Genomic DNA, 144,179 nt, shown 5'->3' on the forward strand with positions numbered 1-144,179 from the left:
CCTGGTGGTTTTCTAATCCGGTGAATTCTTTCAAGCTTTATTTTATTGGTTGCTGTTTTGCCTAACATCTGGCCGAATATTTTATAGTTTTTTTCCTGTAGGTCTTCTACTTGTTCATCCGGCAGTCCCCTAATCTTCAAGTTGTTTCTTCTGTTGCGATTTTCCTGGTCTTCCAGGCTGTATTTCAAATACCTTTGTTCTTTTTGTATCTCTTTCATCTGGACTTTTAGTTCTTTTACTTCTGCTGCTTGGAAGTCTATTTGTTCTTCTGTTTCTTCTACTCTCCTCAAAATATGGTTCATACCTTCATGTATTGATTCCATTTCTCCTTTAAGAGATGATTCCATTTTGTGTATGACTCATTCCATTCTGGCAAACATTTTTGCTATTTCTCCTTTAGTAGGGAGTTGATCTTCTACCGATCCATTCTCTTCTAAATCCTCTTCTTCTTCGTCCGACGTTATAAGGGGCCTTACTCTCTCCATGACTTCTGATTGTCTTCTGAGCCCAGTTTTATCATATATTTTTTAATTGTACTCGGGCTAGCGCTTATTTTTGGTGGATTAGCAGTAGCGCCTCTTAGCGGTCTTCCCCCTCATCCTGTATTAGGCTTCCCTCTTTTTTGTTATTCTGTCATTCTGGCGGGTGTTGTAATTCTTGTTTGTTTAAAATATTTATTATCGATTAAATCCCTACGCAATAGTTGTCAAGCTCATCTGTTATTAGCGCCCGGTTTTGTATATAATATATATCTATCCAATCTATTTTATTTATTTGGCATTAATATTAATGTACTTTGTTTAAGAGGTGTTCCTTGGGAGGGGCATAGGATATCTGTTCTAGAATTAATTCCCTTCGCTAAGTTTGTTTTGCACTCCAATTTTGTGCAGAGGGCTCAGCAACCCCTAAAATGTTTTATCACCAGTGAGTAATACTTCGTAGGCTTATAATGCTGTCGTAAGGCATTTCTGTAATGTATGTCAACCTTCATTTCTAACGTATCTATGGTAGTCCATTGTGTGCACAGCACCTGGCAGCCCAGCAAAGCTTCAACTCTGAAAGAAGTCCCCTGTGCACACAGGGGTGATCTAAGAAAGTCCACAATTACATTATTCACTGTGTCAGAATCACTGCTCCCCAAAATAACTCAGGCCCTGCTCGCCGCACTCCACATGCCACTCTTTTTCCACTCTTTTGTGTTTATCCAACATTACAGTAAGGGCCACTTGTTACCTCTCTTCCAGTCAGCGGGGATTATTACTTATATATTTATGTATGTTATATATACAGTTTGTTCAATTTCATTAAAGCAAAGGGCATTCAACTCCAGAGATTAAAGCAGGAATTCGAACACGGTTTAAGCAAGATTTCCATAAGAGATTCAAACAGGAATTCAAGCAGGGTTTAAGCAAGATTTAAGCTTGGTCTAAACAGGCGTGCTTTTGAAAGCATCTTAAAACATTAGCCCTCATTGTTTGTATTAATCTGTATTAATTGCACCCACTGCTGTTCCCTGTACTACTGGTCCCCCGCTACTCACAAGCGTGGGATGCAGTACACAGGATTTACTCACGATTATACCACACGCTCCAGCTGTCTTGGGGTCCCGCAGCAATGGCAGCGTGTAGTTAGTTTTGGATTCCAGAGTCCAGCAGGCGAGGAGAGGAGATCGGTGTCTGCAGGTAAGTGTCGGACAGAGCGGACAGAGCGTCAGTGACAGCAGGTGGGTGGCGGGTGAGGCATCAGGCTACCGCAGACGGTGATTGAGCGGGATGTGTGGAACGAACGGGGGTCCCGTCTATGATCGCCCCCCTGCAGCTACGTCTCTTCTAGCCGTTCCGCTCCGCTCCGTTGTGCTGTACGGCTTGAATGCCGAATACGTGTGCTGACCCGGCTGGATCCTCCTCGGGTCCTCTCCCAATCAGTCTCCAGCGCCAGCCCGGAAGGGGGGTGGGGGGTGGTCGCGAGAAGGTGCAACGAGGGAGCTAGGGAGGATTCATGGATGTCTCCGCTGGAATTCTCAGCTACAGACTTGTCCTAACCGTGCAGGTGTTGATGCATGGGAAAGTCGACTCCTCACTCCTCCATAGTTCCGGGGATTTCGCAGGCACTCGGACTAGCTGCTGCTCCCGCCCTCAGCCCTCATCAGCAACTCCCACCCTCAGCAACTCAAAAGCAGAGTTAAGGGAGTCATTTATGATATTGATAATAATGGGGAATAGAGAATTAAAAAATTATTTAAATAAATAGAGACCAATTCAACCACTTAAGCCCCGGACCATTTTGCAGCTTAAGGACCAGGCCCCTTTTTGCGATTCGGCACTGGGTCACTTTAACTGACAATTGCAGGGTCGTGCGACGTGGTTCCCAAACAAAATTGGCGTCCTTTTTTTCCAACAAATATAACTTTCTTTTGGTGGTATTTGATCACCTCTGCGGTTTTTATTTTTTGCGCTATTAACAAAAATAGAGTGACAATTTTGAAAAAAATTCAATATTTTTTACTTTTTGCTATAATAAATATATCCAAAAAATATATAAAAAAAAATGTTTCCTCAGTTTAGGCCGATGCGTATTCTTCTACATATTTTTGGTAAAAAAAATCACAATAAGCATTTATTGATCGGTTTGAGCAAAAGTTATAGGGGCAGATTCAGATAGATCAGCGGATCTTTAGATCCGCGTAATCTATCTTATTTACGATCCGCCAGCGCAAGTTTTTGAGGCAAGTGCTGTATTCAGAAAGCACTTGCCTCGAAAGTTGCGCCGGCGGATCGTAAATCCCCCGGCGGAATTCAAATTTCGCGGCTAGGGGGAGTTTACTATTTAAATCAGGCACGTCCCCGCGCCGATCGTACTGCGCATGCGCCGCCGGCTAAATTTCCCAGCGTGCATTGCTCCAAATGACGTCGCTAGGACGTCATTGGTTTCGACGGGAACGTAAATTACGTCCATCCGTATTCGCGACCGACTTACGCAAACGACGTAAATAATTCAAAACGACGGCCATACTTAGCATAGGATACGCCACATATAGCAGGGGTAACTATCCGCCGGAAAAAGCCAAGCGCAAACAACGTAAAAAAAAAAGCGACGGGCGGGCGTTCGTTTCTGAATCGGCGGATCTCCTCATTTGCATATTTGTCGCGTATACAAACGGAAGCGTTACCTAGAGGCCAGCGGGAGATTGCAGCCTAAGATCCGACGGTGTAAGTCTCTTACACCTGTCGGATCTTAGGGAGATCTATGCGGAACCTGATTCTATGAATCAGGCGCATAGATCCGACCGTCGGATCTCAGAGATACGGCGGCGTATCAGGAGATACGCCGTCGTATCTCTATCTGAATCTGCCCCACAGTGTCTACAAAATAGGGGATAGTTTTATGGCATTTTTATTATTATTATTTTTTTTTACTAGTAATTTCGACGATCAGCGATTTTTATCGTGACTGCAACATTAGGGTGGACACATCTGACACTTTTGATACATTTTTGGGATCATTGTCATTTTTACAGCGATCAATGCTATAAAAATGCACTGGTTACTGTGAAAATGAGGGGGTTAAGTGTGACCTAATGTGTGTTTCTTACTGTAGGGGAGCGTGGCTATGACAGCGAACAGACGATCAGTGACAGGCTCACTAGAAAGCACGGGAGAGGTTTGTTTACACTTACCTTTCCCCAATCTTCAGCTCTGTGACCCGATCGGGTCCGCAGGTCCCGAGGGTGCCATCACAGAGCTCAGGCCTACGGCGCGCGCATGACCCATGGCTGGGTTTTTAAAGGGCAACGTACCTGTATGTGCTTTGACCAGACGTGCCGCTCTGCCAACGTATATCGGCGTGAGGCGGTCCTTAAGCGGTTAATTAGAGATGCAGAGTCAAGTAGAGAGAGAGAAACCAGTAAAACTGGGTGGGTTAGAAAGCGATGTGGAAGAAACATGTGGTGAGGTAAGTAGTTGATGCCTTATTTTGTAAAATTTTGGAGGAGAAAAAATCTAAGAATTTGTTACAGAGCTGTGTTGAGGCTGGTAATGTCAATGGACAGCAAGGTTTTAATAATCTATCAATTAAATAAGTCGATCAATAGGACATAGCCAAGCATCAGTATGTACTGTATATGAGCAAAAATGGCCACCACTATTCAGGCCCCATACACACGATAGAATTTATCCGCAGATACGGTTCAGCGGACCGTATCCGCGGATAAATCCTCTCTAAGATTTCAGAGGATTTCAATGCGATGGCGTGTACACACCATCGCATTGAAATCCGCGCTGAAATCCTCTGCCGATGACGTGTCGCGCCGTCGCCGCTATTATGACGCGGCGACGGGCGCGACGCTGTCATATAAGGAATTCCACGCATGCGTCTATTCATTACGGCGCGTGCGGGGAATCCCTTTGGACGGATGGATCCGGTAAGTCTGTACAGACGAGCGGATCCATCCGTTGGAATGGATTCCAGCAGATAGATATTCTGTGCATGTCGACAAATATTTATCTGCTGGAAATCCATTCCAGGGGAGATTTATCTGCGGATAGATATCCGACGGAGTGTACACACCATAGGATCTATCCGCAGAAACCCATTTGATGGGATTTATCTGCGGATAGATTCTATGGTGTGTATGGGGCCTTAGTTAAATAATTGCAAACATATATGAACAAGGTTTTTGAGTATACACTGAGAGGGTTATTAAAAATTACACATTTTTCATGTATGCATATAAGGCACTAAGAATACTTTAGTTCTTCTACACGTAGCATCAAATACTTTGTTTTCTATACAGGAGTTTTTTATTCACATTATACACACAGCATAATTTACATGAAGTTAAAAAACAAGATAACAAGATGGTGGACACAGAAGGTATAGTAGGTCCCCACAGGACATGTGGTCCTCTACATGTTTTGCGGAGCTTATGCTGCTCTATCACGAAGATATCTAAAATAGAATAACACATTTTACATATGGGTCATAGATACAGATACAGACAGCAAAGATGGGTGTGCTGCTGCTTACCCACAGGCCCGTACACAGTGTCAAAGCCAAAGGCCCCATACACACCATAGAATCTATCCGCAGATAAATCCCATCAAATGGGTTTCTGCGGATAGATCCTATGGTGTGTACACTCCGTCGGATATCTATCCGCAGATAAATCTCCCCTGGAATGGATTTCCAGCAGATAAATATTTGTCGACATGCACAGAATATCTATCCGCTGGAATCCATTCCAACGGATGGATCCGCTCGTCTGTACAGACTTACCGGATCCATCCGTCCAAAGGGATTCCCCGCACGCGCCGTAATGAATAGACGCATGCGTGGAATTCCTTATATGACAGCGTCGCGCCCGTCGCCGCGTCATAATAGCGGCGACGGCGCGACACGTCATCGGCAGAGGATTTCAGCGCGGATTTCAATGCGATGGTGTGTACACGCCATCGCATTGAAATCCTCTGAAATCTTAGAGAGGATTTATCCGCGGATACGGTCCGCTGAACCTGCGGCGTAAAGATAAAGATGCCCCCTAGGTGGCGTACTCAATGTTAAGTATGGCCGTCGATCCCGCGTCGAAATTTCAAAATTTAACTTCGTTTGCGTAAGTCGTCCGTGAATGGCGCTGGACGCCATTTACGTTACAGTCAAAACAAATGACGTCCGTGAGACGTCATTTAGCGCAATGCACGTCGGGTAATTTAGCCGACGGAGCATGCGCATTACGATCGGCGCGGGAGCACGCCTAATTTAAATGATCCACGCCCCCTGCCAGGATCATTTAAATTAGGATGGCTTGCGCGGGTGGACTTTACGCGACGCCGCCGCAAGTTTACAGGTTAGTGGTTTGTGAATCAGGCACTTGCCACTTAAACTTGCGGCGGAGTAACGTAAAGTACATACGTTCCGCCGCCTTAGATGTATAAGAATATGGCCCTATATGATGAATACCCATGTATAAATATATATTAATATATAGGGCTAAGAAAAAATAATGGGGATTTGGAGGGGGGAAGTATGGGGAAGAAAAGGGGGGAGAAAAGGGGGGGGATAGAAAAACAAGGTAGGAAATGGGAAAGGGGGGAAGGGAAAAGGGAAAAGGGGGAGGGAAAGCGGAAAATAGTTGGGGTAGGAAAAGGAAAAGGGAGGAGGAAGGGACAAGAAAGGGAGGGAAAAGAGAAAATGGCCACTTATTATTACATCCAACTGAGCTGCTATAGCCGGTACAAACATTGCAAAGATTATAGCAGCCTTTCAATAATCCAGGCTAGATGATGGCTAAGAACAGCACAAAGTGCTTAAGGCCACCCGATGAATATCCATGAATGATATGGTAAAATGTAAACAAGGGAGAAACAGACGTTGCATGTGACATCACCGGGTCTGACCCCCCGCACAGCGCCTCTGCGAGTAATCATGCATTCATGTGTGCACAAGCCACGACCAAAGGGCAGGAACATCCAAGTCGTGGTCAGAGCAAGTGGTGGGCGGTCCCCAACTAGATAGCAGGACCTCACCTCCACCAGAGAAGCCACAAATCGGCCGAATGAAAACAAAGGGCCCTGCTGACACCGAGATCATTAAAATCAGCAATTTAATAACAATACAAACAATAGTTATATTTAATAATCCAATATAAGCTTGTAGGCAGATGCAGGCTACTTTCTCTACAGTAGGTGGCATTCGTCCAGAGTGGAATTGCATTTTCAGGGGGAGTCAAGAGGAACATGGTTTCTCTATGGTTTCCCAGGTCAATGGGAAAGCTATCCGATTAGATGCTACTGCCCCATGTGACTCTGGAAGCTATCTTGGGTAAGGCAGAGCCTATTTAAGGCTAGTTAAACATAAAGTATGATGATTTGTATAATTTTTTATATGGATGATTTTCTGTATTTCTTATGTCCCTTTTATAGATTTGTATACAGTATCGCACAAAAGTGAGTATACTCCTCACATTTTTGTAAATATTTTATTATATCTTTTCATGTGACAACACTGAAGAAATGACACTTTGCTACAATGTAAAGTAGTGACTGTACAGCTTATAGTGTAAATTTGCTGTCCCCTCAAAATAACTCAAGACACAACCATTATTGTCTAAACCACTGGCAACAAAAGTGAGTACACCCCTAAGTGAAAATGTCCAAATTGGGCCCAAAGTGTCAATATTTTGTGTGACCACCATTATTTTCCACCACTGCCTTAACCCTCTTGGACATGGAGTTCACCAAAGCTTCACAGGTTGCCACTGGAGTAGTTTTCCACTCCTCCATGACAACATCACGTAGCTGGTGGATGTTAAAGACCTTGCGCTCCTCCATCTTCCGTTTGGGGATGCCCCACAGATGCTCAATAGGGTCTGGACACATGCTTGGCCAGTCCATCACCTTCACCCTTAGATTCTTTAGCAAGGCAGTGCTTGTCTTGGAAGTGTGTTTGGGGTTGTTATCATGTTGGAATACTGCCCTGCGGCCCAGTCTCCGAAGGGAGGGGATCATGCTCTGCTTCAGAATGTCACAGTACATGTTGGTATTCATTGTTCCCTCAATGAACTGTTGCTTCCCAGTGCCAGCAGCACTTATGCAGCCCCAGACCATGACACTCCCATCACCATGCTTTGACTGTAGGCAAGAAGCACTTGTCTTTGTACTCCTCACTTGGTTGTCGCCACACATGCTTGACAACATCTGAACCAAATAAGTTTATCTTGGTCTCATCAGACTACAGAACAAGGTTCCAGTAATCCATGTGCTTAGTCTGCTTGTCTTCAGCAAACTGTTTTCAGGCTTTCTTGTGCATTATATTTAGAAAGGGGCTTCCATCTGGGACCACAGCCACGCAGACCAATTTGATGCAGTGTGCGGCGTATGGTCTGAGCACTGACAGGCTGACCCCCACCCCTTCAACCTCTGCAGCTATGCTGGCAGCACTCATACGTCTATTTCTCAAAGACAACCTCTGGATATGACGCTGAGCAAGTGCACTTAACTTCTTTGGTCGACCATGGCGAGGCATGTTCTGAGTGGAACCTGTCCTGTTAAACCATTGTATGGTCTTGTCCACCGTGCTTCTGCTCAGTTTCAGGGTCTTTTTTTCAGATCCTCAGAGAGTTCTTTGTCATGAGGTGTCATGTTGAACTTCCAGTGACCAGTATGAGAGAGTGAGAGCGATAACACCAAATTTAACACACCTGCTCCCCATTCACACTTGAGACCTTGTAACACTAACAAGTCACCGGGGTGGGAAAATGGCTAAATGGGCCCAATTTGTACATTTTCACTTAGGGGTGTACTCACTTTTGTTGCCAGTGGTTTAGATATTAATGGCTGTGTGTCGATTTATTTTGAGGGGACAGCAAATTTACACTGTTATACAAGCTGTACACTCACTACTTTACATTGTGACAAAGTGTCATTTCTTTAGTGTTGTCATATGAAAAGGTATAATAAAATATTTACAAAAATGTGAGGGGTGTACTCACTTTTGTGAGATACTGTATGTATAAAAAAAATGTATTCACAAAATATTTTATACTTTTAAAGGGATAGTGCAATCTATTTTTTGTTTAAAGTGCTTTTAGTCGTTTGTTATTCTGGCACGTTTGTGCTGTTTTTCCCTTATAATGTTTTTTTATTTATTCGTATTGCAGAGGTTGTTGCTTTTTTTATGTACAAATATTATACCAGTGTTTATAGGTTTCATTATAACATTGTTCACCAATCTTTCCACCATTGTTTTTAGTCGGCTAGTAGAAGTAGTTACTCCTTGGCTATCTTCCCACATTTTTTGCTATCAAAGAAAAAATAGATTCTAAAAGCAAAAAGAAAAATAACCATGATTTAAAAATGGCTGTGTGTGGGAGGAGCTGAAGAGACACAGCTGTTGGGAGTTCAGGATTCTTGTATTTTACAGCACACCAGTCACTGAAGCTACATGAACTGCATAAAGCTCAGCCGCTTGCCTGTCTGATGACCAGAAGGAATTTCACAAAAACAGAACAAAAAGGTAATTTTTAATCATTCCTATTTAGCCCCAACTTATGAATCTGTAGATAATGAATGCATTTTTTTTTCTGTGGTTTAGGAAGAGCTTTCCTTGGCTAAATTACTATGAAGTTCAGCTAATTTTATAAATGAATGTACACATACTGAAAGTGCCTATACGTCAGTGAGTTACGTAGAGAAAATAAATACCGGTAGCTATCTCGAGATAGAAAACGCACACAATGCAATTATAGAAAATTTTGAGAAATAAATTAATGGGATTGATTAGACAATGTGAAGCGAGATGTAACTTTGAATGTATATTTATGTTATGTACATTGCTCAGACGGTTTCCTTGTAAAAATATCTGTTTGTTTTTTTGAGGACCCATCTATGGTATGTTGTGTTAATGCATGTGTGTTGATGAGCAATGCTTTAGGGCAGCCCATTCATTAAGAATTGTAGCATGGAGAAAGGACAAGACTCCTGTTTCAGTTAGTTATGGCTGTGACCCGGTTGCAGATGTTTCTTCACTTCCTGTCTGGTATAACAGTTGTCACCGGGATGGACAGTAAGGGAATTTTTCCGTAATAAAGCCCCTGAAAGCGGAAAAAAATTTCCCCACTTAATCTAAAAGAAATAAAAAAATGTCTTGACGTACCATTTAAATAAAACTATTATGCCGCGTACACACGACTGTTTTTCATGACGAGAAAAATGCCATTTTTTTAAGTAGTCGTTAAAAACGGTTGTGTGTAGGCTCCAGAGCATTTTTCTCGACGACAAAAATGGGCATTAAAAATTTAGAACCTGCTTTATCTTTTCTCGTCCTTTTTCACGTTCGTCGTTTTTCTCGTTGTGAAAAACGGTCGTGTGTAGGCTTTAACGACGGGGGGAAAACACGCATGCTCAGAAGCAAGTTATGAGAAGGAGTTTTGCATAATCAGCCCAAAGGGTGGCGCCATTCGAATGGAAATTCCACTTTATAGTGCCGTCGTACGTGTTGTACGTCACCGTGCTTTGCTGGAGCATTTTATATCATGATCGTGTGTATGAAAGGCAGGCTTGAGAGGAATCACGTTGAAAAAAAAGGTTGTTTTTTTCCATGACATGAAAAACGGTCGTGTGTAAGCGGCATTACGCATAAATAACAGTTTTTCATAATAATAATCATAACGCTGTTAAAACTACCACTACTACTACTAATACAATTATTATTAGTATTATTAATAATAAAATATATAATTATTATTATAATTACTACTATAGCAGTAGTATAGTACAGTAGCTAGTTTTTCTAAACAATGCTGTTGCAAATGTTTATCAGTATAAGCACATATTCCTTGGCTCCTTCCTCCTATTGGAGGTGGGTTTACTAATTTCACCATTTGCACTCTCATGTGAATTTAGCATTCACATTAGAGCATGGATCATAAGTAAAACACCATCTAAATTCTATAGCAAGCTAATCTAAAGGCGGATGCAAAAATCCACTATTTAATCTAGTAATGGATCCATGAAAGTCCATCTGAACATTTAGGCCCCATTCACACCTGTAATATAATGCATTGCCCAATGAGCATTAACCACTTAAGGACCCCTTCACGCCGATATACGTCGGCAGAATGGCACATCCACGTACATGTACGTGGCCCTTTAAGCCCAGCCGTGGGGTCGCGCGCGCCACCGGCACGCACCCGCGACCCGGTCCGAAGCTCCGTGACCACTGCCGCGGACCCGATCGCCGCTGGAGTCCCGCAATCGGTCCCCGGAGCTGAAGAACGGGGAGAGCTGTATGTAAACACAGCTTCCCCATTCTTCACTGTGGCGCTGTCATCGATCGTGTGTTCCATAATATAGGGACACACAATCGATGACATCACACCTACAGCCACACCCCCCTACAGTTAGAAACACAGATGAGGTCATACATAACCCCTTCAGCGCCCCCTGTGGTTAACTCCCAAACTGCAACTGTCATTTTCACAGTAAACAATGCATTTTAAATGCATTTTTTGCTGTGAAAATGACAATGGTCCCAAAAATGTGTCAAAATTGTCCGAAGTGTCCGCCATAATGTCGCAGTCATGAAAAAAATCGATGATCGCGCCATTAGTAGTAAAAAAAAAAAAATTAATAAAAATGCAATAAAACTATCCCCTTTTTTGTAAACGCTATAAATTTTGCGCAAACCAACCGATAAACGATTATTGCGTTTTTTTTACCAAAAATAGGTAGAAGAATCTGTATCATCCTAAACTGAGGAAAACTGAGGAATTGTCGCTCTATTTTTGTTTATAGCGCAAAAAATAAAAACCGCAGAGGTGATCAAATACCACCAAAACAAAGGTCTATTTGTGGGGAAAAAAGGACGCCAATTTTGTTTGGGAGCCACGTCACACGACCACGCAATTGTCAGTTAAAGCAACGCAGTGCCAAATCGCAAAAACTGGCCGGGTCCTTTAGCTGCATTTTCGTCCGGGTCTTAAAGCGGGAGTTCACCCATTTGTAAAAAAAAAAAATTTCTCCCCTTAGCTTCCTGCTCGTTCGGTCTAGGGGAATCGGCTATTTGTATTAAAATATGAGCAGTACTTACCCATTTTCGAGCTGCATCTTCTTCCGTCGCTTCCGGGTATGGGTCTTCGGGAGCGGGCGTTCCTTCTTGATTGACAGCCTTCCGAGAGGCTTCCGACGGTCGCATCCATCGCGTCACTCGTAGCCGAAAGAAGCCGAACGTCGGTGCGGCTCTATACTGCGCCTGCGCACCGACGTTCGGCTTCTTTCGGAAAATCGTGACGCGATGGATGCGACCGTCGGAAGCCTCTCGGAAGCCTGTCAATCAAGAAGGAACGCCCATTCCCGAAGCCCATACCCGGAAGCGACGGAGAGGATGCATCTCGTAAACGGGTAAGTACTGCACATATTTTAAAATAAATAGCCGATTCCCCTAGTAAAAACGAGCAGGAATCTAAGGGGGAAAAGTGCCCTCTAAGGGTGAACCCCTGCTTTAAGTGGTTAATACACAACAACACCTGTGTTGTTGCATTGTCGTGCTTTGGGAAAAGCAGTACAGGGGATTTTTTTTGATGCGTAGACTTCAATGACAGTGTTTCAAAAAATAAATGTAACGCATTTTCACGTATTTTTGCACATGACAACAAGTACCCATACACTAACAACCACTACTTTATCTATTTTCATTGGCCAAGCAAAGAATGCATATAAATGTGCATCAAAAATGTGCTAAAAAAATTATAAACACATGAAAATATAGACACAAAGGTGCGCACCCAGCCTTATATATATAAGGGCCCTTTCACACGTACGAACCGTATGTCCGCATTTTCATCCGTCCGTTGCGGATGAAAACGGGACATACATGGGTCTCTATGTGATTACGGGTGTCAGCGGATGACCATCCGCTGACACTCGTAATTTGTCCGCCTCCGCAAAGATCCGCATTTTCGGACAGAAGAAAACCCTATTTTTCTTCCGTCTGCCGGATCGGATCAGATGAACACGGACATACGGTCCGTGTTCATCTGATTCCCCATAGGGGAGAGCGGATGAAAGACAGGGTGGTCCCTGCACAGTGTGCGGGGACCGCCCTGTCAGCTGCCAGCTCAGCAGGGATTTTACGGAGGATCCCCGCTGAGCTGTACGGACACACGGAGGCGGATCATTACTGATCCACCCCGTGTGAAAGGGCCCTAAGTGTGCGTTAGGGCATAAGAGACACTTTTAACACTTTTCAAAATATTATTTGTTAATGAAAAGGTAAAAATTATGCAAACAAAATATTTACAGAAAAGGGGTATTATAAAGGAAACAAAGAGACCACAATGCAACAGCAAGACAAAAGGGGTAAGAATGAGAATACTTGCAAGTCTTGCAAGTCCAATCAATGAGCAAGGAGATATATTGGCTCTCAGATGACTTGACAGGTGTTCCTTGGTGGGATGTTAAATGAGAGCTGTCAACTATGGTTCAGTCCCTTTTCTGGAGCTCAAAGAGGTGTTGACATAAATTACTTGACCAATCAGGAGGCTAAGGGGTGGCCATGGGATGTCTCTGTGTTTATGATCATGCCACAGATCCAGTTTTTTATAAGTATTAATAGCTCTGAATACCTACATGTTACAGTCTGCTAACTTGCATATTATTGTCCAGCTTTGAATTACCTTTGGATAGAATATAGATATGACTGGCTTTGGATGCCCAGTTCACCTAGGAGAGGAACTGGGCCATTCTGCTCCTGGTACTCCTAAGGTAGCGGTGTTTGGGCTCAAAACGCTACTCATTAACTGAGGGAGGTAAATATGTCCTTAATCTAGCCGAATTATTATTATTTCAGAAGTTATGAAATACAATGTGATTATGGATTTTACCAAGAGGAAGAGACAGAAATGTATATTGCTAGAGATTTTAATGTATTGTACGATGTGGGGGGAGATCGTGTTTGCAAATTGTATGGTTTTCTTAGGGTCTCTAGACTAAAGTGTGGATTTGGCGGGGGTTGCATCTGTCCTCTCAAGGATCTAATAAGAGGGTTCTGCCATTGGCTAACAGTTTGTGTACTGTATGAACTGAGACCCCACTCCTGTGTCACCGGATTTGATTGACAGCAGTGAGAGCAAATTGCTCCTGCTTCTATCAATCTGTCCATTGAGGAGAGAGACAGCAGCGGGAGCCGCTGCGCTCGTGCACATCGCTGGATCAGATGGGTTCAGGTTAGGGAAATAGGGGTATTGGGGCAGCTGCAGCACAGAAAGTTTTTCACCTTAATGCATAGAATGCATTAAGGGGAACAACCTTAAGGCTTTAGAACCACTTTAAGTCTGAAGGACAATAAACTGACCCATTGTTTAGAAAGTTTAGAGACCCCTGACATAGAGGGATGTACATTTGTAGACCTCAAGGATATATAGTAATAAAGTAATAAGAGTGCAATAAAGGGAGAAAGAACATGAAGATATCAGCTCACAAGATTTCAGTCAGCATCAGCAGTTTTTTTTTTATATAACTTATCAAACAGGTATACCGTGACAAAACAATTAACGAAGACTCGAATGGACAATATAAAAGAAGTTCATTATCAGGGTTAACACATATCAAATTTTCCACAATTTTTTCTAAACATTAGAATGTCGACACACTGATCTGACCATTAGCTAAAGAAACAGGAGGGGGCCTGAAATCTGTTGTACATTGCGCATTCCTTCCCACTGACCAGGTATATGTCTGACCTTTAGACTGTGATATGGAGTCTGAACAACTAAGTGGTTTCTTGATATAGCTGAGCAGCTCACGAACCAGACTGTGCTACACATTATACTATAACAAGACCTATTAGCGGGAATGAATAAAGGGAAATTTGAAAAATTAAAAAAAAAATGTAGACAAGTAGCAGCTTGTTAATGATATAAATTACCATTTTTCTGCCAAGTCTGTTAGTGTGTGGATTAATGCTACAATGTAGTGTGGAATTCCTTGAGGCATTTCAAACATGGAGCACTTTATCCTTATAGCCCACCCATGACCCATTCACTTGGAGCAATATATTAACATCCACCAAATTCCAAAGGTGGAATTCAAAGATAAAACAATTTTAAAATCAACATAGTGCTTTCTAAAAGAACATCAATTTATTACCAGACAGTTAAAATACACTCACATGGTATTGTGCACAACAGGTAAGGCTGATTCCTGAAACACTGACAGTAAGATAGAACATATTTCAGCGGTTAAGGGGACTGGCAAAATAATTTCTCTATGTTGATATTTACTAAAAGCTGCAGCTTCCATCTATATTGCTTCCAGTGGTGGTTTTGAGGAATATTGTATGCCTTATACTTGTAGTATAAGGCCTCGTACACACGACCGAGGAACTCGACAGGCAAAACATATCGTTTTGCTCGTCGAGTTCCTTGTTAAGCTGTCGAGGAACTCGACGTGCCAATTTTCTCCATTCCCGTCGAGGAAAAAGAGAACATGCTCTCTTTTTGGCTCGTCGAGTTCCTCGACAGTTTCCTCGTCGAAAAATGTACACACGACCGGTTTCCTCCGCAAAAAAAAAAACAGCAAGTTTCTTGCTGGTTTTTGCCGAGAAACTCGGTCGTGTGGCCTAAGTGCCAGTTCACACTACCGCAACTTGGGATCAGTCTTGTGTCACGCAACATGAGAAATTCAATTGAAGTGAATGAGAGCCGTCTTAATGTACACTTCAGAACAGGTTCCTGTACTACTTCAAGGCGACTTCTAGGCAACTTGTACCCATAGATTTCAATGGAAGTTGCCTCCAAGTCAAATCTCAATCTTAACGGAAGCAACTTTACAGGAAGAGAAAATGGTTTACTCACGCAAACCCCTCCCTCCCACAGAGCTGATTATTCTGTGATTGGCCACAGCCTGTCCTGGAGGCAACTTTAAGTCGCGTTGTAAGTTGCTCCAAGTCGCACTGAAGTCGCGCTGAAGTTGCCTTGCAAAGTCGCGCTGTAAGTCGGGTTGCCCCTGTGTGAACCGGCACTAAAAGATGAGGTTGCGCTGCCCAAATTGTTCCCCGATATGTCAGGCTTACAAACTGTGCTTGCCCTTAAAATTACGATGACCTTTGGTACTCAAAACTTTCCATAGGCAACACTTTAAAAGCCCCTACATGTCATCACTTTAGAGTTAACCATGAATAATGGCCCTAGAACTATTGCTCTCACTCCTGTATGTGGGGCGATATGTAACATGTGTCACAAAAGGGACGTTTTCATATGTAGGCGTAGATGTGTTTACACATGTTTAGGCGTAACATAATTTTTTTAGGTTCACACCACATGTGATGGAACGGCATTGGACAGCTATTCCAGGGCAGTCCCATCGTATGGACAAGGCAAAATGCCTTGTCACCTATGTGCCTGGTTAACATTGCATATTGCAGTGAAGTGTGGGGATGGTGCACTAAAAAAAAAAGTGCTACATGCACCGCACAGCTGACAATTAAACTTTGTGAGATGTCTGTGTGAAAAGTAAAAGTCAAGTAAAAAAAGAAAGGAAGCAAAGCCATGCGCTGAGCTCAGTGCATCATCACTGTGCCGATCTTGGCCCCACTGCACCGCACACCAGCTGCTGCGTTGCAATGCAGTGGCTGATGTGAACAAGCCCTGAAAATTTATTTACACAAATAGAGCACAAAAAGTCCCCATGTGATATAATTTTTTGTGTGACAGGTTCTCTTTATTGGGACATCAGGGGTCTTTTAGATTGCGCTCCACTAGATTCTTCCCTGGCCGCAGCAACCAAGAAAAGCTACTCCTGAAAGGAGAAGCGATATTATACATTTTGCTTTCAGGTTCTTTGCAGCTAGGGGAGATTAGCAAGTAGATATTCGCTGGTCTCCCTTCCATTCAGCAACACCTGGAACAGCAGGGGAGTGCATGGAAGATGAGTTTAAGGGGTTAAGGGGGTGGACTTTAAATCCAAACTCTAAGCAACAAAAAATCCTTGCAGTGGACATGCGCTCGCACTGCACTGGGTTGATAGCTCATGTTGTCCAGGGGAGAGGAGAGACTGTTTTACTTACCCTATCCTTCACTCTCTCTACAGATGGCACTTCCCCCTCTCTCTGGCAGTGGATTGTCATTGTAATTATTACAAAATATATATATTTTTTAAATCTCTCCCTATGCAGAACTGTCAGCTCTCTAAAACATGTGAAACACTCACTGACAGTATGCCTGCTGTGAGCCTACCCTTTTGTAATGATGGTGCTAGGTTATCCATTCCTTCAAGTTATTAGCTCTTGAGACTTAGCAGACCAGGTAAAAGGCTATGCACTATATTATAGTGTAGTGTACTCCCGTAGGAGCCACTGGAAATCTGCCACTTCCCCAGTGGAATGCCCCGAGGCCAGGCACACGATCTCAGCCACACTTTTCCTCAATAACCAGTCTAGTGGTTTTGTTTTTATTTTTGGAGAACTTGGATACGGTTGAGTGAATTGAGTGGGATACTCCACAAACAAAAACATTTTGAGGACAGTGAACTTCTTTCCTTTAAAACTGAAGTCCTTGCATATAACAAACAGTGGACTTGGCTTGTAATGGAAGCAGTTAAAAACACACTAGCTTCTTCAGAGTGCTAGGAGTGCTAGAGCAGAGGCATTTTACAAGGAATTAGATAAACTAAGCTCTTAAGAACACCGGCTGATGTTCCCTTTAGACAAATACACAGCTGACTCTGCAGCACAAGAGGGGTGGCAGCAGCCCAAAAGTCTATAAGATCTCTCATAGCAGTCTGCACTCACAGAATGTCCAGGGAAAGTTGTTTGCCTCCATCCAACTTTAGTGATACCAGACAGCCCCTCAGTCAGCTCACTGTAGCTTCAGCATCCAAGCAAGCACACAGCAGTGTAGCCCCCCAGGCTGGACTTATCCACTGTAAGAAGAGACCAAGAAGCCCAGTCTCAGAGTATTTATGTAGTTTGAGACTGGGCTTCTTGGTCTCTTCTTACAGTGGATAAGTCCAGCCTGGAGGGCTACACTGCTGTGTGCTTGCTTGGATGCTGAAGCTACAGTGAGCTGACTGAGGGGCTGAGTATTTATGTAGTTTCCCAGCAGTCTTCAGGGCCCTGCTCCCTGGGATTGACCAAGACTGCAAAACTATACATGCTACCATCTACATAACTTCACACCTATGTTCTAGAGAATTCTTCCACTCTCTGGATAGCAGAGGGAGTAAACAGACTAGCAGCAACTGAGCTGACCTATTTAATCATCTGCACTGGTTACAGTGAGCTCAACTAAATGTACCTAACAAAACACAGCCAGCTCCACTGAACACAGTGAGCTAGCACTAAATCTAACTAATCTTAGAACCTATCTAGGAGGGTACTACAATAGGTTGTTCCTTATTTCTGGATGCGAACCTGCAAAGTTTCCTGCCAAAAGCTGGTGATTTGCTAACTCTGTAAATACTAGGGATTTGCTGCAAACCCAAAACTCATCCCTAATCAAGAAGAGAAAGCTTAGGCATGAAACAATTACCAAGTAGATCATGTAATACATTTCTGTGAAGTCTGTTAGTTTTTCTCTCACTACCTTATCAGTAACAAAGTTTGCTAAAATCCCTGAAGTACAATGTAAAGAGTCTGAAAAGGGGAAGTTTTCAGCCAAAATGGAGTGGTTCAGTAACATTTTTCAAATGCTAAGCTGGAATGCACTAGAAATGTATACTCAGTTACCATGGTTCGTGATCAGTGACAGTTTACTAAATTCATAACGTGCGCAAACTTTAAGGCGTGGCTCCAGATAAATCTTTTTTTGCTTTGTTTTGCATAGCAAGGGAAAGGTAGAGATGGATTAAGGAAGAATGGGACCCTAGGCAAGTTGGAGGCTTTGCCTCTCCCTCCCTGATCCTTTTGATTGACATTGCCAACATTGCAATAGGTACAGAGAACCCCCTTCCCCCTCCATCTGCATTTCCAGTGCTGGCATGGCCCCATCAGACGCCAACTGGCATGGTCCCTTTAGCAAGTTCATCTACTGTGAGATAATAGGCAGATGCACAACTTTGACCGACTATGATCTCTTGGTGTACTGCAGGAATATAATGGTTATAGCCGGGCCCCCGGGATATCAGCTGGGCCCTAGACTCCTTTCTATATTGTCTTGTGGAAGATCTGGTTCTGGGAATGGTTAGAACTTATCTTAGATGTTTACTGCTGTGTCTTCCTGTCCCAGTGACTTATTTTCCTCTGGTTTCTTGTCCTAGAGTCACAATTAAAAAACGTGAGGAGGAGTGTTCCCAATTGGATCGGAATAAAAACCCAACAAAGTGTGTGTTGGTAAATTTCAGTATGTACAAACATACTTCACAAGGTTGTGTGGAAAAATTTGTGAACTTCACCAAACCACGCATCTTGCCATTTTGCACTGGACTGCCACTTTAAAAACGTTATTAGATACCACTATAAATATTTTTACGGTGGATCCTAAGACCTATTAATCTGAATAATGCTGCTCTCAAAATAGTAACCTGCATTGAGTCTTGGCAGGTGGCACAAAAGAAAATCTTGGCAGGTGTGTATATACTTCAATTGCTGGAATCATTATAGGGCTGTGGGATGTTTGGCTGTTCCAGCAGTGAGGGTCAAAAAAGGTTAGCCCCAGTACTTAGAGAGCAAAAACCTAACAAGGAGCTTTAGTGGCCACATACGTGGCAGGGGGTTCCCACAAACAGGTCACCCAACAGGTTCCAGTAGGGATCCAACTTTAAAGGGACTTATGGGACAAGAATCTAATCAAATAATATGGTAATTCTGGTATTTGCCAGAAGTGCTGTTTTGTCTGATAATAGCTCCTTGGGGCTGTAGCTCTAAAAATATTGAACATTTGAGACAGGAATTCTGGCATACACAAAGGTTAAGGACTTTATAGTCATCTACACACATTTGAGCTTGTATCTGCAACTTCTGAAACCCCAGTTTCACATTTTTATCACTTTATAATTTTGTATTCCTATGTGTTATGATCTGTGACTGTTTTTTTTTTTTTTTTTTTGTTGCTAAAAAATGCATTAAAAAGTATTTTTTTGCTACAAAATAAATAGCTTTCTGCACTGCAATTCCTTGTGTTGGCAGAGCTGAGTAACAACCACACCCCTCAGCACTAGTGTCCTCACAAATAAATGGGGTCTTGTCAGACCAGGGCTGTAAGGGCCCTTTCACACGGGCAGACCGTATGTCCGCTTTTTCATCCATCTGTGTACGGAGTAAAAAGGGACATACATTGGTCCCTGAGAGATCGCGGGAGTCAGCAGATGAACACCTGCTCTCACTCGATCTCGCCCGGTTCCGTATTCCTCCGATTCTGCAGATGGAGGAAAACCCTATTTTTCCTTCCATCTGCGGATCGGATCGGGTGAACACGGACAGACGGTCCGTGTTCATCCAATCCCCCCATAGGGGAGAGCGGAGAAAAGACACGCCCTGTCATCTGCCGGCTCAGCGGGGATCAACGGAGTGATCCCCGCTGAGCAAGCGGAGGTTCACGGGCAGTGGCGTCTCCAGCTTTCATATTTAGGGGGGGCACAGGGACAAAAGTAGGTGGGCCAACTATAAAATGCAAATATATATATATATATATATATATATATATATATATATATATACTGTATATCTCCTGGGGCCCTTTACTACGATCCCACAACGGGCCCTTTTACATGTTCTGCAGTGAGCTCCCATCCTACTATACTGGGGCCCCCCAGGGTGGCAGAAAACAAGAGATATATGTCACCAGCACACCAAGAAAATATAAGGGTCCAAAGCAGTGGGAGAACTTTCAGGGTTGCAAAGGTTGTCTTGCCACCGGGGCCTGGTGTTCTGCCCCTGTGAGGTTCCCCAGCTGTCCTGTCCCTGCTATTTACAGCGCTGGTCTGGCATCTGTCTCCTTGGCAGCGGCGGCAGTATATTAGGACCTAGTGCTGCTGACATTATGGGTGCATGCAGGGGAAGGCTGGCACTATTGGTTATAGAGAGCTGAGCCCCCAGCTGGTCACCTAGCAGCAGTAATGCTGTATAACCTTCTCTGTTGACATGCTGATCGGGATGTGATCCAGGTAATGCTCCCAGTCAGATCTAATAAACACAGTATTTATTAGCATTAAGAGTACAACCACATATATATATATATTCAAACGTATGTTCCGCAGCCATGTGGGCTCTATGCCTGTAAAGTGTGGGCTTTGATCAAAAAAATCTCTGATATTTAACACTAGGATTTGACTGGGAGCATCACCTGGATTGCATCCCGATCAGCATGTCAGAGAAGGCTCCACTGCTGCTAATCAACCTGCAGGGTTGATTAGCAGCAGTTGGGCTCAGTTGTGTTTGAAATCCCACATGCCCAATCCAGCCAGGAAGCCAACACTCCACAGCGCTAATCACAGGCAGTGAGACATTTCCTGATCTGTGCAGCAGCGGACCGTGAAATGTCTCACTGCCTGTGATTAGCGCTGTGCAGTGTAGGCTTCCTGGCAGGCTCTGGCATGTGGAATTTTGAAAATGCCCACCCCATCTCTAACAACAAATTGTGCTGGCCCTCCTGTACATCAGCCCCATAAAGTAACCAGTTCTGGGTTCCAATGTGCTGCCGCCGCTGCCATGGAGACAGAGACCAGCGCTGTGAATAGCCGGGACAGGACAGCAACTCTGGTTATTCCAGCACTGGTCCACACTGGGAGGATTTCCCCCGTCCACCTATAATGTGTAGATGGGGGAATTGGATCATTTCTTTTTTTTTTTTTCATTCAACCTAATAGTTGAATGAAAAAAAGTGATCAATGTATGGGCTGCCTAAGAGCTAAAACCAGCCATAGACAGTTTAAATCTCAGCTGGTTCAGCAGGAACTGGCTGAGATTTGAACCATTAATGAGCAGATTCTCTTATGATTATCACTAGTGGTTGCTGTATAGCCACTAGTGATGATCACTGTTTGTCGGGAGAATACAATTGCTGGGCAGGAGGGATATTCCCCTGTCAGCACTGTCTGTGTTGATGGGGGAATCATGCAAGTTTCTTTCCTGCAATCTGTGGATGTAGGAAAGAAATTTGCACTGTATATTACCTGCCTAACTGAAAGTGTAACAGAATGGCCCGTGACACCCAGAGACTTTTGAAGGATGGGGGGTACTCCTGTGCCAGCGTCACTAATGACTCTTGGGTCTAGGGTCATCTTGTGCCCCTTTTGGGCATAGGGTGACTGAGAAATGATAATGATAAATTACATGGGATGGGACATTACTGATAATTCATGTTTTGCAGGATATCTTGAAATATTACAAGTTGTTAAAGTCTGACTCCGACAGGTCAATAGAGTGTTTTCATTCAATGTGGGGACACATGCTTTTTAGGTGTTAATTGAGTCTGCTCCTAGACATTCCTTTGTGTGATGCTAATACTGTTTTGTGTCCATTGTGCTAATTAGGTCTGCTCCTAAGACCTGTTCATTGTGTATGCTAATGACACTGTTAAGATGTGGAATGTGACTTGTCAAGCTGTAGTAATTAACCCCTCTAATTGTGGAGCCAGACCGTCTGGGTAATGAGTAGTAATTAACTCATCGGAATGTCATTATCTAAAAGAATGTGTATGAAGCCCCCCATTGTGTGATGTTTGGGTGGAGTGTGTCTTTGTCCCTGTGATTAACTGTAAAATGCTTGTACCATTAAAGGATTCATTCATTCATTTTGGAACCAGTACCAGAGCTTGTTTTTTCTCGGGTTATTCTGGGAAATGAAATGGGTCGTGTCTGATGTCTGTCAGACTGTCGGATAAGCTGTCGTGGGGCTATGAAATGGAATATCATAAACGCTGGTGACCGTTACAGAAAGTAAATTGTGAATGTCTTGAAAGAACAGGAGAGGGGGGGAGACAGATGGGGGAGAGAAGGGATGGAGATAATGCAGTTCAGTGATTACAGTGTACTGCAGTCTGCAGTGCACACACTTACCCACGGTCCAGGCTATAATCTCAGGCATCATTCACACACATGCTGCTGATTTTCATATTTCCTGAACACACATCCCCTCTCTTCAGATACAGCACACCGAGATAGTGTGGGCGGAACTGAAAGGAGGAGGAGCTGTATTCCTCCCTGCTGGTATGTGAGGAGAGTGGGGGGGAGGTGGCTGGACTCGCTGGGCTGTAAAAGAGTGTCATAGACTGACACACGGCTCAGCTTGCAGTCACCACTCTCGGAATTTACAGGCTGGTTCTCCTGTCCTAAGGATGGGAGAAATCAGTCTGTTTTTTCAGTAACTGAGATGAAGGCTTGGCCCCCCCTCCCCCACAGTGCCCATGGAGTCCTTTCTGCAACTCGCTCTTCTTCGTGCCAATGAGGATGCAGGGGAAGGAGCAGATCGGGTGGCTGTGGTTGTGTGAACGCTCGCATTATGCAGTGTCAGCGAGCAGAGGGAGGGGGGAGGAATGCCCCGCAGAGCTGACTGGGGACGCTCTCCCTCTCAGGAGAGACTGTTACTCCAGCGGCGGCCCAAAAAAAAAATCAAAAAAAATTATTATTTTTTTGGTGGGGCACAGCATAATGTTGGGGGGGGGGTCAGGGCCCCCTCTGCCCCCCCCCCTCTAGAGTCACCTCTGTTCACGGAGCGAATTATTACTGATCTGCCCAGTGTGAAAGGGCCCTTACATTGCAGAGTGCACTGGGTCTAATTCTAGTGCATAACTGAACTTCACGTTCAGACACTTTGTCCTGTCACTTTGCCACCAACCTAACAAATGCAGGTAAAAGAATAGAAAAATCGAATATTTTTAAAATTTACTTGCAGCATTTTTCTTTTGCAAAAAAAAATTTGTATTCCTTTTTAATGAGCCTTTGAACTTGTTTGCAAATTTAACTTTTTCAGGAAGGGTCAATTCTCCCAGCACAATCACCTCCCTCCCTAACTTGAGTGACACCTGCATCTGCTCACATCACATCCAATATGGTGGCAGTCTCAAAGCTTTTGGATGTCTACACAAAGGAGGCTTTCACAAGTAAATAACATGCCTAAAATACATTACATGCACAAATAATCTATTAGGAAGATTGTTATTGAAATGAGTGGTCTGGCAACACAATAGGAGAGATTTACTAAAACTGGTGCGCACAGAATCTAGTGCAGCTGTGCATAGTAACCAATCAGCTTCAAGGTTTTATTTTTTAAAGTTTAACCACTTCAGCCCCAGAAGAATTTACCCCCTTCCTGACCAGAGCACTTTTTGCGATTCGGCATTGCGTCGCTTTAACTGACAATTGCGCGGTTGTGCGACGTTGTACTCAAACAAAATTGACATCCTGTTTTTCCCACAAATAGAGCTTTCTTTTAGTGGTATTTGATCACCTCTGCAGTTTGAATTTTTTGCACTATAAGCAAAAAGAAGCAACATTTTTGAAGAAAAAGCAATATTCTTGACTTTTTGCTATAATAAATATTCCCCAAAAATATATAGAAAAACAATTTGTTTCCACAGCTTAGGCCGACATGTATTCTTCTGCATATTTTGGTAAAAAAAAATCTCAATAAGCGTATATTTATTGGTTTTCACAAAAGTTATAGCGTCTACAAAATAGGGGATAGAATTATAGCATTTTTTTATTTTTTTTTTATATTAGTAATGGATGCGATCTGCAATTTTTTTTTTTTTATCTCAACTTCGACATTTTGGCGGACACATCAGACACTTTTGACGCTATTTTGTGACTATTGACTATTGTCATTTATACAGCGATCATTGCTATGAAAATACATGGATTAACCCCTAGGGGGCTAGGAAGGGGTTAAGTGTGTCCTAGGGAGTTATTCTAACTGTGGGGGGGTGGGCAACCAGTGACACGACAGTGATCACTGCTCCCGAACACAGGAAGAACAGGGAAATGCCATATTTACACAGGCATCCCTCTGTTCTGCAGCTCCGTGACACGATTGCGGGCACCCGGAGGACATGGAGCCTGCGATCGCGCGCCCGCAATCACAAGATTTAAAGGGGACATACAGGTACGTCCATATGCGTAGCCGTGCAATTCTGAGGATGTAAATAGTTGTGCAGCGGTCGGCAACTGGTTGATTGAACCAGCTGAAGTTAGAAGCTGATTGGTTACTATGCATAGCTGCACCAGATTCTGTGTGCATAATTTTTAGTAAATTCTCCCAAGTCTCTTTGGGCCCTTTCACACGGGCGGATCAGTAATGATCTGCTCCGTGTGTCCGCAAAAGCTCAGCGGGGATCCTCTGTAAAATCCCAGCTGAGCTGGCAGCTGACAGGGCGGTCCCCGCACACTGTGCAGGGACCGCTCTGTCTTTCCTCTGCTCTTCCCTATGGGGGATCGGATGAACACGGACCGTATGTCTGTGTTCATCCGATCCGGCAGACAGAAGAAAAATAGGATTTTCTTCTGTCCGCAAATACGGATCTTTGCGGAGGTGGACGATTACAGGTGTCAGCGGATGGTCATCCGCTGACACCCGTAATCACATAGGGACCAATGTATGTCCCGTTTTCATCCGCAACGGACGGATGAAAATGCGGACATATGGTCCGCACGTGTGAAAGGGCCCTTTAAGATGCCCCTAGGGAATAAACCCTGCTGACTTGTTCTTTTCCATAGACCCAGTCTGTATGGACAGTATGGCCACCTGCTGACGTAGCACCATCCACAGGCAGCTCAACTCCTTAAAAAGACACAGATGTTTAACCACTTAACGCCCGCCGCACGACTATTTACGTCCACAAAATGGCACGTACAGGCAGATGGGCGTATATATACGTCCCTGCCTTCTAGCGGGTCGGGGGTCCGATCGGGACCCCCTCTGCTGCGTGCGGCGGGTGGCTTACCTCCGGGAGCGATCCGACTCGAGGGGACGGCTGTTCGTTTCTGTCCGACCCCTCGTGATCGCTCCCAGCCAATCCTGTGAGCCGCTGCCGGGTCACTTCCTCTTCCTGTAAAATGTAAACATAGGCAGAGGAAGTGATGCAGCTCTCATCTCGGCGGTATTTTCAAACCGCCGAGATGAGAGAAGAGTCACAGTAAGTCGCACCTAACACTACACTGACAGCAGTACACATAGGCACATTTAACCCCTTCCGATCACCCCCCTGTCACACTGTCACTAATAGCAGTGATCATATATGTACTGATCACTGCATTTAGTGTCAGTGTGACATTTAGTGTGACAGCCAGTTAGTGTTAGGTCCAGGGTAGCCCCCGTACCCCCCCTAATAAAGTTTTAACCCCTTGATCACCGCCCTAGATAACCCTTTCACTCCCTATTGCCAGTGTCACTAAGCGATCATTTTTCTGATCGCTGTATTAGTGTCACTGTTGCCGCTAGGAAGCTATTTTTTTTTATTGCAATTTTTTTTTACTAAAGACATGTGGCTGAATACATTTTGGCCTAAATGTTTGACTAAAATTTAGTTTATTCAATTTTTCTTATAACAAAATAAAAAAATATAGATTTTTTTTTTAAAAAATGTCGCTCTATTTTTGTTTATAGCGCAAAAAATTTAAATCGCAGAGGCAATCAAATACCATCAAAAGAAAGCTCTATTTGTGGGAAGAAAAGGACGCAAATTTTGTTTGGGAGCCACGTCGCACGACCGCGCAATTGTCTGTTAAAGCGTCGCAGTGCCGAATTGTAAAAACGCCTCTGGGCATTTAGCAGCATATTGGTCCGGGGCTTAAGTGGTTAATCGCACATAACTGTACTTCAGATAAGTGCAGTACGGGTGATTTTTCCACTCTTGAAGCATATGAAGACAATGACTATCCTAAGCCCGGTCTCTGTAAAAAACTAACACTGACTGAGGGACCATGGAGGAAACAGGGAGGGTCTAGCTGGGACTGAACTAACTAGCACTAAACAGGAGATGACAAAGCAAGATACCAAAAAACAAGTAAACAAATTGCAATGGCCCTTGCCACTAGATGTCAGCATACTACAGAACAATAGTATCCTGATATAATTCAATACAACAGAGAAAATCGATATAGGTGGGACAGAACACAAATGATAACAAAAGATTTAAAAAAAATGTTAAATTGTGTTTAGTAGATTTAATTTTATTTTTAGAGCAGCAGATTTGTGTCCTTCTAGTGGCAGGAAGACTACTGTAATACATTTGTTAAATGTATGTGTGCTTCTTCTTTAAACTGACGTGAGTCTGAGTCTTTCAGAAGAAGAAACTATTTTTATACATAAAATTCCAGCACAAAATTCCTAATACCAAAATCTCTAACTTGTAAACAAGGTTGGGTGTGACATTTCCGGTATCCATGAGAGAGGTGCTAATCTGTGCAAACTCCTTTCCTACTAAGATATGTAAAAAATGTGAATTCTGAGTCTTCTGGTGTATGGGTTTTCAGTGATAGCCAATCAGATATTTACCTTTATTTTATTCTGAGCCAAAGAAATGGTAATTGGAAACTACCTGATTGCTATGACCAAAACAATTTTTTTTTTTTTTTTTTAGCAATGACACCTCTGTTTGAAAGAGTGCATTAGTGTTTGAATACCTAGTGTTCGATGCAGGTGTTTTGATGCTAAAGAAATAGAAAATAATGGCCAACTTCAAGCTCTGGATCTTAAGGCTGCATTCACACCTAGGCGTATTGTCGCCTGTAGCGCGACGCTATTACAGCCTGCAATACGCTGGAGGGGTGATTTTACATTGTCGGCTATGGAGATGGTTCACATCTCCACGCCGAACGCCGAAACGCCTGAAGCTCAAAACAAGTCCCGGACCTTTTTTTCAGGCGGCTTTCGGCGTTCGGCCATAGCCGACAATGTTGATCACCCTTACTGTGTATATTACCGCGGCATATTTTACAGCGTTTTGTCACGGCAAATTGCAGGACAAAATGCCGCAATTTGTCGCGGCAAATCGTGGTAAAATACGCCACGTTCAGGTATGAATGCAGCCTAAAGGCTTAGTCCACCTTTTTGGCCATGATTTATGTTACACCCATATTTAGTGTAACATGAAACATGCTTGCATTACCCAAGCCCCATCCTCCAACCACCCTCCCACATATCTAAACCATGGGGTGCTTCTTCCTGTAATGCTCTGGTGATCTTTAAATTTGGCACTGCTGTGTGTGACTCCACCTGCTCAGCCACATCATCGATTTACAGCAATCTGTGAATGGAAAGACTACAAATGCCATCAGACACTGTGGCAGAGGTGACCAGATTTTCAAAATAAAATCCAGGGACACCCTAATGACTATGCCCACTTGGGTTGGGGAAAGGGGAGGTGCTAAAATTGTGCTGTCGGTGAGAGGGGCTTAAGAGGGTATGGTTAAATAAACCTGAGCCTACTCTACATTGGGTCAAGAGTGCGGTGGTCAGAAGTGGGTAACAGAGTTCAGGAGTAATTAACACACAGAGCATAGGGGTCAAGAGTAAGTAAAACACTGAAATAAAGAGCAGGAATGAGTAATGCACATTACTCAATACATGAGTACCTCCCAAACAAAAATGTTCCTTTCCTTCCAATACAACCCCCTCCCTCCACCCTCCATGACAAGACCACCTCTAGCACAAATCCTCCCTCCCGCTCTAAATGGTACTCACCAGACCTTGGTAATGCATTTTATGGTGAGTTCCCTGGGTCCATATGCCAAGACCACTAATGTTTTTCTTTCTTCTGCATGTCACTTACGCTGCGATTGTTGGAATACATGGCCAACAGATGGGTAATCATCACAATACATTAGGTATATTTGTAGTGTGGAGGCTATATCAAGCACCACATCCCTGGAATAATATTCCCAAAGCAAAAACATTTGGTGGAATCTTAACAGTGCCATAAAGGCAGCAGATAGACCATTAATATTTTAAAACATCATTATTTATTAGTACATGATTAAAATCAAACAGATCAAAATCCAACATGTCTATTACATGATCAGTGGTGTCTTTACATAAACAGTAATTTTGTGGTACATATTACCAACATGTTTGCTGCCTTGGGCTTCTTTGGGGGATTTGAAGACCACTATTGATATGAAAGCTATACCGAAAGACAAATATTTCACACAACAATACAGTAAATTATACATTACACCAGGATACAATGTAATGTACAATTTACTGTATTATTGATTGAAATTTGTGTCTTTCGGTATAGTTTTCATATCAAATCCCCAGAGGAAGCCCTAGAGGCGAAACATGTTGCGAATATGTACCACGAAATTACTGTATATGTAAATACACCACTGATCATGTAACAGACATGGGGTGGATTTTAATCTGTTTTACTTTAATCATATATTAATAAATAATTAAGTTTTAAATTATTGATGGTCTATCTACAACCTTTATGGCACCGCTAAAATCTCAACAAATGTTTTCGGATTTGTGAATATCACAATACATTAGCAACAAATATACAATTATGTCAGATTGGGGGTTGTGGTGGCACTCATCTTGGACTGTTCAGGTATGAGGAACGACTTCACTGAAGGGGTCAATAAAATGTAACGTAGAGTTCAGAGATCAGTAGTACATAATGCATAGTGCAGGACCAGATATAAGTAATGCAGAGGTCAAGTAGTAGTAAGTACCGTAAAGTTCAGAGGTCAGTAGTTAGTAATGCAGACTTCAGAGGTTATATAGCCATTATAGAGGGGGCCTCCTTCCGCTGTCGTCGCCTTTACCAGGTTTATTTAACAGTGTTATTCCTTGCACCAAAGTTATATTACATATCATAAAACATGTGGTCCATCATTACTATCTTATATCCTCCTCCATACAAGCCTTCATACTAGCCTAGCAAGCAAGGGCGGACTGACAACTCATGGGGCCCCTGGGCAATATAAGATTATGGGGCCCCCGGGCAATAGGAGATTATGGGGCCACACATAATACACAAAGGCATACACTATACACACACAAACACACAATATACACACACAGTATACATACACACAGAATACACATACACACACTGAAAATTACTGGAGAGGCGGGGCAGCTATAATCTTAGGATTTTTTTTAAAAACACAGATTGTTACATACTGTCCCTGGTTTTACTGAGGCTGGCAACCCTGATGGGGCCCCCTAGTGACATGGGGCCCTCGGGCAGTGCCCGAGTGCTCGAATGGTCAGTCCGCCCCTCATAGCAAGTTACCACTGCTGATCATCCCCGGGTGTTAAATGTGAGTAGGAATATTGCAGTTCTTTGGTTTTTAAGAAAAGTGAAAAGATTTTACGCTATGGCCGATTTAATTTGTCTTCCATATGCCTTACCTGTGACTGCACTCCAACACCGATGAGAAAAAAGGTGGATGCTCCAGGCTTTAAATCAAGTGCTATAGGACTTACATGTAGTGGGTGGTCATATTTAGTTGGTGAGTTCTCTGTTGTGTTGGTGGTGGATCACTACAGCACTTTGTTGAAGAGCACAGTTTAATCAGCATGTGTTGTCGTAGTGGCTTACACTGAGAATCATTCAAGAGACTTTTCATTGGCACATGAACACTTTATTGGTGTTTATAGATACATATGCACACATTTGTGGAATGTTTATTTAATTTATTTTTATTCACTTTAAATGTAACAGATTAGCACTGTATAGTAGATAACATATACAAGTATGCATTAAGGCCCAACTCCAGCTAACAACTTAGGTTGCTAAAGTGGACCTAAACCCTATTACTACAGAATTATAAGCAGAAAAGCTCTTTATTGCAAAATAGACATGCAAAGTCTCTTCTGCAATAAAATAAAGCTACTTGCGTGGGTGTGACATCCTCTTACACCAATCAAGATGGCTGAAGACACTGGGGAGAAGTTGCCAGAGCCGGCGAGGGACCTTGCTGGCACCAGACAATTGGAGGAAAGGTCAGTGTCTCTGAGTTTAGTTCTAGGTTAAATAGTTACATAGTATGTGAGATTGAAAAAAATATCCATGCAGTTCAACCTATGATAAGTGTGTGCGCGAGTGTGCGTTTATGTCAATAGTAAGTTGTATATCCCTGTATGTTGTGGTAGTTAAGGTGCCCATCTAATATTTTTTTTTAATTATCAATGCTCCCAGCTGATACTACTGCTTGTGGAAGAAAATCCCACATCTTTACCGCTCTGACAGTAAAGAACCCTCTATGCCAGGGGTCTCAACCTGGTGGCCCTCCAGCTGTTGTGAAACTACAAGTCCCATGAGGCATTGCAAGGCTGACAGTTACAAGTATGACTCTCACAGGCAGAGGCATGATGGGACTTGTAGTTTCGCAACAGCTGGAGGGCCGCCAGTTTGAGACCCCTGCTCTATGCAGTTTAAGGGTAAACCGCTTCTCTTCTAATTTTAGTGAATGGCTACGTGTATTTAAATTCCCTTTCACTGAAAAAAAAATTCCCATTGCTAGGGTCACCAGTACGTTATTTATACATCAAAATCATATACCGAAGTTCAATACCTGTAGCCTTTCCCCATAGCTGAGGTCCTCCATTCCCTTTATTAGCTTTGTTGCCCTTCTCTGGACTCTTTCCAGTTCCAGAACATCCCTCCTGAGGACTGGTGCCCAGAACTGGACACAATACTCAAGATGCAGCCGGACCAGAGTGTTGTAGAGTGGGAGAGTTATCGTTTTATCTTTGGAGTGAATCCTCTTTTTAATGAATGCCGATATTCTGTTGGCTTTGCTTGCAGCAGCCTGGCATTACATGCCATTGCTGAGCCTGTCATCAACTAGGACCTCAGGTCCTTTTCCATCCTTAATTCCCCCAGAGGTCCTCCCCCTAGCCGGTAAATGGATTCATATTTTTGCCACCAAAATGCATTACCCTACATTTTTCAACATTAAACCTAATTTTGTGTGTAGTTGCCCACCCCATTAATTTGTTTAAGTCTTCTTGCAAGGTTTCCACATCCTATATAGAAGTTATTGCCCTGCTTAGCTTTGTATCGTCTGCAAATATTGAGATTGAGCTTTTTATTCCATCCTCCAGATCGTTTATGAATAAACTAAACAGGATTGGTCCACGGTTTCAGGTAGCCAGTTTTCAATCCAGGTACTCACCCAATGGTCCAAGCTGACAAACATTAGTTTGTACAGCAAAAGTTTGTGGGGAAATGTATCAAATGCCTTTGCAAAATCCAGATACACCACACCTACAGGCCTTCCTTTATCTAGATGGCAGCTCACTTCTTCATAGAAGGTTAATATATTGGTCTGGCATGAACAATTCTTCATGAATCCATGTTAATTACTGCTAATGATACCATTTTCATTACTAAGATCTTGGATATAATCCCTTAACATCCCTTTCAATAGCTTGCAGACTATTGATGTTAGGCTAACTGGCCTGTAGTTCCTAGGGATATATCTGTGCCCTTTTTTAAATATTGGTGCCACGTTGGCTTTTCTCCAATCAGCTGGTACCATTCCAATCAGTAAACTATCCACAAAAATTAGGAACAATGGTCTGGCTATCACCTGGCTGAGTTCCTTAAGTACCCTTGGGTGTAAGCCATCTGGTCCCGGTGACTTATTTATGTTAAGTTTTTCAAGTCTATTTCTAATTCTGTCCTCTGTCAGCCATGAGGGTGCGTTCTGTGACGTGCTATGGAAATGAACATTACAGTCTTGGTTACTGTATCCCCCCATTTGCTTTGCAAAGACTGAGGAGAAGAATATATTCAAAACCTTGGTCATCTTTCCTTCTTTTGTAACCAAATTCCCTTCATTGTCCTTTATGGGGCCAATATGTTTTGGCCTCTCTTTCTTACTATTTATATATCTAAAAAAATTCTTGGGATTTTCTTTACTCTTCTCCGCTATGTGCCTTTCGTGTTCTATCCTAGCCGCCCTGATTGCACTCTTACATTTCTTATTGCCTTCTTTGTACAGTTGGAATGCCGACAATTATGAGTAGTAATTGTCGGCATTCCAACTGTACAAAGAAGGCAATCATTTTTTGCATTTTTTGAAGGCCTTATCTTTTCCTTTTGTATGCATTTTTACGTTGGAGTTGAGCCACCCAGCTCTTTTAAATATATTTACTTTTGGATTGCACTGGCCAATACCTTTATTTAAAATGCTCTTAAAGCACTCCCATTTTTCCTCCATGTTCTTTGTTGCTAGGGATTTTATCCCATTTATTATCGTCTATCACAGAGCGCAGTTTAGGGAAGTTGGCTCTTTTGAAATTCAGTGTCTTTGTATTACCCTTGTGCTTCCTATTTCTGTGATTTAAACTGAAACTAATTAACCTGTGGTCGCTGTTTCCTAAGTTGCCCGGTATTTCTATATCCGTGATGAGGTCTGTATTGTTAGTATTCAGTGAGTCTAGTAATGTGTTTCCCTTGTTCGTGCATTCACCAACTGACCCATGAAAGTGTCCTGCACGACATTTAGGAAATGGTGAGCCTTAGACGAATGCGCGGTTCCTTCTGGCCTATATCTGAATAATTAAAATCCCCCATTATAATAGCATTTATCATCCTTGCTGCCATTTCAAACTGCGATAGAAGGTCCACCTCCCCCTCCTCCCTCTGGTTAGAGGGCCTATAGCATATGTCCAGTATTACTTTCCCCTTACTTTCCTCCCTCTGAAGCTCTACCCATAAGGATTCTACCTCCTCCCTAGCTCCATTAATGATATCATCCCTCATATTCATTTGCAGATCATTCTTAATATACAGGCATACCCCTGCGATATAGGGAATACCCCTGAATGGTTGCTGGCCAATCATGAAAGCTGTCAAACCAAGTCTCTGAAATTCCCACAAAATCTAAATCCTCCTCATACATCAGCAGCTCCAGTTCTTTCATCTTGTTAGCCAAACTTCTAGCATTAGTGCGCAAGCCTCGCAGTTTTGTCTGGTCGCATACTATTTCCTTGTTAGTTGTTATGAGGCTGCGATTTGTCAACTTACCTTGGGTTTAGGTATTCTAGCCACCCTACCACTAATGCTCCCAATATTACCCACTGAGCCTTGGTCCACACTGGCTATCTCTACTTCTGGACTCTTCCCCATCACCTAGTTTAAAAGCCCCTCTAACTTTTTGGCTAACTTCTCTCCCAGCCGAGCTGCACTATCTGATCTGATCCCTGCATAAGAGACGTTAACCGACTGAGAAGTCAGCCCAGTTCTCCAGGAACCCAAACCCCTCCTTTCTACACCAGCTCCTCAGCCACTTGTTAATTTCTCTAATCTCCTGTTGCCTCTCTGATGTGGCTCGAGGTACCAGTAGTATTTCTGAGAATACTCCCTTGGAGGTCTTAATCCTCAACTTTATTTTTTTGGACTTTTCATCTTCCTCTAACTTTGTCATTGGTGTCAATATGCACCATGACAGTTGGGTCCTCCCCAGTCCCACTCAATAATCTGTCCACCAGATCCGCAATGTGCTGAAGCAAAGCGCCTGGTAAACAGCATACAGTTTGGCGCTTATGGTCTTTGTGACAGAGAACGCTCTCTGCCCTTCTAATAATTGAATCCCCTAACACCAGAACCTGTCTTTCCTTACCTTTAGCCTTGCTCCCGCCCTCACCGGAAGAGTTCTGCTTTAACAGTTTTTTATTTCCTTTGGAAGCAAATGCATTAAAGCTGACTATAATAGGTTTGTTACAACCCTTGTAACTGCCCTTTTTAGGAACAGCTTGGTCTGCTACAGGAAGTGGAAAAATTGTGGATTCCGACAGGATCAACAGGTAATAAAATTATTTTACAAGGAAAACGAAAACGTGATTTAATGCTGTCTACAAGCTGTATATGTTATTTTTTTTTTATTCTGCCTGTAGTTTGACTTTAACCTTACCTCTTAAACTGAACCTAATCTAACACTTAAAGGAAATTTATGGTCACGACATATACTCTTATTTTATAAAAACAGCATTGTAATAACAAAACAAACAATAATTATTTTGACAATCCAATATAAGCTTACTGGAAAAAAATCTCCTTTCATGCTGTGAGTTCTGCCTGTCTGCTATCTGTCTCTTTCCAAAACTTCCTGGATTCCCTGTATGCTTTGCAGCTTCTCCTCTGTTGTTTTTTTCTAAGGACTATATATCCCATGGTACCTTATTGCCTTCAATCAGTGATTCCTATACCGAAACTTCTGGATGATTCACGAGAAGTGCTAATTATTCATTCCTAATATTGACAACTCACTCAGCTTAGAAAGAGGACAGGGCTCTGTACTGGCTGTACTGTCCTCCACAGGAACATCCATAATTTAGGCTTCAAAAGCCAGCATATAGAGGTGCATTTTGATGACAATGGGAACACTAGTCTGAACAAGATCAAGTGCAATATGCACTTGCTCCCCTGTGCATTCAAATAACATTAAAACATTTTAATAATAGTTCCTTTTTAATGCTGGCCTGTTTTTGTAGTTCACGTCTAAAGATTTAGCACAATAGTCCTATACATAATTTTTTTTTATTGACCATAGCAGAACACAAAATCCCTATAGAACAGAACAGCCAGTCAATGTGAATAAATCACAGCTCATTAGTGGGGGTACTGCTATATTTGGATAATCCTGCACGTAAAAACTACATACACTGCCAAATCACTCTACTGATAGTAACCCTGCTCATCTGCTGCCAATAAATCACTGTAAGTAATAGACTGTTCTAGAACAGGAATGAGGCACACACAGAGTACAGGGATGCTCAGACCTCAGTCATGTTTGTTTTTAAGTAAAGTTAATTGATTGAAATAATATCTCAGACATGCTGGACAGTCTCCATTTGGAGAGGGGTCACTGAAAATTCTCTGTTTTAAAAAGCTCCTGCCAGAGATGACGAATAGTGATGTTTTCAATTCTAATTAAAGGGCCTTTACACATTAAATGAAAAACTGACTTTTCAGCATAAGACCTTGTCCATGGTGGCGGATCAGGCAATCTGGTCCCACATGCCTACTCGAGTAAAGAAAGCAAGAGCTTTACAATTCATAACTATGTGGATGAACAATTTACTGACAGTGCTAAAGGGATATTCGAGCTAAGTAGCTCCCTTTGAAACAATTGAAATCATATTTAAAGTGTTACTACACCCACAACAGTAAAATCAATCTGTATATGCAGTAAAACTTGGAGGCACTCTGCACATGCTCAGTTTGGTGTGTATTGCTAAACATTTTATTTTTTTCGGGAGGGTGCATGTGATCACAGGGCCAATTAACACTGTCCAGACAGAAAGTCAGGGGTCATACAGTCTCAAAGGACAGAATGAAACCTGCTCCTAGAAGCTTTAACCAGTGCTGGGCCGGACACTGATAGAAGTCACAAGACTGCTATATAATGCTGATGAGAAAACGTATTAGTGGTTTATATGTACTCAGAAAATTGCATTTCCATTTTCTGTGTACTGTGGGAGACCAGATATCGTGAATGCAGGGTCCTGGGTTTAGTAACACTTTAATCACTTAAGACCCGGACCATTTTGCTGGTCAAAGACACTGCGTCGCTTTAACTGACAATTGCGTGGTCGTGTGACATGGCTCCCAAAGAAAATTTACGTCCTTTTTTTCCCACAAATAGAGCTTTCTTTTGGTTGTATTTGATCACCTCGGTTTTTATTTTTTGCGCTATAAACAAAAATAGAGCAACAATTTGGAAAAAAAATTCAATATTTTTTACTTTTTGCTATAATAAATATCCCTGAAAAATATATAAAAAAAAATTTCCGTCAGTTTAGGCCGATACGTATTCTTTTACATATTTATGGTAAAAAAAAATCGCAATAAGCATTTATTGATCAGTTTGCGCAGAAGTTATATCGTCTACAAAATAAGGGATACATTTATGACATTTTTATTAATATTTTTTTTTACTAGTAATGACGGCAATCAGAAGTTTTTATCATGACTGCAACATTATGGCGGACACATTGGACACTTTTGACACATTTTTGGGACCATTGTCATTTTTACAGCAACCGGTGCTATAAAAATACACTGATTACTGTGAAAATTACACTTGCAGTGAAGAAGTTAATCACTAAGTGGCACTGTAGGGGTTAAGTGTGCCCTAGTGAGTGCTTCTAACTCTATGGAGGATGGACTGTGTGTGACAGGACAGTGATCACCGCTTCCGATTACAAGAAGCTGTGTTCACTGTCCTGTCGCTAGGAAGACTGGGGAAATGCTTGTTTACATAAGCATTTCCCCCTTCTTCCTCACCGTGACACAGTCGCGGGTATGCCCGCGGACACCGCAGTCGGATGTCACGGAGCTTGTGCCGGGGGGTCATCTGACCACTGGCAGTGGCATCCAGGGCACTATGTATTACAGTAGGGTGACCAGACATCCCCGGTTTCAGTCCCCGGATTGAGGACACTGTCCCGGACCAAGTCTGTCCCCGGTTTTGTCCCCGGATTGGATTTTAACAGGGGCTGGGGCAATTTCAAAGACAGTGAAGAATAAAAAATAATAATTCTGAATTACAGCCCCCCCCCCCCCACTCCGCCACTCCTACTAGCTTAGGGGGTGTGATTTATTTTTTTCAATTTTCTGTGCCCTTTTCTGATGATGTGCTGGTCGGAGTAGAGGGAATATTTCTTCAGTTTCGGGCGCATGACCGTTCAGCTCCCCTTGCATGTTCTTCTGCCTTGGCTCAAGTCCTGGCCAGCCGCCTGCCTGTTTATCTCCTTGCCTTCCCTGGTGGAGTGATCTTCCTCCGCTCCCCACCCTGTAGTATCCGGGACCCAGAGAGTAAGACTTGACAGGTTGTGAGGTGGGCGGCAGCGACGTCGCTGATTGCCACCATTACTAGTAAAAAAAAAAGGTCCCCGGATTTCATTTTAAAAATCTGGTCACCTTACATTACAGACCACCCGCAGACCTGAGACCACCATGCAGCACTGTGCAACATTACAGGCCTTCTTTGTACAATGGCATAACAGAATCCAGAGCACTGTGCATTGCAGGCCATCCCTCAGACCTGAGGCCACCATCCAGCACTATGCAGCATTACAGGCCTCCTCAGAGTGGCTAAATCTGTATCTGTGAGTTTGTTCAAACCTTAATACCATAAATAACACAATATTCGTTTTTTTTAACTCCAGGAGAATATAATGAATATAATTACCTGAGGGTGGGGAGCACCTGAGTGTGGACACTGGAACACATTGTTTTCACAGTCACCATTATAAGGACTGTATACAATCTATGGTGGACTGACTTTCATTTAATCAGGACGTCACTGTTTTAATGCACTGCAGCACTTTATGATTCACGTTTGTGGCATCACATATATTTTCTAAGTATTCTTTTGTGAGCATTTTATATTTTATCTATTTACTATATTTATTTTACAGGTTTATTTATTTACTGTGAGCAAACTTGCTCACCCACGTCTTTATGGATCTTGCTTTGTGCACTGGTTCAAATCATTTGGTGGAGGGGGGATTATGGTGTGGGGTTGTTTTTTTTAGGCGTTGGGCTTGGCCCCTTAGTTCCAGTGAAGTGAACATTTAAGGTGTCAGCATACCAAGACATTTTTGATAATTTCATGCTCCCAATTTTGTGGGAACAATTTGAGGATGGCCCCATTCTCTTCCAACAAGACTGAGCACCAGTGCACAAAGCAAGGTCCAGAAAGACATAATTGAGCGAGTTTGGGGGTTGAGAAACTTGACTGGCCTCAACCCGATAGAACACCTTTGGGATGAATCAGAGACTGCAAGCCAGGCCTTCTCTTCCTACATGAGCGTCTGACCTCACACACTCCTAAGCCTTGTGGACAGCCTTCCCAGAAGAGTTGAAGCTGTTATTGTTGCAAGGGGGGGGGGGGGGTCACTCAATATTGAAGGCAGGTGTCCAAATACCTTTGGTAATATAGTGGATATTGTTTTTCGGTGCTGTTAACTCTTGGTATGTGTTTTTAGAGCACTATATATCCATTATATGGCTTTGGCTTCTCTGTAATATGTGGGTGGAACTGGTAATCCTTACCGCTAAAGACCACAAGACATATAAGAAGCCAGCAATATGTTCAATTTGCCAACAATCATGCAAAAAGATATAATTTTGATTGTAATCTTTCACAAGCAGGGCCCTCTTAACCCTCCTGTATTATATAGTATTGTAACTGACTTGTTTCCCTAATTTTTAAAAAGTGCTGTGCAAACTGTTAGCACTAAGTAAATTCTGTATTATAATTATAATATTATCATTTTTGGCGGTACCGTCTTCACATTGCTAGTTATCTCATCTGTACTCCAACTTGCTTCTACACCCAGTTATATGCATAAAGCTCTGGGCAGCCTGGGAAGTGGCTGAAGCACGCAATGACTCATTGCATTGGATCCTTACCAAGAACCCAAGTCTGTAGGTGGTCTAAAGGCTTTCGGTTCTTTGAATATTCTGACAAATAATACGTTTTATCAACTGTTGGAAAGCTTTATTACTGTAAGCTCTGGGGCCAGTTCATTATGATAATCTCCTGGTGACCTCTCTAATAGAAAAGAAAAAGAAAATTGTAAGGAGAGAAGTGGATTATATATTTCAAAATGAGCAGGACATGGTGCGTCACACGGCTTGCCCAACAAACAACTGTACTGACCTCTATTTCAGACATGTTACGTCAAATCTACAAAGGGGGTGTCAAAGTGCTTATGGAACTGATCCAGATATGTCTCACACACTTCTATGTAATTGTGTATAACGGATTTATCACTATAAAATAATAAACACAATAGCATTTTACTGGAAGATGCACCGCTGCTCATATTTTTTTATTACTGCAGATTTTGGCAACACGGAATAAACTGCAGTTCTACAGATCCAGGGTGTGGGGGCTACATAATATTAAGAGCTACATGAGGGATGCCATGGTTGCCGTTTAATAAAAATGTTGGTTATCCTGCAGGTTTAAGTCATAATTAACTAGTCTGCACCCCATTTTAGCACATTGTGGCAGACTTACCTGCACAGAGAGTCCTTCAGTGCACCGCTGTCACGGCTCCCCAGCGCTTCCATCTTCACCCGGTCTTCCTTCTGGGTTTGCAGACTCCAGCTGTATGAATGACCGGGGGCCGCGATGATGTCACTCCCATGCATGCGCGTGGGAACCCGGTCCAGGAACAGAGCTCTGAAGGTATGCCGCCCCTTTAGAGCGCATGCGCAAGTGACGTCACCAGCTTCATCACGTGTGATTATCTCTTAAACAGTGTAGGTTTAGGAGATGCTCACTGTACCTACAGGCAAGCCTTATCATATGCTTACCTGTAGGTACAACTTAAAAAGTGGACTTCACTACCACTTTAAGTGAGGTAGGCAACAGCACTGAATAATAAAAACTTCAAACTCAAAAAAAAATCAGGAAAATAATGAGATATCTCTCCAGAAGGGAATTTTTAGAACTTCTGACAATGTTTCTGTTGCTGTCTGTGCCTTCCTGTCACAATGACAGATGCTCCTTCTTCTATTTCAGGTATCACAGGTAGTGACAGAAAATGGGATCACAGTCATAAAAAAAAAAAAAGCAAAGGTTATACCTTTGCACCCCATCCAAAAGAAAATTGCTGTGCTTGGGTTTTAAAACCATCTGCTAGAAATCTAAAACAAAATATCTTATAGTTTATTCATGACAGAAAGTGCAATTATAACAATATTGATAACAGCAATTTTCTGGTCCAGAAAAATTATAGACCCGAGCGGGTGGACGGAGCCGCTATTTGTTTGCACTCGTCATCTGCAGCACCGCGTCCAGTCTCACCCCTAGGCTGTCCTTTCTATTAACTCGTACTGAAGGAAAGTGAGAGATAGATCGGTGCTTGAAGAGGGGGGAGGGCCGCACACAGTGCTATGCACGTGGCCCTTCCCCTCTCCAAGCACCGCTCTGTGTGTGGCCCGCCCCCCCTCTCCAAGCACTGCTCTATCTCCCACTTTTCTTTGTTTTTTTTTAGATTTTTCCATTTTTTTTTATTTGAAATGTTTTATAGCAGAGTGTAAAAAATATTGTTTTTTTTTGTCTGTTTTTTTTTGTTTGTAGCGCAAAAAATAAAAAATGCAGTGATCAAATACCACCAAAAGAAAGCTCTATTTGTGGTAAGAAAACTGAAATAAGCTTTGGATGTAGCGTTGCATGACCGCGCAATTGTCAGTTAAAGTAACGCAGTGCCGTACCGCAAAAAATGGCCTGGTCATGAAGGGGGATAAATCTTTCTGAGGTCCATTGGTTAAATTTAGTACCATACCTTGTGCTGATTAAAAAACATATTAATAACACAGGATAAACTAAATGGTTGGAAAAAATACTGCGCAGGTCTAAATGTGCGTGAACAATGAATCACAATGTGGAAATAAATGAATAGAAAATGCTGCTGCAGCTAATATGTCAGATATAAACATAAATAGCAAGTAGAAAAAGGGGAAAGCTGCGCTGCATATATAATAATGTGAACTTAAATTAACATAGATAAACAATATGCTGTATATAGTGCACAAAGAACACCAGTGCAAAATCAATGTCTTATACACAAGTGAAATATTAAAAAGTTCATATGGATAGATAAATCACAAAGTTCAAAAAGGGATGTGACAGAGATAACAAAAGACTGTCCGAATGGGTGTTGAGAGGTCCAGAAGAGATCTTGTGAATCAGTATGACTGATGAGAGTAGCCTCCACCACTTATGTTCTAACTGCTTACCGAAATGATTGGACCTCTGACGAGATCAACAACGCATATAATCAAACAAGCCAGCCCAAGAAATCCAGGAATCCTGTCACTCTGTCTGTGTCTCCATATCCTTAATAGTCAGATCGTCATTCCTCCATATGCATGACCCAGAAGGAAAACACTGACATAGCGTAATAACGTCTAAAAAGTTTAATGTTTAAAAATAGATACACTCACATGAATGCAGATAAAAAGTGAGTGTAATTCTCTGCTGTAGCCGGCCGGCTCTGCTATCCGCTCGTCCTTCCGGATAGACAGCGTGGTACAACTCGTGGTGACGTCAGCACGCCTCTCCTCCCCACGCCGTTTCGTCACAACAATGACTTCATCCAGAGTGCCCCTGGAAGAAGTCATTGTTGAGAATTACACACACTTTTTATCTGCATTCATGTGACTATCTATTTTTAAACATTAAACTTTTTAGACGTTATTACGCTATGTCAGTGTTTTCCTTCTGGGCCATGCATATGGAGGAATGACGATCTGACTATTAAGGATATGGAGACACAGACAGAGTGACAGGATTCCTGGATTTCTTGGGCTGGCTTGTTTGATTATATGCGTTGTTGATCTCGTCAGAGGTCCAATCATTTCGGTAAGCAGTTAGAACATAAGTGGTGGAGGCTACTCTCATCAGTCTATGACAGAGATAACAAAAGACTGTCCAGTCTTTTGTTATCTCTGTCACATCCCTTTTTGAACTTTGGGATTTATCTATCCATATGAACTTTTTAATATTTCACTTGTGTATAAGATATTGATTTTGCACTGGTGTTCTTTGTGCACTATATACAGCATATTGTTTATCTATGTTAATTTAAGTTCACATTATTATATATGCAGCGCAGCTTTCCCCTTTTTCTAATAACACAGGATAGTTTCAGATGTTGGGTTTAACTTTGGATTTGGAAAATGGGTTAACATTAGCATCAGGGTTCCCTGGCACTAACATTCACTATTAGGCAGTCAGGTTTCTCAACAACACAGTAATGAGCTAATAAGCATAGAAGGCGGGAGGGTGCAGGGGCTCATCTCTTGATCCAGAGAATGAATGGGGGTTCAGGGCATCCAGGCACTAAACTGAATAGTATAAACATGGACTTATTTTACAGATTTGTTTAAAATGGTGTGCTTTGCCACAAAATAACAGAAGGCATTGAAATTCTGGGCCCACAGAAATATTTTACAGTCAACTATAGAAAAGCTATAGAAATTTTCCAGTGGAAATATCCTCACATATTCTATTCCAGTGACAACTGTGCAATTTAAAATGTTCCTTTCACTTTCTACTACACTCAAAGTCAACATGAATCTCTCCAGATAGCAAGAAATTCTTACCAGAGACTCTAACCCTTCTCCATTCTTTGCAGAACTACAGTGCCTTGAAAAAGTATTCATACCTCTTGAAATTTTCCACACTTTGTCATGTTACAACCAAAAACATAAATGTATTTTATTTGGATTTTATGTGATGGACAAACACAAAGTGGCACATCATTGTGAAGTGGAAGGAAAAGGATAAATAGTTTTCAAAATGTTTTTTCAAATAAATATGTGAAAAGTGTGGCGTGCATTTGTATTCATTCTGTGAACAGATTCTCCCTCCTTAGCTGTGGATCTTTGCAGCTCCTCCAGAGTTACCATGGATGGGCCTCTTGGCTGCTTCTCTGATTAATGCTCTCCTTGCCCAGCCTGTCAGCTTAGGTGGACGGCCATGTCTTGTTAGGTTTGCAGTTGTGCCATACTCTTTCCATTTTCGATGATGATGGATTGAACAGTGCTCCGTGAGATATTCAAAGGCTGGGTTATTTTTTTTATAACCCAACCCTGCTTTAAACGTCTCCACAACTTTATCCCTGACCTGTCTGGTGTGTTCCTTGGTCTTCATGATGCTATTTGTTCACTAATGTTTTCTAACAAACCTCTAAAGACTTCACAGAACAGCTGTATTTATACTGAGATTAAATCACCACAGGTGGATTCAATTTAATAATTAGGTGACTTCTGAAGGCAATTGGTTCCACTAGATTTTACTTAGGGGTATCAGAGTAAAGGGGGCCGAATACAAATGCACGCCACACTTTTCACATATTTATTTGTAAAAAAAAATTGAAAACAATTTATAATTTTCCTTCCACTTCACAATTATGTGCCACGTTGTGTTGGTCTATCACAGGGATCTCTGTTGTAAAACTCTGACAAAAACAGACATGCCTAGGCATGATGGGAATTGTAGTTTCTGAACAACTGGAGGGCCATAGTTTGGAGACCCCTGGTCTATCACATAAAATCCCAATAAAATACATTTACGTTTTTGGTTGTAACATGACAAAATGTGGAAAATTTTAAGGGGTATGAATACTTTCACTGTAGTAAAACAGTTTTGGTTGGCGATTCACTTTAAATTTACTGACCTGTATTCCAGTTATAAAAGTTATTCAGGAAGGTGAAGTTTTCTTTTACATTTTCCTATGCATAGATGATTAACTTGACTTTCTGCTGAGCAAGGAATGGAACAAATGGAAAACATCACAAGTATCTCCTAAAGTAATGGTGATGGTGATGTCATACCGGACATTGGCCCATTCTCGGCATTGTAGGTTAATATTTTCAAGTTTTAAATACCTCAGTACTGAGTCCTGTTCAGAGGTGACTGTCCTCATTTTATCTGCCTGGGAACAGCTAGGACCAGTCAAGTGGAGACTGGTAGCCTCTGTACTTGAAATACATCATTAGGTTCTTCAGCATTCACTGCCCAATTTGTCATAAGCTAACAGCTTGTCTGACAGTTCACATGATAGCCAATGATTTATTCAGGGGTGGGCTAGTCTCATCCCAGCTCAGACCTTGTTAAAAAACCTCTGCCAAGGGGCTGCAGAGAGTAGAGAGAAGATCACAGAACAGGAAACTGCCAAACAAGTAAGTGAAACTACAGAGGGGAATGAAACTACCTCCGTCTAAGGTTCTTTGAACAATATTTACCTGTCCTAAGAAATAATTCCTACGAAATTGTTACTATTTACTATACCTTATAACATTTTAATGCAAACATTTTTTTTAGCCAGCTCGGTAAAAAAAAAATTTTTTTAATACTAAGCAGTTTATTTGTAAATAGAGTTCTCTTTTAAATTGTGGGATCGGTTAAAAAAAATATTCTTGGGGCTTTTATCATTTCTCAAAAAGGAGTTCTTTAGTAAAAATGTGCACTAAATATACGGTATTTAATTGCATCAAAAAAAGTTATTTTTTTCTCTCACTATTCTTTTACACACTTGTTTGTATTTGGTGTTTTTAGTCATTTTAATACAAATCGCTGTCTAGCAACTGTATATACACCTTGCAGTACAATGAGCTATTTGACTTTCAATCCCTCACATTCTGCTCTCATGTCTTCTTTACAACAAAGTGCACACTTACATATGTGTATGTAACCTAAAAATATAACCTAAAGTATATAAAAAACAAAAAATCTTTCTTTTTAGTTTTGGATAGAGTGGTGAGGGTTGGAACAGAACCACTGTCAGGCTTTTATAGCTGCTAGAGAGATTTATTATCTCTGTTTGTCTAGGTGACCACGTAGACAGGACTAAAAGTGATAGGGGATCCAAAATTATGAGCTGTCACCTGAGCAGGAATAGAGGGGAAATCTTCCATATTTGTACTGGTGACAACTGGGGATTTCCCTCACTGGAGAGCTCCTAACAATTTTTTTTTTTGAGACTAGAGGACAGGAATTAAAGGGAAATATCCACACTGGGAAATATGGTTTAAGAATAGCTCTTAACCATTTTATACACTATCCAAAATTTAAAAAAGGCTTTGGCTTTAAATATACATTAAAGGGGTTGTAAAGGTTACTTTTTTATTTTCTAAATAGTTTCCTTTAAGCTAGTGCATTTTTGGTTCACTTACCATTTCCTTAAATTTTCCTTCTAAATGTTTTTTTTTTCTTAGTTTTCTTTGTCTGAATTTCTCACTTCCTGTTCCTCCTCAGTAAGCTGTTCAGTAAGCTGTTCCGGCTGACTAACCACCGCTCGGATGATGGTGGCAAGTTTACTGAGGAGAAACAGGAAGTGAGAAATTCAGACAAAGAAAAAAAACATTTAGAAGGGAAATCGAAGGAAAAGGTAAGTAAACCAACAATGCACTAGCTTAACCACTTAATCACCGCCTGCAGTCGAAATACGGCTGCAAAGCGGTTGCTTAACTCTGGGAGGAGGTCCATGGACGTCCTCCCAGAATCGCGCTCCCGCCAGCCATCCTTTCCTGCTCAGCCATCCCTGCCCCATACTGTGCAATACACAATACCAATACTGTGCAATACTCTGCAATACCCCACACTACTCTGCAATACCCCACACTACTCTGCAATACCCCACAATACTCTGCAATACCCCACAATACCCTGCAACGTCGCCTATGGGGATTTTTAAGTAGCGAAGTTTGGCACCTTTCCACGAGCGTGTGCAATTTTGAAGGGTGACATGTTGGGTATCTATTTACTCGGCGTAACTTTATCTTTCACATTTATGCAAAAGAATGAAGAAAAAATACTACATTTGCTAAATTTTATAAAAGAAACAACGAAAAATGCATTTTTTTACAGAATTTTCAGTCTTTTTTCTCTTATAGCGCAAAAAATAAAAAACCCAACGGTGATTAAATACCACCAAAAGAAAGCTCTATTTGTCTGAAAAAATCCCTAAACACCACAAAGTCTTGGGTAGACCACTTCTTACCACCCGACTTTGACTCCTCTCTTCTTGAGCCTTGACGCCAGTGTTGCCAACCACCAGTATTTTTACTGGCAGCTAGTAAAAAATGGGCATTTTTCTCCTGCCAGTAAATGCCAGTGAAAGAAAAAGGTTGCCAGTAAAAAATATGGCTGTGACACTTGGACAAAACCATCCCAGTGCCTGCTACAGTGTGTTCGGACTGTGCCGGCAGTGTGTCATGTGAAGTCATGGTGCAAGGGAACAGAGCAGCCGGAGCCTCATGTGCAGGTCTGCGGAACAGGAGGAAGGCAAGCCGGGAGTGAACTGACAGGACCACCTGGCATGAAGAGAGAGGGTCACTGACTCAGGAGGGGACATGTCATGTTGGTGAGCTGCCATCATCATCTGTGCTACTGCACACTGCGGTCAGTGTCACTGTGAGAGTCAATATCATGTGTGTTTGCCGCCCATTCTAATTTCTTGCCCTCTCGATTCCCGTCCCTGAGCTTTTTAATTACTATATTGAAAATAAAACAAGAAATAGGTTTTTGCCTTAATGTGTACCTTAAATCACTTTGCTAATTGCGTATTGTACTTGTTTGTAGCCTAAATACGTAAATTTGCACTTAAAACTGTAATTTTTTAACTTTTGGATATGCCAGTAAAAACTTGACTGTGCCAGTAAATTTTGGGTTTTGTATCAGTAAATTTCAATCTGGTAGGTTGGCAACACTGCTTAACGCATAGTGCTGTGTCGTTGCTGTTTTGGACTGTGGTTCGGCTTTGAGTGTCTGACCTCCTTCTAATGCCCCGTACACACCATCACTTTATGTGATGAAAAAAAATGACGTTTTTAAAAACGTCACTTTAATTGACCGTGTGTGGGGGAAAACGTCGTTTTATGTTATCTAAAAAACGACCAAAAAAAATTGAAGCATGCTTCAATTTTATGTGTCGTTTTTCAAAACGTCAACTTTTACTTCACAGAAATTGACCGTGTGTAGCAAAAACGTCGTTTAAAACGACGTTTTTTCACCCGCGCATGCCTAGAAGCTACTTATGAAGTAAGCTTCAATGGAAAAACGTGGTGAACGTAACCTCGCTTTGCTAGAACATTGTGAGAAAAACGATGGTGTGTAGGCAACTTCGTCTTTGAAAATTGAAGTTTCAAAAACATAATTTTTTACTTCACAGAAAATGTCGTTTTTTTTCATCACATAAAGTGATGGTGTGTACGGGGCATAACTCTTACCCTTATTCTTTATTTCCTCGCCTTCTCCCTCTCCTCTTCCCTCCCTGTCTTTCTCTTCTTAACTACAACCTTTTCAAGTATGATGATAGGGGCTGCTATCCTATCCTATGTCTATTATACATACCATATATTAATGGCTAACTGTTGGATGCTATACTTCCAACTATATGATTGTATGTATGTATGTATGTAAAATATGTAAAGGTGGGCTCAGACCCCCATCTTCTCTTTATTCAAAACAAACTGTTTTTACAACAAAGAGAGCATTGTTCTGTCAGCTTTTCAATTGCTGTTTCGTTATATATATGGTCTTTGTGTGCTTTCATGACCGTAAGCGCTTTCATTGCTTTCGTTACTGTGTACGTATTGTATTATTTTCAATAAAAATATTGAACAAGAAATATGGGAAATGTGAATGTACTGGGAACACAAGTAGATCTAGCAAACTTGTTAGAAGGGTCTCGGCTGTAAAACTATGCCAGATGACCCAAAGGCTTGTTATGCTCAGTAAACACCAAATGATCTGCTAACTGATCATCAGCCGCTTAATAAATATGAATTTATATTTCTTATATTTTTATAATATAATGGGGTGACTTCCAAAAGATAAGTAAAATGAACTGTACAAAGCAATCATCAGGTTTTGCATAAAATTATTAAAAGCTGGGTCTCTTTAAGTCAATGTGTGTTGGATACATTACAATCTTCCTTTCTCTCCTTTTCAGGCTTTGAAGACTAAGTAGCTGTGAGAAATTTACAGAACTGACAAGGTGACAAAAATAATTATTAGTTAGTGGAAGCACTTGATTACATGTGACAACACGTGTACTGAATGCTGATCACATGAAAACAGAAGACGGTCAGTTGGAACTGGTATGGAGCAATCTGGTTGCCTGAAAACGGTGTCAATCTCCTTTACTCTCCTCTACTTACTGTACTCATTAAAGGGGACAAGCTCGGAAAAACTCTTCCACAACAGAGACCATTCCGATGTAGATCTACAAAACCACCCACAAGCTGATGCCATTCTGAGCCCGGAGGCAGCACAGGTATGACCAACTGAGTTAGTATGACTATTTACAGCAGCGGTTTATATAGACTGCAGAGGGCACCTGTGCAGAAATAAGGCTAGGGCCTACCGTACACTGGCACATCTGTTAATACCAGACTGTTTTCTATTTATTGCTGGGTCGTTGCCTTATACATATGTCCACCTTTGTTGCAACCTTGCTTGGGACTTGTGTTGTACGTATAAGCTTTTTCTAGATGTGTCTTCATATCAATCCTGGTTAAGTCTGTCCACTTAGAGACTTATACGCTCAAGTCACACTTTCTCCAGCATCACTGATGCTTCCTTTAGAGCCGGTTCACACTGGGGCGACCTGGAATCTGACTTCAAGTCACCCCAAGTTGCCCCAAGTCGCGTGGTCGAGAAAATGAATGGAAGTGATTTGGAGACGTCTTAATGTACACTATTGAAGTCGCTCCGACTTCAGAAAAGGTTCCTGTACTACTTCAATCCGACTTGTAGGCAACTTGTACACATTGATTTCAATGGAAGTTGCCTCAGAAGTCGGATCACTGTCTTAACTGAAGCAACAATACAGGAAGATAACACACATTTCTCAGGAAAACCCCTCCCACAGAGCTGATTGTTGTTTGATTGGCCACTGGAAAGCCTCCTGTCCTGGAGGTGCCTTGAAGTTGCCTTGTAAGTTGCCTGATGATTCATACCGAAGTCGTTTCCAAGTTGCCTCCCAAAGTCGTGCTAGAAGTCGTGTTGCCCCTGTGTGAATGGGCTCTAACTGTGACACTGTCAATGATCAAATTATTATCCTGCTCTGTGACCTGTGTCAATTACCAATAAAGAAAAGTCCTCCTGATCAGCCATTGAGCAGAGGGCAGCAGTAGACTTCCTATTGGGTTTCCTTGAAAAGCCCTGAGGTTTTTCTGTCCAGCTTGCATAAGCAGCATGTCAGACTCTTGGTTTTCCAAACTTAATATGTTTTAACAGACAGCTACCTGAAGAGTTATGGACAGTTTTACCTATTTAAAGACCAATTGCCTTAACCTCACCTTTCCATAATGATGAATAGTTAAATGTTTGAAATTGGTGCTTTATTTCTTATATATTTACCTCTACTTGCCCAACCACTCAATTCAGGCAGTACCCCTTAAAGTGGAGGTTCACCCAAAAACATTTTTTTTTAACATTAGATTGAGGCTCGTTTTGTCAACGGGAATCGGGTGCTTTTTTTACAATCGAAGCAGTACTTACCGTTTTAAAGATGCATCTTCTCCGCCGCTTCCAGGTATGGTCCCGAAGACCATACCCGGAAGCGGCGGAGAAGATCGCTCTCTAAAACGGTAAGTACTGCTTCGATTTTAAAAAAACTACCCGATTCCCCTTGACAAAATGAGCATCAATCGAATGTTAATAAAAAAAATTCGGGTGAACTCCCGCTTTAATATATTTAATTTTGGTGTTATTTCAGTGAATCTATTATTAGGCAGTAGGTTTGTACACAAGGAAATCAGTGAGAAATTTTTATTTTTCCCCTGTTAATGTATTAGCTATGCATTTTTCCCATTTTCAGTAGAAAATAGCCATCTCTTAAAACATTTGTACACATTAGGCTACCTTTGCAAAGCAAAACACAAGGGCAGGACAATTGTGTTCAGTTGAGTCCAATGAGTATTAAAAATTAGTCACATGACCGAAAATGGAGATCTTTTCATTGTGTAATGCTTTGTGTATTGATGCTGTTGTAGTGTACTATGTCAGGTTTGGACCAGTAAAACAAGTATATGTTCTTCTGTATAAAAGAGGTGGTACTAGCAGAAATATTAAGGGTGTTAATTTGTATGTCTACAAGCTTCAGTGATAAAATCCGCCCCTGGGAATTATAAACAAGAAGTTAGGAGCACTCTGGATTTTTGGAAGATCAATAACTATTTTCTTCATTTGAAGTCTTTTTAAATGCTGGGGAATTTTACCAAGACTTATGCCCCGTACACACGACCGGGTTTTCCAATGGGAAAACTGCGAGGAGAGCTTTTGGCCGGGAATCCCGGGCGTGTGTATGCTCCCTCGCAGTTTTTCCAACAGGAAAACTGTCAAACCTGCCGGCAAAAAAAAGAGAACCAGCTCTCTTTTTTGACGTCGGCATACCCGACAGACTTTTTCCAGTTGGAAATCCTGAGCGTGTGTAAGGGGCAATACACTTTAAATTAGACACTGCAATGATTACTTGAAAAAAGGAATTGCTGAAAATACACTTTATTTTCCCTTTACGAGTTACATCATCTAGGTTTGCTCTAGAGATATTTCATATACAGTATATTTTGTACAAACAGGTTAAAATTGCATTTGATTTAAATGCCAGTATGCAGGAGAGGACTGAGCTGGAGGGCAGGGGGGCATTTGCCCCCTGTGCCATTACTGATAAGATATGTCAGGCTGGTGGCCATGAGTGGAGGTGTTTCAGCATTCAGACATCGATCAGATGACCTACTGTCAGTGTTGACCAGAAATACAGAGGAAATGTTATTGCTTGTTTTAGATGATTGCAAAATGAGCAAACTGGCAGCGAGGTATAGATTCTAGGGTGCATCATTAGAGGGATCACCAGCAGGGGAGGGAGATCTTGACTTACATATATACAGTAGGCAGATCTTTAGTTAGACCTAATTTAGAATATAATGTCCAGTTATGGAGACAAAATTATAAATTGTGTTCCAGTACCCAACACTGAATGAGACTGTGCTGGGGGCGGAGTTATCTCTACCCACACTAAAAGTAAAAACGTTTCCTGGGGAGAGGGCAAAAGCAGCTAGGGAGCATGCAATGGGTAAGTGTTGATCACCAATGGGAGAATAGGAGTTAATGTTCACTGCCAATACCATCAATGTTGGGGGAGGGTTAATTGGTGTTAACTTTCACTACCATGGCCACCAATACAGCAGGGATGGGGGTTAACTATCACTGCCACTGACCACTAATGCATGTGGGTTCAATTTTACTGTCAGTGCTGTAGGATATTACTGATATTACACACTAATTACAAGCAAACAGATCACAGGTGAGGATGATTACCTTTAATAGCCATTCAAACCCCTTTGTGTCAACTTGTGTGCATGTTATCAGGCCAAAATCACCAGGGTATGTAAACTTTTGATCAGGGTCATTTTTACTATTTTTAGTGAAAAATGTTTTTGTGTTATCTTTAATATTCTCTGAAAAATGGCCAAGAAATCATAAATTCTGCCAGGGTATGTAAACTTATGAGCACAACCGTGAATGGCTCCCTCTGCTGACTTAAATTCAGAAATTCATATTACTGAGAGACTTATAATTTTATTCTGCTTTAAAGGCTTTACTTTTTTATTTGTATTGCACACACTTGAGCCAAGACTCTACATGTAGATGAAATAAAGATGGAAATGTCAAGGAAAATTTTCAGGGGGGGGTTATATGATGCAGAACTTCAGCAGGGAATGTCTCTATAGAACATATGGAGTATAGAATAATTTCTGCTCGTAGACACGATTTCATAGAATGGAGTATCAGTTTGATAATTTTACTGATACAGTTTCTGCCCACCAAAATGATAGACTGAAAAAAGGTAGTGTGCATCCAGGACATGTGCATGCACATGTGTTACTTTCTGCAAATATCTGCACATAGCGATGTACAGTCCTTCATGTCTATGGGCGGCTGTACGCAGCATCAGGACCAGCCTCGTTACACTGTATGGGCAAATACGCCCATGTGCATGAAACCTATCTCTTGCTACTGGTCCCATGGACTAGAGTAGCCCTTACTTTTTTTGGTTTGAATCCTGGAAGAATTTACGGCGGCGTAGTGTATCTCTCGCGGCGTAAGGGCGCCTAATTCAAAACGGCGAGTAGGGGGGGCGTGTTTCATTTAAATGAAGCGCGTCCCCGCGCCGAACGAACTGTGCATGCGCCATCCCTAAATTTCCCGCCATGCATTGCGTTAAATGACATCGCAAGGACGTCATTGTTTTGACGTGGACGTAAATTACGTCCAGCCCCATTCACGGATGACTTATGCAAACGAAAAAAAAAAATTAAAATTATACGCGGGAACGACGGCCATACTTAACATTGAGTACGCCACCAAACAGCAGCTGTAACTATACGCCAAAAAAAGCCAACTAGAGACGACGTAAAAGAATGCGACGGCCGCTCGTACGTACGTGGATCGCCGGAAATAGCTAATTTGCATACTCGACGCGGAAAACGAGGGGAACGCCACCCAGCGGACGCCGAAGAATTGCATCTTAGATCTAACCCAGATGCCGTCGTATCTTGGTTTGAGGATTCAAAACAAAGATACGACGTGGGAAATTTGAAAGTACCCCGGCGTATCAGTAGATACGCCGGCGTACTCGCTTTGTGGATCTGCCTCTAAGCCTGTAGCTTTGCTCTGTTTGGACCCAGCACAGGCTTAATTTAAAGCAAAACTAAACCCTCTCAATCAACATTAACTATTTTAGTCATTATGCTGCTATCATTGGGAAATAAATATAAAGGTATATATACAGTGCCTTGAAAAAATATTCATACCCCTTGAAATTTTCCACATTTTGTATTTTATTGGGATTTTATTTGATAGACCAACACGTATATATCTAAATATCTGAATTTCAGACATTTATTTGTAAAACATTTTGAAAACCATTTATAATTTTCCTTCCACTTCACAATTATGTGTGTCTATGTGTTGGTCTATCATATAAAATCCCAATAAAATTCTGAAATATGTGGCATGCATTTGTATTCAGCCGGCTTTACTCCAATTGCTTTCAGAAGTCACCTAATTAGTAAATAGAGTCCACCTGTGTATAATTTAATCTCAGTATAAATACAACTGTTCTCTGAAGCCCTCAGAGTTTTATTAGAGAACCTTTGTGAACAAACAGGGTCATTAGGACCAAGGAACACACCAGACAGGTCATGGATAAATTTGAGAAGTTTAAAGCAGGGTTAGGTTATAAAAAAAATCTCAACCTTTGAACATCTCACGGAGCACTGTTCAATCCATTATCCAAAAATGGAAAGAGTACACACAACTTAAAACCTACCAAGACATGTCCATCCACCTAAATTGACAGGCTTAGCAAGGAGGGCATTAATCAGAGACAGGGCTGGTGCAAGGAGTTTTGACACCCTAGGCAAAACCTCATTTTGCCGCCCCCCTGGCTCCACCCCCTTCCCCAGCCCATGTATACCCCACCTTTTTATTGAAGCACCCAAATGCAGCCCTCCAGCACCCATCAATGCAGCCTCACCAGCGCCAATCAATGCAGCCTCACCAGCGCCAATCAATGCAGCCTCACCAGCGCCCATCAATGCAGCCTCATCAGCGCCCATCAATGCAGCCTCACCAGTGCCCATCAATGCAGCCTCATCAGCGCCCATCAATGCAGCCTACCAGCACCCATCAATGCAGCCTACCAGCGCCCATCAATGCAGGCTCACCAGTGCCCATTAACGCAGCCTCACCAGCGCCCATCAATGCAGCCTACCAGCACCTATCAATGCAGCCTACCAGTGCCCATCAATGAATGTTTGCTTGCTTCCATTCATTCGGGAGTCGGAACACAGACATAGTCCTCCGCCGCCGCTGTAGCTCTAACACTATGTGCGAATGGAGTGGCCGCTGCCTGCTGATGCTCAGACTTAGTTGCTTTCTGCAGAGAAAAGAGAGTAGGAACACCAGTGGCCAGGCGACCAAGGCAGCAGGGCGCCCTATGTGGCTGCCTTGTTTGCCTAGTGGTAGCACCGGCCCTGAAGCAGCCAAGAGACCCATGGTAACTCTGAAGTAGCTGCAAAGATCAACAGCTCAGGTGGGAGAATCTGTCCACGGGACAACTATTAGTGATGCACTCCACAAATCCTGGCCTTTATGGAAGAGTGGCAATAAGAAATCCATTGTTGAAAGAAAGCCATAAAAAGTCCTTTTTGCAGTTTGCAAGAAGCCATGTGGGGGACACAGCAAACATGTGGAAGAAGGTGCTCTGATTAGATGAGACCAAAATTTAACTTTTTGGCCTAAAAGCAATGCTGAGGATGCTTTTCTTCAGCAGGGACAGGGAAGCTAGTCAGAGTTGATGGGAAGATGGATGGAGCCAAATACAGGGCATTATTAGAAGAAAACCTGTAATGCCTCATACACACGACCGGTTTTCCCATCGGGAAAACTGCCATGACAGCTTTTGGCTGGAAAAACCGGCCATGCGTATGCTCCATCGCAGTTTTCCAGACAGGAGTTTTCCTCCCGGGAAACCCAGCCGTGTGTAGGGAGAAAAAGTTACCGAGCAGGTTCTCAGTTTTCCCCTCGATCGTGTGTACAAGGCATTAGAGTCTGTAAAAGACTGGAGACTGGGGTAGAGCTTCACCTATTAGCAGGACAACAACCCTAAAGATACAAACAAAGTTACAGTGGAATGGTTTGGATCAATGCATATTCATGTTTTAGAAAGTCCAGACCTAAATCCAATTGAGGATCTGTGGCAAGACTTGAAATTTGCTGTTCACAGACACTCTCCAGCTATTTTGCAAAGGAAAAATCCAAAACGAATACAAGAAAGAGAGTCGCCGCTCCAGGTGGGTCTACTATATGGTCACACGTTAAAACAGGATTCCAAGGGTGCTGGCAGTGCACTGGGCAAGCATAAAAAGTAGATGAAAGATGGATAGCCGCACTCCAAAAACCATGCAGGTTGTCTTTTATTTAAATAAACAGCAAATACATCACCAAATCATAAAACAGGAACAGGGGAACAGCCGACGTTTCGTACAAGATTAGTGCTTATTCATGGCTCTGAATAAGCACTAATCTTGTGCGAAACGGCAGCTGTTCCCCTGTTCCTGTTTTATGATTTGGTGATGTATTTGCTGTTTATTTAAATAAAAGACAACCTGCGCGGTTTTTGGAGTGGGGCTATCCATCTTTCATCTACTTTTTATATTTTGCAATTGTAATTGTAGCGAAAGGTGGTTGTACAAAGTATTGACTCAGGGGGCTGAATACAAATGCTCGCCACACTTTTTACATATTTATTTGTAAAACATTTGAAAACCATTTTCATTTTCCTTCCACTTCACAATTTTGTGGCACTTTGTGTTCGTCTATCACATAAATACCCAATAATATACATTTAAATTTGTGGCTGTAACATGACAAAATGTGGAAAATTTCAAGGCGTATGAATACTTTTTCAAGGCACTGTATCACATTTACTTATGTTAAACTTTTTTCAACATTTCTTGAGTTGTTTCCTGCTTTCTGGCCTAGGCCAATATGATGTCATACATTGCAGGAGTCTTCATGGCATTTTTTTTCTTTCATCTGGAGGAGGGAAGGAAGAGCTTTCTCAGCTAAACACACCCTTCTGCCTGCATGCCTGAGCTAAGGGCAGATGGGTTGCAGGAAGTAAATGCTGCATGAATCATCTGCCCTTACTCAAGATGGCCACAACAAAAACTAGGGGTGGGTTTTCAGAGCAATTTCTCAATATAATAAAGCATTGAGAGATTAATGGATGGGTGAGTTTGCTTTGAACATTAAAAATGAATTAAATAGCATTTTCAGTTTGTGGTACTCAGACACTTTAGTTCAGATTTAAGGTTTGCCTGTTAATATAAGCCACTATGCTTGAAGTGGACCTTTTTCTAATTTTACAAGTTTGCACAAATAGCTTTCTGACATATACAGTAACAGTATAATTGTTTTTTAAAAAGGTTCACCTTTTATCATTTGAGTAGACTATGAAATCAATTGCATTGATTTTTGCCTACTCTAGGTTGAGATTATGTCATCAGTCCTGTGCAGGCAGGAGGAACCATTTTCTCAGCACTCTGATTTAAAGTGTCACTAAGCCCACATGCTGTATTACACGCTAAATGAGTATAGGAGAAAGGGCTGCTTGGGGCCCAATATCAAACCATAGTCATTGGTCAGGGGTGTTGGCTAGGATTTTCAAGGCACTGATAACATAACCATAAAATAATGTAAAAAATATATTTATTAATATAAAACAATATACAGATTTAAAAACATAAGGGAGAGGCCCCACATATCAGAAGGAAAATGTAATGAAACATTTGCCTTCTGATATGTGGGGCCTGTCCCTTATGTTTTTAAATCTGTATATTGTTTTATGTTAATAAATATATTTTTTACATTATTTTATGGTTATGTTATCAGTGCCTTGAAAATCCTATTGCGACACTAAGCTATGCAGTGGAATAACGTCCTCACAGAATGTCGCCAATATACAAGCCGACCTCAGTCTGATTGGACAACTAAGTGGCAATGAGGTTTAATGTTGATAAATGTAAAGTTATGCACTTGGGGGCTTAGAATATGCATGCATCATACATACTAGGGGGAGTACAACTGGGGAAATCAAGGGTGGAGAAGGATCTGGGTGTTTTGACAGATCATAAGCTCAATAATAGCATGCAATGCCAAGCTGCAGTTTCCAAAGCGAGCAAAGTCCTTTTTTGTATTAAGAGAGGTATGGACTCCAGAGAGAGATATATCATTTTTCCCCTGTACGAATCATTAGTAAACCTCATCTGCAATATGCAATTCCGTTTTGGACACCAGTTCTCAAAAAGGATATGGAAATGGGGGTTAGCAAGTTTGAAGGTTTTGTGCAGTACACAGTGTGCCACATGTATACAACAATGGAGAAACAGCGCCGAACGAAACTGCGCATCCCCAGTCCGTCAAAACTCCCAGGGTGCATTGCATCGCAAGGACGTCATTGCTTTTGACGTGAACGTAAATTGCGTCCAGCCCCATTCACGGATGACTTACGCAAACGAAATAAAAAATTTAAAATTTGACGCGGGAACGACGGCCATACTTAACATTGCGTACGCCACCAGATAGCAGCTTTAACTATACGCCGAAAAAAGCCGAACGGAAACGACGTAAAAGAATGCGACGGCCGCTCGTACGTTCGTGGAGTGTCAGAAATAGCTAAGTTGCATACTCGACGCGGATTACGATGGGAACGCCACCCAGCAGACGCCGAAGAATTGCATCTAAGTTCCGAAGGCGTACGAAGACGTACGCCTGTCGGATCTAACCCAGATGCCGTCGTATCTTGTTTTGAGGATTCAAAACAAAGATACAACGCGGGAATTTTGAAAGTACGCCGGCATATCAGTACATACGCCGGCGTACTTTCTTTGTGGATCTGCCCCATAATCTCCAAATATGGAAGTATTTCTTCACAGTAAGAGCTGTGAAAATGTGGAATAGACTCCCTCCAGAGGTAGTTCTGGCCACTCAGTCGATTGCTTTAAAAAAAGGCCTGGATTCTTTCCTAAATGTACACAATATAAATGGGTACTATCAGGGAAAATCTGATTGCCACTCGAGGGATCAGAAAGCAATTTTCTCTCCTACTGTAGTAAATTGGACCATGCTTTGCTGTTTTTTTTTGCCTTCCTCTGACTCAACTGTTGGTGTAGATTTGTGTATATGGGATTGTATTTTTTATTCATTTTTTATTGAACTTTATGTCTTTTTTCAAGCTGACTAACTATGTAACTATGTATTATGTGTGTCACTTGGCTCAGAGATTCTTGTTTTAATTTCTCTTTTCTGCAGCAATATCTGGTGAAATATGGTTGGGTGAATCCTGTAAACTGGGAGGAGCAGGCATTTGGAGATGCCCCTGAACTTGACCAAGCTCCACAAGATGTTTCTCAGCTTTTATCAGAAGGCGAATCATCGGAACGCTCCTTCTTCCCTTCTCCTAACAAGACTGAGTTAAGCGCATCTTTTTCAGATTCCTTGAAAAAGTTTCAAGAAGCCAATGGGCTGAATGCCACTGGCATCTTAGACACACCTACTAAACTGGCCATGAATAAACCCCGTTGTGGTGTTCCTGACCACAAAGCCCCTTCAAGACGTAAAAACGCAACTTTGAGCCTTTTGGCCACAAATGAAACATTCTATGATTCCATGCAACCAGATAGAAATCCACGTGAAAGGAGAAGCATTCTGTCCACATTGGTTGATCACTACAGAAAAAAACGGGATGAGAGAAATGCTCTGGAGAACATAAATGCCATGAGTATTTCCAAGAGGACATTGAAGTGGAGGCTCATGGGAGAGGGATACAGCATGCAATTAACTATTGAGCAGCAGAGGAGAATACTTCGTACTGCTTTCCGAATGTGGAGTGAGGTTATTCCCCTACAATTTGAGGAGGATCTCATTGGAGATGATATAGACATTCGAATTGGATTTGGCACAGGCAAGTTTATCCTTATTTCTTGATTAGGTAAAAAGTGACAGTTCCTGAAATGGGATAAGTCTGGGGCTGTGCCTTAATCTTAACCCCTCAAATAACCTTTAAAACTAGCCTAATCCAAACAAAAAGCCGTAATGCTGTACACACGATCAGTCCATCCGATGAGAACGGACCGATTGACCATTTTCATCGGTTAAGCGATGAAGCTGACTGATGGTCCGTCGCGCCTACACACCATCGGTTAAAAAAACGATCGTGTCAGAACGCGGTGACGTAAAACATAACAACGTGCTGAAAAAAACGAAGTTCAATGCTTCCAAGCATGCGTCGACTTGATTCTGAGCATGCGTGAATTTTTAACCGATGGTTGTGCCTACTAACGATCGTTTTTTTCCCATCGGTTAGGAATCCATCGGTTAAATTTAAAGCAAGTTGGCTTTTTTGTAACCGATGGTTAAATAACCTATGGGACCCACACACGATCGGTTTTGACCTATGAAAATGGTCCATCAGACCGTTGTCCTCTGTGTAACCTATCATGTGTACGAGGCCTTACACTACTTATCCAATTCCAGTGTTTTTAGTTAGCTCCCCTCCCTCTTTTTATTAGATATGACTGTGTCAAAACACCCAATGCAAGGACTTTTACTGGGACAATGAGAAGGTAAACGTTTTTGGTGGATATGGTAAACCTATAAAGAAAACCTTAATAATGAAAGAAAGTACATTGGCCAGAACAATCAATGGGATAACACTGATTAAGTACAGGTTTGAAGAAAAAAAATCGAAAGTATCTGACAACTGGTGGAAGGAGTATACAAATCTGCAAGTTGTTTGGGCTGTTTGTCAAAAATTTCTACAAATAGAAAATAATATTCAGCGCTGGAAAAAATGAATAAAATAAAACCTAAAACCTAATAAATGCAAGCCAGCACTAAGGACAAATTCATAAAAAATTCCCAAATATAACTATATAATAAACAGTGCCGCGCAATAAAACAAAAATAAATACATAAATAAAGTGAAAAGATACATAATGCTAGTGTATATAATAAGAAAAACAGTTTCCATGTGAGGAAAAACCATAAATAAATAAATCCACAGTCAGTCCAATGAAAAGAAATTCCAGAGTGAAAAGTGAAGGGATGACACCATATAATATCCACCACCAGTGAAAGATGGTCTCTCACCTCAGAGCTTAGACCCTTGCGGATCACAAAGCATATCTGTTTGTATTAACAGCTGACAGCCTCCATAGGAAACGGATGGATGGGATTTAGCACCACGGATCCAAACCCAATGACTTTCCAACAGGGATACCACCATATAATTGAAAAGAAAGGGGAAAATCTAGTGCTCTCCGATTGGATTTCTTTTATTAACCTAAGCGTAGGTTAACCCACGCTGAGGAAGTCCCGCCCATGGGATGTAACGCGTACAGAGGGTAGGAGCTATGCAGAACGTCACCCACGACCGCCGCAGATTGCAGACAGATGGTTTTACATACTGATGTTTGTTGTTATGCTGACACTCGGCACACTGAGTGTCCTTACATGTGAGTGCAACTTTTTTATTGTTCGTTTTTAATAAAAGAAATCCAATCGGAGAGCACTAGATTTTCCCCTTTCTTTTCAATTATATGGTGATATCCCTATTGGAAAGTCATTGGGTTTGGATCCGTGGTGCTAAATCACATCCATCCGTTTCCTATGGAGGCTGTCAGCTGTTAATACAAACAGATATGCTTTGTGATCTGCAAGGGTCTAAGCTCTGAGGTGAGAGGCCATCTTTCACTGGTGGTGGATATTATATGGTGCGATCCCTTCACTTTTCACTCTGGAATTTCTTTTTTGTTGGACTGACTGTGGATTTATTTATTTATGGTTTTTCCCTCACATGGACACTGTTTTTCTTATTATATACACTAGCATTGTGTATCTTTTCACTTTATTTATATATTTATTTTTGTTTTATTGCGCTGCACTGTCAAAAATTTCTGCCATTCGTGTATCTATAGCCAAGCCTTTTCTGTTTTTGGATAGCAACAGTTATTGTTATATGTATTTTCTTTGAGAAGAGACATTGGGCTTGATTTACTAAAACTGGAGATCAGATGCAGCTGTGCGTGGTAGTCAATCTGCATCTAACTTCAGCTTGCTCTATTAACCGATTGCTTACTGGGCACTTTTTCCCCCTTCCTGCCCAGGTAAATTTTCATTTTTCAGCGCATTTTGAATGACAGTTGTGCAGTCATGCACCTCAAAATAAAAATTGTATAATTTTTTTTTACACAAATAGAGCTTTCTTTTGGTGGTATTTGATCACCACTGTGTTTTTAATTTTTTGCTAAACAAACAAAAAAAGACCAGAAATTTGGAAGAAAACATTTTTTTTAATAGTTTGTTATAAAATATTGCGAACAGGTAATTTTTCTCCTTTACTGATGTGCCCTGATGAGGTTGCACTGATGAGCATGGATGGGTTGCACTAATGGGCACTGATGAGGTGGCACTAATTGGCACTGATAGGTGGCACCAATGGGCACTGATGAGGTGGCACTATTGGGCACTGATGAGGCACTGATAAGGGTGCACTGATAGGTGGCACAGATGGGCACTGATAGGTGGCACTGATTGATGGTACTGAAGGGCACTGATAGGTGACACTGATGGGTACTGATAGGCACTACTGATGGGCACTGTGGAAGGCACTGATGGGCAGCACTAAAGGGGACACTGATGAGTGGGCACTGATGGGCACTAATTGCCAGCACTGGTGGGCACTGATTGGCAGCACTGGTGGGCACTAATTGGCAGCACTGGTGGGCACTAATTGGCAGCACTGGTGGGCACTATTGGGGTTGCACTGATAATCAGGACACTGATAATCATTGCCCTGGTTATCAGTGCCGGTGTTCCTTAAACACAAGACAATTATCTGCTCTCTTTTTCTCCCCTCACACTATCAGCATGGGGAAAGAAAAGCCGATAACCAGCTTGTGCTTGCTTCCATGATCAGCTGTCATTGGACACAGCTGATCATGCAGTAAAGGGCCGCTGTGATTGACCTTTTACCCCAATCTGTTATCAGCTGAGCACGATCACAGGAGGGTGTCAATGGACGCACTCCTGGCAAACTAAGCCCATGCTGTAGTTGTCTTTCAGACAGGAAGTGGTTAAGCTTTGACAAAAAACCTGGAAGCTGGTTTTTATGCAGATCTGCACCAGAATTTGCATGCTCCAGTTTTAGTAAATCAACCCCATTGTCTATATTTGTAATGGTGACCACTGTCTCTTGAATATGAAGTGATGGTAAATCCCATCTTAGACAGTTGTCACCAGAACAGGAGGTGAAGAAAACTGACAACTAACCTCTACTATTTGCTCCCTTTGGTCCGCTAAATATACTATTGAAGGCGATTTTATATCGGTTTTTGCAAAAAAATACCTGTTGATCCCTAATAAATGTTGTAAGATGATAGCCAGCTGATGACTAGCCTTTCTAGTCCTTTCCTAGGGTAGGAACGCTGCTCACGCAAACATACACTAAATGTTTTATGCTTTTAAACCATAATTTTCAACTGGCACGATCACCAGACAAAAATAATGGTTAAAAAAGCCTACAAAATCTTTAATGAATATAGCACATCTAAAGATTCGTAAGCTGAAGTATGTTACATTTTGGTCCTTGGATTTAGATAATGTATCCGAACCAAGAAAATACAATACCACTTGTTCTATTTCTTTGGATGAAACGATATGCTGGTCATAATGACTAATCATAAGCAAAATTAGGTTTGCTGAACATTCGTAGAACACTTGAAAAAATCCATAAATCCCAAACATAGCAATCAAACCCCATTGAAGTCTATGATAAATTAATCTTATTAATAGATGCATGCTAGTACATTATAACTTTACCTTGCAGGTTGGAAAAATAAAAAAAAGCATGGCGGTTTACTACCGCTTTAGTGCAGCAAGTCTAAATACCTGAAACTGTTTGGTTTCAGCCTTTTGTATTATGCTGTGCTAACGACTAGGAAAGGAAATGGCAGCACTGGAGGCCAATCAGTAACTGACAGAAGGAGAAAGAAAAGTGAGCAAAAGTATGGGGTCATTGACCTGCTGCTGCTCATTCATTGTTCAGACACAGGCTGGGGGCAGGTAGGTGGCCTAGCCTTTTCTCTTAGTGACAAGATGGAAGATTCCGTTTTCCAGGGTGGCTGTGTTGGCTAACAGAGCTGTGTTGTGTAAATCTTTGGACTGGATGGACAGAAGTACAGATCATTTGGCAGGTAAAACAGCTTACATGCACTGCTTGTATTTCAATTGTAAAGCTTGTTTGCCTGAAGTTCATATTTAGTGTTTAAAAGCAGCCACAATGTCATCCTAGCTTATTTTAATTAAATACATTTGAGGGTACCAAGTGCATGTTTTCCCATTTCTTTCCTAGGTGTATATAAAAATAATCATCTGGCTCTTCACAGGGCAGCACCTTGGCTGTACTCAGGCATTTGATGGAGTCGGACAGGAGTTTGCCCATGCCTGGTACCTGGGAGACATTCATTTTGATGACGATGAACACTTTGTTGGTCCAACCAGTGAACAAGGAATTAGCCTTTTAAAAGTGAGTTGTATTGTTGCTAGATGACAAATAATTCCAATAGTAAAAAGAAAAATAACAATTCACTAAAATATAACGTTCTAGCTGTTTTCATTACCTCCAATATTTCCTTTACTTATGAACAAAAATAATATTTCCCAATTTACCAAAGGTTTTCTTTTCACATGTATTGAGCAGATGCATGCTATATTATAGATTCTTGTAGAGCATGGGTTATCTTTTATTAAGGAGCAGGGCCCTTTGATTCCTACTGTATTAAAGTGTATTGTATCTCTAATGTCTACCAGAGCCGTCTTAATAACATCATGGGCCTCTGGGCAAAGTAATACACTGGGGCCCCTACCAGCCTGCCCCAATTTGCACCCCTACTCTGAAGAATTATAGTATGAATAGTCGATAGAATTAAAAATATATTGATTAGTACTTTCAATAAAAATCAGTTTTAATCAATGAGAACACATGCCATAAATCAAAGACTAATCAACACAAAGGGAACAGTACAGAGGGAGGCAGAAAGGCACAGTACAGGGTAGGTCAGGAGGGCACAGTACTGGTTACGGGACGCTGCCCAGTACACGGCCATCCTGGGACAGCTTAGTTAAAGCATGACTGTCCCAGCAAATCTAAAAGCAAGTGTAATGCAAGATTATCATGGGGCCCCCATACACCTGGGGGCCCTGGGCAGTGCCCAGGGGTGCCCATGCATTAAGATGACCCTGCTGTCTACCCTCAAGTTGTAAAGCGCTGTGTAAACTGTTGGCGCTATATAAATCGTGTATAATAATAATAATTAAATTCTGCTAGTTTCTGACTGGTATCAACTGAAAAGAAAGGAAAGTGGAACAATTTCATAATGAAGGAGATTGCTGCACTGTAACTAACATTGGTGCTGGTTACTTCTGGCTTAGGAAGTTTGGGCTTTGGGTCAGAGTATTTAGGCACAGCAGAGGTATGCAACAAGGGTTACGTTTACAAAAGTGAGGGTTAGCATTAAGGGCATAGGCAGCTTACATTTTCAACTATGCAGCCCAACAGTGTGGATGGAGACTCTCCATTTCATTAATGCAGCCACAGCACCTTTGGCTGCTGTTGCTGACGAATAGTGACAATAAATGATAGAATGCAGTCTTTGTTCCACCGATAATTTTCCACCCAGATCAGTAGTTTTTTGGATTACATTTTGGTGCCAGGTGGTGCTTGCAAGGTAACACAAGGTTCAAATTTTGAGCAAATCAGCAGTAATTGATGGAAATTTGCATTTCTATGGGTGTTGGTGTCACCAGGAGGGTTGGTAATAAAGTTACAGAGAGTGTTAGGCCCTGTATACACGATCAGTCCAAACTGATGAAAACGGACTGAAGTTCAGTTTCATCGGTTAACCGATGAAGCTGACTGATGGTCTGATGTGCCTACACACCATCAGTTCAAAAACTGATCGAGTCCAACGCGGTGACGTAAAACACAATGACGTGCAGAGTAAAATTAAGTTCAATGCTTCCAAGCATGTGTCGACTTGATTCTGAGCATGCCCGTGTTTGGAACCAATGCTTTTGCGTACTAACCATCGGTTTTGACCTATCGGTCAGGCGTCCATCAGTCCAATTTTAAAGCAAGTTCTCTGTTTTTGGACCGAAGGACAACTGACCGATGGGGCCCACACACGGTCAGTTTGGACAGATGAAACTGAACTTCAGTCCGTTTTCATAAGTTTGGACTGATCGTGTGTACAGGGTCTTAGGGGTTACAGGGAGGGTTAGTGCTACATAAATGGCTAGTGATGGGGTTACAGGGAGAGTTAAGGTTGCTAAGAGGGTTACTGTTAAACCTAGTACACAGGATCAGAAAATCTGATAAAAAATGCCACTTTTAAATCGATCGTACGATAATCTGATCATTAGTACACAGCTTTCCTTAGAGAACCGATCACGACATTTCATGCTAAATTATCTGAAGGGACAAACACGAAAATGTTTGTTGTACGATACCAGGATAAACAATTTAGTTTAATCAGTACAATATTCGTCTAAGAAAAATCGGGAGACCAAAGAACATGCATGCTTGGAAACAAGAATAGTGTTATGGTTTCAAGGAGGTTTAATAGGTGGCTATTGTTTAGGTTACAGGGAAGGTAAGCATGGGAGTTATATGGAGTGTTAGCATATATATATATATATATATATATACAGCATATTAGTTAAATGTAGTGTTAAGCCCCGTACACACGGTCGGACCTTTGTCCGACCAAAATCATGTTCTTTATCTAAACTCCGACGGAATTCCTCGGAATTTCCGATGGAAATAATCCAATGGGGCATACACACGGTCGGAATTTCCGCTGGAAAAAGTCTGTGTGTACGGGGCTTTAGAGTTATTGGGAGGATTAGTGGGTGAGGGGGCTTAGGATAGGGCATCTTTGCATGAGCCACAAAATTACCAACAACAGTTTTCCAGCTTTAAAAGCTAATGTACAACCTAGGGAGCAGAAAAATATAGATGAATTACAAATTCATAAGATATAACAAATTTCATGGATTTTTTTTTTAAAGTTTTGACAACAATATTCATGTTAATAAATTGATAAGACTTTTTTTTTTTTTAAATCATTAATTTTTTTATTATTATTTACATATCAAAAAGAGGAATCACCAGAAAAAGTACAACAATGTGTATCACACATACATATTAAATACCCAACCAAGATTTCTGATAAAGATAGAGTAAGGATACACCTTATTTCCATTAATTTTGACTCTTTACACCCCCACCCTTACCCACCCTTCCAACCCCCTATATTGCCGCCCACCCAACCAACTCCACACCACTGTCCTGTCATTTAGTGTAGTCTATTTTGGTAAAACTTTAAACATTTAAAATAAAACAGCTTGGCAAATGTACCCAAATTGCGTTAGCAGGATTCGCACAACTCGTACAATAAAATCTAGAGTATTTATTTCTAATATATTCTATTGCAGGTTGCTGTCCATGAAATTGGTCATGCTCTTGGCCTGACCCATATAAATCGCATGGGGTCAGTGATGCAGCCAAACTATACACCTCAGGGGAAGCACTTTGAGTTGGACTGGGAGGACAGAAAAGCTGTACAGAAAAAATATGGTATTATCTTTATTTAATTCATAGAGCATGTATAACTTCTTGCAGCAATCCCTTTTCCAGGGGAGTTTGTAGTTTTATGTAAAAGGTTATCATTTTACTTTTTTTTTTACCAGTTTTTGTTTGGATTGCGAAAGAGACCTTACGCTGGCCATAGCTAGCAAATGAAAATTCATAAAAATTCACATATCTAAGTGGCCCATGTGCAGAGATGGCATCTCAAAATAAGACGGTGTGAGGCCTTTATAAGCAGGGTATGGCATTTGGGACCAGTGTGTTGTTTCCAGCCAGGTTGAAGCCTCTTCTGGAGATGTAAAAAAAATGACTGATTGACCATCTTAAACACAGGGTTTAGCCTGGAAGATCATGCTGTACAGTAAACCTTTCAATCAGAGATTGGCTTTCACCCTATCAAATGAACACTGAAAGTAATACGTCTTAACAGAATAATCAGGAAGAATTTGAAGTTTGGTGTTTTCCAATTGCAACTTTCCCTGTAGTCTCACCGCCTTTAGAACCAGATCACAAACTCTGAAATTGAGTAGTTTAAGGATGAATGTGGGCATCTAGGGGGCCACATGCATTCCATGTATGATGGGCCTTCTCTACTGCAAAGAAGTCTAAGATTTTGGCTTGTGGTAGTAAGGTTTTAAGCAAGTGTTCACTAAACAAAGGTGGATCAGCACCCTCCGCCCCAGGATACATAGACTGTTGCTGATCAATTACTATTCTCTGCATCCTCTGCTCTGTCTCCAGAGATTTCACCTGGGTTTACTGGGTGTGTGGGGACATCGTATGGTCATGCACAACATATTCCACCTTATTCACTCTTTGCTCCATTGACGTGATTTGGTCCCAAAAGGAATCCAGGTCACGGTGAATAAAGGCAATGTTTGTCGGTAGATGCTCTATCTTGGTGAACAGGGTATTCTGTCAGCTGGTAATCATCACCACAACCTTTAAACTGGCTGAATCAGGTTGGTTGTCAGCTGCCGGCTTCAGCCTAGTGTAGCCATCATAGTGTAGCCAGCCTTTTTTGACTGTCCTTTGGCATCCTCTGGTGTCAGAGAGGGGCATGGAATAGGGGAGTGCAGTACCAGGTAGTCTAGGTGCCTGCAGTCCACCAGAGGGACAAAGCAGGAGCTCCATCACCTTCTTGGACATGTCTCCCATATTTTGGGAGATTTACCCTCATTTTCCGTGCCAGTGATGACTGTTACTAGGCCAGCAAGTGAAAGAATCTTGTAAAGAAAAAAATAAATAAATAGCTGAGGTTCAACCCATAACAACTCTTTATTGTGACTCAACTGGTCCCCAAGGGTCAGATTCTGCAGATTAATTAGGCATTCTGTAGCCAACATCTGAAAATAATTAGGAGAGACCCACGAAGACATGATGACAAGTGAGTGTGACTTTACAAGTATGGCTTAAAGTATCACACCTTTTTCGATATGCTTATATTTTAGACAAAATGGGGTACTGGGGTACATTGCATAAAGAGTGGGAGTACAATAAGCCCCTTCATTGGTTTCAGTGGAATAAAATAAACTCTACTTCGTTGACGACAGTAGTTACTTACCTGAATACATGGTCCTGAGCTGCTGCTCTGCCTCTGCTGATGCAAGGACTTTTACCAGGATTCGGGACACTTGGCAAATATGCAAGAAGGTGAAAAGTGAAAGTGAAATCCATCCTAATGGAGACACAGAAAAACCTGATGAGGTTCTGACATTTCCCCACGTTATCCTCGTTATTAAAATAAAGGTTGGAGCATAGGTCTCCAAAGTGTGAAGTATGAGGGCCATTTTATATATTTTTCAAATATTCAAGGGTAAAAAATGTAATTTAATGAATAAAATTTAAATGAATGAACAAGTTTTACTTGGAGCTTTATTGGAATCAGTGTGATTTGACTCAGAACAACAGAGAAAGAACTTTAGTAGAAGAAAGCAAAAAAATCCCAAATAAACTTGGGCCCATCAGTGTCCCCTCTCATACACGAGAGTCCCCATCAGAGACCTCCCTTACATCAAAGTTCCAATCCCTATCTATGTTGGAGAGAAATGGAGACTGTAGGCTGACATGAAGACCTGTGTGAGAGGCCACTAACCCTAGCTACGGGCAGGATTAAATCTTGAAGAGGACAACATTTGGCCCCCAGGCCAATGTTTGGAGACCCCTGTACTGGAGTAATAGGAATGATATAACACATGTGATTTCTGTTCTAGTCTTTATTACTCTCGCTGACTCCCGCTAATTAAAAAAAAAATTGACCTATAAAAGATGTGTAATAATATTTAATCAGTCCATCTAGCGTTGACATTTTCTTGCAGATCTCCATTGGCTGAAGATATTTAGCATTTGACACTTCCATGTAAATCTGCCCCCCTGCTGTGTGCTTTGGTTTTTAAGTGAGAGTGGCTGTAAGGAACGTACCTATCTATACCTATGTTGTGTATATATAAATACCTTTTGTTGAATACAGAATATACTTATGAAAATGTAAGGAGCGCCAGATTTATTCTGTATCTGTTGGTCACCAGGCTCATGTGATGGCAGCTTCAGCGCAGTGTTTGATTGGGTGAGGAAGGAACGGAACTCACGTGGAGACACCTTCTACAGGTTCAACACCTACTTCTTCAAGACTGGCTGGTACTGGATGTATGAAAACAAGAGTAACAGAACAAGATTCGGAGACCCTCTGCCAATTAAAACAGGCTGGAAGGGACTTCCAGAGAAAGACATAGATGCCTATGTACATGTCTGGACGTGGAATATAGATGCCCAGTATTTCTTCAAAGGTAAGAACTGAAACATAAAGGAGAGGAAGGTCTAGACAGCAATAAAAAAAACTTTTTCAGGAGTTTCAACTCTTGCCCAATCTACTACTACTTCTTTGTATGTGTCCCTTTGGTCCTGACAGGAAGCAAGGTCCATTGTTAAAGAAGTGGTAAAGGCATTTTTTTTTTAATTAACATAATAAATATGTTCTACTTACCTGTGCAGTGGTATTGCGGTATTGTCTGTCTGCTCCTCCTCTTCTGCCCCCATAGCAAGCTATATGCTGAGGGGGTAAAGGTGTGGGCATGCTTCCGAGCTGTGCTGTGTGCGTTCATAGACAAACACGGCGTGGCCCCACCCCCCACTCCCTTTTCATAGGATTTGATTGACAGCAGCAGAAGCCAATGGCTCCTGCTATGTGAATTCCGGATGAGGGGAGAGTGGGGCTGCCATTGGGGACAGTGCTAGATTGTGAGGGGTGTCAAGTAAGTGTTAAGGGAGGGGGTGCAAAGCAAGTGGTAAAATGTTCTTTACCTTAATGCAGGGGATGCATTAAAGTGGAACTTCACTCCCTCAATTAACATTGACTATTTTTAATCCTTATGCTGCTAGTTATTAAATAGATAGGACAGTATATGCTTGCTTTAAACCTTTTTTCATATTTCTTCAGTTACTTCCTGCTTTCGATATCTAGGCAAATAATATCATACATTCAAGGTGTCTTCAGGAGGGGAGGATGTGTCTTCTCAGCAAAGCACACCCTCCTGCCTGCATGGCTGAGCTAAAGGCAGATGGATTCCAGGAAGTAAATTCTACATGTATCATCTGCCCTTACTCAAGATGACCACAGTCAGAAATTCTAGGGGGGTGTTTTTTTTTAGTGATTTCTCAGCAAAATAAAGCATGGAGACATGGATGGATGGATGGGTGAGTTTGCTTTGAATATTAAAAATGAAAAATGTAATAAATAGCGTTTTTGGTATTTAGTGCTTAGATGTGTGTATTTCCGCTTTATGATAAAAATGTTTGAACTTCAGAACCACTTTAACCACTTCCCGTCGGGTAAAGTGGTTATACCGGAATGATGAACATTTTCAGTCGGCATTTCCCTCTTATGCCGCGTACACACGATTGGAATTTCCAACAAGAAAACCGTGGATTTTTTTCCGACGGAATGTTGGCTCAAACTTGTGTTGCATACAAACGGTCACACAAATGTTGTCGGAAATTCCGACCGTCAAGAACGCGGTGACGTACAAAACTACGAGGAGCCGAGAAAAATGAAGTTCAATGATCCTGAATAGGGTTGTCCCGATACCACTTTTTTTAGGACCGAGTACAAGTACCGATACTTTTTTTCATGTACTCGCCGATACAGAATACCGATTCTTTTTTAAAATGTCATGTGACAGTTTTCAAACCACAATACAGACTAAGGATATTTTCTTTAGAATTATGAAGAACTCTAACTCAAGACATTATAAAAGAATAAAAATGAGTAAAAATGAATAAAAATGTTTTATTTGCTTGTCACGCAGTAGTAAAAAACTCAAAGAATTTTCATAGAACATGTTGATAAATACAAAAATAGTATTCGGCCAGGCATCGGGAGCATTTGCACGAGTACAAGTACTCCCGCAAATACTCGGTATCGGTCCCGATACCGATACTAGTATCGGTATCGGGACAACCCTAATTCTGAGCATGCGTAGGATTGATTCCGAGCATGCGTAGGCTTTTGCGTGTCGGAATTGCATACATACGATCGAAAATTCCGACAAGAACTTTTCCCGTTGGAAAATTGGTGAACCAGCTCTCAAATTTTTGCTGTCGGAAATTCAGATAGAAAAAGTCAGATGGAGCCTACACACGGTCGGAATTTCCGACCAAAAGCTCACATCGAACTTTTCTTGTCGGAAATTCCGATTACGTGTGTATGCGGCATAAGGCAGAAGTGATTGGGAGAACATCCACTTGATCCCTTCTGTGGCCGGAGGAAGAGGAAGCAGCCTATCAGACTGATCTGTGTCCGGTCGGCTGCACTGGAGCCCAGAGGAGAGATATAGGGTCTAATAAACCCCCAGATCTGTCAGCCCAGGCTTTGTTGTTCATCCCTTGTGAAAGCAATAAAGTTGATACAAAACAATTAAAGAGACAGTGTGAAAAAATGTGAATAAAATAAATGATGAAAAAAATATTGTGTTTACGCGTAAACGTGATCGCATAAGTAAGTCCAGCATGCATAAGGGGGAATTGCTATAAATCAGGAGCCCACAAATGCTCCTGATCTCTGTGTTGATATCCAGACCTATACTTAATGATGGCTTGCTTCCTTTGAAGGTACTCAAGTCTGGCGCTATGACCCTGACAAAGACTCAGCCTACACAGAAGACTGGAAGAAAAATAAGTACCCTCAACTCATATCTGAGGCTTTCCCTGGGGCTCCAAGTCCGATTGATGCAGCTTTCTTTGACAAAAAGGAGCGTCTCATATATTTCTTCAGACAAAACAATGTATGGTTAAGTACCTATATATTTAGTTTTATTGATTGCAGTATTTTTTAGACATGTGCATTCGTTGTCGTCCGAATGCATTTTCGTCCGAATTTCAGGTATTTTCGTTATCGTTTTCACAAACGATAACGAAAGCACAGAAAACGAAAACCGAAAGATCCGACATAAAAAATGCTTTATTTTCGTTTTCGTTTTGTGGTCGAATGTGCCTAACCTTAACTATTAGTCCAATAGTGTTCTACATAGTGAGAAAAGATTCGACATAGAGAGAAAAGATTTGACATAGAGAGACATGAAGAGTCGATATATATATATATTTTTTTTAAGATTCTATCGACCTGGGTCATGTCCCAGGGGACATGTATCAATGCAAAAAAAGGTTTTAAAAACGGCTGTTTTTTCGGGAGCAGTGAATTTAATAATGCTTAAAGGGGGAAATTTCGTACCTAGGGGGGTGTAAAGTTAGCATGTGAAATAGCGCATGTTTCCAGTACTTAGAACTGTCCCTGCACAAAGTGTCATTTCTAAAAGGAAAAAAAGTCTTTTAAAACCGGCTTTGCGGCTATAATGAATTGTCGGCTCTGGCAATTCAGAGCGAATCCATTCATAAAAATAAAAAAATTGCGTGGGGGTACCCCCAAATTCCATTACCAGGCCCTTCAGGTCTAGAATGGATATTAAGGGGAACCCCGCCGTCAATTTAAAAAAAAATTACGTGGCGTTCCCCCCAAATATCCATTCCAGACCCTTCTGGGGCCAGGATCTGGGGGTCCCCTTTGTTAAAGGGGTCTTCCAGATTCTGATAAGCCCCCCGCCCGCAGACCTCCGCAACCACCGGGCAAGGGTTGTGGGGATGAGGCCCTTGTCCCCATCAACATGGGAACTCCACGCCTTTTTTTTTTATTTGGGGTGGAGTTCCCCTTAAAATCCACACCAGACCTGAAGGGTCTGGAATGGATATTTGGGGGGAACCCCACGTAATTTTTTTTAAATTGACGGCGGGGTTCCCCTTAATATCCATTCCAGACCTGAAGGGCCTGGTAATGGAATTTGGGGGTACCCCCACGCTTTTTTTTTTTTTTTTATGAATGGATTCGCTCTGAATTGCCAGAACCGACAATTCATTATAGCTGCAAAGCCGGTTTTAAAATACTTTTTTTCCTTTCAGAAATGACACTTTGTGCAGGGACAGTTCTAAGTACTGGAAACATGCGCTATTTCACATGCTAACTTTACACCCCCCTATGTACGAAATTTAAAGTAATATTTCACTTTTATTGTTTCACTTTTAGCATTATTAAATTCACTGCTCCTGAAAAAACCCTATTCGACAGACACCAAAAGCCTTCAATGACAGATTCGACATAGAGAGACATGAAGAGTCGACATTTTTTTTTTTTTTTTTTAAAGATTCTATCGAATCTTCTTTTTTTTTTTTTCTTTTTTTTTTGAACATTCGACAGACACCATAAGCCTTCAATGACAGATTCAACCTTAATTTAGATTTTCGGACTAATGCATTTTTTTAACGAAAAACAAAATAAATAAAAACGAATTTCGGGAGTAACTAAATAAATTTATTTTTTGGACGAAAACAAAATTACGAAACAAAATATTTCAGTGTGCAAATGTCTAGTATTGTTATGATAGGACCTCCAGTGTCTTTTACCTGGAATCTTGACTGTCAACTACCTATTATTTTGAGAAAGATGTGCTTTTCTGAGATGTAAAAGAAACATGCACTGAGATAATAGGACGACTGCCATTGCTGAAATCTCCTTGCAAAAATGCCAGTTGCCTGGCTCTCATACTGAACCAGTAACTCAACACTCCAATTCGAGGCCCTGATCTGAAACTAGTATGCAGATCATAGATTCTGTAGAAAGAAAATAAATATAGGCACCTCTGAGCGTAGACTGTAAGTATTTAATGTAAATCAAAAAACAGTAAAAACTCAAATTGAGGTAATAGATAACAGGCACATATGATCCAGTATTGGACGCTGCAACGGTCCGGGCTGAACGCTATTTCCGCAACTCGTGTAACCTCTCGTGGGGGCTGTCCTTGCAAGCAGGATGCTGCTACGACAGAGTGGAGCCAAAATTGAGGGTTGGAATGCAGCTGCTATGAACTGTAGGTTTGTTCTAAGTCAGTGGTTTAGAAAACGATGAAGCCAGAGACAGCGAGGCAACAGTAATGCCTAAAATAAGGTCAACATTGGTTAGCCATGTGCAGGCTTCCTTTTACTGAAATGGCATACCTGGGAACAAAGAAAGAGATGACCAGCCTATTAGATAATATTCCATTATTTACTTTATTAAAGGGGAGTTCCAGCCTTTTTTTAAGTTTATTAAAAGTCAGCAGCTACAAAAAGTGTAGCTGCTGGCTTTTAATAAACAGACACTTACCTGCTCCACGGCTCCGCTCCTCGCCCCCCCTCGCCGGCCGGCGTCTTCATTCCTAGTGTGGGCACCATTCAGTGACAGCTTTCGGCTTCACGGCCGGGCACCCACTGCGCATGCGCGAGCGACACTGCGCATGCGCGAGCGGCGCGGTGCCGTCCGATTGGACAGGCGCTCGCCTACAGGGAGGGGCTGCAAGAAGGCGATTAAGCTAATCGCCTTTCCAGCCCCTCGGCGGAAGGAGGAAGTGGGACAGGAAGTCCCCTTCTCCTGAAGCCCCCACTCCCCCCCCAAAAAATTACATGCCAAATGTGGCATGTAAGGGGGCGAGGAGTGGGTTACGCGGAAGTTCCATTTTTAGGTGGAACTCCGCTTTAAAGTCTGGGAGAGAAATCTATTCACAAACATGTTTCAGCCTTTTTAGGCCTTGATGACATCATCTTCTCTAATATCCTAGGGACTAAAATTTAATTCTGAGACTCCCATTTGTGACACCAACTTATAGGGGGTGAACCACTGATCAACAGCAAAAGTGGACAATCTATGGTTCCCTAGCTTAGCATGTGATTAATGAGCACATATGGCTTCCTTTGTGCACATACTGTATATTACTAAACTACACAATGGATAAATAAACAGTAGTATAGAAATAATGTTTTTTTTTTTTTTTTTTATCATTTCAAGTTTATTGTAACAAACAAAAGCAGTACAGAGTAAGTTAGATAGCAGTACAGCTGCTCGCATAGCAGTATTATGATATGGGCATGGTATAGTAAGCCATAAAACACGTAAAAAAAGGAGTAAAGAAAAAAACAAAAACAAAGCAAATACGACCTATATAGATTGGCCGGAAATTCCAAACTAAACCTTGTTTGTTAAGTACTAAGGTTGCCTAGGGGCGAGAGCCACTGACATTGGGTACTTCGGGGCAGTAGGCCCCGGTCCTTATCCTTCTCCAAAGAAAGAGGGATAAAAAACAAAAAAAAACAAACAAAAGGAAACAAACATCCATAGACATAGTACCTCAGAATAACACGTACCTATGGCGATCATAGCAAACTATTTCCGACAAGCAGCCGCTGCTATAAGCAGTAAACATAGCCAGTAAAGGTAGGAGGAAAAAGAAAAGAAGAAGGGAGGTAGAGAGAAGACATGGTAATAGTCAATGTAACATATCCGTGTCCAGACCAGGACAGTTCCCCAGGAACCTCTCAGGCAGTCGTCTGCGCCACACCAGCATCGTATGCAGAGGAATACCTGAAAGCGACCCAGGGTTGCCAAATTTTGTGGAGTTTTTCTACTCGGTCAGAAGAAATAATGTTTTTTAAGCATTTACACACATTAGAGCTACTCTGCTCTGAAACATAACTAACGGCTATGAGTAACATAAATCAGCAATAAAATTCTTATTCGTATACAGTACAGCCCAAAAGTTTGGACAAACCTTCTCATTCAAAGAGTTTTCTTTATTTTCATGACTATGAAAATTGTAGATTCACACTGAAGGCATAAAAACTAAATAAAAAAATAAATAAAATATATTTCATATTCTAGGTTCTTCAAAGTAGCCACCTTTTGCTTTGATTACTGCTTGGCACACTCTTGGCATTCTCTTGATGAGCTTCAAGAGGTAGTCACCTGGCGCAGCACCCCATCACTCTTCTTCTTGGTCAAATAGCCCTTACACAGCCTGGAGGTGTGTTTGGGGTCATTGTCCTGTTGAAAAATAAATGATGGTCCAACTAAACGCAAACCGGATGGAATAGCATGCCGCTGCAAGATGCTGTGGTAGCCATGCTGGTTCAGTATGCCTTCAATTTTGATTAAATCCCCAACAGTGTCACCAGCAAAGCACCCCCACACCATCACACCTCCTCCATGCTTCACGGTGGGAACCAGGCATGTAGAGTCCATCCGTTCACCTTTTCTGCGTCGCACAAAGACACGGGGGTTGAAACCAAAGATCTCAAGTTTGGACTCATCAGACCAAAGCACAGATTTCCACTGGTCTAATGTCCATTCCTTGTGTTCTTTAGCCCAAACAAGTCTCTTCTTCTTGTTGCCTTTCTTTAGCAGTGGTTTCCTAGCAGATATTCTACCATGAAGGCCTGATTCACACAGTCTCCTCTTACCAGTTCTAGAGATGTGTCTGCTGCAAAAGGTGGCTACTTTGAAGAACCAAGAATATGAAATATATTTTCAGTTGTTTCACACTTTTTTGTTATGTATAATTCCACATGTGTTAATTCATAGTTTTGATGCCTTCAGTGTGAATCTACAATTTTCATAGTCATGAAAATAAAGAAAACTCTTTGATTGAGAAGGTGTGTCCAAACTTTTGGTCTGTACTGTATGTACCGCACCCCTTTAGGGACTGCAGATGAACTGGGATCCCCAAACTGCACAGCCAAATTTTCACAGGCACTTCAGAGTCAGAGAACCGACCATGACTTTGTTTTTGTTATATATTAAGGGTAATAACTTGGATGGGAATGAGAGGTTATGGGATTACCAATTGACTTCAACAACTTCAGCCCAGGTTCACACTGGGTACGATTTGCTTCAATTTGAGATGCGATTTCACATGTGAAATCGCATCTCAAATCGGCGGCATTTGCCGGCAATTGTCGGCAATGACACCGTCCTAATCGGTGAGACGCCGCATCTGCGACGCTGCACCGATTTCAAAAAGTAGTTCCTGTACTACTTTTTGCGATTTCGGCCCGCGATTTACATTGACATCTGTGCAGAAACCTGCACAGGTGTCTATTAAATTGCGGCCGAAATCGGGACTGCCAGCAGGAGTGAAATCGTGCGAGTTCAGCTGAACTCGCACGGCTTCACTCCCGCAGCCCAGTGTGAACCAGGGCTTAGGGATAACTTCCTATATACAGTCTCTATGTACAGCTCCGCTTCTTCCTCCAGCACACACGTGCTTGCAGAACCCAGATGGATCACTGTGAAGATCTGACAATCACTCACTAAAAGCAAATAGTTTATTACAGGCAGGAACCTGATACCCTTGGTTATGTAGCAAAAGATTACAGTGTCCAGCTTGTACTCTTCCCTCTGTGGCCAATGATCCCAGCTCCACCTCTTTAGGCACTGCCAGCCCAACTGGCTGGAGCTATTCTTTTTCTAGCCCTCCAGGCTAACTTTTCCACCACAGTCCTCCAGACTGACACTCACCAGCCCACCCGGCTGACTCTCAGTAGTGCTGACCTGCTCCTGCTGTCCTCTCTCATTGCTCCCATGCCCCCAGGAAGGGCTTTCTCAGTGTGTTTTGGTAGGATCCTTCCAGCACCTGAGCCCTGGCCCAAAGTCTCCCCCCCCAGACAAGTTGACACCCTTGAGGGCCACCGACAGCCTCCTCAGCATTCCATCTCCATCTTCCACCCGACTTCCCCTGCTGGCAGGACCCATACCTATTTAAGAGGTGAATCTGCCCCCTGCCAGCCCATTTTCTGGGGATTGGCTGAGGCCCTCATAAATATTCCAAACAGTCCCTCCTCACCTCCAGGTTTTTACAACCTTCTGGACCAGTATGAGTCATCCAGCCCTGAGTGACTGAACCCTGACCCAGATTCACAGCTCAGGCCTAGCCCTGAGCCAAATAAATGTACTTACACTAACAGAAACCAATCTTACATCTAGCACACATACTAGAGGGTGCTACATATATTTTGTAATTTTATGACCTGGGTAGCGGTATCAGCTAGGGACCAGACACACAGTAATGTTTACTTGACTTTTACTGATGGGATGCAGTACAGAAAGGTAGAAAGAACAGAGGTATGCCTTACTATAAGCAGCAAAAGAAGAGCAGTTATCTAAAGATACAATCCTTTGCACTAGTTCTTTAGCCAGCTAGAAATGGGACCCAATCTTTACAGTGGTGCTCATAACTATGCTCTCAGTAAAGTCTGGTCTATGGCAACAGTGCCCTCTCATAAGTCCCAGCGATACAGCTGCCACAGTCCTGCTGTTCAGTCATCCTCTTGTCCTGCTTGGAGTAGCCCCAGACCTCGGCCCACAGGTTAACAGTGCTCCGGTCTCCCTGCATCAAGACACTGTGTCCCGACAGTAGCTTAGCCCTCAATGATGCACCCACTGGTCCACTCTTCCTGGTCTCCCTGGTCCCCCGCACACAGTACTCTGATTTCTGACTCAGGTCACTGACTGATTGCTGGATGGCGTGCACACAGAAAGATAGATGTACACATGCCACTCCATCACAGTGCAAGAGAAAGCTGCTCAGTCCACAGCCCTGGAATGTACAGATCTTTTCCCCTCTTTATACCTGTCTCCTCTTGGGAACTGTAGTCCAATGGTTCCACAGTATGGCTCCCTTTTTGAACTTTAACTCCCACAGTCCTAAACTGCAAGAAAACAAATCTCTTGAGCTCCTTCGCCTTGTTAGCTCCCCTGGTGGGTGGAGGTGACATGATGCTAGTCTATTCCGCATGACAGTCTGAGGGGAGCACACATTGAGCAACTGCAGCCCAGCCCAGTGTCCTAGATTTGCTCTCCCACTCTAGCCAAACATCTGGCTACACATATTAAGGTCATTTCAAACTTCATTCAATATAGTATCTATTAACTCTGCAGCATTAATGCAAAAAATATATATGTCACCTTCTGTTATAGGGTAACAATGCTTTGTCCCTGTTCCCTATTTACACTACTGCAATGTCACCCACCTTGTCACATAGGTTTACCAAAGGAGATTGCAAGTGGCCATTTTAACCCACACTTCAGCCAGGTGTGGTCAACTGTTGCCAATATCATGAAGCCCGCCCTGGGAAATGTGTCATGCAGTTATCACTGTAGTACATGTAGACAGGAAGACTGCAAACAGGCTGCAGGAGATATTCAGCACTGAAATGCAACTCAGTAAAAAATAGGTGAAAACAAGTATTTTATTTGAAATAAATACAATGATTTCTAAAAAATGGTGTAGACTAAATGCCTTTTCAGGTAAAGTGTTTGTTAACCTAAAAAAAATCCTGTTGCTTTAAAGCATGTTATACAGTAAAGTGCTTATGTTGTGTCACCTGAAATACCTGTCTGATCCTGCCTGGTTCTGCCCTCCCCTTTGTAAACTTACCACAGTTAATCGTGGATGCTGAGCCCTGACACCATGGTCAGGTTACGTGCCTCCATCATTCGCAGCCCTCCTCTGTCCTCTTCTCCGCGCTCTCCTCCATCTTTCCCCCCCTCCCCTTCCTGCCTGGTAGCTCAGTGTCCATGCCCTCCTGATGCTGAAATTACTGTTACATTTTTACAGTATCCTCTGTGTTTATTAATGTAATCTGCTCCTGTGTCTGTGCCTTATAAAAAAAAATGTAGCTATATACCTGTTTTCAGAGCACTGATTGGTGCACACGTGACCCGCCACCTCTCTCCTCTCAGACACAGGGCAGATTACATGGATAAACTGCAAGAGGATACTGTAAATTTTACTTAGTGGGTTAACAACCAGTTTAAGGTACACAGTACATCTACTTTAAACCTTTCTCTTCAGTAGAAGCCAGCCCTTTAATGAAATTTTAAAATACATTTCCCAATCATGTAACCACTGTGCTTGGTTGTCACAGTGACCAGGGCTGCTAATAAGGCAGTACAGCTAGCCCCCCTGTACTAGGTCCGGGCACCATCAGTTCAAAAGGGGGGCCCAGGTACCCGCTGAGCAGGAGGGATGGCTGTAATGTATTATTACAGCCACTGATCCTCTTCTGCCTCCCACTGCAGCATTGGCAGCGGGGGAAGGGGACGGTAAATATGTAATTTGCTGGCCCCTTACTTTCCGGAATGAACACAGTGAGTGATCGGTACCAAACATGCTTCAGTTTGTGAATAAACAGGAATCCTCAGAGCGTTTCCTATTTATTCATCTGTGCTGTTGAGGCTTCAAAGAAAGGGACTAATAGATCTATATTTTCAGTCACTTTCGGCCCTGTCAGGTAGGCTGTATGGGGCCCCTTGATTTTTAACAGCAGCCCTGACAGTAACCATGTGATCAGGAACCCATTCTACCAGTTCATGATTGTTGCTAATGATAGGAAGCTGGAATTCCAGCTGTACGCCCATCAATGAATTAATGCATTAAAGTGGTTGCAAACCTCAGACATGAACTATGAACAAAGCGTATCCCTCTATTGTATGTACTTGTCTCAATCAAGAGTACTAAGTGTCACTTTTTTCTGCTGCTTTGTTCCTCTGCGTGAATCACTTCTGACAAGTTTTCCTGACACCAAGAGAAAAAAGGTTACAGGGGAGGGAGCTCCAGCTGATTGACAGCCTCAGTTCAATTCCTGTGTGCTATGTTAAGGGGTGTTTGTCAGTTCCCTCCAATCAGCTTTTCAGAATGTAACTTCAGCTCTCCGCCTCCTTTTTTCTGAGCACTCAGACAAGCTTTATAATATAGCACTTTAAACAGATGTAAAAAAGAGAGTGCTGCAGATAGATAGGTACAATTTATGTAGAAGGATTGGTTTTATCTCTGTGTATCACCTGACGCCAATCACTTGCACCCACACTGGGTACATGTAAGGGTTTACAACGACTTTAACGTACAACTGGCATTTAAGAGCATTTGATATTAATCTTCTTTCAAAGCTTGAAATTATTTTTGTGGATTTGATTATTAAAAATCATTAATATATCCTAATAATTCTAGGTAACTGCATTCAGCGTGGATAAAAACAAGTTGGTTGAAGGCTTTCCAAAACGCATCATAGACGTTTTCCCAGCAGTGGACCCTGGAGACCATCCAATAGGGTACCTAGATGCTGTCTACTTTTCCTTTACACATCAGGCAACCTACTTCATGAAAGACAGTTATTACTGGAAAATAGTGAAAGATCAAGAGAGGCAAGCCAACTCATCTCTGCCACTCAATGGACTATGGCCCAGGAAGAAGATTAACTCCAAATGGTATGATATTTGTGATGTCCATCCTTCTGTTCTCTTTAACACTACATAGACGTTTGGACTGTATGCTCAAGAGCACCGGAAAATAACATTGCAACACAATGTTTATTATTGCATTCCAGCCACCTCCAACGCTTTGCCGTGTGCCATTAAAGCTGTTCCCAGAACTGCTGCTATGGGAAGGAAATGGGGAGGCCCAGCAGTCTTGGGTTCCTCCAAATAACTTGTGATCACTTGTGTAGAATCAAAATAACCAACACGATACTTCTTCAGGAAATGTTTAAAGGGGTTGTAAAGACAAAAATATTTTCCTCTTAAATTAAAGTCTGACAGTAGCTGATAAAGTAAAAAGTAATGTTTTGCATTATAACTAGTTTGATACCTGTTGAAATCGAGCCGTTTTATTCACCTCCAGCACTCCTGAATCATTATTCTCACTGACTTCCTGGTTTGCGGTGCACATTCATTCTTGCTACATCACGGTCTAATGGGAACTACAGTTCCCATTAGGCTTAGCCTCCATGCCTGTGAGGGATAAGAGAGCATCTTCACGCAGGGCTGTAGTCATAGGGAGGGGGTGAGCACATTCTGCTTCCCACCATGCAAAACGGCTCAGATGCTGGTGGAAAGCAAGAAGAGGAGAGACAGGAAATGGCATTTTCAAACCTGGATTACTGTATTTTGGAGGTCAAAAGGAAAAACGAGGTAAGTGATATTTAAATGCTCTAGCTTACAGCAATCAATTGATCTAATAAAAAACGAACCTTTAGTGTTCCTTTAACTTTTTATTGACTGTATCTAGAGTATACAGACTCCAAGACTAAAGCAACGCTCCACAAGCGATTTTAAAGTGTACCTGTCCTGACACAGTGCAGTCTAAGTATAAGCATAAATGTAGTATGTACGTATGCTGTATGTAGTTACAGCAATAGCTGCCGGTAATGAGAGAAAATGGAACACTCTGCTTTTGCTTTATAGGGCTCTGCTATCTTAATACCCAATGAAACCTTCAATAATTTTTTCCTTATAGTAATGCTGCCAGGTTTCATAAACAATATTTTTTATTTAATCTATTGTGATTGAACCTGAAGTTATAGGTATAGTACAAACTTCAGTGGTCCAGCCCACGGAGGGGAGGCCACCAGTAAGTGTCCAAGTCTTTTAACTTGACCTAATAGTATGTTGCAGTCTTCATTAAAACTCACAACGCTGGCAGCATGCTGAACATAAAGTGCAGCAGTCCGGTGCTCCAGTAAACCAACACCAATCAACAACGCAGCTCAGAGATTTGAATTGTTATTGATTGGAGCATTGTGGGCATGGGTTGGGGGTGTTGGACTGCTAAAGATCTGGATTGCTGCACTCTGTGTTTATCAGCGGTCCAAATCTCCAGTGTGATGCCAACATAGTGAATTCTAATAAAGGCTGGTACACACTGGTACATTAAAAAATAAATAAAAGATACACATCCTTTACTGTTTATGCTGCTATTATAGTAAGAAAAATAAAAGATTCAACTGAGCTTTAATAATGAGATATTAAAAAAGGTAGATCTAAGCCCTAACTAGAATGACTTTTCGTTTGCAAAAGTACTGTGTATAATAGACAACTGCCATATATTTACACATAAAATAGTATTTTCACAGTCTTGGGGCTGCTGATCTTCTATAACCTCTTTCACAAATTTACTGTGACTAGATGTACCGTATTTATCGGAGTATAACGAGCGCCAGCGTATAACGCGCACCCCAATTTTAAGAGGGAATTTTTGGGAAAAACTATTTTTTTTAGTCCAAATAGTAAATGCAGTTAAAATTTAAAATAAGATAAGCAGCAATGTACAGCAAGCAACTCAGAGAGCAGCTCCTATGTTCAAGGAGATACACAGTACCTTAGGGCTTCTAGCTGTCAGCACTCGATGGTGAAAGGGAGGGAGCTGGAACTCTCAGACACAGGCAGTGCTGACCGGGACCGTAGCGCGGATTGGGACTTCTATACCCAAATGTTATGATTAAGCATTGACACTCAATGCGAAACGCGTCAGATGTTTATCCCACTGTGTGCTGATACCTGTAGTGCATTTTTTCCTGTACCCAATAAAGGGCACGTCTTTTTCAAGTTACTGGAGTGCGGCTGTCCATATCCTTGTTGTTTTTGCACATCCTGTGCATTGCCAGTTCCCATCTGCTTCTAAATGGAAATCAATTACCCTAGTGAGCTCACCTGGAGCGGCAGCTCTCTTACCTGTTGGCCTTTTATAGTGGCTTTGGCCAATTATGTCTCTCTGTTTTTTGCAAGCTGTGATTGGCCAAGCATGCGGGTCATAGTGCATGCTTGGCCAATCATCATCCAGCAATGTACTGCGGTACCGCAGTGAATTATGGGCTGTGAAACGTAACTCGAATTTGGTGTGAACGACCCAAAACGTTTGTAATTCGACGAACGATCGAACATACAATGTACGAAGCTCATCCCTAATGGAGACACATTTAAAGTACAAGTGTATGTTTACAAAGAAAAGTATACCAATGTCTAACCCCCAACCTTTCTGCAACCCTCTCTACTGTTTACACCCTCCAACCACATACTTCACCGCTGGCTATACCTGGGCCACAAATGAACCCTCCCTCTTGGATGGGGAAAAGGGGTGTTATGAGATGCCCACCTTACTTTAAGCAACTTCTCCTATGTATAGTCTATATACACGCCTCACTTCCTCCAGCACACTTGCTTGCAGAAAAACTTAGCTGAGACACTTTAGTGGATCTGACCAGCCACTCAGCCAGGTCAAAGCAAAAGCCTTTTACAGGCTTTTACAGGCAGGGATCCCAGGCCCCTTGGATGTGTAGCAAAGTTCAATGTCTACCTTTATACATCCCTGTGGCTACTGATCCCAGCACCACCTGTTCAGGCACTACCAACCACCTAGCTGCAGGTGCCCATTTTACTAGCCCTCCTAGCTACTTCTCCACAGTCCTCCCAGACTGTTCATGCACCAGCCCACCTGGCTGACTTCTCTGGGGAACTGGATGTGCTGACCTTAACCTGGTGTCCTCTCCTTGCTCCTCTGCCTCCAGGAAGGATTTCCTCCATGTGTTGTAGAGGGTCCCTCCAGCACCTGAGCCCCAAGCCTGAAGCCAACCCCCTCACCCCAGACAAGGGGGCACCCTCAATGGTCACCGAAAGTCTTCTTAGCACTCCTTCTCCGTCTTCCAGTCGACTGCCCTTGCTGGTATGACCTATGAGTATTTATGAGGTGCCTGCCCCTGCCAGCCTACATTGCTGGGGATTGGCTGGCCCTCATCAAGCAGCTCCACCTAGACTCCACCCTTTACTTTTGGAAGCTTCTCCAAAGTTTCAGAGAGAAGGGGGAGTTACCAGAAATGCTTCTTGCCCAGTAATCCAGCCTCCCTGAGTCACTTATCCCTGACCCAGATTCAACCCAGGCCTGGCTCTCAGCCAGGTCAAATTTCCCTACACTACAACTATATACATACACTAGCACACACTAGAGCGGGGATCGACAACCTATTGATCGCTGTCCATCTGTCGACTGCAGGCAGGTGACAGGTAGATTGCAAACAGGTTTCTGCGCCGCTGACCCCTACTTTCCAAGTGCCGGCCTTTGTCTCCCTTCCCAGCCTTCAGCCTCCTCCGCTGCCCCATCTTTGTCCCAGTCTTTTTCTTTTCCTCTTACCTTCATCCTCCTCCGTGGCTCCGCCACGTCATCTATGTCCCGGTTTCTCTCCTTTCCTCCCACCCCTAGCCACTTCCACCACTGTGATCAGTGAAGATCGAAGACCAGGAGGATCTACAGCTCAGGACGAAGACCGGGAGCAGGGGCCGGCCAAATGAACTTTTTATGTTTAACTGCTGGTGATTGGTTGCTAGGACACAGGGTGGCCCTAAGCAACCAATCACCAGCTTGCTAATATGAAAAAGTCACTCTGCCAGCTCCCGCCCCCTGTCCAGAACTGTGCTGCCTCCTGGTCTCTGCTGTGGAAACAGGTAGGACACAGTGCTATGGGAGGGAAGAGGTTAATGCTATAGGGAAAAGGGGTGGGGGAGAAGACACTTGCGTGTGTGTGTGTGTTGTGAAAAGGGCAAAGGACACTGTTATATGCAGGCACCCCCCACAGCAGTGTCCTCCCCCCCCTCCCGATCCCTGCATTTTGAATGTAACCCTGCATTCTGAGCGCTACGCACCTCTAAATTCTTTATTCTGAGTGCAACACACTCCTGATCCCTGCATTCTGCGCACAACACACCATAAACCCTGCATTCTGAGTGCAACACACCCCTAAACCCTGCACTCTGAGTGCATTGCACTCCTAATTCCTGGCATTCTGAGCGCGACACATTCATGATCCCTGCATTCTGACCATAATGCACACTCCTGAACCCTGCTTTCTGACCGCAATGCACTCCTGTACCCTGTATTCACCACGAAAGAGGGAACACCAGGGCCCTGTCGCAAGAGCAACCCTGGTAGTTTTGCCACTGGTGTCAGTAGTTTTTTATTTTTGGTACTTCTATTATTATTTTTTGTAATTGTATTTTTTGTTTTTTTAATTTAGGATCTGTGAATGGAAAGACTACAAACCACAAGTGCAGTGACATCATAAACATGTAGTTTATTGTTTTATTTCCTTCATTAGTATAACAGAAGTTCCATACTTCTGTAGGACCTGGGGCTGGAATGTAAACAATGCAAGAGCTTGTGAATGTCACCCACGACATACTCATCACAGTTGCAATGATCTGCAGGCAAACATAATAAATGAGCATTTTTTTTATTTTACTCATGTAGGTACAGTTATTTAATTTCTGAAAAAAGTAGGCTATATGCCTTTAATGTTTCCTGAACTATAAAGAGCCTTCTGACTCCTCTTACCATCCTCCACACCCCTTACAGCTCTCATGCTAAATTTAGCCACAAATGTCCCGAAGAGGTAAACAAAGTAAAACAAATAACATTTTTTTAATTTAGGGAGCTACCCCCTCTTAACCCATTGCCCTGGCACAGATCTACATTTTTGATTACAGTAAATACAGCCTTGGACCAAGGAATGATTTGTTTTTGCTGCTCGGACTTAACCGGATGTTAAAGGGAACCCGTTACAAAGCAAATTGCCCATATGGAGAACCTCAGGTGAAGTTGTTGTTCTCTGACTCCCGTGCTGCACACTGTATTTAGAATACTAAGGCTGAATCATATGCCTAGGAACTAGCACGTGGTCGAGGAGTCATAAAATGACAGCTTCTGTCTGAGGCTCTTCACACAGGTATTTTGCTTTGCTGCAGACACTCTTTAAAAAAATGCAACTTTAAAATATTTATTTATCCATTTTGCATAGGGTAATGTTTAATAAGCTATTACTATTTTACAAGTCTAAAATTAGTATCTCTTATGAAATTTGTGACTACTACTTCAGCGCTTTAATAATAAACCTGTATTTAGACAAAGATACATAGCCTGTTGGAGGTTTCTCAAAGGAGGCTTAATGTACTGCAGTTATATTTCTGTCTTATGTGATATTATTGCCATTACTGTATTTTTATTTTATTTACAGCGGCTAAGCAGAGCTGAGGATTTTCTGGCTCCTACAAAGCACAAGCATGGTGCATTAAAGTGTAACTTAAGTCCAAAAATTAGGCACTGCTAGATCACTTCAGGCTGACCCTTTTTTCTAGTAAAGCTATGTAACACATTAACAATAGGTGCCTATACTGTTTAAAATCAATTTTTAATTTGTAGAGGCTGAATGGCTGACAGCCTTAAAGCGGAATTAAACCCCCCTATCCTTCACAGCCAAGGTAGCTGCTTCAGTTTGATCTGCAATGGTTCTGCACATGTGGTCAGTTATGACACCAGCCATTTGATGGTTTGACAGTTAGGTTACTGACACAAGCAAATGTGACAGCAATCCCAGCATTTGATGGGTTTATTTGCGCTTTATGATTTACTGCTGGTCATGAGCTTTAGGCTTCAGAAAAAATGGCAGCCTATGGCAATGTACCGTAACTGTTTTTTGAAACCGTTAAATCGATGGGTTTAGTTGCGCTTTAGGAGTTACTGTAGGCGTTCTGGGCTTCAGCAAAATAGCAGCCTCCAGTAAGAAGAAACAGGTCTCTGTCCAACTAGCAAGGAAGAGGACTAAGGTAAAGCTGGTTCAAGAAACAATGGAGACATCTTCCTGGCTGTACTGTGTAGCAGTGGACACTACAGTGGTGTGTCAATTACAAGACAAGAAATCCTTTATTTATATGTATTCAGCTTTTTGCTTAGCGTTCCTCCTAAAACTGACAAGTGCAAGTTACCTGCAACACTATCAGTGGCAAGTTTTATTATATTTTTCAGTATGAATTACCAGTCTAGTGGAACACAATTACACTTCACTCATATGCATTTACCGGGTTTGCCTAGAGCAGTGTTTTTTCAACCTTCAGTCAAGGCACCCTTTAGAATTGTGTGCAATCTCAAGCCACACCAGTCTGTGCGCACCTTTTTATGCGCGCTCCCCCGTGCATCGTGTTTTTTTTTAATGGGTTGCCCCATTTCTGTGAATCACACAAAAAAAAGATGCCAGTATGAATTTTTTAAATCACGCTGTACCAAAACGCATGGTACTGTGGTACCAAGTGTTTTAGCAGGCATGAACACATGCACATTTGCTAGATGCGTGGGGGTGCTCTTAAGACTACCAAAGGCAGCACATTTTTGTGCAGTGAGAAAAAACGTGATTTTACACGCGTAACCAAACCTAAGTGTGCGCAAGCCCTAAAATGTGGTTTGTGAGGTAGACTTTGTAAATTCCCTCCCCCCATAAGCACCCTGCTAGCACAAATCCATAGCGGCAGCAGGAGAGAGAGCACAGTCCAGACCTCATCCTCCCAGCCGCTATTCTATACGCCCATTACCAATGCAGAAAGCTGTGCTGGCTGCGTGACCTGTCATAAGCAACTGATGGCGTCAGACTGCGCTCTCTCTCCTCTCTGTATACTGGGGTTAGCACAGTGCAAGTTCTTTGTTCTTTTCCTGCGGCACCCCTGTTGAGAAACGCTGGCCTAGAGTAGCAATTTATGTTAACAAGTCAAGTTACCTACAGTACTATCATTGCCAAGCTTTATTTTTTATTAAAATATTATATTTTCTTTACTTTGGCATTAGCCATCAAAACGATCTGATTGACTTTTGGATATTTTTATTTTTTATAGATTTAAAAAATTAGGTGCATCTGCTACACACATTTATGAATACTTTGTTACATTTCAGGAACCTAACAGGGAATACATGAACACATATTAAATCATTTTATTGACACTCAGCAAGGCTAGGTTCAAATGTAAGCATTTTCCTGCTAGACATGTTTGCGCAGGCACAGCAGCCCACTCCTTTAAATGAGCTGCTGTATCTGCAGGAAACGCAGGAAAAAAGCACCTGAAAACGTGCCACATTTTCAGAGGTGTGGGATTTTTTTAATGAATTAATGGCATCTCCAGCTCGTTTTGTCCGTGGGTGTAAAAATGCGCGCGATTTACATGCATTCTCTAAATGAAAGGTGACCAGACATCCCCGGATTCCTGGGGACATTGTCCCCGGACCAAGTCTCCCAGGTTTTGTCCCCGGATTCAGGGCCGGTTTAACGCAGACAGGGCATCCCATGCCGATGTAGTCCTGTGCCCAGTGCGCTGTGTATTATGTAGTCCTGAACCCTATGCTGTGTATTATGCGGTCCTGTGCCATTTGCCAATATGTCCCTAGGTTTCATTTTAAAAACCTGGTCGCCTTACCTTAGTGTGAACCTAGCCTAAGGCCCCATACACACGAGAGGATTTATCCGCAGATACGGTCCAGCGGACCGTATCCGCGGATAAATCCTCTCAAAGATTTCAGAGGATTTCTATGCGATGGCGTGTACACACCACCGCATTGAAATCCGCGCTGAAATCCTCTGCCGATGACGTGTCGCGCCGTCGCCGCTATTATGACGCGGCGACGGGCGCGACGCTGTCATATAAGGAATTCCACGCATGCGTCAAGTCATTACGACGCGTGCGGGGAATCCCTTTAGACGGATGGATCCGGTAAGTCTGTACAGACGAGCGGATCCATCCGTTGGAATGGATTCCAGCAGATGGATTTGTTGAGCATGTCAGCAAATATCCATCTGCTGGAAATCCATCCCAGGGGAGATTTATCTGCGGATAAATATCCCACGGAGTGTACACACCATAGAATCTATCCGCTGAAACCCGTTTGCACGGATTTATCTGCGGATAGATTCTATGGTGTGTATGGGGCCTAAGAGATTATTGCTGTATGAATATTTATGTACCATAAATGGTTCAGTTTTGTTTTATTTTAACAATAATGTATCAATTGTACAATTTTCTTGAAAAATAAAACCAAGTTTTAACAAACTCAGATGTGTTTTTTCATATATATATATATATATATATATATATATACTGTATGACTTCCTTTACATATACTGTATACTTGTAAATCAGTAAATAATTGTAAAATCTCTGATATGTTTTACAGATTTTTTTTTTTTAAGGGCACAGAATATATATATATTTTTTAAATAAACTTTCATTAGAGAAATATAGTCTACCATTGCCGCTTCTGAAAATGGTAGTTGTCTGGCAATTTTATTGAGCCACTGGTTTCAGTACTTCCGTTTGCCTCCAGAGCAATTTTTCATTTTTGCACAATAAAATCTGAATTTTTGGCTAGAAAATTACTTTAAACCCCCAAAACAAAATATTCTGAAAGCAGAGGCCCTGTAAATAAAAAGGATGGTAGTTGCAAAGTCTTATGTTGCACAATATTTCCATAACAGCTTATTACATTTATTAAAAAACACACATATGTTTTTTTTTTTCAAAAAATAAAAAAGGAGGTAGTTTCAAGTAAATTGATGCCAACTGCAGCCTCCAAACTGTGAGCATCCCCAAAATGGCAAAAAAGTAATGTTACCTAAAATTATCAATAGGGAACAAAAAAGGAGCCTAGAATAATTTTTCTCTCTTTGTGACGTGTGCAGGGATACCCACTTTGTGTTGTTTACATACCCGTGTGCCCTCTGCATATGTTTGCAATTAAATGCGGTACATGGAGCGACTGAGGAGCATTAAATTTTTTTGTTATTATTTAATTATATTAAAAAAAATGTAAACACTTTTTTTCACTTATATTTATTGTTATCACAAGGGCACTAACAAGCCCACTATATCATAGCATTTGACAGGGGGCTGGTGTCAGGTACTTTTTAACCACTTCCGGGCCTATGCTGGAACTCCTCTCCTACATGTAAAAATATTTTTTTTTTGCTAGAAAATTACTCAGAACCCCCAAACATTATATATGTTTTTAGCAGACATCCTAGAGAATAAAATAGCAGTTATTGCAACTTTTTATCTCGCACAAAATTTGCACAATTTTTTTTTTTAAATAACAAAACAGTAAAGTTAGCCTAATTTTTTTGTATAATGTGAAAGATATGATTTAACCTTTTATCTTTAAGACCATACAATATAATAGGGGGTGTACCATCATCCTAGTTTAATGATATAGATTGAGGGGTCTCAAGGATTCCCCACAAACCCTGAAACTCCAGTGAAAAAATGTGGGCAGGGAGGACTATACCGGTACTTGGTGTATAGGTTCAGAAACCTGAATACATCATATTGAGTAAATTTAAGAAAATATTTATTTACATATAAACATTAGGACAAAAAAAAAATTACATTACATTAAAACATATACAAAAATACAAACTTGACCACAATCAGGTCACCGGATGTGCAATCCCCCATTTTATACAGACGGGGTAGGGTATCGGTGAACAAATTGGTATCATGAGACCAACAGTCTCTAATCTCAACTAGTTTCGCTTTCGCTTCGTCAGGAGACGGTCTGAAGGCACAAAGTTCCTTGGCCCCAGAGAGAAAGGGGGGGGGTTCCCAGTTGGACGGTGAGTGGATAGGTCACTTGTGGACAAAGACCAAGTCTAATAGAACAGACCTGTGTGCCCAAACGGGCATAAGTTGCTAAAAAGGGTAATGGGTCCCAGGACATAGGAATCCTGTATGCAGCGTATGTGGATGCTTGCAAAAATGGCCCCAAAATGAGTGGCCAATGCAGCGGACTGGTAATCAATCAGTCACCAGTCCGAGGGAGTAACCAAAAAACAAGCTTTCTATATTTGATGATAGACTTATGTCCTGGGACCTGGCTCCGGTGCTTTTCGCTTTCGCTTCGTCAGGAGACGGTCTAAAAACATAACATAAACAAACATCAGACATTAAAAACAGCACGTTATTATTTATGTCAGGGGCTCTTTGTGTGAAAAAATACCCCAAGAAAAAAAAAAAAAAAAAATAATACATAACAAGGGGAATTGTGTCACATCATGTCTCCTACCTGAAGGCACAAAGTTCCTTGGCCCCAGAGAGAAAGGGGGGGGTTCCCAGTTGGACGGTGAGTGGATAGGTCGCTCGTGGACCAAGACCAAGTCTAATAGAACAGAGCTGGATAATAGAATATGGATAATAAATTGATTGCATATTGGGTGCCGTGAGTCTAGTAGGTGCAAGAAGCTACTAAAAAGTGCACTGTGCGATTGGGGCGTGTCCTGATGTGAGAGCCAGCGGACGTGTTTCTGGGAAGCTCCGACCATCCTTTACCCTAATCCTGTGCCATCCGTGCATCTAACCTACTAATTTTGGTGGATACCCTGCCAGCCTTCTTCCCTGAATCCCCTGCTGTGTCCTGGGCCAAAAATTGTGGAGATTCTCTGCCCCGGGGCCCCTGCAGACTACAGCCCCCACGCGCCTGTGGCCGCCGCCATCTTACCGGCCTGTGCTGCTCCTGGGCGAATCGATCCCGGCCTGGCTGGAGGTAAGAGACTGCACCCCGTCCTCGTCTGCCTGCCCATCCTTCTTCCTGGCACGATCCGGAGGCCCGACTGGCGGCTGGAGAGGTCCGTGGAGGCCGCGACCGGGTGCGGCCTAGTACAGCCTGTGAAGCACTGGTGTTTCCTGAGGAGCTGTCCCGCCGGGGAGCCGCGGCCGGCGCGGTAGACGTCAGGAGCGCGGATCGCCTTGCTCCACACAGGCTGTCACCCCTTCACATCCCTCCCATAGCCTGGTGTGCTGTCCGGCAGTGACTGTTTCCTGTACTCCTGGGGCCTGGTGTCTCCTATCCTCTGCCATCCCTCTGCCTCAGTCATCTTGTTCTGGGCCTGTCCCCCTATTGATCCTTGACTCTGCCTGCAGCGTGTCCATCCATCAACCCGGTTGTCTGTGCATACCCCTGTTGCAGCCTGGTGTGCTGGCCTGTGGTGACTGCCTTTGGTTGCTAACTGTAGCGCCCCAAACAGCTTCTGCCATTTGGATACCTCTGCTCCGCTGCTCCGGGCCTCCCCCTCCTTAATACTCCTAGCCTTCCATCCTCTCTAACCTGCCAAGCTGTGTCCTCTTCGGGATATACCAGATGTCCCCCTCCTCCAAAAAACAGGGAAAGGGGAACTCCAAAGCCGCTAAGGCCAATACACCGCTCCGACCGCCGCTGCCCTCCTCCCCGCAAACGGACCCCCTACTGGTCGGGCGCCTTCGGGCCTTGCTGGCCGACCTAGACATGGATCCTAGTGAGGTCCCAGCGGCAGAGGGGCCGGCTCCATCATCTCCTGACGGTACGGCTGCAATCTTGGCGGCAATAGAGCAGAGCAGGACCTCGCTGCTGGTACGCATTGATCACCTAGCCGCGGAGTGTAATCTCATAAGGAACGATCTGGATAAGATAAGGGGGAGGATGACCGAAACAGAATCCAGGGTGTCAGCCACGGAAGATCTTACGGCCACACATGCCACCTCCATTGCTGAGTTACAACGCACGGTGCAGTCCCTTGTCGCAAAGTCAGACGACGCAGAGAACAGGCTGCGGCATAACAACGTCAGGGTCCTCGGCCTGCCTGAGGGGGAAGAGGGGGATCACCCTGCTGTATTCGCAGAGGAGTTCTTCAAAACTCTCCTGGGCTTTGCGGATGTTCCCCCTACCTACGTGGTTGAAAGGGCCCACCGGGTGCCTACGGGCCGAGCTGTTCCGGGGAGACCTCCCAGACCATTCCTAGTCCGCTTTCTCAACTATCGGGACAGGGACAGGATCCTCTCTGAAGCCCGCAAACATCCCACACTTGAATATTGCAACACCTCTGTTCTTCTTTTCCCTGATTTTTCAGCTGAGTTACAGAGGAAGAGAAAAACCTTCAATGATGTCCGCAGGCGCCTTAGAGATAAGGAAATTAAATATAGCATGTTGTATCCCAGCCGTTTGCGAGTCCAGCATGCCGGTGCGGTCCGCTTCTTCGACAGCCCAGCGGATGCTGATGATTGGCTGACCAACCTGCACTGAAAGAATCTTCTCACTAATCCACCTGATGCACGGATTTCCCACATCCTTGTTCCCTACATCCTACTGAACTCCTTGCAAATACCGGAGTTACCCCAAACGTACTTTCTTGGAGGTATTCCTATAGCTGGAGGAACTACAACACCGTTCCGGACTGCCGCTCCTTCTTGATGTGTCGAGATACACGTCCCCCACCCCCTTGTCCGCGGGTGTAGGTTGAACACGAGTTGGGGTCACCCCAGAAATTGGCGGAGTCCTTGTCCCGCTGTTCTCCACTCACCTGTAGAGACGTTAAATTAGCCCTAATTGAGCCTGCAGTTTTAGTTCTGTGCTGCAGCGGACTGTAGTGGGGCCTAGTTTTTGGGTCACTGCTTCACAATGTTATGTTCAGTTTTGGGTACAGACCGGCTCCCGGCCCATCCCCCGTGTTTTTGGGGGGAGCCGGGTGCCGGTAGGGAAGGCACATTGTGCTTGGGAAGTTTCATTGTTTTCTTTGTTTTCCATGTGTTATGTGTGGTTGGCTCTGGCTCTCAAAACACTCATCGGGTGGGTCTCTGTTGGGACCCGTTCACCCCGAAATTCACAATTCTCCCCTGGGATCATGGCATCACGTAATCACGGAACAATGTCGGTGATATCCTGGAATGTCAGAGGCCTCAACTCAAAATTTAAAAGGGCGCTGATGTTCCAGTATGTCAGGGCGCATAATCCGCAGGTACTGATCCTACAGGAGACCCACTTGATGGGTGGCAAACTGATGGCCTTGAAGGGACCCTGGGTTCAGAAAAATTTTCATGCCTCGTATTCCTCATATGCCAGGGGAGTATCTATATTGGTTAATAAATCCTTCCCGTGTACAGTTGAGGCGGTCCATACAGACCCCCATGGCAGGTTTGTAATTGTGATATTGTTGGCCTGGCAGCAAAGGTATATTATTGTAGGAGTTTATATCCCGCCACCATTCAAACCGGAAGTGTTGTATACTATTTTGGAGAGAATTTCCCCGTATTGCCCAGCAAAGTTGTTAATCCTAGGTGACTTCAATAACACCCTTTCCCCTGAGCTTGACAGGCCCGTGCCATCACAATCCTCTCCCGGGAGCCTGCAAGGGTGGGCACACTCGGCAGGAGTTACTGAGGTGTGGAGGTGGTTGCATCCCCTGACTAAAATGTACTCATGTTTCTCTACGTCATACAAAACCTCCTCCAGAATTGATTACGGGTTTGCAAATCAACTCATGTTGGCTGACATAGTGGAGGCAGCCTACCTACCTAGCGGGCTGTCTGACCACTCCCCCCTTAAGATCACTATGCGCACCAGAGAAAGACGAAGTGGCTCCATGTGGCGCCTTGGGGCCCACTGGATCTCCCATGACCAGATTTCAGGGCAGACTCCACATACATTGAGGGAATTTTGGGAACACAACGCAGGGTCTTCCTCTCCTCCCACTGTATGGGACGCATTTAAGGCATTCACTAGAGGACACTATATGTCAGCAATTAAGGCAGTGAAGGTAAATCAACAAGCCAACACGTCGCGGTTGGAGGGGGAGATCGAGGTGGCGGTGGACACTTACGGGTCTGACCCCTCGGTCTCCAACTTCGAACGGCTGCAGTCCACCAGGAGGGATCTCCATCTCAGTGAGGTCACACGTTTAGAAATGTTCCACACAAAACAAAGATACTTTGAGCAGGGGGATAGGAACGGTAGACTATTAGCCATGATGTCCCATCACGACACCCCTATGACTCTGATCCCTGAACTGGTTTCTCCTGCGGGTGAGCCTATCACATCCCAGGGGGGTGTCCTGAGGGAGTTTCAGTCCTTTTACCAGACATTGTACAGTACCACGCTCCCTCCGGATATGACTCCTGCTGAGATGGCGCCTCTCCTGGACCCACTGGCCCTGGGGTGGCTCTCAGATGAGGAGAGGTCCCATCTGGTCAGGCCTATCACTGCGGAGGAAGTACATGCTATTATCCACACATTGGCACCTGGGAAGTCCCCGGGTCCTGATGGTCTACCCGTCGAATTTTATCGGTCTCATGCGGATCTCCTGGCTCCCCTGCTGGAGGGAGCGCTTCCACCCTCCATGGCAGACGCGCACATTATTCTAATCCTTAAGCCCAATAAAGATCCCAAACAGTGCGCTTCTTACAGGCCCATAGCACTTCTCAACATTGATTTCAAAATTTTATCTAAGTTGATCACCGTTAGGCTCAACCCACTACTGCCCTCTATTATAGACACGGACCAGACTGGATTCATGGCCAATAAATCCACGGATATTAACCTCCGCAGACTATTCACCAACTTGCATGCTGTACATGACAATGTGGGCACTAGAACGATTGCCTCCTTCGACATCGAAAAGGCATTCGATTCGATTGAATGGCCATTTCTCTGGGAAACTCTGCGGAGGATGGGATTTCCGTTGGTTTTTATTACCTGGCTGCAGATTCTATACAAGTCCCCGAGGGCGGCTGTCCGGCTGGGAGGTGACGTCTCCCCCCCCTTTCCACTTTCCAGGGGTACCAGGCAGGGCTGCCCTCTCTCTCCAGCATTGTTTGCGATTGCTATGGAACCGGTGGCGGAGGCCTTGCGTGTCTCGCCCCACATAAAAGGTCTAAGAATAGCGTGGCTGGAGGAGAGGGTAGCTCCTACTATTTCTGAACGACGCGGACCCCTCCCTCAAAAGAGCTTTGCAAGTATTGACTGACTTCTCTAAAATAACAGGTTTACGGGTGAACTGGGCAAAATCCCAATTGCTAGCTATAGACCCTGAAGCCAAAAACCTAGCCCCGCAGGATATCCAACTGAAATGGGTCGACGAAATGGTGTACTTGGGGGTGCGGGTCTCGAGGGACGTGTCCAGCTTTATACCCCTTAATCTTGAGCCGGTGATCCAGGGAGTAAAGACCAAACTAAAGGCCTGGGAGAACCTTCCTCTGTCCTTATTAGGCCGCATTAACTTAGTTAAAATGAAAATTATACCTAAATTTACCTACCTATTCCGTAACTCCCCACAGTGGATTCCTTGCTCTTTTTTTACGAAATTGAACCGACTCTTCTCCTCCTTCCTCTGGGGTCCAAATCCTCCTAGATTTAAACTATCCACACTGATGCGTCCGGTGTCGCAGGGGGGTTTGGCGTTTCCGGACTGCCGGAAATACTTTCTGGCAGCCCAGCTAGTCACAGCAGTTTGGTGGCTGGTGCCGGATGCGTCCAACCCTGCGTCTGTTCTGGAGGCGGCGGTGGTCCGTTCGGTAGAGGCCCTCACACATTTACCCCTTCGTGGTCCCAAGGCTCCGTATGATTTGACCACCCCCATGCGTACGACTCTGAAGGCCTGGGGGGCGGGATTGGGAATTGAGAAGTTCCCACGGACTGCAGTCTCCCCACATGCCCCCCTGTGGAACAACCCTACACTGCCACATTTTTTTTCATTACCGGACCCCATAATTTGGGCCAAATGCGGTATTAAACTGGTATCTGACCTCGCCACCGGCACGGCTATACGCCCCTTTAATCATATGGTATCCCATAACAATGTGCCTTCCTCGCATTTATTTCGCTATATGCAACTGTCTCACGCGTTTAAAGCCCAAATAACACCAAATGTCACGCAAATAGTGCAATCTGATCTTGAGAGGGTCATTCGTTATGAATGTACCAAGAAACCGACCTCGGTCCTCTACGCACATCTCCTTAGAGTCTCCTCCCCAGATTTGTCTAAGCTCCGTCAGCGATGGACACAGGACGTCCCGGGACTGGACTCAGAGGATTGGGTGGACATGTGGGATTTCCCCTTCAAAATACTGGTCTCCCTTCGGGATCGTCTCATACAATATAAAATTCTACACAGGGCTTATATTACCCCGTATAGGTTGCATAAAATGAAAGCCTCCCTATCAGCGGAGTGCTGGAGGTGTACTGGGGACCCGGGCGATTTTATACACATCTTCTGGTCCTGCCCAGTAATTAAACACTACTGGTCACAGGTACTAGCTGTAATACAAGAGGTGGTAGGAATAGATATAGCCCCATCCCCACAGATATGCCTTTTGGGCTTAGTAGAGGAATTGGCCCCCAGGGTGGCAGAGAGAACTCTGATCGGACTCCTGTTATTCTATGCCAGAAAAATGATCACTCTTTGCTGGAAGAAACGTGCCCCACCGTCCATACTGCTATGGAAATCACATGTCAATAAAGTACTGCCACTCTATAAAGGAACCTACCAAAATAGAGGTTGCCCCAAAAAGTATGATAGAGTGTGGGCCAAATGGCTAGCCGAGACCTCCACGGCGACCGGAGACTGACTGAGCTTGTACTTGGGTTTTCCTTGTTTTTTTTGTTTTTTTTTTGCTTTGTTTTTTTCTGTCGGTATTAGAATCACTGCTATGGGTTTGCTGGATATACTTTGTTGTCCCTTGGGCCTCGACTGAAGAAGTTGATACTTGGATATTTTAATTGAGCGAGAGCCACTACTGCACTAGATTGGTTGTTTGTTTGTTTGTCCCTTCATGTAAACGTGCTGCAGCTATATGTTACTAATGATGGACACAGCCTATGGCCAGCTGGTACTGACTCCTGCGTGGGTATAGTCCCAATGCTGTTGCAGGTTTACTGATGTGGTCTGTTTGTATGTTTTATACTCAATAAAAAGATTTTCAAAAAAAAAAAAAAGTGCACTGTGCAAAAGGCAGTGATGTGGATCTGTTCAAGAAGGGTTTTCAGTGTCTACCTCATAGGAGAGGCTGGATTGTGATGATATAGAGAAGACCAGATCCACACGGGACCCTGGAAGAAAGACCAAGTGCAAATGCCGAAAAAGAAAACAGTTATTGTGATAAACGCCTTAGTGGAGAGGAGAGAAGGGGAAATGAAACAAGAGAAGAAAGAAGGGAAGGAAAGAGGGAGGGAGGGGCAGGGAAATAAGCAGGGGAGAAAAGGGAAGGGAAAAGGGGGCGGGGAAAAGAAAACAGAATCACAAGTTGTGTGGAAAGAATAATATCAGGCCCAGCCCTTACAAGGAGCCAGGTCCGGGTAAGGTCCTCAGAGAAGGAGTGAATGTGTAGACACTGAGGACAGTGAATAGTAAAATTATAAATGAGCAGCACCCAAGAGCACGTGAAGGAAAAAGGGGAAGTGAAAAAAAACGTGAATAAAGTCATAAAGATATATGTAAAAATATAAGGCCAGGGCCAGTAAATATTGATATCCATAGTAAAAGACTATAAGAGCCCGCAGTGAAAAAGTGATGAGAAAGGAGGGAAAAGTGTATCAAGGTGAAAGGAGTCATTTATCCCAAGTCCCACTAAAAAGGGGGGGCTATAAGACCCCAAACAAATTGTTGGTACCTGTGTGCCCAAACGGGCATAAGTTGCTAAAAAGGGTAATGGGTCCCAGGACATAGGAATCCTGTATGCAGCGTATGTGGATGCTTGCAGGAATGGCCCCAAAATGAGTGGCCAATGCAGCGGACTGGTAATCAATCAGTCACCAGTCCGAGGGAGTAACCAAAAAACAAGCCTAATGAGAGACAATAATAGGGAGTCAGGCAGTTAACATGAATCCCCAAAGTATGCCATCAGAGTACAAAACGCCACTGAATCCACACCCCATGTACTTACTTTCTATATTTGATGATAGACTTATGTCCTGGGACCTGGCTCCGGTGCAAGTTGCATCGCTGGAGCTGGGTTTAAATAGCCCCTAGTATGCGTCTCTATCAGGGAGATGCCACGGACGTCTGGACGTACCGACGTCAGTGGGGCGGGGCCACTGAGCTGCGTGACCGCCTCCCAAGTGTGGATAGGTCTAGGTCTTCTTGATCCAGCCATCGAATCAGAGGCATGGGTTGCGAGTGACAGAGGGAGGGGCCGGAGGCGGTGTTATCGATCAGGCCCGCGCGTCACTATACAGACGCGGAGGGCGGAGAGCGCAGCGTCATTGCTGCTGTCATGGTGACCGTAGGTGGACGTCACATGGAGGGTGTGTAGATATACACAGCCTCTGCTGGCTGATCTGCCTGTCAGGACTCCAGATACAGAAACGTGTATAATTGCATCCTGTTGAACACAGTACATAATAGAGTGTGAGGGAAGAAGGCATTGATAATAAGTACAAGGGTGTATACCGCATTGAGGTCATTCCAGTCATTTAATAAATGAGTGTGCTGTAGTGAGGTTGAAGAAGGGGGAGGAAAAAGGGGGAGGGAAATTGGGTTCTTACTCACGGAGGGTGTCCAAGGAACAATTAAGGACAGGAGACATGATGGACAATGTACTACCAGGTAATCAACTACATTGGTAATTTTAAATATAATTAATAATATATACACATTGCAATTGAACAGTTTAGACAGCAATACAGCCACGTTTAGTACATAAGCAATATATAGAACCACCTACTGTATGACAGGAGGTTGGTTGCAAGACATTACAAACACAATGTATTCAATCAAGCAGAAGGGGTGTCTGGGTAACACCATAGAACAACAAGATAGGCAAGGATGACGTGTCAGGAAACAAAAGTTTATTTGTCTCTCTGACCCCGGTAGGGGGAACTGAATGAACAGTTCTCACGTTATTGCCCCTTTATTGCCTAAGTCTGGACGGACCCACCGATGAATGGACCTCGGCTGGAACATCGCCCCAACTAGTAGGACAAGGTCCAAGCCAAGGTCCATTCATCAGAGGAAAGGTTTGAACGAGTTAATTTCATTTAGACCGGGGGATATGGTTGCCCCCAGTCGTTCAATCCAGAGACACTCTCGCTGGAGTAGCGTTTTGTCTCTGTCGCCTCCTCGTAGATCCGAGGGTACTACCTCCAAAACAAAAAACTTAATGACATTGGAATTAAATTTGTGGTACAGCCCTATATGGGAGCCAGGTCCCAGGACATAAGTCTATCATCAAATATAGAAAGCTTGTTTTTTGGTTACTCCCTCGGACTGGTGACTGATTGATTACCAGTCCGCTGCATTGGCCACTCATTTTGGGGCTATTCCTGCAAGCATCCACATACGCTGCATACAGGATTCCTATGTCCTGGGACCCATTACCCTTTTTAGCAACTTATGCCCGTTTGGGCACACAGGTCTGTTCTATTAGACTTGGTCTTGGTCCACGAGTGACCTATCCACTCACCGTCCAACTGGGAACCCCCCCCCCCCCTTTCTCTCTGGGGCCAAGGAACTTTGTGCCTTCAGACCGTCTCCTGACGAAGCGAAAGCGAAACTAGTCGAGATTAGAGACTGTTGGTCTCATGATACCAATTTGTTCACCGATACCCTACCCCGTCTGTATAAAATGGGGGATTGCACATCCGGTGACCTGATTGTGGTCAAGTTTGTATTTTTGTATGTTTTAATGTAATGTAATTTTTATTTTTTGTCCTAATGTTTATATGTAAATAAATATTTTCTTAAATTTACTCAATATGATGTATTCAGGTTTCTGAACCTATACACCAAGTACCGGTATAGTCCTCCCTGCCCACATTTTTTCACTGGAGTTTCAGGGTTTGTGGGGAATCCTTGAGACCCCTCAATCTATATAATGTGAAAGATGATGTTACGCCGAGTAAATAGATACCCAACATGTCATGCTTTAAAATTACGCACACTCGTGGAATGGCACCAAACTACAGAACTTAAAAATCTCCAAAGGCGATGCATGAATTTTTTTAAAGGTTACCAGTTTAATGTTACAGAGGAGGTCTAGTACTAGAATTGTTTCTTGCGCTCTAACGCACGTGGCCATACCTCCCATGTGTGGTTTAAACAGAGTTTACATATGTGGGCGGGACTTACGTGTGTGTTCGCTTCAGAGCGCAAGCTACCGGGGACAGGAACGTTTTACACTTTAACATCCCTTGTAATCTAAATCTATCGTGACAGGTCCTCTTTATGGAGAGATGTGGGGTCAATAAGACCCCACATCTCTCCTACAGGCTGGAAAGCATGAGATTAAAAATTCACTGGTATCATGCTTACTAGCCACGATCTCGGCTTTGTTTACATCCGGGGCCGGGCGTGACATCATAACGTCGTGCCTGGGCCTCCGACGGTCATAGAAACGACTGGTGACCATCTGGTCACTGGAAATCTCTATGATTGCCGGCCGATTATTTTTCTGGGTCCCCGATGGCACAGAAGAGCCCGGAGAAGCACCGTGGGGGGGGGGCGACGACGCCCCCTCCTGTCGCCTACAAGAACGATCAAGCCGCTATGATCATTCTTACTGTGCACAGAATCGCCACTAGAAAATAATGATCTCTGAATGATGCCTGTAGGTGCAGGCATCATTCAGATATCCCCACGAAAGTCAAGGACGTCATACGACATACTGCAGTAGGGAAGTGGTTAGCCGACATCAGGGGTCTGTTAGACTGCTAATGTCGCCCCTGACCTCTGCTCCAGATGGAGCCCAAAATGGGATTCTGACAGCTCAGAGCTCAGCACTTATGGGTTTACACTCTACAGAGTACATCAAATGCTCCTCAATGTCCTCCTTCTTGCTATCCTGACTGCGATTATAGGGGTCCTAGGAGGGGCAGCCTGGCGATGGGGGGGGGTTGAGTCCTGCACCAACAGCTGCCCAGACAGTACACTTAAAAGCATCTTGTGAGGGGGGGTAACAAGCCTTTATTGCAGAAGGGATATTGTATGAGTGTTCTAGAATAAAAACCCTTCCTGCTCGCAAGTTTTTAAATTCATGGTTAAAGTTAATGTAAACTCGAAAATTGTATTTTATTTTTTGATGTCACAATGTACAGTATAAGATTTCCTATCATCTGTGCCCAGTCTTGCCACACAGTTAATCCAGCTCTGAGCAATCCTCTTATTGTTCAGTGAAATAAAACGGACTTACAGAGAAAAACCTTAGTCGGTTCCGCCCCCTTGCTGTGAATGACAGGTTATTTACATATCTCATGCAGTAACCTGGAGACAGGCATTATTTTTTAATACCCACCCCCACTCCTTTTCTGAAGTCATGTGGTTACTTTTCTGGATTTTGACTGGATGTTAGTGATCATAGCAGAATTTAGTGTAAGGAATACATAGGAGAAAATGCATGTTGACAAGGGGAGTATAGAGGAGGGCGGGGAGTCTACTGACATCACAACTTCACCCACAGAGCTCCAGACAACAGATCCACCCACAGAATATGCAGTTTTTCAGTTCTTATAACAGACAGAAGGGAGATATTTGACAGGTAAGGATATATGCAGGAGGCATGTATATCCTTAAGGTTTAGCACTATGGCAGTAGTTTAGAAAGGATGGGAGTGGGTTAACATCCACTTTAACTTCTGCCATAATTTTTAGCTGTTTTGATAGTGGGATGAATAAATGCTTCTCCTAGGGGAGCAACACATTCAAGGAGGCAAGTGATTTCACTGCACATTTTAGGATCTGTTCACACCTTCTATGCAAAGCAATGCACGTTTATATTGTTGGTGTGATGCAGTGCCATACATTTTAAATGGCATTCCAACACCGCTGCTAGTGGTTGTGCTTTGTGGTGAGCTGCCAAAAAATAACGCATTCATTCTTAAAAGCACAGTGCAACACGTGCTATTGTGTTGCTGCATATTGAAATGTACATATGTCAACAGGTACATTGGGGTGTCAAAGAGAATGAATGGCTCTGAATCACGATGCATCTAATGTAGATGGGTGCCAAGTAATCCTGTTGCTAGCAAGTTCTCACCAATGACTTGATCGCTCTTCAGATGTGGGCCTTAAATTTACTGGGGTGTCAGTAAAAAAAACTTTCCACAGGCGGGGGGGGGGGGGGGACAGTGCTCTAGAAAGCAAAACTCCCATAAGCAAACGAGTTCCTGAAGAGAACCTGTTGAACAGAAGGAAACCAGATAACTGAAGGAGCATCCCATGGGACCTTTTTTAAAGCCTTCTTGACTTAGTGTTTCCTGTTTTGGTGGAAGTAGCCTCACTTACTTACTGCTGTCCTGGAAGTCCACAGGGAAATACTGTAAGTTTATGCAGTGATAATGGCCAAAGCCTGCTTTTAAATATCCCGTTTTTTTTTTCATCTTTTTTATCTGAAGACTGTGAATTCCATCATATTGACAAACGAGCTGGGCATTAAGGCCATATCTTCAACTTTATTGATATTTTTTTGTTCAAAGATATATTTGTTAGTCTCTTTATTTTTTGCCTTTCAATATTTGTCTTTGTCCACCCTACAAATGAAATGTAATGCTAAATTGTCCTGCATCTCACAAGGTGAAAAAAAATAATATAACCTAAAACTAGGAAAAAATGGACAACAGGCAAAATGATTCAAAGAACTCAATATATAAAAAAACATAAATAAAAAATATAATGATCAAAACAGATGGTTTGCAAAACACAGAAATGACAGACTGCTTGGATATTTGTGTTTTAGGAGACGTCAAACAAGGCAAGTATTCATGTTTAAAAAAAAGTTTTCTGGCTACAGAAGAAAAATAAAATAAAAAATACGGCGATCCCAGTTCAATCATTCTGGCTTCTCCTATTTCATATAATAGATAAAATACACTGTAAATACAGCGCATCCTTTAAATGAAACAGTTCATTGTTGACCTTGTTTCTTTGAGAGGTATCTGAAATAAAAAAAAATAAAGAAAAGAAAGCTACTAAATGTCATACGACTGGCAGACATCAACGACACACCAAATGCAGCTCTGTATTTGTAACCACTTTTAGGATGTACCAAGTCAAAAGGTTTTTTATCTTAATGCATTAAGATAAAAAACCTATGTGCAGCAGCCCCCCTGAGACCCCTCTCTATCCAGCGATGTCCATGAGCGCCTCGGCCACCCGACACTCTCTTCCTAAATGGCGCCATTGGCTCCCGTTGCTGTCAAAGTCAGTTGGTCAATCAGGAGAGAGAGGGGGCGGGACCAAACCAGGGCTCTGTGTCTTAATGGGCGCAGGGAGCTGTGACTCAGCTCGGGTACCCCATAGCAAGCTGCTGGACAGGAGGGAGGGGCCAGAAGAGCTGAAGAGGGACCTAAAAGAGGAGGATCTGGGATGCCCTGTGCAAAACCACTGCAGAGCATGCAAGTATACATTTTTTAATTTATTTTTTCCTCTAAAATCGCTAAAAATGTATGTCTTCAAATGCAAGCCACGGGTTCACACTGCCGCATCTTTGAATCTGAAATGCCGGCGCAACTTCATCGCGGCTTGGATACAACTTCTTTAACAGAAGTCAATGCAAGTCATATTGAAGTCGGACCAAGAAAAATACAGGAATCTTTTTCCAATTCGCTCCTATTAGAATGATTCCTTTGCCACTAATGCAACTTGTCTAATGCGAATTTGATTTCTTAAGTTGCGGCAGTGTTAACCAGGGCTTAAAGTCGACATGGTATCAACCTCCTGCAGCCTCTGTACAGCAGAATTCAGAGAGGCAGGAAAAACACCAGGAGCCAGTTAGGTGTGTTTCAGTCCAAGGGAAATGATGATAAAGAGAGCAGAGTCATAAAGAGACAAGCTCATCAATCAGTTTGGCTGGAGTAGAAAATTACTGGTTTAAAAGAAATGTAAATAAGCAGGATTTGCAAAAGAAGAGGGGTTTGTACTTCTGGGAGCCATTATACCTGCCAAAAGGATATATATTTCTGTTCATCAAGTCTTGATATTTACACAGCACAGTCCTGTCCGCCTGGGCAGAAGATGTGATCTCCTATCAACATGTTCTTTTTTAGCACATGCAACACAATTAATCAGCAATAGTTTTAAAGTGGTTCTAAAAGGCAGAAGATTTATTTATTTTTTACCTGCAGGTAAAAAAAAAAACTTGTGTGCAGCAGAATATGCATGCAGCTGACCACCACTGTACTAGTAAAAGTACAGTTGTTAGGTGGGGGCCAGATAGGCTTCTCTGAAGAGAAAGGTTTTCAGGGATCATCTAAAAGCAAGCAGAGTAGGAGATAATAGAACAGATTTGGGGTAGGAAGTTCCATAGGATAGGAGAGGCTCAGGAAAAGTCCTGGAGGTCTTGGGAGGAACGAAGGGAACAAGTAGGTTCGTATTTTAACACTAGGTTAGTGATGTAGCTGGAGGTCGAGTTGTGGATGACTTTTTGTAAGTTGTTGTCTTTTATTTTGAATATAATTTGTTGGGCGAGAGGAAGCCAATGGTGGGATTGACAGAGAGGGGTAGCAGTCACTGAGCGGTTGGGTAAGGTGGATGAGCCTGGCAGCAGCATTCATGATGGACTGAACAGGGGCTAGCCTATGTAAAGGTAATCCCGTGAGGTGGAAGTTGCAGCATTCGAGACGAGAGATGACTTGGGACATATTTTGGGGATGTTGCATAGGTTGAGGTGGCAAGATTTGGAAAGTGTCTGGCCGAAAGGATAGTTCAGAGTCCAGTGTTACACCTAGAACCTTGGCATGCAGGGACGGGCTGATTGTAGTGCTAATGATCTTGACAGAGAAATCAGGGGAAAAGGCACGTGGGGGGGGAGGAAAAATCACGAGCTCTGTTTTGGATACGTCCATTAGTAAGTTAGTGATACGTAAGGAGACTGAAGGGGTGAGCTGAGGAGTAAAGATAGATTTGGGTGTCGTTAGCATAGACATGGTAATGAAAGCCATGGGAGGCTATTACCTGACCCAGGGAGGAGGAATAGATGGAGAATATGTGATATATGTGTCACCGGCGCAGAGGAAGTTTTATATAAAAAGTGTCATTAGTGTTTTAAATGATGGGTCTGCTGCTTATATGTTCCCCACCAATACTGCGGGTGAAAAATGTCACAGGAAAAAAAGGTGATAGCTGCACCAACTGAAATATAAATGGTAATTAAATCCTACCACTACTCTTGAAACAGTGAATATTCAAAAAGAAAATCAATGATTACTTAATATGCACTTGAAGGTTTTTTTTATTTAACAAGATCATAAATTTGGCAGAATAGTCATAAATATGAAAAAATATATGAAGAATTACGAAAATAGTCCCAGTGTTAGTCTTCAAAGGTGATAAGCTACATCCTGGGACAAACCTAAGAGGAGGTGTATGGAGCGATTATTGGCATACAGGTTGGAAAATCTTATTTATTCATATGTGTGGAGTGGTTAACCCTGACATAAACCAAAGGTGCTTGTTTATCTTGTTTCTGGTGAGTGTCCATTTCAGAAGGTGGTGGTGTTTCACGAATTGGTGGATAAAACGTTTTTCTCCAGTCATGATTGTGGATTTGTGCACATGGGATGTAGCTTATCACCTTTGACTACTAACACTGAGACTATTTTTTTCCATATTTTTCATATCTTTTCTTTTTTATTACTATTCTGTCAAATTTATGATATTGTGTTCATTCAACATATAAGGAATATCACTTGTTTTTTAATTTAGTTTACTTAACCACTTAACCCCCGGACCATATTGCTGCCCAAAGACCAGAGCACTTTTTGCGATTCGGGACTGCGTCGCTTTAACTGACAATTGCGCGGTCGTGCAACGTGGCTCCCAAACAAAATTGGCGTCCTGTTTTTCCCCCACAAATAGAGCTTTCTTTTGGTGGTATTTGATCACCTCTGCGTTTTTTATTTTTTGCGCTATAAACAAAAATAGAGCGACAATTTTGAAAAAAATGAATATTTTTTACTTTTTGCTGTAATAAATATTCCCCAAACATATATAAAAAAAACATTTTTTTCCTCAGTTTAGGACAATACGTATTCTACATATTTTTCGTAAAAAAAAAAAAAAATCGCAATAAACGTTTATTGATTGGTTTGCGCAAAAGTTATAGCGTTTACAAAATAGGGGGTATTTTTATGTCATTTTTATTAATATAATTTTTTTTTACTAGTAATGGCGGCGATCAGCGTTTTTTTTTCCGGTACTGCGACATTATAGCGGACACTTTTGACACATTTTTGGGACCATTGGCATTTTTATAGCGATCAGTGCTATAAAAATGCATTGGATTACTATAAAAATGCCACTGGCAGTGAAGGGGGTTAAACACTAGGGGGCGGGGAAGGGGTTAAGTATGTTCCCTGGGTGTGTTCTTACTGTGGGGGGGGGGGGTGGCCTCACTAGGGGAAACACTGATCTTCTGTTCATACATTGTATGAACAGAGGATCAGCGTTTCCCCCCCTGACACACACAGCTCCCGTTCCCCGCTCTGTAACGAGCGATCGCGCCCGCCCCTAGTGGCCACTAAAAGAGCCGACGTAGAGCTACAGGCTCTCGCCCAGGAGAGCCGACCTGCCGCCGTAGAATGACGGCGGCTGGTCGGCAACTAGTTAATATGCACTTGAAGGTTTTTTTTAATCATCGATTTATTTTTATTTTTAAATATTCACCGTTTCAAAAGTAGTGGTAAGATTTTATTACTTATATTTGGGTTGGCGCAACCATCAACTTTTTTCCTGTGACATAGATGGAGAATAAGAGAGGTCCAAGAACAGAACCCTGGGGGACTTTGACAGAGAAAGGGAGAGGAGAGGAGGAAGTAGAGTTGTAAGTGGCACTAAAGGTGCGGTTGGATAAATAGGATGAGAACCAGTGAAGAGTAGGTCAAGGAGACCAAAAGGCGTTGAGTTTTTTGAGGAGGAGGTCCACTGTGTCAAAGGCAGCAGAGAGGTCTAAGAAGTAGGAGTACAGAATAGTGTCCATTGGATTTAGCTGTTAGCAGATGGTTTTTGAGTTTTAGAGAGCAGTTTCCGTGGAGTGTTGAGGGCGGAATCCAGAATGAAGGGGATCAAGAAGGTTATTCTTGGCAAAGTGGAGTCGATTGTAAACCAGACGTTCAACTAATTCAATTAAAAAGAAACACAATGGGTCAACTTTTTTCAACATTAAAACATAACTAAAATAGAGGCAAAAAATTATACATCCCCTTTTACATTTTACAATTATATTCCACAACAAAACAAATAAAAAAAATCCATAAAACTGAATACAAACCTTTCCCAATGTTTATGATTAAGATCTGATAAATCTTCTAGTTTAGCAATTTCCTTAAGGTACTGCGATAGCTTCAAAAGCTCTTTATCTTTATCCCGATTTAAATGAGCTTTCATGAAAGGTCTGATCTGTTACGGGAAATAAATAAATCAAGTTATCCACAATACTGACTGTTTAGAGAAAAAAAAGTAACACCTTTTGTTGTTTATGTTCTACAAATCCAACTTATTTTTTGGGGTTTTGGATAGAGTAGGCCTCATTCACACTTTATGTGCGTAAAAACTGATGGGAAAAACGTGCAGATTTGATGCACAGAATATTTTGGGCTTGTTCAGTTTTTCTAACATAGGTCTACAGCAGGGGTGCCCAAACAGTGGCCTCTGATGTGGCCCGCAACCACCTGCTCTGGGATGGAATATAATACTGTTATTAAAGATATGTTTATTACTAAAATCAGAGTGTATATATGGGCATATCTGTTCTGCAGTGGTTACTAGGCTGCTTTCAAACTTGCCTGCACTGAGCCATAGACATCTATTACCTGAGAGTTTGGTGAGCCACACCTACAGGATATAATAGAAGTCTATGGTAAAGTGCAGCTAACCTGCAGGAAAGCCACAGGTGAACTGTGCTGCACCCGCGGTGCAGGTAAACAAGAGTGCATGAGTGTGAAAGCAGCCTTAGGCCCCTTTCACACAGTCAGTCAGACCCTCCATTCACATCTGAGGAGTGGCAGATATAAATGGACTTGTGTCCGTTTACAAACGCCTACCGCCAATCCAATCCGCTAAAAAAAAAAGTACAGTGGACTCTATAGAGTAGAGTGGGCTGCCATCCACTAGCTCTACTCATTTTGGCCCGCGACCGGTTACCACGTCGCTTAAGTGGCCCTTGGACTTCAAAAGGTTGGGCACCCCTGGTCTACAGGGACAAAAATATGTTTTTTATGTAACCTGCTCACACCATAACACTGCTGCTATGTGAGTTTTTTTTCTGCGCAGGAATCTGCAACATAGATTCTCTGCCAGGGCACAAAGAAAAGAATTGTTCTCCATGTGCCCTGTACAATTTTGATGTCACTTGGAGGGGACGGGACGAGTGCTGTGCACACAGGAGAGTATTTCCTGTTTACATGGCATCCTGTGTAAAAGGAAGTCCCGTCTCCTGCGCTGCCATTGGACAACTGTTCTGTCCATCACAGGAGGTGGGACTTTCAATTAAAGAGGCCCATCGAGAAAACAGGAGTTTCTCCGGTTTGTCTGTTGGCGCTCGTCCCGCCCCCTCCCTGTCTCCTCCGAAGGCTGCACTGACAATGGTGAGTCTGCATTATCATATGTAGTGGGTACTGCATTCATATGTAGTGGGTGCTGCATTCAAGACAACGGTGAGGCTGCAGTTGGGCACGGATTAGGCTGCATTGATTGGCACTGACCCTTGTTTTGCTTCACAGTCCTCTAATTAAAATTTAAGATTTTTTTTTCTGAAACGTCCTTTTTAAAGTGAAGGTGCGTGTTATAAACCGATAAATACGGTATATCCAAAACACACGCCCAAGCTCATCTTTTTACCACACACAGCCACAAAGGCAGGAGAATTCTTGTTGGGCAGTGTATTAGTGCTCGGAGGAACACACTTAGACCGAATAGTAATGATTTAAAGAATGTCGGGCAAAATGGTCGGCCCTCATGCATGTTCACTTGATCAAATCTGGCCCTCTTTGAAAAAAGTTTGGACACCCCTGCTTTAGAACTTTTAAAACTAGGTTTCAGTGTTTGGCAGTGCCAAATCATTTGTTTTGGTGTTATTTTCAACATGACAATATTTACACCACTAAAATCAGTTATTATGTAGTAATTATTGCCTTGATAGTATTAAGATTGCCTAAAGTCAAGTATCAGGTTGGGGTTAAATTTAAAGCCAAGGCGACTATACCCGTTACACCTCCCTTTCAGCCAAACACTATTTACAAAGCCTATGGATTACATGTTGCTCACAGAGCAAAACTCGCTTCCGTATTTCAGCCTAAATGGCCTTGGCTCATAGCTACAATTATGCCTTTAGGACTGAAATGCTTAAAGGAGAAGTACAGCCAAAGCTTATTTGGCTGTACTTCTCCTGTGGATCACATGAGTGCAGTTTGTTTTCCACTCCTGTGACCCATTTTCAGCAGACAGCAGGCCGAAGCCTGCTGTCTGCTGATCTCAAAGAGCTGGTCCAGGCTCAGGCAAGATCGCAAAAATGGAGTCGGGATCTGCCCACATACCTGCACCGGCACCCTGATCCGCATCTCAACAAGCCGCTGAGAGCATTAGCAAGCCACTACAGCCCAGCAATCCAGTGAGCAAGGAGGAGGCAGAGCAAATAGCTGTGACTGACAGTCACCAGCTCTCTACTCCAGGAGCTCTGAGAACCAAGCACATGAGGGCAGACAGTACAGTTACAATACAATTCAATATAGGAGGAATCAGAGGGTGCTGTTCGTTAGAGCTTACAATCTAGGATCGAGATCACTTTCACGTAGCCGGTTTGTTGCAGCTACTGGATTTTTGCTACTGGAATGACCGGGTTATGCGATCAACAGTGGCTGTTCAGCCCATTTAAACTAAAAGCAGCTGATGGCAGCCTCTATTGACCGCATGTAACTGCACACAGAGCGATTAGCTGTGGTTTGGAACAGATGTCTGAGAAATGGACGCAACTGACTGAATTTGTAGAAAGCAGACAGCAACAAAAGGTACTTTTACAGTTAGGAACACATGCTTTTATAGAATTTTCTTTTACTAAACTGGAGTTTGCAGTTGCTCTGCCCAATGTTTTGGTCTGTTGTAAAGAAAAAGTCAGGTTGTGAGATTGTTTACGGTAATATTGTTGCAACACTGCACAGAAATGCAGTGAGGCCTCCCTCTCAAAGCCCTCAACAGGGCAAATAGAACTAAAGCACTTTAATATATTTGAATACACTTTAACCTCCATCACTGTTGTAGCTTATAACAAAAGAAATTACAGCCAGATATTCCTAAAGGTTAGGCCACCTTTAGGAGCATGTTACACCCACATATAGGGTGCAACATACTCCTATTCACTCTACCCCTGCTGTAAGAGCCCCACTCCCTGTGAGATCAGGAGGAGGCTTTCCTCTCCCGACACCCGTCATCACATTTTGAAAGCTCTGCGTCATTCATTCACAGCAATCTTTGAATGAGATTGCTATAGGACCTGTCTGACACCCCAGCAGACAGCTTATATATCTCAGTGAGACATGGCGCTAATGAGCCCCCTTGTAGTTCATTCACAAGCACTGCAGCTTTGAAACTGAAAACCTGTATAGAGGCACGGGCAGAAATTTGTAGGGCTTGTCTGCAGGAGACGTACACTGCAATACTGTGCAGACGCCTGTGAAAATATAATAAATGCTATTTTTTTCCCTGCAAAAATATGGGCATTTATTTTTTTTCGCAAAGATGAACTTAGCCATTTAAATAGTCCAAGATATATAAAAGCGGTAAGTAAACAGCACTTGCTCACTTGTACCTAGAGGTAAACTTATAATAAAGTTTACCTGAAGGTACAAGGAATATCTCCTAAACGTGCACCATTTAGGAGATCTTCACTACTACTTCAGCGAATGACGTCACCAGCACTGAGCTCTGAAGGGATAGCATGTCATCCCCTTAAAGGATCACTAAAGGAATTTTTGTTTTTAGCTAAATAGCTTCCTTTACCTTACTGCAGTACTGGTTTCATGTCCTTATTGTTCGTTATTGCTTTGAAGTAGCTGTAATTCTGCTGTGATCTCCACACTTCCTGGTTGCCTGTTTCCTTATAACCATCGTACTGGGAGATTTTCACGGTGGTCTAAGCTGTCATTACTGTGTGTCTAAAACTCCTCAGAACCAATCAGATTCATTTTAAAAACAAAACACTGCCCTGGATTTGTTTGTTTTTGGTCTGTGTGTCTCTTTACTTCACAAAAACATGAAACCAGTTTAAAACCGAAAGTGAAACTAGAGGCACATTATATATGATTGATTTTTATCTATTTTTAATAATTTTTAAAAGGAATCAGTTAATTTTTAATGTCTCTATACTCTGTAAACAGTGGCCCGGATTCAAAGAGAATTGCGCTTTTTTTGCGGAGGCGCAGGGCAACGATTTTGCCCTGCGCCCCCGCAAATTTGCTCCGCTGCCCTCGATTCACGGAGCAGTAGCTCCGTAAATTGCGAGGGCGCGCCGGCAAAATTGCCCGGCGCTAGAGCACGCAATTTAAATGATCCCGTAGGGGGCGGGAATCATTTAAATTAGGCGCGCTCCCGCGCCAAGCACATGCTCCGTCGGGAAACTTTCCCAACGTGCATTGCGGCAAATGACGTCGCAAGGACGTCATTTGCTTCAGAGTGAACGTGAATGGCGTCCAGCGCCATTCACGAATCACTTACGCAAACGACGTAACATTCAAATATCGCGACGCGGGAACGACGGGTATCCTTTAGCATTGGCTGCCCCTACTATTAGAAAAGGCAGCCTTACGCTAAAGACGCCGTACGGAAACGGCGTAACTTGCGTACGCAGGGCTCGCGCAACATTGTGAATCGGTGTTAGTATGCAATTTGCATACTATACACTGAGCACAATGGGAGCGCCCCCTAGCGGGCATCGCAAGAATGCAGCCTAAAATATGCGTGGCATAAGAGCCTTATGCCACGCAGATTTTAGGCTGCAGTCGGCGTCAAGATGTTCCTGAATCAGGAGCATTCGTAACGCCGGAGCAAGTCAGCAATTGCGCTGCGTAACTATGGTTACGCAGGCGCAATTGCGCTCTGAATCCGGGCCAGTCATTTCAGGAAATTTTTTTTTTTCCTTTAGTGACCCTTTAACCACTTAAGCCCTGGACCATTTTGCAGCTAAATGCCCAGGCCAGGTTTTGTGATTCGGCACTGCATCGCTTTAACAGACAATTGCGCGGTCGTGCGACGTGGCTCCCAAACTAAATTGCCGTCCTTTTTTCCCCACAAATAGAGCTTTCTTTTGGTGGTATTTGATCACCTCTGCGGTTTTTATTTTTTGCGCTATAAACAAAAATAGAGTGACAATTTTGAAAAAAAAACAATATTTTTTACTTTTTGCTATAATAAATATCCCCCAAAAACATATATAAAAATGTTTTTTTCCCTCAGTTTAGGCCGATACGTATTCTTCTACCTATTTTTGGTAAAAAAAAAATCGCAATATGCGTTTATCGATTGGTTTGCGCAAAATTTATAGCGTTTACAAAATAGGGGATAGTTTTATTGCATTTTTATTAATTTTTTTTTTTTTACTACTAATGGCAGCGATCAGCGATTTTTTTCATGACTGCGACATTATGGCGGACACTTCGGACAATTTTGACCAATTTTTGGGACCATTGTCATTTTCACAGCAAAAAATGCATTTAAATTGCATTGTTTATTGTGAAAATGACAGTTGCAGTTTGGGAGTTAACCACAGGGGGCGCTGTGGGAGTTAGGGTTCACCTAGTGTGTGTTTACAACTGTAGGGGGGTGTGGCTGTAGGACTGACGTCATCGATCGAGTCTTCCTTATAAAAAGGATCACTCGATCGATACGCCGCCACAGTGAAGCACGGGGAAGCCGTGTTTACATACGGCTCTCCCCGTTCTTCAGCTCCAGGGAGTGATCACGACGGAGCGGCTATAAACGAATATATAATCCGTCGTCCCGGATCGCTCCCCGCGGGAATCCGACCGCCGCATGTAGCGGGGGGGGTCCCGATCGGACCCCCCACCCGCTAGATGGCAAGGACGTACAGGTACGCCCATTTGCCTGTACGTGCCATTCTGTGGACGTACATATACATGCGGCGGTCGGGAAGTGGTTAAAGTGCTGTACTGTGCCCTTGGCTGCCGTGCACATGAGTGGGAGTGATGTCAATGCAGCTCGCCCATTCAAACGGCTGGAGCCCACAAACCCAGAAAGAAGGTCAGGTGAAGATGGAAGCCTTGTCAGTGGTACATACTAGCACAATATGATATTACTTTACAGGTGGAAGATTTTTTTTTTTTTTGGGTGGGTTTACTACCACTATAAACATAATGCAGTGGTTTGTCTAGCTTAATAGCATTAAGCAGAGACAGACTCCTGTATCCTTCCATTTCAATGGGACATGGATAAATTGTCAGAATAATGTCACTCACCTTTAAGCCATTCTGAGGATTCATCAAGAAATTTCTCCCTATATCATCGAACATTATAGTATTTTTTTTACTGTAAAATTCTGCATATTTGCCCCAAATAACTCCAAGAGGCTTTACCTATTAAAAAAAAAAGGAAAGTGTTATATAGAAATATTTTATTCTACTTGTTGCCACAATATAAGTGTTTAAAGCAAGTACCAGTAGCCCTCGAATTGACCGCACGACTTTCTCACCTTTTTAAATATGCTAAATAGAGGTCGACCGATATATCGGCCGATATTTGGCCGTTTTGGAGAAATCGGTATCGGCCGATTTTCATCCAAATTAGGCCGATATTTAACATGGCCATTAGCGGTGCCTCGGATCCGGAGCTAGGCCGAAGCCGCGGCCTTTCCTGATGCCGCCGCGGTCACAGCATCAGGAAAGGCCGCGGCTTCGGCCTAGCTCCGGAGCCGTGGCCATCTTGGTACACCCAGCGCAGCGGCCTGTAACAGCCAATCGGCGGCCGCCGCTGCCGACATCCTCCACTCTGGAAAAAAAACATCCCCTGACGTGCTGCGCGCCCTGCCTCTGCCTACAAACCCCAGAATGCAGCACGGGCCGGCAGTTACCCTGCGCAGCAGTCAGGGGACGTTTTTTTTACAGTGGAGGATGTCGGCAGCGGCGGCCGCCGATTGGCTGTTACCGGCCCGTTCTGCATTATGGGGATTGTAGGCAGAGGCGGGGCAGCAGCACGTCAGGGACGAATGGAGTCTTGTGGTGGTGGGCATTGATGAGAATAAATCTTAAACAAAACACATTTTTCTGTCATGTAAATCTCTAAAAAGGAGGTGAAAAAAGTATCGACTGAACAGTACAGAATTCTATCAGATACAGATACAGAATCCTATCAGATACAGAATCCTATCAGATACAGATACGTGGGCTGGTGGGCATTGATGAGTGAATGACATTGGGCTGTACTGGTGGGCACTGGTTGGTACTGATGAGGTGATGCACTGGTTGGCACTGATGAGGTGATGCACTGGTTGGCACTGAGGCGATGCACTGGTTGGCACTGAGGTGATGCACTGGTCGGCACTGAGGTGATGCACTGGTCGGCACTGAGGTGATGCACTGGTTGGCACTGAGGTGATGCACTGGTGATATGCGCTGGTGGGCAATGATGGGATGCACTGGTGCATTGGTGGGCATTGATGAGGTGGCACTGATGGGCTGCACTGGTGGGCACTGAGGTGGCACTGGTGGGCACCAATGAGGTGGCACCAATGGGCTGCACTGGTGGGCACTGACAGGCTGCACCCTACCTCTCCACCCTAAACAATTATCTCCTTCCCACCTCTCCACCCTAGATTTTTTGAGATGAGAAAAAAAAAAAAATCGGCCTAAAATATCGGCCGCAAAAATCGTCAACACATATCGGCCATCGGCCGCCCCGATTTCCAAATACCGGCATCGGCCAGAGAAAAACCCATATCGGTCGACCTCTAATGCTAAATCAGTTGACATATAAAGAAGACCACAGGTTGCACAATTTTGATGACCAGGCAAGCAATTATGATCTGAATGACAAAAACCTCCAACTAGTACAGTAAAACCTTGGTTTAAGAGCGTTTTGCAAGATGAGCAAAATGTTTTAATAAATATTGCTTTGTTATTCAAGCAATGTCTTGATAGAAGAGTAGCGTCATGTCACAACTGAGTATAAAAGAGAAGAGAGGAGCCTCCAAGTGTAGCAATATGGTTACATTTAATGAAGGTACAACATTTAGCAACTTATTGCTACACTTTGAGGTGCCTCTCTTCTCTTTTATACCCTGTAACAAAATGCTTTGATATGCAAGTGCTTTGGATTACAAGCATGTTTCTGGAATGCGCTCCAGCTGTTATGAAACTACAATTCCCATGAGGCATTGCAAGGTTGACAGTTGCAAACATGACTCCCATAGGCAGAGGCATGATGGAACTTGTAGTTTCGCAAACAGCTGGAGGGCCGCCAGTTTGAGACCCCTGCTTTAGAGTGTTAATAAACCCAAGACCCTGCATTCACTATATCTGGTCTCCCACAGTACAGATGTCATGGAAATGCAGTTATTTTAGTAAATATAAACTGCTATCCTTTTCTCATCAGAAGTATATAGCAGTTTTGTGACTTCTATCAGTGCCTGGTTAAAGCTTGCAAGAGGGATTTTCATATTGCACTGGCTGTCCTATCAGAATGCAGAACCCCTGACCCTCTTGTCTGGACAGTGCTGATCACATGCATTCTCTCAAGAAAAATAAATTCTCTAGCAATACACACCAAACTAAGCATGTGAAGCCTGACTCCAGTAACTCTGTCTTATCCAGACATGTTTTGGAGACAATGCAAGAAGGGGAGGATCTGTGCATACAGGATCAAACAGCCTTTTTACACAATGCAGATGATTAACCCCTTAAGTTCCACAGTGTGTATAACAAGCATGCTTTACTGCATATACAGACAGATTTTACTGTTATGGGTTTAGTAACACTTTAAGGTGAAAATATGCTATGCCCATGCAGTGCATAGCAACAGGCTCACTTTTTCACCCTGAAGATAAAAAATAAAAAGTCAGTAGCTACAAATACTGTAGCTGCTGACTTTTAAAATTAGAACACTTAACTGTCCAAGAACCCAGCACTGTCCTCACCCGAGCCAATTCTTCAGCAGTCTTCAGGTCCAGACATCGGACTTACCGACTTCCCACTGCGAGCTGCGCTACATTTTGTGAATGGTCCGGCAGCTTTCTGGGACCTGTGACGTTTTATGTTGAGGGGGGGGGGGGTGTTTGTCGTAGAAGGCAAACAAGTGGAACTTCCCCTTCTGGGTCCAGTTCTACTTTAAAGTGTCACTGAACCCAGGACCCTGCATTCACTATATCTGGTCTCCCACAGTACACACAACTTGGAAATACAATTATTTTGGTAAATATAAACTGCTAGATACCTTTTCTCATCAGCAGTAAATAGCAGTCTTATGACTGCTAGAGTGTTAGGCCGAGCACTGGTTAAAGTTTGTAGGAGGAGTTTTCATTCTCCTCAGACTGTCCTTTGAGGCTGCATGACCCTTGACTTTCTGTCTGGACACTGCTGATTGGCCCTGATTGACTCTAGAAACACACCCCAAACGGAGCTTGTGCAGAGTGACTGCAAAGGCTCTGTCTTATCAGGAGATGAATTGGGGAAAGTGGAAGGGAAGGATTACAGAAGACAAGATCAAACAGTGTTTTTACACAATGCAGAGGCTTAACCCCTTAGGTTCCACAGTGAGTATAACAAGCAAGCTTTACTGAATATATAGACTGATTTAACTGTTGTTGGTTAAGAAACACTTTAATTTTGGCCAACTGTTTATACTCAACTTTACTTCACTCATAGGTATGTAGAAATGTGATTTGTGGTCGTACTTGGCGTTTGCCCACTCAGGTACCCCTTGCTGTCACATAGGGTGACAAGAAAGGACTCACTGGTCTGTGTAAGGTTCATGTCACAACATTTCAGTTTACATGGGCCTTCTTCTCAGGTGAATTAAAAGGGGTTGTAAACCCTTGTGTTTTTTCACCTTAAAGTGGAGTTCCACCCATAAATATAACATTACATCAGTAGTTTTAAAAAAATGTCATTAGTCTTAAGAATTTTTTTTTTTTTTTTTTTAGATGCCTTCAAAGTGTTGTTGCTAGGCAGAATAGTTAATCTTCCCTCTTCCTGCACCTAGGTGCTTAAGCTTCCTAACCTACACCGCACAGACTCCTGGGAATGTAGTGGGTGTAACTTTCCAGGAGTCTGTGCACTCCCCAGTCTCAAAGAATCATGTGACTTAGGTTTCAGATCAGGTTTCAGCACCTGTACTGTCCATTACACTGCTTGTGCAGCACTGAGCATGTGCAAGATGTGCAAGGCTGAAATCCAGAAAGTCATACAGTCTGGCTTCATGATGCCCACACTTAAGATGGCCCCAGTCGATTTCTATTTTATAAAGTGTCTAAATGCTGTAACAACCTAACAAAACGGACCTTAGTTTACAGACTAACTTTACTAGAATATAGGATTTTTTATAACAGCTTACCTGTAAAAACCTTTTCTTGGAGTACATCACAGGACACAGAGTTCTAGTCATTACTAAGTGGGTTATATTCCACCTTCAGGTGCTGGACACTGGTGTAATCAATTAGAACAGGAAGTTCCCTCCTTATATAACCCCTCCCATACTGGGAGCAACTCAGTTTTTGTAGAAAAGCAATAAGTGTGCCAATATCCCTAAACAAGAGGGGCGGGAACTCTGTGTCCCGTGATGTACTCCAAGAAAAGGATTTTACAGGTAAGCTGTTATAAAAAATCCTATTTTCTTTATCGTACATCACGGGACACAGAGTTCTAGTCATTACTAAGTGGGATGTCCTAAAGCAATGCTTACTGAGGGGAGGGAGACACCAACAACGCAGACCGCCATCAGACATGAGGACCTATAATGCTGCCTGCAGCATACTGCGCCAAAAAAAGCTGCATCCTCCTGCCGTCTTATGTTCACTTGATAGGGATTAGTGAACGTAAGCACAAACGGCCAAGTTACGGCCTGGCAAATCTGAGTCATAAAGGCTTGGTAATGCACCACGCATGTAGTGCTAACTATCCTGGTAGGGTGCACCCCAGAAGAAACAGGGGGAGCCCTCTCCTTAAACCACAAGCCTGGATAAAACCTGATGAATCAACACTTGACAACAGTTGATTTAAATGCTGCCTGCCCTTTCCTGGGGCCTCCTGGTAGCGCAAAAACATCAGTTTCCCATATCCAAACAGCCGTTTCAGATAGGTCTTGACCTCTCTTACTCTAACGAGAGAGCGTGTAGCCATTTTAATAGCTGATCCGAACACTGCCCGCCACATCTAGGGTCTTCTGGCAGCAAAACAAAACGTTAGGTTTCTATATCTGAACCCTTCAGATTTTTAACTGCCCTCATCTTTATTGAGAGAAAGCAATAACCTTTCCTTCCGTGGACCAAGGTCTTGAAAATAAGAAAAAGAATATCTGATTCAAATGAACACTAGATCCTTCTAGTAAATAAGGTTGGGTGAGGATTTAACATCACCCTTCTTGTAAAAATAAATAAGTATGGCTCTATACAAAGAAAGTTGCCAATACTCTCTTGCGGAGGCAACCGCAACAAAGAACACCAAATTCCTCTTTAGAACGATGAAGGGAATCATGGTGCATTAGCCCAAGGTGCTGACTCTGTAAGACAACTTAGATCCAATCCTCCGAGCCCAAGGGCGACCTAACTGGCAGACCTATACCCGTCACCCCTTGTATAACGGCCCGGATCAAGAGTGTGACACAAGCGACCCTTGAAAATATTGACAAGGTCGAGATCGGATCCTTGATGGAACTTAAGGCTAGCTCCATCCCCTTGCCAATGTAGGAAGGCAAGAATTTTACCTATGACATACTACCAAGGATGCCACCCCTTGGTTTCACACCAGGAACATGGGCCTTCCAGAACCTAGGATATCTGGTATGAATCAAGGTAATTGCCGCTGATTCTGAAAGCCCCGATCCTCAAGAATGCGGGCTATAACAGCCAGACCATTAATAACCCTGTATGCAAGACAGGATGTAACCCTGCGAAGCAGGCCTGGACAAGCTGTAAGGGGCCCTGGTTCCTCTACGATCACCTCTGCTGTCCCTGCACAGTCAGGTCGTATGGGCTATGCCTGAGCAATTAGGCCAGCTTCCGTTCTCTTCTGATGTAGCATGGAAGCCACGAAAGTTGCGGCCCTGGGGGGAGAAAACACATAAACCAGCGACAACTGGTCCCCCAGGATCACTAACACATCTGTCACGCATGCGGGTGGATCCTTTGTCCTTGACACCAAGTTGTTCAATTTCTTGTTGAACCTGGACGTCAACACCCTTTATGTACAGGGTACCGTTTCTGTGACATTTGGTCAGAAAAAAGTCAGGGTGTATAGGTTAATCTCCCGGACACAATTGTAGACGGCCCCAGCGAATCGCCTGCCAATCTAGTATTCCCTGAAATGACGATTGACAATAGGAAAGGCACAAGCTCCTCCCTGGTAAACAAAGTAAACCACTAGAGAGGCATTGTCAGATTGTATTCAGACAGAACAACCCTGTAACCTAAACGTTCAGGCCCTTAAGCCAGATGCTCCATCCATAGCTCTAGAAAGCTGACAGATAAGGCTCCCTTGGAGCTTGACCACAATCCCTGTGCCATGATCTCTTCCAGGTCTGGCTTCTTTACCTAGAGGCCAGCCCTCGCAACCTGCTCCCAGGTAACGGGTATGAAGGATCTTCCATTCTGCCAATCATTCAGTTAAGAACCATCAAATGAATTTCCAGCATATCCCTGGGACCAGACTCCTAGGATAATGCTAGGTTAGGATCCACTCGTTCCAGGCCGACAGAATAATGTTTATATCAGCCTTGAATAAAACTGAGCATAGTCTTTGAATGAAGCCGGCATATTCCCTCTAGAGTGGGATCCTAACCCAGGAGTTTCAGATATTTAAGCATGCTGGACTCCCCTAGGCCCAGCCATGCTACTGACTGATCGGTCAGCAGGAGTTTGCCTCGGTATGCCATTACTGCTATACCCTGGGCCTATAGACTGGCTAGAGGCGAGCAGCCTAGCAGCAAATAGCTCCCATATGAGCATGTGGCTAGCTTTAAAGCCATATGCCTCTATGGAAGCGTGTGTTCAAGGAAGGTTTTCGGCAAAAAACATAAAAGAGGGGGCGTGCTGCATACACGCATACATATAGCATGTGAGCTATGGACAAGCATCTTGCAAGCAAGTATGCGCTATGAACGTGTTATGCAGCATTGTGCAACACGTACCCCTGCAGACACGTATTCCTACGCAAGGCCAAGGAATCCTGTATAATTAAGGAAACCTAATTATCATGCCTCATAACGCAAAATCGAGGCAAACATGCATCCTTAAGCGATTCAGCAATTTTCATGCGATCCAACATCTATGCATCTTAAGCACTCCTGTTGCGGACAAGTACCCTTGTGAGACCAAGGATTCTTGTATGATCGAGCACCCCTGTGCGATCCAGCATTTTTATGCAATTAAGCATTTTAACCACTTAAGACCCGGACCAAAATGCAGCGAAAAGGACTGTAACGGATTATGGACTATTCTGCCTGGACATTGATAATAACTGCAGGACTTGTTACAGTTGGATTTACCACATTGTATTCTGAGCACAAAGGGTTAACTGGACAAGTATCTTTTCATTGCTGGAATGCTAATGTTCCCTTCGCATACCTAATGAACCCTCTTTTGTGTGCAGGTAAACAGCCCCCCTGTGAGGTGTATGCTGAGGGGGATTATGTGTGAGTGATAATTGTTTTAAAGGTTAATTGAATTCTATGTGCCTGGCCAGGAAATGTTAAGTGGGGTGAGGTGCCGAAGCGTCTAGAAACTGGCCAAGTGATTAATTCAAGGAGATGTCATTGTTTCAGGGGGTCTGTGTTGAAGCCCCCTACTGGGAAAAGGGGAGGGCGGAAACTGTCATTGTTCTTGTAACAGTTGTAACCAGATATAAGCAGGTGAAATATGCCAAATAAAGTCAGTCTGATTGACTCTGCAAACGTAGCACGTCTCGTTTCTTGGAATGGCGTTCGATGGGATATACCGGCGGTACCTGCATATCGCAGCTTGCCAGGGAAAAGGACGTCTCCAACGGCCGATACCCCTCACTACCAGTGGGTAGCCGTTACAAGGACCTTGCCCCTTTTCACGATTCGGCCCTGCGACGCTTTAATTGACAATTGCGCAGTCGTGCGAGGTGGCTCCCAAACAAAATTGGCGTCCTTTTTTTCCCACAAATAGAGATTTCTTTTGGTGGTATTTGATCACCTCTGTGGTTTTTATTTTTTGCGCTATAAAAAAAAAAATAGAGCGCCAATTTTGAAAAAAATGCAATATTTTTTACTTTTTGCTATAATAAATATCCCCCAAAAATATATAAAAACATTTTTTTTACTCAGTTTAGGCCGATACGTATTCTTCTACCTATTTTTGGCAAAAAAAAAAAAAAATCGCAATAAGCGTTTATCGGTTGGTTTGCGCAAAAATTTATAGCGTTTACAAAACAGGGGATAGTTTTATTGCATTTTTATAATTTTTTTTTTTTTTTACTACTAATGGCGGCGATCAGCGATTTTTTTCATGACTGCGACATTATGGCGGACACTTCGGACAATTTTGACACATTTTTTGGACCATTGTAATTTTCACAGCAAAAAATGCATTTAAAATGCATTGTTTATTGTGAAAATGACAGTTGCAGTTTGGGAGTTAACCACAAGGGGGCGCTGATGGGGTTATGTGTTCCCTGAAGTGTGTTTACAACTGTAGGGGGGTGTGGCTGTAGGTGTGACGTCATCCATTGTGTCCCCCTATAAAAGGGATGACACGATCGATGCAGCCGCCACAGTGAAGAACGGGGAAGCCGTGTTTACACACGGCTCTCCCCGTTCTTCAGCTCCGGGGACCGATCGCGGGACTCCAGCGGCAATCGGGTCCAGCGGTCCCGGAGTTTCAGACCCATGGCTGGGTACTAGTACAGGACGTACATGTGCCCAGCCGTGCCATTCTGCCGATGTATATGTGCAGGAGGCGGTCCTTAATTGGTTAATGCGATTTTTGGCATTTTTGCGGACACAACCTCTGTGTGTGACCAAATATGCCTGAGTAATCCAGGACTCGGGTGATCAGATAACCATGTGTGATGCCGCATCTTTATGCACTCCAGCATTTTCATGCGATTTTAGGCATTCCTGTGGAAAACAAGCCTCTCCGTGTGACCAGGTAACCATGTGTGATCCCGTATCTTTATGCGCTTTTTAGGCACTTTGCTGTGAGTAAACACCCTTATGTGACCATGTAAAATCATACAAACAAAAAAACATGTATATTTATGTGATCAACAATAAAACATGCTCTGTTACCTGTTTTTACCCCACATGCATTTTGAACATTCCAAACTCATGTATACATGCGGATTGGTAAAGAGGTAGTTATGTTCTGCAGATGTGCGTCTCCGCAAACCTGCGACGTTAGCCATGTGCACAGCAGTAACTGTGCATCCCCCAGTTGTGCATTTGGTTAGCCTGAAGCCAACGCCAGGATGAGGACCTTATGGAGACAGAGGCTCTGGCCGTCTAGGCTGAGGGAAGTTATATGCAGCCTGAATCTATGAAAAGACTGCAGCTGCAACAGAGCTTGTGGGGCTTCTGATAGCTTTCTCATTAGGCTGACACCTGTTATCTGTTCTCTGACAGTGAACCTTCATCCTCAGGTCTTTCAATCCCCTGGTTTGAGGATTTGGAGCAGGGAAAGGGACACACCCTGTTTTCTGCTTGTGAAGATGCTGTGAATATAGCAGTTAACCTCTCATAGACCCATACACACAATGCAACAAAACATATGCAGAGTGACTGCAATGTTGGGGGAGGCTGCAATGCCTGACAGGGCTGATAGCTCATTATGTGAGCTGTCTTAAGTCTCTACAGGAGAGGATAGTATCATGCAAGCATGATAAAGGCCCACCAGATTCAGGTGGTGATACCCCTTCCTACTCCTGAACCCTCTTTAAGGGGAGACAAAAAAGGTTCTAAGCCAAAAGCAGAGGAACTTAACCATGGTGCATCAACAGCTGAACTTAGTCTAGCAAACCTGCTAATCTACACAGCTAGATGCTGAGCAGGTGTCTTAAATTAATCTGTATCCAACCCCCACGAGGTGCTTACGTGCTCCAAGCTACTGTGCCGCCCTGGCTTTACAGAGCTCCGACGTCTGGGCCTTTGGAAGGGGCCGCCCAGCGTCTGCACCATGAGCCGGCGAGCACGTGCGCCGGCGGCAGCCACATCGTCCCCCTGCCTACAAAGTGCGCCCCTTCCCTGGCGCACGCGCGTAGGGGAATGGTGGAGGCGGGGGGAGAGGGAGATCCCCCAAGGAGTGCGGTGGACCCAGACTACGAGGGACCCCCCCCCATCGTGGCAGAGCCTGAAGCGGAGGAAGTAAGCCGCACCATAGATCAGCTAACCTTGAGCTTCCATTCCTGGAAAGCATGGTAAGCGAAACACCCGGCATGTCTTTTTACTGCCTTTAGTGGAGGAAAACAGATAAGACATGCAGCTACTCATGACAATCCTTTGCATAGGACTTAGGGGTACCAGCCTCCTGAAGGGGAGATCTATGGGTACTACAGTCATCCTGTCTCAACAGACATAGTGGTTTCTTTGCCCAGGCACACATGCATTATAGGCAAGATCCAATAGCCCCTTCAGCAGAGGACTAGGACCAACTAGGGGAGGTATATGGGTGCCAGAGCCATCCTGTCTCAGAAGACATAGTGGTTAAGTTGTCCATGCATAGAAGCATAAAAAATAGGTGAGACCCATAATCCCCAATGGAGAACCTACTGTCGGACCAAGTCTCGTAGGTACCTCCGCTTACCTTTCCACGCTGCAGGGTATTGCAAAGCAAGAGGCCCAGCCTTCACCCCTCACCGTGGGTATTGTCTCAGACCTTCAAGGACCGGGGTCCATGGTCAGGAACACCACTCCCCTGGACCTATAGAGCACCCTGGCAGCAGAAAACATGTGGTTCCTTGGTAAGGTACCAATAACTGGAACCCAGGGTCCAGCCCTCCGAAGAGAGGCATTATAGGCAAAACCTCGTTCTTCATACCGAGTCCCGGGTACCATCCACTTTGGCTATGAAGCACTTTGGAAGGATCCGGATTCTATGGAGGCTTTTTAAATCCAGCATGGATCCCTCCAGTGGAGCTCCTCAGAGCACATGTTTACTCGTGACCAACACCTTAGACACTGGTGAAAAAACTGAGGTGCTCCCAGTATGGGAGGGGTTATATAGGGAGGGAACTTCCTGTTCTAATTGATTACACCAGTGTCCAGCACCTGAAGGTGGAATATAACCCACTTAGTAATGACTAGAACTCTGTGTCCCATGATGTACGATAAAGAAAAACTTCTAGAACCCACCGACCCCCTAGGCCCCCCCCATTTTACTTACCTGAGCCCTGGAACTTCACCCGGAGACGCGCACTTCCTCTTTTCAGGGTTCTCGGCTCGTGATTGGATAGATTGATAGCAGTGTAGCCATTGGCTCCAGCTGCTGTCAATCAAATCCAATGACACAGGCTCCGGGGTCGAGTCATACATTCAGTGTCTATGGAAGCAGCCGAATGAATGACTCGGGAGCGCACCCGCAAGGTAACCCCCCCAGGAGAGCACTTCTCCTAGAGGGTTATCCGATTCCGGGAGGAGCCACGAGAGCCACCAGGGGACCCCAGAAGCCGCAGTTCGGGGGGACACTGTGCAAAACGAGCAGCACAGTGGAGGTTTGTATATGTTTGTTGTTTTTTTTTTTTAAACAAAGCTTTACAACCACTTTAAAAGGAAAACATGACAGCTGTGGGTGTCGGCATTAAAGTGGATTTGTTATTCTACCCTGCATGACAGTATCACCCACTACAGCCATAAACTCCTCTATTGACTCATTACTATGATCAGTTGCCCCACTGGCCAATAGGAATGTGCAGTAGGCAAAAAATGGTGGGCAAACTTTAGCACCATCAGGAAATGACCGAATTTCTCAGCATTTACAGCCATAGAAGCAGGGTCTCAGAGGCTCCTGCAGGTGCCAGCACTTTATAGCTACAGAAGTTTTTTATTTTTTTTATTGACAGATTATATTTTATAAAAGACTGAAGTTCATTATACATCTGTAAATGTACTCATAGGTTCATTTGATTTGCTGGATAAAAGTCTCCATAGAGAAGTATGACAGAAAAACACAGTATAAATGGATAATCCCACAGCAAAGAGAGGACTTACATCAATGAGACCTCTTCTGGGTGTGTGGACAGTAATCATGGCTGCACTATCCAACATAAAAGTGATCTTATAATTGGCATTTGTGCTGACGCCCAATTCCTAGAGAAAAAGAACATTGTAATGAGCAAGCAGAGAAGTCTTTAGCTCTTCAAAAACATCACAAGTACATCAATACAATGCCACAATACATTACAATAGACAAACTAAAGTGTAGAATCAATAAAGGACCAGTCCACCCAAAACTAACTTTTTTTTGTCAAGTGTGGATGAGAATAAACTGGGATATCACTGAATATTTTAAAAAAAATGCTTCTAAATATCTTTTTTATTATTGTTACAGGTCATGCGACTGCCTCACTGGGCTTTGCATGGCCTGGCCAGGACCAAGCTGCAGCACGTCACCCTGATGTCACCAGTAAACACTCCTCCAGACTGCCCTGTATTCAATGGCAGTGCTAGCAAGGCTCCCAGAAGCTGCAACAATGCTATTAGTTAGATAGCAGTGCTTGAGTTCCTGGGTCTACAATTCTTTTATGGTCATTATCATGGGTTTCTACTGTTCTTGTTAAGATTTTCTCATTTATTTTACAGACACACAATGATGGGTGAGAACCAAACTCCCAGGTAACAAAACGGTGTTATAATGGCAGAAACATATCCAAGACACCTTGGCTCCAGCTTTAACTAGAATATTACTGTTCATTTAAAAAGGGGCAGAAAAGTTAATTACATATAACTGAGAAAAATAGGAAAATACAACATTTCAAGCAGAAATGGTTAAACACAATACCAAGTTCCACTTACTTTCATTTTGGCTTCAATCCATTTCATACTAGTTGCCGCTACAAGAAAAAAAAAAAAAAAAAAAAAAAAATGAAAAATCAGTTAGTTACCATAACTGCTTAAAGTGGTCAGAAAATTAAGTCCTGCTAGAGGACTTCAGGCTGGCCCCTTTTGCAGGTATAGCTATGCATAAAACATTACAAATAAAGTGCCTATACTGCTTAAAACTCAATAATACACTGTCTCACCCTGCTCTGCACATGCTCAGTTGCTCTCCATTTTTAGGTACTGCCGATATGCTGACAGCCTTAAAGCCGAATTAAAACCCCCTATCCTTTACAGCCAATGAAGCTGCTTCTGTTTGATCTGCAACTGCCATAATATGCTGCACTTGCGGTCAGTTAAAGCGGAGTTCCACCCGATAGTGGAAGCTCTGCTCATCTGCTCCCCCCCCCCCCCCATCTCTGGTGCCACATTTGGCACCTTTCGGGGGGAGCAGATACCTGTCAAAAAACAGGAACTCGTCCCCAATTCCGGGTGAGGGCTCCGCGGTGACCTACGTCATTAAAGAACACACTAATTTTGGTAGCACAATTATTAATGTGGAATGTATGTTCCTTGCTAAAGAACGTTATTTTTTTAATTATATATTGATATTTTAATAATATATACATAAATAATAATTGCATCCCAAACTATTTTCCTGGGAGTTATGGCTGACATTTTAGTTGTCTACCTGACCGTGGTTTGGTTTCAACAGAACCCCTAATTTTCCACTTCTTGATTAGAGTTTTAACACTGCTGATTGGTATTCTAAATTCCTTGGATATTTTTTTATATCCCTTTCCTGTTTTATACAGTTCAACTACCTTTTCCCACAGATCCTTTGACAATTCTTTTGCTTTCTCCATGACTCAGAATCCAGAAACGTCAGTGCAGCACTGGATGAAGGATGCAAGGGTCTGTCAGGAGGCCAGAAACTCGTTGACCTTTTTATACACACTAATTACAAGCAAACGGATCACAGGGAGGATGGTTACCTTTAATAGCCATTCAAACCCCTTTGTGTCCACTTGTGTGCATGTTATCAGGCCAAAATCACCAGGGTATGATCAGGGCCATTTTGATTTAAAAAGAATAAAACACAGTTGATTGATAATAAATGGCTTCAGCCAAACACTAACCTTGAGTGAAAGAAATGTTTTTGTGTTATCATTAATATTCTCTGAAAAATGGCCAAGAAATCATAAATTCTGCCAGCGTATGTAAACTTATGAGCACAACAGTATTTCAGTGATCATTAACTTGTGATCTGCCCAACTTTTTCTGCTCATCAGCTATCCTTTTTGTTAGTGTATTTTATGTCCGGCCCAAGACAATTCCTCTTCTTCTATTGTGGCCCAGGAACGTCAAAAGGTTGGACACCCCTGATATAAACGGTTACCAAAGCAAGGACCCCGATTGGCCCTGTGCTTATCTCAAACACCTGCCCAAGCAAAAAAGACCGCTCCAGCAACATACACCAAACTGAGCATGTGCAGCCTGACTCCATAGGACTTTGTTTTATCAGGAAATTATTAGGGACAGTGAAAGGAAAGGAATATCAGAGAAGACAGGATCAAACAGCCTTTTTTTTTACACAATGCAGAGGATCAACCCCTTAGGTTCCACCGTGATTATAACAAGCATGCTTTACTGCATATACAGACGGTTTTTACCGTTACGGGTTTAGTAACACTTTAAGACTACTCTGAACACAGGGTGACAATGTAGCTGTGCAACTTTACTGCAGAACAATGTTGTAAACTTGTTAAAGTACAAAAATAACTATTTAACCTACTGGCAGGATTAACGGGTAATGAACCATTATTTTCACAGGGGACTGCTATATTAACTATGACAGACAGCATCATATACCGTATGTCAATTTTTAATTGGTCTATAGTACAAATCTAAACAACAAGCTTGACAGGCAGGCAACTATGCTTTTGAGATGAGGCCAACAATTGCAGCTTGCAAAATTAATAAGAAATCAAAATGAACCTGAGACAAAAAAGCTGATCTTCTGTAAAACAAAAAAAAAATTACTTATTTAGGTTTACACATTAAAGCGGAGTTCCACCCAAAAATGGAACTTCCACTTTTCAGAACCCTCCCCCCCTCCGGTGACATATATGGCACCTTTCAGGGGGGAGGAGGGGGGTGAAGATAACTGTCTAAAGACAGGTATTTGCACTTTTCTGTTAAAAAAAAAGACAGGTATTTGCACCCACTTCCGGGCATAGACTACACCACTTCCCGTCCCCCGCTGTCTCCTGGGAAACACACTGTTCCCAGGAGAGAATGGGGACCAGTGACGGCGCGCAGCGCTACTCGCGCATGCACAGTAGGGAACCGGGCAGTGAAGCCGCAAGGCTTCACTTCTTTATTCCCTCACCGAGGATGGTGGCGGCAGCATCAGAGGACCGAGTGATTGCTCAGCCTCGTCTGCCGACATCGCGGGTGCGCTGGACAGGTAAGTGTCCATTTTTTAAAAGCCAGCAACTGCAGTATTTGTAGCTGCTGGCTTTAAAAAAAAAAATTTGAGTGGACCTCCGCTTTAAATACAAACTACTCTTCTAGCTTTTTGGAAGTCACTTCCATGAGGGTCAGGAAAGTAATTAGATTTGCTGAAAAAATCGTTTGACCATCTAATTTCTAATTGAAATGTTTTTTTTTCCCACTAAAAGTCTCACAAAAGCTAGAAGGAAGGAAAGGGGAACAAAAAGGCTCCTTAGGGACATATAAAGGATGTAACAACTTACACCATATTACAATATCATAATCTTCATAGGCAGATGTAAGAAATTCATGTAGATATGGTCTCATGAGCTCCAGCCCAGTTTCTGCGCAAGACCGATGATCTAAAACAGCCAAAGAAAGGTAAGTAGAAGATGCAGCGTTGTAAACACCATCTAACAAATAAGAGTCAGACCCTACTGTGTGTTACTGAGGCCACAATAGTACATTTCTGATGTGAGATGGAGGAGTATGCTATTCTCTGAGGTTCATAAAATTGTATCTGAACAGTTTAGGGACCTCGGAAGCACTCAGGAGAGAGGGATCCAAAGAATGAATAGTAAGATAAGGATGCAGCATACTAACCGAACAGAGTGTAGTCAACATCTAAAACCAGCAGCTTCTTCTCCTCTCTTGGAGGATTTAGGATTTCCACTTTGTATTCTTTGACACGGCGTGAAATCTTAGCCAGGTTTTCTTCTCTGCAATGAATTACAGTTAGCAATGGTTTTAAGTGAAGGAATTCATGGTCAGACCGAGTCCCATCAATTGTTAATGCTGTGGGCAGAAGCTGGAGTAACTTTACAGGACTGAAGTGTTCAGACTGGGTTGACATCTTGAGAAGAGGGGAAGTTCTCTGCTGGGGACCCCGAGTAGTACAAGTTACTATAAGTGACTGAGCCAGACAGCATCCATCCAGAATAAAGTTTTCAGTTTTGGTTGGCTGTAGCTACTTACAGAAGTAAACCTGTGCTTATTTGGAAGCTTCAAAAGATTTGAAGATGCCATGATATACTGCCAAAAATGCTGAACACATATCTGTGAACACTAAAGCAGAGAACACTCCTAACATGTGAATGGTGACATCAGAAACTGAAGAAGTTGTGATTGGCCCCATCCTTGCCTTTTTATTATTCGTCAGGTTTCATATTACGACCATATTCACTGTGCAACATAAAACATGGTCAAGTTCTCCAAGGCTCTAGACTCAAATCACCTCAAGACTACAGCCGCAAAGGCTGTCTGTAGTTGTAGTTCTCCCATTTACAGAACTTTGCGAATGAATGACGCGGTCGGGCAGGCGGAGCCCCGCACAGCCTTTTTTTTTTTTTTTAAAGTGACAGCGAGTTCAGGGAGAAGATCCCGGGCTGGTTGTTAATAGGGGAAGGGATCAGGGAGCGGCTGCAGGAGTGGAAACATGTTACATGTTTCACCTTAGAAATAGGTGGAACATGTAACATGTTCTTAAAAGTGACCTTATTCTTTAAAGTGGAACTTCACCCATAACAACTTGATATAATGTTCTTTAGCAAGAAACATACATTCATAGCTGGATTCAGAGACGCCGCCGCAACTTTAAGGCGGCGTAGCGTATCATATTTACGCTACGCCGCCTTAAGTCAGAGAGGCAAGTACTGTATTCACAAAGTACTTGCCTCCTAACTTACGGCGGCGTAGCGTAAATAGGGCCGGCGTAAGCACGCCTAATTCAAATTAGGATGAGGGGGCGTGTTTTATGTTAATGGGGGGTGACCTGACGTGATTGGCATTTTTTACGAACGGCGCATGCGCCGTCCATGTACATATCCCAGTGTGCATTGCGCCAAAGTACGCCGCAAGAACGTAAATTACGTCCAGCCCTATTCACGGACGACTTACGCAAACGACGTCAAATTTAAAAATGTTGACGCGGGAACGACGCCCATACTTAATATTGACTAGTCCAGCTATTTGATGGAATAACTTTACGCCTGAAAACGCCTTACGTAAAACAGCGTATCTTTACTGACGGGCACACGTACGTACGTTCGAGAATAGGCGTATCTAGTCATTTACATATTCTACGCCGAACTCAACGGAAGCGCCACCTAGCGGCCAGCCTAAATATTGCACCCTAAGATACGACAGCGCAGGACTTGCAGAAAGTGTGTCAGGAATATCTCCTCATTCACTGCTCTGTACAGGGAGTGCAGAATTATTAGGCAAGTTGTATTTTTGAGGATTAATTTTATTATTGAACAACAACCATGTTCTCAATGAACCCAAAAAACTCATTAATATCAAAGCTGAATATTTTTGGAAGTAGTTTTTAGTTTGTTTTTAGTTTTAGCTATTTTAGGGGGATATCTGTGTGTGCAGGTGACTATTACTGTGCATAATTATTAGGCAACTTAACCAAAAAAAAATATATACCCATTTCAATTATTTATTTTTACCAGTGAAACCAATATAACATCTCAACATTCACAAATATACATTTCTGACATTCAAAAACAAAACAAAAACAAATCAGTGACCAATATAGCCACCTTTCTTTGCAAGGACACTCAAAAGCCTGACATCCATGGATTCTGTCAGTGTTTTGATCTGTTCACCATCAACATTGCGTGCAGCAGCAACCGCAGCCTCCCAGACACTGTTCAGAGAGATGTACTGTTTTCCCTCCTTGTAAATCTCACATTTGATGATGGACCACAGGTTCTCAATGGGGTTCAGATCAGGTGAACAAGGAGGCCATGTCATTAGTTTTTCTTCTTTTATACCCTTTCTTGCCAGCCACGCTGTGGAGTACTTGGACGCGTGTGATGGAGCATTGTCCTGCATGAAAATCATGTTCTTGAAGGATGCAGACTTCTTCCTGTACCACTGCTTGAAGAAGGTGTCTTCCAGAAACTGGCAGTAGGACTGGGAGTTGAGCTTGACTCCATCCTCAACCCGAAAAGGCCCCACAAGCTCATCTTTGATGATACCAGCCCAAACCAGTACTCCACCTCCACCTTGCTGGCGTCTGAGTCGGACTGGAGCTCTCTGCCCTTTACCAATCCAGCCACGGGCCCATCCATCTGGCCCATCAAGACTCACTCTCATTTCATCAGTCCATAAAACCTTAGAAAAATCAGTCTTGAGATATTTCTTGGCCCAGTCTTGACGTTTCAGCTTGTGTGTCTTGTTCAGTGGTGGTCGTCTTTCAGCCTTTCTTACCTTGGCCATGTCTCTGAGTATTGCACACCTTGTGCTTTTGGGCACTCCAGTGATGTTGCAGCTCTGAAATATGGCCAAACTGGTGGCAAGTGGCATCTTGGCAGCTGCACGCTTGACTTTTCTCAGTTCATGGGCAGTTATTTTGCGCCTTGGTTTTTCCACACGCTTCTTGCGACCCTGTTGACTATTTTGAATGAAACGCTTGATTGTTCGATGATCACGCTTCAGAAGCTTTGCAATTTTAGGAGTGCTGCATCCCTCTGCAAGATATCTCACTATTTTTTACTTTTCTGAGCCTGTCAAGTCCTTCTTTTGACCCATGTTGCCAAAGGAAAGGAAGTTGACTAATAATTATGCACACCTGATATAGGGTGTTGATGTCATTAGACCACACACCTTCTCATTACAGAGATGCACATCACCTAATATGCTTAATTGGTAGTAGGCTTTCGAGCACATACAGCTTGGAGTAAGACAACATGCATAAAGAGGATGATGTGGTCAAAATACTCATTTGCCTAATAATTCTGCACTCCCTGTAGTTCAGTTTAGCTTCCTCGTGCTAGGTCCACACTTCTGTATGGGGGGGGGGGGGGGGGGGGTTTGGGTTTGCAAGAACCTGTGCATTACACCCTTGATGCACTGATTGTGGTTTTCAACGCTATGCAAGCCCCAATGCAAACATTTGGTAAACTTGCACTTATCATTTGTTGATGCATGTACTAAACTTTTGCATAAGATAGACTATGGGGGTTATTTATGAAAAGCAAATCCACTTTGCACTGAAAGTGCACTTTCAATTGCAGTCACTGTAGATCTAAGGGGGACATGCAATGATAATAAAAAATAGCATTTTTGCTTGGACATACTTGGATGATAAAATCAGCAGGGCTTCCAATCAGATCTACAGTGACGGCACTTGTAGAGTAAAGTTGATTTGTTTAAATGTTAGGATGGTGCACAAAGTGCAGTAAATTATAAAAACCAATGAGAAAACATCTTTTATAGGCAGACTAGCTGAATACCCGGCGTTGCCCGGTCTTCCTATCTTAACCTTTTTGGGAGGAAAATCATAGTAATATAAATATACCCATCTTTTATATAAGGGTGTAGGTAAGGGTTAATTTAACTGTCATATATTTTTATTTGGCATATAAGTAATATGTGTACCAGGTATTATTGAAATATCTCCAGGCGTACAGAAGTTATGTGGGAACATACATTTCCCATTGATTTGCATGGGACTTTAAACAAAAACCCCGACCCTCACAAATGGGGGTAGTTAAGGGATAAATTAACTATCCTATAGTTTAAGTGGACATATAAGTAACATGTGACCAAGTGTTATCGAAATATCTACAGCCGTTTGGAAGTTATGAAGTAACATGTATTTCCCATAGAGTTGAATGGGACTTTAAAGGAAAACCCCGACCATGGCAAATGGGGGTGGGTAAGGGTTAAACCACCTATCCTATGTTTGTTGCTGACATATAAGTAACATGTGTGCCAAGTTTCATGTTAATATCTTTAGCCGTTTGGAGGTGATGCTGGAACATACATACATACATACATACATACATACATACACACACACACACACGTTGAGTTTTATATATATATAATTATATATGTTATAGCTGATTATTGCAATCCTTTGTCCATCAAAGTTAGGCTTTTGCTCTGCTTCACAGTGTAATAAGCCGTTTTCATTCCAATTTTTGCATAGCTGTCATAAATTGCAGTAATGTATAAATATTATATTAAAGAATAAAAAAAAACAAATCCTGCCAACAATGGTATAACCTACAACTTTACAGTAATATAACACCACGTGCAATTAGGATTTATAGCTGTCACATGTAAACAACAAGACTCACCGATTTTCCACCTCCACTACCTCCTCTTCAATGTCAAAGTCATTTATAACGTCATCATTTTCTGGAGGTGGTGCCATCATTTCTTCCTGCAGAGATGGAACAAAAGATTATATTTAAACCATACAAGAGAATGGCAGTAAGAGCATTGAAATATATTGCTGGAATATAGTGAATATTTGGTGCAATGCATCACCTACCCTTGGTAGATCAAAAGTGTTCCACCAAGAAAAAGATCAATCGTTTTATCTCTCTCTCTGTGTGTTTGTGTCATTTTTGCTGACTTATTTCCAGTTATGTTTTCCTTATAGTATTACACATAGAAAATGTAGCTTGCATTACCAAACTCTCCTCACGTGTCCCCATCATCATAATCTTGGTATTTGGCTTCAGCTTTAGAACACCCAGTTTTACATCGTTTTCTGCCGGCTTGCCTGTAGAAGATATCGAACAAAACAAAATGAATGATTATTCTTTATTTAGATACAGAATTTTATAAGGGGTTCTAAAATGTTCTCCATATCAGGTATGTCTTATTTAGTTCAAGTCCTATCACTACAGCAGGTAATGTGATCATTAGTAAACGTTTTAGTAGATGGGTTAAAGCAGTTTGTTTTCAGATACATTCAGCTTGCATTTGATATGTTTCTGAGCTCCTTCTTAGCCATCTTCATGTTCCTTATTGATTTGGATGGGGAGAAGCTGTCCTCGCCAGGAGAAAGCAGTGATTTTTGGTAGCAGCTATAACAGCCGCCAGAAATAATCGCATGCAAAATCAATCAACTAGGGTTCATTCAGCTTGCCCATGCATGGTTCGAATCTCGAGATTCAAACAGTCTATGGCCGGCTTAAGGTAAAAAAAAAAACTTCTGTTGTAGCTCCCTCCCAGCCCTACACAGCTCTCTCCATCCTCATGAAGGCCGCAGTGTGAGCTATTGGCTCCTGCAGCCGCCATATACAGCCTGTGAGGAGGGAGTAGGGGGGCAAGGCCAATGGACACACACAGCGTGGCTCAGGATCAAGCCGAGTAGGCAAGTATACCATGTTTGTTATTTGAAAAGAAAAAAAAAATCCTTTGAGGTCGCTTACTTAAAGCGGAGTTCCACCCAAAAATGAAACTTCCACTTTTTGGAAATCCCCCCCCCCCCCTCCGGTGTCACATTTGGCACCTTTCAGGGGGAAGGAGGGAGCAGATACCTGTGTAATCTGGGTATTTGCTCCCACTTCCAGGCATAGTTAATAGGCTTCACTTCCTGATTCCCTTACTGAAGATGGTGGCGCCTCCACCCGAGAGCCAGTTCGGCTTCGGGTGCCGACATCGCGGGCGCCCAAGACAGGTAAAGTGTCCTAATATTAAAAGTCAGCAGCTGCACTATTTGTTGCTGCGGATTTATTTATTTTTTTTGGCCTAACTCCGCTTTAATACTTTCCGTTCTGTTTATTATCGGGGAAAGGGAAGACAAATATTCTCATGAGAACACTTGTTCTAGTGATAACTCTCTAACAGGGGGGTTCCCCTATACTTTGCAAAGGTTTTCTCTCACTTCCTATTGTGTCTCTGGACAGGATGTAAAGAGAAATATTCCCAAAATACAGACAGCAAAAAAAAAAAAAAGAGGATTTTAGCCCTTCAGTACTCTATAAATTATTATAGAAATAAAAAAGTTTGGCCAATACATACACTTTAGGAAGCTAATCTTTCGTTTCAGCTATTATTATTTTCACTGGTTGTCAATTCACATGGTTCCAACCTATCACTGTAGCTCCAATACAGGTAAACTATGGCATGATTTATTGTATGTACATTTAGTGGGTGCTTTTACAATCACCAGTGTAGGAAATGCAACCACACCCTTTACAGAAAATATGCTGCAGGTAGTGCAGTTTTTGGCCCCCACCTATACTTTACTATTCTGCATTACCAGAGAAACATACAGCACATGGTAATGGAGAGGCCGTGTCACTGTGTAAATCACCTGACATTGTCATGGAAAGTCTTTGCAAGTGCCTCTCCACTGGTGTGCAGTACTTGTCTCTAGGGCCATGTCTGATGAGAAGTCTCCAGTGATAGGATCGCTTTGGAGGTCACATGCCGACAATATTACCACCTACTTGAATTTTCAGTTTTCAGTGCTGTTGCAATTTAAATGACAATTGTGCAGTCATGCAACACTGTACCCATAAAAAATGTTTATCATTTTATTTATACAAATAGGGCTTTCTTCTGGTGGTATTTAATTACCACAGGGTTTTTTATTTTTTGCTAAACAAATGAAAAAAAAAACAGAAGTTTTGAAAAAAATATATATATATTTCTTAGTTTCTGTTTTTTGCAAATAAGTAATTTGTTTTCTTAAAGTGGAGTTCCATCCTAATTATATTTTCCCCCAAAAAAATGAATAAAAATGGATTTTTTTTTTTTTTTTTTAATTATACTCACCAGAAAGGGCTGTTGCTATGCGGAAGTAGCTTTTCTGCCTTCACCGCAGTCATCTTCTTCCTTGTCCTTCGTCGGTGCCTTCTGGGAGCTGTGTGAATCCCAGGAGACAGCCGCCCATTCTCAAAGCGCCGTGCGAGTCGCACATGCGCAGTAGGAAACGGGCAGTGAAGCTGTAAGGCTCCACTGCCTGTTTCCCTTAGTCAGGATGGAGGCTCCAGGACCGAGTGATCGCCGTCAGGGCCCATCATCGCGGGCGCCTAGGACAGGTAAGTGTCCTTATTAAAAGTCAGCAGCTACAGTGTTAGTAGCTGCTGACTTTAAAAAACAAAAAAACGCGGGTGGAATCCCGCATTAACTGATGGGCACTGATGAGGCTGCACTGATAATCAGTGTAAACAATGTGCTGACAGGCTTGCTGGTTAACAGCTTCCCTTTCCTCCCACAGACACAGCGTTTGAGGAAAGGTCGATAACTGGCAAGTCTGTGTACATGTGATCAGCTGTGATTGGACACAGCTGATTACATGGTAAAGGGCCACTGTGATTGCCCTCATCTGTGATCAGCTGTGTCCTCCAAAGCAGTGTTTCTCAACCTCAGTCCTCAAGTACCCCTAACAGGCCATGTTTTGGGAATTTCTCTTAGATAAAATAGCTGTCCAAAATACCAAGCCATTGACTCTGATTTAAAGCAACTGTCCAATATAAAGGAAAATCTGCAAACATGGCCTGTTGGTAGGGTTGCCACCTCATCCCTTTAAACTCAAACACATATGAATTACACGGGTTCTGAGGCCAATTTAATACAGATAAAGCACTAAGTGAGTTTAATTACCAGCAATCAGCCACAGAACCTGTGTAATGCATATGTGTTTAGGTTTAAAGGGATGAGGTGGCAACCCTACCTGTTGGGGGTACTTGAGGACAGGGTTGAGAACCAGTGCTCCAAAGAACACAGCGGTCTCAGAGTACACCCAATGCATGCCACAGGAGGTGCACAGGGGGTGGGGTTCAGGGAGGACATCTATGGACACCCTACCAGAACTGGACGACCATGCTCAAGCTGTCTTCTGCCCTTATCATCGTCAGGAGAGAAATACAACAGCTGCAATTGAGGACCTCCTAAAAATTGTATTTGCATGGCTAGGCCTGACTTCTTTATTTTCAAGTTGCAGACCCCAAAAAAGAATGCTAAATGTTAAAATGTCTCATCTCTTTACCTGTTCCGGGTCAGTGACTCAACATGACAGCCAGAGAACTAGCATCCTTAAAAGGAAGAGTCAGCAGTGGCAAACTTTATTCATTTCTCATGGTATTTTCTTTTTAGGTTGTATTGAGGGGCAGTAAGGTGCCACCATAAAAAAGAAGACTGATGAGGTGGTCGGGTGCTCAGAATTAGCACTGGTTTACACATAGGTATAGCCATGTTGCTGCTTACAAAGATTACAAAACATCTTTTGACGTGACATTTTTACTATAGGAATTGCAAAATAAAAAAATCATACTCATGTAGATGGTATGCAGCACAAGCTGCATCTGTCCTTAGCTACCTCTAAGATGGAGAATTGAGCGATCAAACACGGCTGATCACTCAGCTCTTGGTCCTCAGCCTGCAGAGAGCTGGTGACTGTCATTCACCAGCGATCTGCCCCTCCAGTGCTCACTGGAGTGCTGGGCTGTCGACAGGGTGGGAGCGGTTGGCTCAGACCCTCAACGCCTCACTGAGAGGCTAAGACATCTGTAGGTCCAGGTTTCTTTTTCAGATGCTGGACCAGCTCTGTAATGTCAGCAGGCTTTAACCTGCTATAGATTGAAAACTGGTCACATGAGTGTTAAACAAACTGCATTTCTGTGACCTACAGGAGAAATATACCCACAAAAGCTTTGGCCATACTACTCCATTAATCACTTACTGAATATGCAGCTTCTTTATCTTTTAATTCTTGCCTATGTTCCTGCTTAAGCTGGTGTCATGACATCTGTCCCAGGTTTTCTGTGTCAGGGCGACTCTTTTCTCTTGCAGCATCCTATGCATGCAATGACTGGACATAGAAAGCCGGGTACACACTATCGGGCAGAACAAAAAAAATGAAGTGTTTGGGAGAAGCAGCTGTACAAACTATCTGATGTTAGTACAGCGAACTTCCCACTGAGCTATTATGTTCCAACAGGGGGGTTGCCCCCCCCGCCATTGGCTGCCAGCACTGATCGGAGGTGGCTTGGATGCTTTATTTTCCAGCATGCCAGTCCAACAGAAGACAGTCGTTCGGCCAGCTTCTCATGGAGAGGCTGTTGTACACATGGGCCAAATGTTGGACGGTTTCTTTTGAACCGGCCGATATTCAGCCCATACTCAGCCCATACACTGTGTGCATCAATAGGAGCACACAACCCCATAGCTTAGGATGGAAAGACACTCCTGCCTCTTTCAGGCTAACAGTCTGATGCCAGACTGCCCTGTCCATGGTTACCTCTTTCCTGTGAAGACAGGAAGTTCAGGGAAGCAGCAGTGAGGAAAGCAGGAGCCAGCTGCATTGAAAGCTGTAAACTGCAAGTGCTGGGTATAGATTTTAATAAATAGCTTAATGTGGAATGTTTATTTCATTGCGTTTTAAGTGTTAAACTAAAGCATACAAAGAATGTAATACTATAGACTCAGCCACCAATTAAAAAAAAACAAGTCCTTTACATTTTTCCCCAAAAATCACTTTTCTTACTTGCAATGTTGCTAGAAAATGTGACTATTTAAGAGGAATCAATTCCCTAACACAGACTCTTGGAACATCATGGACTCTAGGAGTGTCTTATTACTGTCTGTGCTGACCCAGCTCCTCTGCCCCTCTCTACATAAGCTATTATGTTGTGGTAAAAAAAAAAAGCAAAGGGGAATATTATAGATGGTCATTTGGGTGACAGCTCCGAGTCTGCTGACATCACATCCAAGATAGCAGCACCCAGCGGCAGTCTCTGGGCTTTTGGATGTCTACACAAGGCAGGTTTTACAAGTAATAACATGAATTAAAAAAAACACAATCAATGCACATATAATCCATGGAAAGATCTGCGCTAAAATGAATGGTCTAATGACAGGGTCTCTTTAACCACTTTCCGAGATTATACTGTGGCAGGTCGGCTTGTTCCCGCAAATCACTGTAGGTGTATGCCGGCTCTTATAAGAGATATAGCAGGTGCGCACCCGCTGCATGGCAGGGGAGCCGATGCACGTGACCGGCGCGCCTGCTATAGCTCTTAAAAGAGCCGACGTACACCTACGACCATGGCGATGTCCGCCGGCCACCCATGGCTGCTCCACAGAGACCCAGAACGGGGATCTGTCAATGTAAACAAACAGATCCCTGCTCTGACAGGGAAGTAGAGAGTGATCTGGAACAGCGATCTCTCTCCTCCTCCAGTCAGCACACTCCCTCCCACAGTTAGAAACACCTGCCAGGGAACACATTTAGCCCCTTAACCCCTTCTCTGCCAGCGTATTTTATACTGTAATTAGTGCAGTTTTTTAGCACTGATCGCTGTATAAATGTCAGTGGTCCCAAAAGGTGTTCGATCTGTCCGCCACAATGTTGCAGTCCCGCCAATACTAGTAAAAAGAAAAAAAAAATCAATAACAAATGCCATAAATATATCCCCTATTTTGTAGACGCTATAACTTTTGCGCAAACCAATCAATATACTCTTATTGCGATCTATTTTAACAAAAATATGTAGAATACATGTTTGCCTAAACAGATGAAGAAATTATTATTTTTTTGGATATATAGCAAAAAGTAATATATATATATATATATATTTTTTTTTAATTGTCGGTCTTTTTTTTGTTTAGCGCAAAAAATGAAAACCGCAGAGGTGATCAAATACCACCAAAAGAAAGCTCTATATGTGGGGAAAAAAGCACATTAATTTTGTTTGGGTGCCACGTCGCACGACCACACAATTGTCAGTTAAAACGACGCAGTGCTGTATCGCACAACATGGCCTGGTTATTAAGGGGATAAATCCTTCCGGGGCTGAAGTGGTTAAAGTATAACTAAGGGTACATTCACATTGAATGCGGGCTGAACTCACGATTTCAAACCCGCATTTTAGTGCGAGTTCGGGGGCGATTTGAAAGACATCTGTGCGGGTTCATGCACAGATGTTTATTGAAATCGTCCCAGAAGTCGCCAAACGTAGTGCAGAAACTACATTTGGAAATCAGTGTGGCATTGCACCGATTAGGACAGTGCCGTTGCGAGCAATAGGCTGCGATTTGGCATACAATTTGACATGTTAAGTCGATGTGAACGGGGGCTAAAGGCAATTTGATTCGTTTTAGATAGAGCGGAGAGGAATTAAACCCTTGTCAGTTTTTTATTGCTCTCTGTGCCTCGGATAAGGAGACTCACCCTCTCCATTTGTCCTGTTTATTGTTATCATTGAAAGTGAAAGTAAAAGAAAATCCCACATTTTGGGTTTTCCCCATAACAGTAATAGAGGGGAAATGGGGAGACTAGTTTTGGCAACAACCGGGGACTCCCTCGCTTTGGCGTGATCTCCACCCACTTCCTGTTTTAGCTATGGGACAGGAAGTGAGGAGAAATCTTCCCAATGGGACACAGATGGGATGGTGCAAAAAAGGGTCACAACCCTCCACTACTCTATCCAAAATGGAATAGAAAATCTTTGCCTTGGGATCTACTTTAATTGAAGAACTTTTCATAGACCCCAAAGCTTACAGAGGGGCACATAACTGAGTGTGGGTGACTACCATGTGGATGAGAGGTGATGTAGGGCAATGAGGGCCAGCTTCCCAGCTCACCCTTGTATTTGAGTCCCAGCAGCTTCTGCCTCTCTGGCAGCACCCCGGTCAGGCTCTTGAGGGAATGCTTGAGGTCCAGCACCGTGTCCTCCTCGGACAGGGCAGACAGAGGGAACTCCTGGCCGCCCCATTTGATGATCAGTGACAGGGTCATGGACTTGCTATGTGCCTCGGCGGCCATTACTGGCGGCTTTCCCTTCCCGGAGCGTTACACCATCAAAGCCGGGCCACTGCCATTGACAGCCGGCAAGACACAACAACACACCGACACAAACCGGATGTGACGTGTGAGCGACGTGTTGTTGCGTCAGTGGCTGCGCGGCTAAGCTGCCCTGGCAACGCTTCCGGGATCTGGGCTTCGCTGCCAACCACAAGTTGGCTGCCCTGCTGTAAAAGAGCATGCACTAAGAGAAAACGTGGGCTGCATTTGCCCTTTATAATATTGTTGTCAAAGCATTAAAGCAGTGTCCTGCTCCTGACTGTACATATCACTGGTCAATAAATGTTAAAGTTTGTCTCATTTTTGTTCTCATTCCCATGGGCATAAAAAGTACAGCTTTTATATTTGTACGCTTCTGTATACAGCAATATAGGGCCTCACTCACACAGGCATACTTGAGCGTTCACCTGGGCAAGGGCCGTGTTTGTGTTTGTATGCATGGAGGATACACAGTTATCATAGTTCCCCAACATTCTCAAAACATTTTTAGGGACACTTTTTTTCTGTAGATAGAGTATTACTTTAATTAGGGGCGGGGCATTAATTTCTAGGCGTAATTTCTAAAGGAGAAAAAAAGTGACGGAAATTACACAAAATAGTGGGCGTTGCTTAAAGGAGTGTGGTTAAATAGAGTCTGAGGTGACTTGGATTGTGGAGAATGTGGTTATATATAGAGAAAATAAATAAAGAGGGAGAGGGTAAGAAAGTGGGATGGAGGGAGAGAGAGAGAAAGAAAGAGGGATGGAGGGAGAGAGAAAGAAAGCGGGATGGAGGGAGAGAGAAAGAAAAAAAGAGGGATGGAGGGAGAGAGAAAGAAAAAAAGAGGGAGGGAGAGAGAAAGAAAGAGGGATGGAGGGAGAGAGAAAGAGATCGATAGAGAGAAAGAAAGAGGGGTGGAAAGAGAGAGATGGAGGAAGAGAGAAAAAGGGGTGGAGGGAGAGAGAGAAAGAGGAAGGGAAAGAGAAAGAAAGTGGGATAGAGAGAGAGAAATAAAGGGGGATGTAGGGAGAGAGATAGCGGGGTGGAGGGAGAGAGAGAAAGAAAGAGGAATAGAGGGAGATAGAGAGAGGGAGAAAGAAAGAAAAATAAAGGGAGGGAGAGAGAAATAAAAATAAAGGGAGGGAAGGAGGGAGAGAGAAAGAAAATTAGATGGCGGGAAAGAGAAAGAAAGAAAGAGGGATGGATGGAGAGAGAAAGACGGAGAGAGAGAGAGAAATAGGGACGGATATAAAAATAAAGAAAGAAAGAGGGATGGAGGGAGAGAGAAAGAACGAGGGATGAAGGGAGAGAGAAAGAGGGAGAGAGAAATAGGGACGGATATAAAAAGAAAGAAAGAGGGATGGAGGGAGGGAGAGAGAAAAAGGGAGAGAGAGAGAAATAGGGACGGATATAAAAATAAAGAAAGAAAGAGGGATGGAGGGATAGAGAAAGAGGAAGAGAGATAGAAAGAAAGAGGTATGGAGGGAGAAAGAAAGAGGGATGGAGGGAGAAAGAAAGCGGAAGGGAGAGAGAAAGAAAGAGGGATGGAGGGAGAGAGAAAGAGGAATGAAGATAGAAAGAAAGAGGGAAGGAGGAAGAAAGAAAGCGGAAGGGAGAGAGAAAGAAAGAAGGATGGAGGGAGAAAGAAAGAGGGATGAAGGAAGAAAGAAAGCGGGAGGGAGAGAGAAAGAAAGAGGGATGGAGGGAGAGAGAAAGAGGAATGAAGATAGAAAGAAAGAGGGAAGGAGGAAGAAAGAAAGCGGGAGGGAGAGAGAAAGAAAGAAGGATGGAGGGAGAAAGAAAGAGGGATGGAGGAAGAAAGAAAGCGGAGGGGAGAGAGAAAGAAAGAGGGATGGAGGGAGAGAGAAAGAGGAAGGGCGATAGAAAGAAAGAGGGATGGAGGAAGAAAGAAAGTGGAAGGGAGAGAGAAAGAAAGAGGGATGGAGGGAGAGAGAAAGAGGAATGAAGATAGAAAGAAAGAGGGAAGGAGGAAGAAAGAAAGCGGGAGGGAGAGAGAAAGAAAGAAG

General features: G+C 43.0%; 2 protein-coding genes across 4 annotated transcripts; one reads left to right on the plus strand and one right to left on the minus strand.

Annotated features, from left to right (window-relative positions):
* The first annotated feature begins 8,909 nt into the window (after positions 1-8,909).
* LOC120932576 (matrix metalloproteinase-21-like) lies at positions 8,910-81,163 on the plus strand. Of its 2 annotated transcripts, none has more exons than XM_040345062.1 (8): positions 8,910-9,009; positions 47,869-48,192; positions 57,801-58,452; positions 62,936-63,075; positions 66,045-66,186; positions 68,727-68,984; positions 71,305-71,477; positions 80,559-81,163. In XM_040345062.1, the coding sequence occupies exons 2-8, from the start codon at positions 48,019-48,021 to the stop codon at positions 80,862-80,864; spliced, it is 1,845 nt and encodes a 614-aa protein (XP_040200996.1). In that variant the 5' UTR covers positions 8,910-9,009; positions 47,869-48,018; the 3' UTR covers positions 80,865-81,163. The 2 variants fall into 2 exon arrangements, with proteins under 2 accessions (XP_040200996.1, XP_040200995.1); XM_040345061.1 differs by lacking the exon at positions 8,910-9,009 and adding an exon at positions 43,956-44,095.
* A 22,180-nt stretch (positions 81,164-103,343) lies between these two features.
* On the minus strand, positions 103,344-142,260 carry UBLCP1 (ubiquitin like domain containing CTD phosphatase 1). Of its 2 annotated transcripts, XM_040345063.1 has the most exons (10): positions 141,954-142,257; positions 135,044-135,135; positions 134,705-134,790; positions 130,212-130,327; positions 129,872-129,970; positions 127,089-127,126; positions 126,285-126,383; positions 114,371-114,487; positions 108,178-108,305; positions 103,344-103,846 (listed from the first exon to the last, which is right to left on the minus strand). In XM_040345063.1, the coding sequence occupies exons 1-10, from the start codon at positions 142,132-142,134 to the stop codon at positions 103,816-103,818; spliced, it is 987 nt and encodes a 328-aa protein (XP_040200997.1). In that variant the 5' UTR covers positions 142,135-142,257; the 3' UTR covers positions 103,344-103,815. The 2 variants fall into 2 exon arrangements, with proteins under 2 accessions (XP_040200997.1, XP_040200998.1); XM_040345064.1 differs by lacking the exon at positions 126,285-126,383 and having other exon boundaries at positions 141,954-142,260.
* Between the last annotated feature and the right edge of the window lie 1,919 nt (positions 142,261-144,179).

This window comes from Rana temporaria, chromosome 3, assembly GCF_905171775.1.
Source record: "Rana temporaria chromosome 3, aRanTem1.1, whole genome shotgun sequence".
In the NCBI taxonomy this organism is placed as follows: domain Eukaryota; kingdom Metazoa; phylum Chordata; class Amphibia; order Anura; family Ranidae; genus Rana; species Rana temporaria.

Bases quoted from the DNA above. Each gene is read 5' to 3' on its own strand.
- UBLCP1 (XM_040345063.1), bottom strand. From the start codon at position 142,134: ATGGCCGCCGAGGCACATAGCAAGTCCATGACCCTGTCACTGATCATC. The intron at 135,136-141,953 runs GTGAGCTGGGAA...TATCTTCTACAG, and splicing joins GCTGGGACTCAAATACAAGG to GCAAGCCGGCAGAAAACGAT. The intron at 126,384-127,088 runs GTAAGTGGAACT...CTTTTTCTCTAG, and splicing joins GGATTGAAGCCAAAATGAAA to GAATTGGGCGTCAGCACAAA.
- LOC120932576 (XM_040345062.1), top strand. From the start codon at position 48,019: ATGGAGCAATCTGGTTGCCTGAAAACGGTGTCAATCTCCTTTACTCTC. The intron at 63,076-66,044 runs GTGAGTTGTATT...ATTCTATTGCAG, and splicing joins AAGGAATTAGCCTTTTAAAA to GTTGCTGTCCATGAAATTGG. The intron at 68,985-71,304 runs GTAAGAACTGAA...CTTCCTTTGAAG, and splicing joins TGCCCAGTATTTCTTCAAAG to GTACTCAAGTCTGGCGCTAT.